Below are 103,676 nucleotides of genomic sequence, written 5' to 3'. Positions count from 1 at the left end.
CACAAGTATTCCCACTTTAAGGATTAAGTACATAAATGTCTTTTGGCTGAAGTGAGTTTTTGCTCACTGGCAGAATATTATCACATCTCCATTACACCCACGCAGCACATCAGCTGCGACTCCCCCGGCTTTTTTTTTTTTTTTTTTTTTTTTTTTTTCCGAGAAACAGAAAAACAGAGATGTCAAGTCCTCTAGAAATATGCAAGTGCGCCTGGGCTCAGACCCAGATCTGGTTAAATATAGACAACCCTGCCATGTGTCATCTGGCTCCTGATTGGCCGAACGTCCTGTGGGCGACGACTTTGAGCTCGTTTCTTGTGCCTCTTGTCCTGCTGGCCTGTTTCTCAGCCAGAACAAAAAAAAAGAAAAAAAAAACGAAGGACTAACCTCGTCTCCCATGGAAACACTTGTGACAACTTGACGCCTACACACTGTTGCATGAGTCACAGACAGCTGAGATACAGTTTGCACCTACCTCCACCTTTGCTTGTCCACTCATCGCCTTTGCTGTTTCATATCAGTACTGATGATTGAATGTGAACTGGAGCGGCAAATCACCCTGTGTTTCACCCCACCTCCCTCCATCTTTTCAGTATTTTATGCTTCTTGATGTGTACATAAAATCACAAATCCAGCAAGCATCTACCTGGTATTTCTATAGGTTCTGGCTCTCTGCATTCTGTCCACATTGTGGTTACATCTCATTTTTGGCAAAGCAGGTGAGTAGGTGGGGAGGAGGCAACAAAAACTAACATGGCAGCTGTTACTGTACACAGCCTGGACTTACTTCTCCGTTGAAGGGGCGTGTCCTCTCCACTCTCGCCACCTGCTTGGAGATATCTTCATACTGTATTGGTCTATTTCTATAGCAACTGACCATTTTCACCCAGACAGCGCTTTCACCCCACGTTGCTATCAAACATCGGGTTTCTTGTAGGCCCACAGGGATGAGAATCGTCCATTTTTGGGCTGGTAGAGAGCAGAGGCCACGGTGATGACGTTTCTACCCACAGCTATGACATTTCTACCTGTGACGATGATGTTTCCCCTCATGGTGATGACGTTTCTGCCCATGGTGAAGACGTTTTTACCTGTAGCAATGACATTTCTAGTCATGGTGATGGTGTTCCTAATCTTGGTGATGACTTTTCACAGCGATGATGTTTCTACTAGCTGTGATGACGTTTCTACTCGCTTTGATGACGTTTCTACTAGCTTTGATGACATTTCTACTCACTGTGATGACATTTCTACTAGCTTTGATGACATTTCTACTCGCTGTGATGGCGTTTCTACGCACTGATGACATTTCTACTAGCTTTGATGACATTTCTACTAGCTTTGATGACGTTTCTACTAGCTTTGATGACATTTCTACTCGCTGTGATGACGTTTCTACTAGCTTTGATGACATTTCTACTCACTGTGACGACGTTTCTACTCACTGATGACGTTTCTACTAGCTTTGATGACATTTCTACTAGCTTTGATGACATTTCTACTCACTGTGATGACATTTCTACTAGCTTTGATGACATTTTTACTAGCTTTGATGACATTTCTACTCACTGTGATGACATTTCTACTAGCTTTGATGACATTTCTACTAGCTTTGATGACATTTCTACTCGCTGTGATGGCGTTTCTACGCACCGATGACGTTTCTACTAGCTTTGATGACATTGCTACTAGCTGTGATGACGTTTCTACTCGCTTTGATGACATTTCTACTAGCTGTGATGACGTTTCTACTCGCTTTGATGACATTTCTACTAGCTTTGATGACGTTTCTACTCGCTTTGATGACGTTTCTACTCGCTTTGATGACATTTCTACTAGCTGTGATGACGTTTCTACTAGCTTTGATGACGTTTCTACTAGCTTTGATGACGTTTCTACTCGCTTTGATGACATTTCTACTAGCTTTGATGACATTTCTACTCGCTGTGATGGCGTTTCTACTAGCTGTGATGACATTTCTACTAGCTGTGATGGCGTTTCTACTAGCTGTGATGACATTTCTACTAGCTGTGATGGCGTTTCTACTAGCTGTGATGACATTTCTACTAGCTTTGATGACATTTCTACTCGCTGTGACGACGTTTCTACGCACTGATGACGTTTCTACTAGCTTTGATGACATTTCTACTCCCTGTGATGACATTTCTACTAGCTTTGATGACGTTTCTACTCGCTGTGATGACGTTTCTACTAGCTTTGATGTCATTTCTACTAGCTTTGATGACATTTCTACTAGCTTTGATGACATTTCTACTTGCTGTGACATTTCTACTAGCTGTGATGATGTTTCTACTCACTGTGACAACGTTTCTACTCACTGTGACAACGTTTCTACTCACTGATGACGTTTCTACTAGCTTTGATGACATTTCTACTCACTGTGATGATGTTTCTACTCACTGTGATGACGTTTCTACTCACTGTGATGACGTTTCTACTAGCTTTGATGACATTTCTACTCACTGTGATGATGTTTCTACTCACTGTGATGACGTTTCTACTCACTGTGATGACGTTTCTACTCACTGTGATGACGTTTCTACTAGCTTTGATGACATTTCTACTAGCTGTGATGACGTTTCTACTCGCTGTGACGGCGTCTCTACTCCCTGTGATGACCTTTCTACCCACAGTGATGATGTATTTACCTGCACTGGTGGCGTTTTTGCCCAGTGGGTGGATATTGTCTCACCAACGTGAACAAACTGCGTTGCATTGCTACCTGGCTGACTCTGGCAGATCCCATCACAATCCTATAGCATATACTGTATGTGCTGTGTGCATTTGGTATTTGGATAGATGACAAATTCACCTTCAAATTTCATATAGACAATCTTGTCAACAAATTACGACAGAAAATTATAACTAACTTTCCTATGTTTTGTAGGAAAAGGATTGTTGAAGCTGTTTTTCTCTCTGTCATGGATTATGGTGATGTAACTTATAGGCATGCCTCTGCCTCTACTCTTAAGCCCTTGGATGCTGTTTACCATTCTGCTCTTAGGTTTATTACTGGTGATGTTTATAGCAGTGATTCTCATCCTTTTTCATATCAAGGACCTCTAATCTAGTCCACATTAGGGCCACGGACCCCCATTTGATGAGATTTTGTCTCTCGGACCCAAATCTGATGATATCTTTTATTGCTAGATAAGATTTTGTCCAGAATTCCATGACTATCTGTATTGTAGGTAGAGAGATAACAGATAAACTATGATCAAAAGTCATTCTTCTACATTCTCTAATTGTGTTAACTTCTTGTAAATGAAATAATGGTGAAGTTTAACAATTCATCAGTTTGCTGGGGACCCCCTGGAACCCCCTCAAGGACCCCTGGTGGTCCCCGGACCCCTCATTGAGAACCACTGGTTTATAGCACTCATCATTGCATGCTGTATGAAAAAGTTGGGTGGTCTTCTCTGTCTGAGAGACATGATAAGCATGTAAGCATGTATTTATTTACCTACAAGGCCCTTATTGGGAAGCTGTCATCTTATATCACATCTATGCTAGACTGGTCCTTTGGACCACATCATACTCGGTCTAATGACTGGCTTTCACTGCAAGTCCCTAGAGTTTGTACTGAGCTTGGAAGATCTGCTTTTTGCTTTGCAGAGCACCCTAAAAATTGATACTTTAGTAACCCTTAGACAATTTAAATCTATGATCACTAACCACTTAACTTCTGTTTGCACCTGTTTTAATTGATTTGTTTTATATCTTGTATCCTGTATCTTTTATTATCTGTACACACATACTTGTTTTAATTGATTGTTTTCTTTTATTGTATTTTTTTTATTATTATTTTATATCTTTTATACTTGACATCATTGTAAATGAGGGCCAGCTCTCAATGATTTTCTTGAGTTTAAATAAAGGTAATAATAATAATAATAATAATAATAATAATAATAATAATTTACACCTTGCATTAACATGTGTTTTTTCCTTATCCAGATAAAATATCCACAGATCAGATCACATTTTAATACCAGGTTTAAATGGTGTCTCTGTGTGTTGATGTGTCTAAGAGACTGTAGTATTTTCACTAGGTCCTTGTTGAACTACCTTGTCTGAAATGCCTGTGTAGTAACCTTTATAGACCAGCTGATGGACCCGAAGTTACTGCTCTGATGCTGCTAGTTTCCACTGTAGTTGAATTGGAAGACATTTCTCTACAATTCAAATTGCTTGTGGAAGTGTTTGGCTAGCTAGCAGAAGATTCATTTCAAGTTCCCTGGTTTCCTAATAAGGTGAATCGTGTCATTTTAAAACATTAGATCGTTTGATTTAGGTTTTTCATGTTGTTGGACTCCTTTGTTGTCAGTGGGCTTAATCCTTTGTTGAGGATGTCAGGTTAGCATAGCAGGCCTTGCTAAGTACTGTATGGAAGCCCATTTCTGCCAGTGTGATGAAAAAAACGTTCCTGTAAGTCATTATAATGAGAAACTTTCTCAAAATAATGACTTAGTATCTCAAAATAATGAGAAACTTTATCAAAATAATGAGAAACATTACTTTGAGATACTAACTCATTATTTTGAGAAAGTTTCTCATTATTTTGAGATACTAAGTCATTATTTTGAGATTCTAAGTCATTATTTTGAGAAAGTTTCTCATTATTTTGAGATACTAAGTCATTATTTTGAGATTCTAAGTCATTATTTTGAGAAAGTTTCTCATTATTTTGAGATACTAAGTCATTATTTTGAGATACTAAGTCATTATTTTGAGATACTAAGTCATTATTTTGAGATACTAAGTCATTATTTTGAGAAAGTTTCTCATTATTTTGGATACTAACTCATTATTTTGAGATACTAACTCATTATTTTGAGAACGTTTCTCATTATTTTGAGAACGTTTCTCATTATTTTGAGAACGTTTCTCATTATTTTGAGATACTAACTCATTATTTTGAGATACTAACTCGTTATTTTAAGAAGGTTTCTCATTATAATGACTTGCAGGATCTTTTTTTTTCATCACACTGGCGGAAATGGGCTTCCATAGCTAGTAAGTGCATGTTAGCAGTAAGAGTTGTTAGGTTGTAGTAGTGAGCTGTTATTGGTGATTTGATTTGATTGCATTATTTGCCAAGACCCTTAGAGCTGGCAAGCACAACAGCTTCCTCCACCTTCTGACACGCCTAATGAGATTGAGGGCTCTGTATGCATGCTTCCCCTCATCTGTGACATTCTCCGCATTCCCTGCAGGCAATTAGGATGATGCAGATAGGACTCGCGCACAGCAAGAGGGTCAACTATAACAACAGCAGTGTGTGATTACATTTGAGGCTCCATGAGAGAGCTATAAGACCAATGCAATAACACGCTAGAGGATTTTGAGCACTGCAGACTGGAGGACTTATGTTGTATGGTGGGGAGCGTATCTATGTTCCCAGGGTCCTATGTTCCCAGGGTCCTAAGTTCCCAGGGTCCTATGTTCCCAGGGTCCTAAGTTCCCAGGGTCCTATGTTCCCAGGGTCCTAAGTTCCCAGGATCCTAAGTTCCCAAGGTCCTATGTTCCCAAGATCCTATGTTCCCCAGTTCAATATTCTGTTAACACACATTAACCCTCCTATTGTGTTCGGATCAAATTTGACCCGTTTCAAGTCAAAATATTTCATAAATATTATCCAGTTTTTTTCTATTGGAACAAGGCTTCTAAACAGCTATATAAACACAACAAACCCAATGGTTATCATTTTATTTGATTTTGAAGGTCTCTAACCCTAACCCTAACCCTAGAACTGGGGAAATGTATGATACTAATTACAAGAAATATGAGTTCTATTGATCATATGGAACAATTGCTGAGTGATTGGATCATTTGTTTAGCACAAGCGGGTGCAGTCAAATACGCCAGATGGCTTTTAAACAGATTACTCCAGATGACATCGGCCGGAAATTTGCCTGTTTTTAGCTCGCCGAAGATTAGGATGATACTTTCACTCCGGTACCTTTTTTTCCCTTAAAAAATAAAAAAAAAAGCCTGTTCCTGTTCGTAGGAGGATGGATCACTTTCCTCCTCACAAATGGTTACACAACAGCTGCCTCTGCCTCATGCTCTGCTCTATGTGGGCTGGCGTGCAATGACCTGCGCTGTTTGAGAGATAAGACTCCTGGAGGGAAAAAATAACCTCTTATCTTAACTGTTGCAATGGGGGAAAAAAATCAACAAATGTGCTCTTCTCAGAATATCATAAACTCTCTCTCTCTCTCTCCCCCATCTCTCTCAATCTGTTTCATGTTTGATTCCCAGTTGGTGTAACAGCTTGTGTGGGTGGGTTTCTACATGTGGGTTTACCAGGGTATCAACAGGTCCTTTAAAAGTCTGAAAAAGTCTTAAAATAAATGAGCTAAATTTAAAGCCTTAAAAGTATTAAAACGTCTTAAATCTAGTTATTAAAGGTCCTATTAAAGGTACAATCTGCATCCTTTCTGCTTTACTAAACACAGTCGTGCTTCAGGTCCCTTAACAATTCATTTCTTGTTGTCCCTTTTCCTATTCGGCCCATTTATTATTCGTTTTACCACCATGTTCACTTGGCTTGGTGAAACCTGCAGATGCCCTGTTCACACATAAACACACATCACTCGCTTTCAACAAGGAGTCACCCAGAAATAGAATCAGAGACACGAGGGGAAGAGAGGGAGCATGGAAGGTCGTACTCATTAGTAAGTATAAAACTCTGCCCGCCAGGCTTGTCAGGCAGACAGATGCGTTGCATGACCAGACAGTGGACTGCGCTGCTGTTCCTCTATCTGTCACTAATTGGCTTGAATACATATGAGTCCGTGCTCTAAGGGTGCGCTTGTTTATAGCTTGCAAGACAGACTTCAGCCAGTGGCATTAACACCAAAGGAGCTAAATGTACAAAAACAAGAGTCAAACACAAACTCTTCACATACCATGCTTCCAATTCTAGGTCTGTACCTTTAGACCCTAGAAACCTAGACATTTCTTCTCCATCATGATTGATAATTCCAGGGTGACTGAGGCATTTGTTATACCTATTGCTTTGGATGCCGTGGCTCTGACCCTCCACCTCATTATTAGTGGTTGCTTGTAAAGTTGGTGAGCCAGCAATATTGAATCGAGCTCTTCTCTTGCAACTGCTGCACTCATTAAGCTTAAAAGAAAATACCTTTAAAGATGAGCGTGACCTCAGTGTTACTGCAGCCTGTTATTGTTTTGCCAATATTGTCCTTTTATTCAAAATCATATCTTAAGTCAGTGTCGTTCCCTCTGATATGGTGGATATGATGCAGTGATTGATTACATATTTATTGTAGAGTTGCTCAGTGCTGCACTGGTTGTCTTTGGGAAGACCTTAACCTGAACAGATTCTAATGAGGCATTTTGATTGGATTCCACACAAGTGTGCATGTAATTATTATTATTATTTGTTTCAGTGGAGAGTTTTAGTGTCCCATGATGGTTTAAATCAGGGGTTCTCAACGTGGGGTCCGGGGACCACCAGGGGTCCTTGAAGGCATTCCAGGGGGTCCCCAGCAAATTGATGAATTGTTAAACTTCATTATTTTGTCATTTTAGAATGACTATTTTGATCATAGTTTCTCTGTTATCTCTCTACCTACAGTACAGATAGTCATGGAATTCTGGACAAAATCATATCTGACAATAAAAATATTCTCAGATTTGGGTCTGGGAGACAAAATCTCATCAAATGGGGGTCCATGGCTCTAATGTGGACTACATTAGGGGTCCTTGATATGAAAAAGGTTGAGAATCACGAGGCTTTTCCACCCTGACAAGACTCAAATTCTGGGGGAAAACTTATGGGGCTTAATACTTATACACTGAACACTGAATACTGAAGCCCACATCAGTCGAACCCTAATACATTTACTTGGCATATCATATGCTGTCAAATCCTTTTTAATAACAGTCTCAATCTGCACCCGTCCACACCGATCATACGCTCCGGCTCCACCGCTGTCCGTCTGAAGCGTATAAACACACATCGCTAATGACTGATTCCCATTTCCTGTGTGGTGACATGGTGCAGAGACCAGACACTCCGGGCTTAATGACCGCGGCACAGGAAGAAGCACGTCCCAATTACTCAGCTACACATTTATTTTGAAGTCTTTCCCAGCTGGTGTTTACATAAAATTAAAGGAGAAGTAAAGAAATAACAAGTTATTTTTTCAGACTCCTACAATTCTCTCTGAATAATCAAAATAAGTACTTCACTCAATATGGAATCACATAAACGGCTTAATAGGTCTATTGCCTTACTAGCAGTATTGGCAGTAGTCACATTGTTGTGTGCATGTAAATGTAGCCAGTGTAACTTGCCCATGATGTAATTGAATTGCATAATATCTAAGTTGTTTTTTGTCTGTGACCCTGTCATGTCATGACCACTTTTGAGTGCTAGTCCATTAGCTGCAAAACTAGAAATGGATGAAAAGCTGCAGAGTGCACCAACTATTATATATTACACTGTATTTTCACTATGCAAACGTCACTTATCTGTTATATAATACTCTGAACAGGTGCATAGCAGTTGTTGACCTCATGCAAAGTTCTGCTTATTCATTATTCAGAATTTGGGTAATTGCTCATATCAGCTTGTTCATTACAGATCTGACCCTATCAAAACTACACTGTTTCAAAAGTAAGTATATCATTTATAATGAAAAACAAAGCTGTATAATTTTAGTCATTTGTATCTTATTTAGTCGTTTTAACAAAGTATTCAACATTCAATTGATAAGATTAAACATTTACGCATTTATTAAAACTACTAAAAAAAATATTTAATAATGGGCTATTAATAATGCACATAAAAATTTACAAATTCTTTCAGAGGAACTTTTTAATCTGACATTTTATTTCACTTTTATGTAGAATTATGTGTTTATATTTTAAATTCTACTCAGTGAAGCAGCAATAGATCTTACAGCATGTATTCTTCCATGGCTTCGTTCTGATCATCTGGTGGAAATTTGCTTTAAGGTGCTACGTGTAGCATTTTCAACCATCAATATATCATTGTCAAATTAATTGTGATTCCTCGGTATAATTACTGTAAACAAATGAGACCGTGGTGGAGAGGATTGGTAGCTTCTATCTCACACCAGGGGTATTGTTAGTGCTAGTGCTTCTCAAAATTAAGACCACAATTCCCATAAATCCCATCACATCGCAATCATGTTGGAAGTAATTTTTCCATCTTCCTTTCACTCCTTCCACCATCTGCCATTGTGAGAAACTATGTTTGCTCTGGAAGAACAGAACCTCTTCCTGTTTCGTGCCGTAAAGCGATCCAGCAGATTTCCCTCCAAATCCGACCTGGTTGCACACAATGTAAAATGCAGAGTAGAGGCTGATAGAGGCTGACAGTCTTCTCGGCGATAGTCTTGTGTGTTTATGGTAATTATACAAATGTCTCAAAATGAATGTGGTAATGATTTATTGATGTTAAAATGCTACATGTCGCACCTTTAATGCACATTTAATGAAGTGTATCCAGACACCTCTGAGGCAGCTGGTGGATCCCCATTCTAAATGAAAGCACTAGCAAGATCGTATCGTTCCACTAAAACCACAAGCTGACATATAATCAATAGACTGAATAAATGGGGTTTCAAGTTGTCTTCAGTATGGCCAAGTTGCCAATCAAAAGCCATAAAGACAGTAGTTCCATCTGAAGTGTCTCTCCAGCTCAAATGACCTGAACTAAAGGAGGAAACTCTATACAAAGACCTATTTTAGAGGGTCAACCAGAAAAACAGAAGGAAAAAGAGAGGTTGTTAGTCTTTGATCAAAGCTGTCACTATAAACAGGCTCGTTCCTCCAAGGGGGCAAAGACACAATTTGACTGAAAGCTGTTTGCTTCCGACGTGTTTCTATTTTTCAGATTCAGGCCTAAATTGAATCAAAGGAGCCCAAACCAGGGCACTTGTTTGGCATAGTCTACCCACTGCAGCTTTGCCAGTGTGGCTATCAGGGCACCGTCTCCTGTCAGAAGGGATTAGAACGGGGCTGCTACTGTTTCAGTTAGTGAACTCATGTTTTTACATGTTGGATAAAGTGGATTTGTCACCAACCGTACACTCGTTTGTTAGTCACACACTCGTTTGTTAGTCAAGCCCACTTTGATAAAACTTGGGTGACTGATGCATGATTACTAAGCATATTGCCAGTGGTGGAAGAAGTATTCAGATCTTTGACTTAAGTAAAAGTAGAAATACCACAGTGTAAAAATACTTTGTTACAAGTAAAAGTCCTGCATTCAAAATGTTACTTAAGTCAAAGTACAAAAGTATTAGCATCACAATATACTTAAAGTAGCAAAAGTAAAAGTAGTCATTATGCAGAATGGCCCATTTCAGAATCATACATCATGTTATTGGACTATAATTATTGATGCATTAATGTGTTCATCACTTTAATGTTGCAGCTGGTAAAGGTGGAGCTAATTTTAATTACTTTATATACTGCTGGGTATCTTAACCTATAAAAATATATCATAATGTATTAGTTGATTTATAATTTGTATTAATAATCTAAATCTGCAAAGTAACTAGTAACTAAAGCTGTCAAATAAATGTAGTGGAGTAAAAAGTACAATATTTCCCTCTGAAATGTAGTGGAGTGGAAGTATAAAGTAGCATGAAATGGTAATACTCAAGTAAAGTACAAGTACCTCTAAATTGTACACAAGTACAGTACTTGAGAAAATGCACTTAGTTACTTTCCACCTCTGCATATTGCATTCATCTTGAAAAAACAATGCCAGTTTTTCTCCTAATAACAATATATTTTCTCATTATTATGACACACTGTCGCCAATATCTAACATACTGGACCACTATTTTGAGGTCACAATCCCTTTGGATACCAGGCTACAAACAGTTTGGTTTAGTTGTATCATGAATCATATACCAGCTTCAACCTTGTGATCCTTTCCTCATTACGATCTCATTAGAACAAGAAAGGATCTTGTTCTAATGAGAAAATATCTCCTCACTATGAGAAAAGATCTTAAATAACCTAGACTGGCTTTCGTAATTAACTCAATCGAGGTGTGAACTCGAGCCAACCTTTTATCACAATGTGCTGAATGGACACTTTTCAACACCAGGGCCACGTTCCAATTCTAATTAGTATTTTAATAATTCACATTCTTTGTAACATAGGGTCAGAGATACTATTTATACTTCCAATTCCCTATAGAATATGCTAATTTATAGGAGATGATCAACACACTGGGCATTCTGCAGAAATAATGATTTTGCGGTTGAAGCAGACTTGATACAAGAACATATAGAAAGCTTATTGCTGTAAGGAACTGGAAGCTTCACTCAGACTCATGACCAAAGACTTGAAACATGAACTGGACTCTCTTACAGCTCTAAGACCAGTACTTGACTTGACCATTACCTGATATCCGTCATCAGATGGGGTCTGTGGTCTCATGCATCTCTGTTTGGGGGTCCTGCACATTAAAAAGTTTGAGAACCCCTCATCTAGAATATATTGACACATACACTGCTTCACCTTCCAGCAGATCCACAATGGATGGAGGGGATGTAGTGTAGCATAAACCCACCTAAACTCAGTCTGCACACCTTTTAATTTGCAGAAATAGAGTTTACCCTTATTTTAGATTGACATGGGCTATGCTACATCTCTATGGGGTATGCATGGGACAGTAAGTGGTATGAAACTGGTGTAAGCAATAGGAAGATGGGGTCTTTTAATGGGGGAAAGCATAAAAGAATGATGAAAATATAACAGATTTTAGGTCATACTGGGCTTTTTCCTTCCTTGTTATTTGCCACCACATCCCTGCTGGTTACTAGTGTGTGTGTGTGTGTGTGTGTGTGTGTGTGTCTCACTGTGTATGTGTGTGCGTGCGGTGGGCGGGCACTGACTGGAGCAGCTCCATCCCACCTCGGAAATACCAACCAGGTGCTGCGGCTCCTTCCTTCCCCCTCGTTCCCTCCTCCACTCCTCTCCGCCGGGCTTTCCTGCAGCCTCGAGTCCGCCGCTGCCAGCTGCCTTGCTTTTGCTTCGCAGGGTCGAGTGTGGAGGTGGGGGGGGGGAGAAAGAAAGAAGAAAAACCCCGGGGGTGAAGGAAAAAAACGTTAACGATGCCCGGGCTGTGAAACCTAACATTTTAAGGCTTTTTTTTTTTCCCATCATCCGTCCTGTCTTCCACCTCCACCGCTAGTCCCTCTCTCTTTTTGCCCGGGCTTGCGTGGCTCCCGGTCGGCTGGCCGGACAATAGGCATCCCGCTGCAGCACAGGCAGCTTCGGGGAGGTTTTCTCTCTCTCTCTCTCTCTCTCTCTCTCTCTCTCTCTCTCTCTCTCTCTCTCTCTCTCTCTCTCTCTCTCTCTCGCTCTCTTCCGTGACCGAGGATCCCCCTGCAACTTTTCCCCCCGCGGGTCCAGATGGCTGGACACGAGTGGGAGGACTGGTTTGAACGGGAGGAATTCATCGGGCAGATCAGCGACATCCGAGTCCAGAACCTGCAAGGTAGGAGCATCCCGACGCGCGGATATATAAGTGATATTTACTGCTGTTTATTACAGTTGGGGTTAGAGCGGCGTGGCCTGGCCGTGTGTGTGTGTGTGTGTGTAGTGTGTGTGTGTGTAGTGTGTATAGAATGTCTTTAGTGACCCAAAAGTGGTTTTCGGTTGGCAAAGCAACTATAAACAATCCAACTTCGGGATTGTGGGCTCGTGCTTGGTCGTTTTCCCAGCATACAGCAAGCCAAGAGGTTCCCAAACTTTTCATATCAACGTCCTCAAACAGGTCCGCATTACATCATAGACCCCCCCCCCCCCACCTCCCCCCAAACTGATCACAGTCTGTCCTCAGAACCCATCTTTTCATTTTTGTACATTAGATACATATTTTTGTTAGACTTTGACTTTATATTGTGTTATCTGTCTTGTTGTGAGGTACACAAATCAATATCACCATAATCATAAGCATTTTTTTCCCGATATCAATCGATATATATCACGATATGTTAGATAATCAAATTGATGTTCATCCCATTGAACCCAGTGGTAATGATTGAGAGTGTCAAAGAAAACAGAACATTTTCAAATAATATTCTTGTTGTGAGGTACATAGTGCATCAGCTGAAATCAATATCACCATAATCATAAGCATTTTTTCCCCGATATCAATCGATATATATCACCATATGTTAGATAATCAAATGAATGTTCATCAATGGTAATGAGTGAGAGTGTCAAACAAAACAGAACATTTTCAACTAATATTCCGCCCTTATTTTGTCATTTTTTTTAAAATAAAATGTGCTTGTTATTCATTTTGACAGCAGAATTACAGTCACAATATCGCAAAATCACCATTTCATCACCCTTTGATTCCACTGAAAGACGATAAACGATAAAATTGAATTATTGGCCAGCATCATGTGCATGTATATAGTACTTCATGCCTTTGGTTTGGAAGCACAGTCCAACTTTAGTCTTGTGTAGAAGACATTTATTATCTATTCCACTGTTGCTTTCCTTCTTGGTTGTTTCCCAGTATATAAGCCTATAGTAACCCAGGCAGTTCCCAAACTTTCCCACATCAAAGACCCCAGCAGGTCATTCATTGCACCATAGCCCCAAATTTTGCTTGGACTCCCCTAAGGAACCCACTGTAGAAGGATGTTTGTTGTTAGATATGACCTCATGCAGAGTTATGTAACTGCCTGTTGCAGCAGAGGTAAACAGTGAAACCTAAAAAGAACAGTCATCCTTACTCATTCTCATTCTCACTTTCCTACATTTCCCAGAATGCCTTGCGACAACCCCCCCGCAAATGGGGCGTGAACTTGTTGCATTCAATCAAAGGTGGGCATTTGGGCATTGGGGGTGTGTCTTACTCCTAATACCTCCACTAACACCCCCACTTTGGGAAGCATTGTTTTAGCCTATACTTCTATACCTAAAGGTGAAAATATGACCTCAGAATGTACCAATAGTTACGCATTCCCAAGTCTTTGCTCTGCTTTTTGAACTGGACTGAACCCGTAAACCACGTGGGAACATCCAGACTCGGAGGTCACCTGTAGATAAGTGTCACCCCATTGGTCCAAACTGGGCTCCACAAGGCATGAAAGAGCAGACTCACAACAATTGGTCTGCAAACTGGAAGTAATTGATTTAATGAGTGCGGTAAGAATGCCAGCTTTGTTCGGGTCTAACCCAGTTCATATATAGACAGGCCTATAAACAAGTGGGCCTCTGCCTGCCTTGCTCTTTCACTCCATTCAAAGCGCTGTTTAATATTCGGATTTTGGCCCAGAATGCTGGAAGAATAGTTAGGCAGCGATGTAGTGTTAAATAAAAAAGGAGGGCAAAGTATAACCTCCAGTCAGTGATCATCGTAAGGCAAACGAGCACCAATAGAGACAAAAATCAGTTATTCAGGAAAACATTCATATTTATGCCTTATTTCCTTAACCTCTTGGAGTTGCGGTTATACGATAACAAACAACCTATCGTCATAATTTTAGGAATAATTTTTTTGCTTGTACAACGTAGACACAAACAGAAAAACGCCCTCGTTGTTGACAAGCACTTTGTTGACATTATTCTGGGTGTGTTCACAATATATTTCTGTGAATTTCTAATTCCGTTTTTTGTCTTTTGGCTTCTGAGCAGCTATATAGCCTTTTGCACTGACTTCATGATAAGACACTTTAAAAGTCCCTATCCTCACCTAACTGTCATCAGTTTGATGCTACTTACTACATTGTATACGATCTAATAAATAAAAGTTCCATTAGGGCTGGGCGATACGGACAAAATCAAATATCACAATATTTTTGACCAAATACCTCGATATCGATATTGCGACAATATTGTAGGGATGACTATTGGTGCTTTCACAAAATATTTACACAATGAGATTTTTGATAAATAATCATCAGTAATGTGGATATAATGACTAAGCGGGTAAAGGCAAATAATAGAACAGCTAGAACAGTCTGGTAAGTTCAGAAAATGACATCACTTTACTGTAATGCAGCCTTTAAAACCAGGAAAAGACACTTATGCCATATCACCATATTATATCCAAAATCTAAGACGATATGTAGTCTCATATCACGATATCGATATAATATCGATATATTGCCCAGCCCTAAGTTCAATGACAACAAAGTCTGACTGTGCAGAATTTTGTTTATTTCTGAGCCTCAAATCTTTCCAGCGATGCCATTGGCTCACTAGAATGTAAACAACAATTTAAAAATGTCATTACAAAGTGACAATAATATAATTTGGATGGAGAGCTTGTGAAACTGTGATGGTCAAGCCGTCTCATTTGTGATTACTACAGCAGAATAAAATAAAGTTAATATCACAATGAATTTTTCTGACCCACGATACGTATTGTCACACGTTTGTATCGCGATACATTGAAATTCAATATATATCGTCCCATCCCTAATTAGTGTTACATCAAATATTTAACCTCATGAACTGGGTGTAGAGCTTGAGTGTGCACTAATGAGTAGGCTGTGGATTCTCCTAAGCGCTCTGCATTCTTTCTTGGCACTAAACTGAGCTTTTCCCCCATGAAGCCGGTCTTCTTTCCGGCCTCTTGAAAAGACGCCAGAACTTCAGCTGCCCCCCCCCCCCCCCCCCCCCGGTCCTTATTCTCTGCGACACTCACGGATGAGCCTCGGCCGTCTGACGAGCGGCTGGAGAGGCCGTGATTCGCGGGAATGAAAGCAGGAAGAGCAGCTTTAAAACAATGGCCTGAAGGGTCTTACATAACACATGAGAGAGAGGGAGAGAGAGGGAGAGAGAGAGAGAGAGAGAGAGAGAGAGAGAGAGCAATGCATCCTCTGCATTACAGTGCTGCTGGAGTCCCGGAGTCTTACGTTCCCACATCACACATCCCACACATCTTTCTTGCTCTCTCTCTCTCTCTCTCTCTTTCTCTCTCTCTCTCACACACACACACACACACACACACAGAGCCCCCCCCCCCCCCCCCCCCTCACCTCATTGGGATGCAGGCTTCTCTTCTGAGAGTGCAGTTAACGGGCGCTGGTCTGAGAATCCAGCATCTCACCGGGACAATATTCAGCTGGCTTACATACAAATGAGTGTTTGCTTCGGAACCGATCGTAAACATACTGTAACATCCCCCCCCCACACACACACACACACACACACACACCCCTCTGAAGTGCCTTGTCATATTCCCAACCGCTGATAAAAACAGAGTCAGCATGTTACTTTATACCCCTATGTTACTTTATACCCAGAGGACAGAGTTGAACCAGGACTGCAGTCAAATCGATGCTGGGGGGGGGGGACACAGGCTCAGCTCGCATGAAGCACATGAAGCATCAGAGACTTGGTCAATATCAGACATATTAGCTGAGCTTCCATTAGGGCTGGGCGATACGGACAAAATCAAATATCATGATATTTTTGACCAAATACCTCGATATCGATATTGCGACAATATTGTAGGGATGACTATTGGTGCTTTCACAAAATATTTACACAATGAGATTTTTGATAAATAATCATCAGTAGTGTGGATATAATGACTAAGTGGGTAAAGGCAAATAATAAGAACAGCTAGAACAGTCTGGTAAGTTCAGAAAATGACATCACTTTACTGTAATGCAGCCTTTAAAACCAGGAAAAGACACTTATGCCATATCACGATATTACCATATCCAAAATCTAAGACGATCTCTAGTCTCATTGATATAATATCAGTATATTCCCCAGCCCTATCTTCCATCCAACCGAAGTATGAGGCGGCGAATTAGAAAAGCTGAATGAAAGTGGCGAAATTTGATTTGCATTTCCTCAATATCGTGTCAAATTTGCTTCATAGACAAAATTCCCTCCTTAGCCAAAGGTCACTGGCACAATTCAGTCCCATTTTTCCCTCGGTATGTGTGTGTGTGTGTGTGTGTGTGTGTGTGTGTGTCTGTCTGTCAGTGCGTACGTGTCCAGTCCTGCGCGGCAGAGAGAAGCAGCAGCATACTTCACGGATCTATTCTGAGAAAAAAAAAAACCTATCTGTGAGGTAATTCCCCATAAAAGCAAAGTGCGGCGTGTCAAGGAGAGCTGAAACAAGCCGAGGAAAAAGGGGTTCTACCACCGTGCTTCTGTCTGACAGCAGTGACAGCACACACACACACGGTGGAGAGAGAGAGAGAGAGAAACTGCCCCCCCCCCCCCCCCCCCCCCGTCGCTCACACACTTGTTTTTGAGTGTGCCGTTCTTGAACGTGCGCCCAGTGCCTCAGCCTCCTCACAAACTCTCTGGTATGAGTTTTCTGGAGGTTAGAGTATGTTCGAGGAGGGGGGGGGTGTCGGAAACAACAAAAGGTCCCTTCTCTTTACTCCGTCCCCTTCTTCTTTTTTTGAATTCCCCCCCCCCCCCCTTTCCATATTGTCAGTCACACCCGGGGGGCTAAGGCGTCTAAACTATTTCAGATGTGTGTGCTTGGTTTGCAGCAAATGCGCTTTCTCTTTTGGCACAGAAGCCCCGGGGCTGGTTTTTTGGTGAGGCATGCAAGACTAGTGATTTAGGCTAGTAACCGAGCAATACACACTCCAAGACTAGGGCTGAACAATTAATTGAAATTTTATCGAAATTGCAATATGGCCTACTGCAATTTTCAAATCGCAGGAGGCGTAGTATTTGTTAAAGGTGAAATGTGTCAAAATAGCATTTTAAAGTAAATATTGTGGTGCTGCAGAGATGTCCTGGCCTACACATCATCTTCTACAGACTTAAGAAAACATCTTTGTTTGGTACAGATCCCCGCAAAGATCACACCATAATCATTTTAATACGTTTTTCAATGAAAATGAGAATAATGATGTAAAAATGATCATTCCCTCTAATATCGCGAATCATATCGCAATTGCAATATCAGTCAAAATAATCGCAGTTAGATATTTTTTCCAAAATCGTTCAGCCCTATCCAAGACTGCTGCAGAGAAAGGCTATCACAGAGATTCTATAAAAAGCTTGTTGTAACTGATAATGTAATAACTGCTGGATATGTCAATAACTTGTCAATACATAAAAACTATCCTCTAAATTGGTTGAAAACATAATAAAACCTGGTAATTAGGGCTGGGCGATATGGTTGTAATCAATATCACAATAATCATAAGGATTTTTTTATATTGATATATATCATGATATGGCTCACATATGCAAAATCACATTAAATAATCAAATTAATGTTCATTAACAAAGCAAAATGTGCTTGTTATCAAATTAGACAGCACAATTGTGTCACAATATCCCCAAATCACCATATCATCACGATATGAATCCACTGAAAGACGATAAACGATTATATTGAAATAGCAACCAAAGCCCTATTGGTAATTCAATAAATTCCCAGATAATGAAATAACATCACATTATTACATTAACCAGAGATTATTACTTCATAAGGGGTGCCTATCTTTAACAGATGATGAAATAATAATACTGAAAAATGATGTAATAATGACAACTTGAGTTGAAGTTGAAATATATTTTGAAGTAATAATTGCCAATTCATGTAATAATGTGATATAATTCATTACATTAACAGATTTTATTACAATTTCAACCCATTTAAACGGGAAATTCTTATTACATTTTGACCTGTTATTACATTATCTAGCAGTTATTACAGTATCTGTTCTTACAAAGCTGTAAAGAAGTAATCTCTTCCAATAAAATCAGAGGATTTCATGCAACAGTAATCTGCCTGCACCGGGTTTTTACATCCCAACTTCAGACTTTATATGCAATATTAATTTGCTGAGACAAAGCAGCTGTGCCTCTCTCTCCCTCTCTTTCTCTCTCACCAGAAGCAGAATTAGAGTCACGTGAACTCGCCACTTACAGTACATTTCTTGCAGAGATATGACATGTGCAAGAGACTGAGGGCCTCTTCTTTCATCCTCTGCTCCACCTCCCTCATTAGCAGAGGATTGCCTTCCCACAGGTTCAGAGCATGGCCCTGTGGAGCTTTAGTATTGTTTAACATCTATTTCTGTCCATCGGCCCTGTTCTCTAAGGTGCATGCATGACTCCTCTCAGTCCATGTGGGTGGGCGGTTGTGTGGGAATTTGCCTCATTTATATGATGGCCTATTTGATTACCACCATTACGTACTCGGGATTAGCCCTGATACAGGACCCTTTGGTCATATTGGTTGTTGTCTCTCCCAAGGGTGCTGTGCTGCTCCATTAAGAGTTCTCCCAACAAAAGTCGGAGACGTCTATAATGAAAAAACTGTTGAAATTCACTTAATTTTATCGAAATCGCAATATGGCCTCCTGCAATTTTCAAATCGCAGGAGGCGCAATATTTGTTAAAGGTGAAATGTGTCAAAATAGCATTTTAAAGTAAATATTGTGGTGCTGCAGAGATGTCCTGGCCTACACATCATATTCTACAGACTTAAGAAAACATCTTTGTTTGGTACAGATCCCGGCAAAAATCACACCATAATCATTTTAATACGTCTTTCAATGAAAATGAGAATAATGATGTAAAAATTATCATTCACTCTAATATCGCAAATCATATCGCAATTGCAATATCAGTCAAAATAATCGCAATTAGATATATTTTCAAAATCGTTCAGCCCTACCAAACAGTATGTAATCCTTCACTTGTCTACTTTAACTGTGCTGGCACGTGCTACATTTTTATGCACAAATAATCTTTAAAATGTAGTTAAAGACAAGTATACCCAAAATCTCTATTGTAACGGAATCAAAGATGGCTGACAGACGCCCCGACATCTTTGCTGGTACTAGTTGTTTTAATTATGCTTCATATTCACTGGTGCTTCTTTTACAGTTAAATTGTTTATGCTAGCTGTGTTTGCTAGCTAATGTTAGTGTCAGGTGATTAGCTGGTTAACTGCTACTGTTAAAGCTAGTTGTTGGCTACGAGTTTTAGAACACAGTTAGACCTTGTTGGTGTCAAGATAAATGAAGTAGACCGCTAACTTTAGCTAACGTTACGGATTCCCTTCAGTCCAGTTGCTCTATAGTCTTTGATTTGGACCTTCTCCAGCTCTGCCTATCTTGACAATATCAAAGGATAATTTTGGTGTATGTTCTGATATAGTTGCTTTACTGTCTTCTAGGGCTGGGCGATATGGTTGAAATCAATATCATGATAATCATAAGGATTTTTCTCGATATCAATATATATCACGGTATGGTTCATGTATGCAAAATCACGTTAAATAATCAAATGAATGTTCATCTCATTGAACCGAACCTGGTGATGTGTGGAGGTGTGGTGTCAAACAAAACTGAAATTTTCAAATAATATTCCTACCATACCTCATTTTATCAGAGTTTTTAAGTAAAATTTGCTTGTCATCATCAATTTAGACAGTAGAAATGTGTGTCACGATATTAAAATATCTTCATATCATCACGATATGATTCCACTGAAAGACGATAAATGTTAATATTGAATTATCGCCCAGCCATACTGTCTTCTGCATGCTGTTTCCCACCCAGAGTATGACGTAAATTAAATAAGGCGAAGGCTGGTAAGAGCTAGCAGTTGTTTGGCATAGCTGTTACGTAAACTAAATGTAATCTAACGTTGTTGCCAGATCTGCACCTTATCTTGGCTGCTTTCAGTGGCCGCCTACCTGCAGAATACATAATTGTAATACATAACTGTTGTACATACTGTATATCATGATATATATATAAAAGAATGCTCTCTTATAGATTCCTAGAATTGCAATGTTTGAGTTGAAGTTGAAAAAACACTGTAACTGATCTGCCAGTTTAAGATGTGGGCAGTGACAGTGTAGTGTTCAAGAATATATCATGTTTCAGACTACCTTGGAACTGCTGAAATGACTTCATAGAGTAAGAATAACTGCAGCAGAATCTGTGTAGCATAATTCCTTAAAAGGGTTCATCTGCGAATGCCTGGCTGTGGAGTGACACCATTCAACTCACATCACCTCCTCCACAGGAACCAGGTGCTTGCAAGGACGTTCCTCTTTCATCATCTGGAACTGTTCCGGATCCAATTCAGCCCACACTGAAGCACACTTAACACTCGGTACTCTTCATCTAACTGTGCTTACAAGTACAATGTCAAGAGTTCTGCATCTTTGTCTCCACTTTGAAGATGAAGTGTATCCACTCCGTCAAAGCTGCACTTGGCAATTTTGCGCATTGACGGCTCCAAATGGCTGCAAGAGGTAACCGTTTGAGAAGTGTTTGAACTTCAACGTGATATCAGTAAACTGCACACAACAAAGGTGATGCCTTATACCGAAGGATGCCAAAGATGTAAGGTTGGTGAGTCCGGCTTTCTCTGGATGGAGCGCTCACTCACTACTATTTAGGAGACAGTTTGTGCTTCACTCTTAAGTTTCAATTCGTCACTACCTGTGGATGGAGAAGTGTACATACTCGATCAGATTTTTATGCAGGCAAATATGGCAAATCTACAGTGTCTCAATTAGTAGGGTTGGGACAGTCTTCTCTCTTGCAGCCCCACTTTGTGATTTAGGCTGGTGCATTTTTACATAACTACTGTATCTCTTGCCTGTAGTGCAGCTTTAACCCACTCCCACTGGCTTTAGTGTTCCAAGTAATTGCTTGGTAAGTGCCCAGAAAGAGCTAAAACACGTCTTGAAAAGTTCTCCTCTCGTGAAGCCATGCCCATTTCCCTCCCTCTAAAAATACCACAGCTCTTTTTTAAAAGGTCAGTGGTTATATTGTCAGATAAACTCTCTACTGAGAGGTGATGTAAGCCTGGGTGAGCTCACTCTTTGTCTTGAGGTCTATAACCGGTCTGAAAGGCCTGCTTTTTATTAGATGCAGGTGCTTCTACTGCTTGGCCAGAGAAATGGCGCGGCACAAACGGCCCGCTGAAGGGGGGAGTCGCCTTCTTAAGGGATAGCGGCAGTGACAACACAGAGCCTGTGCCTCGCCGCAGGCTGTTATTAAAAGCAATGTTGTCTCCAAGAGGTGATACTTTCACTTTGACCCGCAACCCCCAGGGCATTCGCCGAGCAGATATGACCGCTCCAAGAAAAACCACCCACCCACGAGGGATTGCTTTCGGTTTCCGGACGCTTCGGCCTGATGTGTTATTGCTTTCTCTCCTGCTTTGACCCCTTTTCTCCCTGTAGTCATATATTTCAATCTGTGATGGAAGTTCAAGGGAAGAGCAGCAGTTTAAAAGGAGCGAAGAAAATGCTTAACATTACCATAGCACTTAATGAATGATAAATGCAGTCTCATTCCTTGGAAGTAAGTAAGTAAGCAAGATTTATTGCTTTGGTCTTAGTCACAGGAGCTGCGATTGCTTTTTATCCTCTGGCATTGTGGAAGCTTATCAGTTTAATCATACCAGTGAGCTTCCTTCGAGAAGCTGCTTGTTTCTCTGATCTGTTGGGATCCGGGAGATGTTTGATGCGGGCCGACATCAGCCAACGCGCCTCGTGTTGGGCTCTTTCAAACGATTCAAACGGGAGCGTCCTCAAAGACGCTCTCTCCGATTTGATTTGAGGGATCAATCAGCCATTGTCCCCCCCTTGTGTTTTGTTCTCCCGTTTTTTTCAGTGTGCTGTCTCTCCAGTCAGGGAGAAGGAGCTCAATGATCAGAGTCAAAAGATCTTTAAACATTTTCTTTACCCTCACACAAACACAGACATGGTTGAATTCCCCTAGGTTTTGTCACGCTTGTGAGTGTGTGATGACTCCTACAGTTTATTTTCTTTGCTCTGAACACAGTGGAAAGGTTTACTTTGTTGCATTTGTTTTGTTAGGGTTCACACTGCCTAATTACAAGGGAACCAGGGCTTGTAAACAAAAGTCACATGACTCACAAGTAGCTTGTTTATTGGACAGAAATTTTGGCAGTGGGGAGAGTCAAAACAAATCCAATCCCAGTTCCTGTAACTTCAGCTAGGCATGATGGACTTGTCTGTGCTCTTTGCTGTAATTCCCCTTCTCCTCTTCTCAGTTAAGCACATATGAAGGAATAGCTGAATATGAGCATCAGTCCAGACTGCGGTTTGCCCTCGCTTCATTTTGTTCATCCTAGGCTTTCCAAGCATGAAACTGCTGACCATCAGATGTCAACATCTGTCTCCTTATACCCATAAACCCTTGTGTTTTGGGGTCGTTTCCTGTAGTTGGTTCAGATTACGTTCTCACTTCTAACGAACCGCACCACAGTTCTCTTGGAAGATGACAGAGACTCGCATTTTCCCCATTTTTCCATGTTTGAAGAAGCTAAAGCATTATATGTTTTAACTAAAGCCTTTTATGTTTTGATGGAGCTACACCCGCCCACGCTAATGGAATGCAATAAAGCATTCAATTATTTCCTCATCGAAAAATCATTCTGAGAGATTCCTCTGCTGTAGCAGAAGCTTTCATTTTGCAGTGGTAGCTTCAGCTGGTTGGTGCAAAATATTATTCAACTGTCATTTTGAAAAGGTCATCCATCTGCTGACCTTTAAATCCTTTTCAAAGTATGTAATCATGATGTTCTTATGTTAATACAAAGAACCAAGTTGTTAGCAGATCTTAGGAATTCAGCGTCTTGCTCAAGGACACTTGTGTAAGGTGTAACATTTGCTGTGGCTGTTAATAGATTTGTTGGCTTTTAGTGAATTTAGCTAAACTTGCTCCTAAATTGACAACCCAGCGCTTCAACACTTGAAATGCATGTGTAACAACGCATTATGTAATAACACCGCATTATGTAATAACTTGACAAAATGTAATAAATTTTCACTTCATTACGTAATAACACCCGCATTTTGTAATAATCTGCCGCATTTTGTAATAATCTGCCGCATTTTGTAATACACAGCCTGAACGCAATATGTAATAAATTTGATGGTCTTTTTGGGGAACTCTGTCAAAAGACCATTGCAGTAGTCTGCTAGAAATAAAAGCGTGAATGAGTTTTTCCCAGGTCGGCTTTTGACATGAAGTCCCTGAGTTTACCTGTATTTGTAAGATGATAAAAAGCTGATCTTGTTACTGCTTTTATGTGGCTATTTAGACTAAGATCAGAGTCAACTATAACGCCGGTCTAATTTAATATTTGGGAAGTTTAATTTAGCTTAATTGTTAAAAATATAACGTGTACAGATGAAGACATCCATTTTGGTTGGTTATTACATAATGCACTGTATTATTACATTTTCATCATAAAAAAGTGCAACTCCCGCATTTTGTAATAACCACCGCAATATGTAATAATTTATTACAAAATTCAGGGAAATTTATTACATATTGCGTTCAGGCTGTGTATTACTAAATGCTGCAGATTATTACAAAATGCGGGTGTTATTACATAATGAAGTGAAAATCTATTACATTTTGTTGAGTTATTACATAATGCGGTGTTATTACATAATGCGTTGTTACATGCATCTTTTTCAAATTGGATACCAAGTGGATTGTAGATTGAGAGTTTGTGGTTCAAGCTAGGCCAAGGGCAAGTGCTGAACACAAAGCACTTACCATTGGCCACTGACCACTGAATACACACACATGCTGACTACTTTGTATGGATAAGAACTTTTTTCCCTTGTGCAACCATAAAAGGACGATACAAGGAAAAGAGGCCCTTTGAAAGAATTTGGCCCTGGTTCAGTCCATGCCAGATGACCCACTTAGTCTGTAGTGGTTTCTACCATGCCCTCGGAGAAATCTTTCCCTGAGATAGGCCAGCAGTCCTGATGGATGTGGTCAGCAGTGATGTCCCAAGGGGATGCTGCTGCTTACTCCACAGGAGGATATCTATTGGTCCAGCTCTATCCCCTTCCAGAGGTCTTGCCTCCCATAGGACCCTCTTGACCCATTTGATTGAGCCTAGATTACCGGTCATATCTGGGTCTAGATTCCAGCTTGTCACTATGTCTAGCCAGCCTTACCAGATCTGTATGTAGGAGAGTAAATGTCAGTGTAGGATCCTGTCTGCCTACTAAAGCAAAAACAATCAGTGGCATACTCTCTGCCAATTGTGTTAGTATCTGCTGCTTATCTACATTTGAGGTTTGAGTGAGAAACTAAAGCAGGCTGTCTGGATTCCAAAAGCGTTACTTGAAGTTTCGAAGACGTCCCCAGTCTGTTTTGAAACTCAAATAACTCTTTATCTCTCTCCTCGTGTTCCATTACTTATTAACATTTCCTACAGATAAGTTGGAGGAGCAACCTCAGCTGCAGAGATTGCGATTGGTCCACATCTTATCTATCAGTTTACTTTCCATCCAATCAGGGACGTGCCACACACAGTTAAGCTTGACATTAGCCACTAAAATCCTTTCTTTATAGCTGTATTATAAGTGTTTAGAACCAGGTTTAACAGCTCAGCATGAAGTTAGTCATGGGCCAACATCAATCATTGTCCACTAAGAAATTACTAGACTTGAGAACAACTGTTTCCCAAACCGTTGCACAAACCATTACATTTAGAAGTATAAGTTATTTGAAAAAGTAGGTTCAGAGTGAGCTAATTTTATTTATCTGTACGTAATGAAAATAGTGTACAACTAATTGATATGCAGGTACTTATGCTAGTTAGGGTGGCATTCCTGTGTATGTATATGTGTACTGGTGAGTGAGAAAGAGAAGCAACAGTTTTCAGATGGAAGGATGAGGAAACTGATTTCACGCCTCCCCTGTAAATTATTGATTAGCTGTCCAGTGCCTGCAGATGAAATCAACAATCATTCGCCTTTGTTGTTAGCCAGTCGCGTTCCCCCGCGGAGCCCTGCCATGCTAGAAACTACACTTCCTTCGGTGTCTGGTTATATAAGCGTACTTTGTCAGACGTTGCACCCCTCTAACCATATTTCAAAGGTGCGAGACGTTTTTTATTGACAAAAGGGATTGTTTCTATGGCAACCTGGCTGCTGCGAACGCACATTTGCATTCCGTAATACCCCTACAGGGACCTGAAATATACACCTCCTTAAAGTGATCCCAAACAGGTAGGAGGCGTTGGTTGCAGTTGTGCAAAAGCCAAGAGGAAAAAGAGCCTTCCCCTGAACTCTTTGGAATTATGTAATACCTCTGGATGATGCATCACAGGAGTCTTAAGGGATGCCCCTATCATGTCTGCTGTATGAATATTTCAATGAAAAGCTCTCCTTTATTATTCATATTTTAACAGTTTCCTTATGCTGCGAGCAGACGCAAACTTCCTTTCGCACTCCCAGGCTGAATATTGTGTACAACGGGACCGAGGAGCTTCAAAACGCAAAACAACCAAAAAATCATTAAAAGCATTTCTCAGGGAACATCCATCACGGAGCGCGTTTCATCTCCTGAGCCTACGTTCAAAGACTTTCCGCTCAGACTTTGGGATCTGCGTAGGTGGTTCCAGGACATCTGCAGGCGGTCCTGCTTTAGTCTTTCACCAGAGAAGAAGAAGAACCCTGTCTGCTCTTCTTCATGGTTGTAATTGGCATCCAGTAAGACAGAAGTTAGCGCCGGGTCACCCTCAGCTAAACGTTGGGGTACACAGCAGGGTGCCCGCTACTTCCCCTATCATTTTATTCCGACAGTGGAATGCTTGTTAATGTTACTCTTCTAGCTTTGAATTCAGTCTGACACACAGTGGCAATATTATGGGAGGATGCTGCCTGAAACTGACTGTTCATCAAAAGTATGAAATCAGAGGAGTTCATTTCTCAAATTAGATTACACTGAAGTATATCATACAAAAAGAATTGAGCTTTGAGACACATTTGTACACACGGTAAGTCTGTATCTTTGATTTTATTTGATATTAAAGGAATAGTTCACCCAAAAATGAAAATTCTGTCATCATCTCCTCCCCCTCATGCCAGTTGAAACACAGGTGAAGTTTGTCCATATAACACACAGGGAGGCTGCAGCACAACGCCATAGCAGCCTTCTCCAAAACAACTGAAGTCAGTGGGGACCAGTTCTTCAGAGTTCCAAAAAGACCTACAGTATATTTACACCATCATTTAGTGCAAATCTTAACTACAGCTGATTGATTTGCAACAAATAATGGTGTATAGGTCTTTCTATTCACAGTGTGATTGTTTGGCTGTTTTTGTTTTGGAGCTCTAAAGAACAGGTCCCCATTGACTTCAGTTGTTTTGGAGAAGGCTGCTACCAAGTTGTGCTGGCAACCTCCCTGTGTGTTATATGGACTAACAAATTTCACCTGTGTTTCATTTGGCATGAGGGTGAGTAGATGATGACAGAATTTTCATTTTTGGGTGAACTATTCTTTTAAGAAGGTGGGCACACCCCAAAAACAGCCGTATTGGATAGACACACTGCATTTGCATCTTCTAATTCTGTTATCAGGGCAGATGCATAGTTTGCTGTTGCCTCTGATATCCATTAATCCTCCCTCTGAAAGAAAGCAACACAATTATCTTGTATACGCTGGGTGGGTCTCACAAAGCAAAGAGACACTGACGCCAAAAGCCCCACAAAAAGATCAGTCATTATGTCTACAGCCCCCAGTTAATTGCCACTTAATTATGTTTGCTCACTCCCTCTGTGCCCTGCCCTCCCCCTGTTTGACGCCCGGAAAGTGTAATAAAAGAGTTGTCATGTTAAACAGATCGTTCATGTACCCGTCGAAAAAGCTTTCGCAGCCATATGGATTTGTCATACTGAACTGAGCCTCCTCTGTTTGCATGGCAAGCAAATGAGACGAGCCAGAGGAGTCTAAGTCAGAGAGTTCTTACATCAGACAATCTGAGACAGTGGTTCTCAACGTGGGGTCCGGGGACCACCAGGGGTCCTTGAGGGGGTTCCAGGGAGTCCCCAGCAAATTGATGAATTGTTAAATTTCAGCATTATTTCAACACAGTTAGAGAATGTAGAAGAATGACTGTTTTGATCATAGTTTCACTGTTATATCTCTACCTACAATACAGACAGTCATGGAATTCTGGACAAAATCATATCTAGCAATAAAAATATGCTCAGATTTGGGACAAAATCTCATCAAATGGGGGTCCGTGGCTCTAATGTGGACAAAATTAGGGGTCCTTGATTATGAAAAAGGTTGAGAATCACTGGTCTATAAGAAAAAAGGAAAAAAAAGGGGGTAAAGAATACTATCATGCGATTGGCTTATATGACTGTAATCAGGTGATTCCCTATCTCATTTTTCATTTTTTTCATCAGCCTCTGATGAAGTAGGGTATTCTGATCTTGTTTCATGTTCTACTTAAACCCATTCAAGAGATGGGACAAATCCACTCTCTGGTCTAGGTTCTTGCAGCCTGTTATTAGCCTGTCATGCCATTCATGTCAATACATCCACACTTGTCTTTGAACAACAGGGGGTTTGTGTTGAACATGTCGCAGGGTTAGCAGCCACCTCAGCACACTGACCTCATCTGCAGCAGCAGAAATAATGTTGCCAGTCTGGATGCACCCGAAACTCAGGAAGTGACATTTGAGAAGGTTAGAGCAAATATGGATTATGAGAGGGGAAAAAAAACAATAATGAACATTGTATGCTCATATGCTGCTATCTGTCATTCCTTTGCAAGTAAAGGGAGAAGTCCTGCCTTCATGTTAAAGCAGAGTGGTATAAAAACCATTGGTCCAAAAAAATTGAACTGACAGATAAAGAGAGTTGACTGTTCAGTTTGGACTTCCAGAGTCATTCACCTGTATTAGAAGTAATTCTAATACAGAATTAATTGCTCAGTCAAAGAGGGAAGGGGAATATTCTGTTAACTGGTTTATTCATGGCAACAGGGAGGCTTAATCACAGGGTATCAAAGGTTCATATAAACAGCTTAACCTGAATAAGACCTAATAATATGGACAATCATGTTCATGTAAACACATCTAGACACAGAGAGAGAGAGACTCAGCCTACGTAACCTTCAGACAAAAGCAAGTTAATTTTCATAAACAAAACTGGAGGTTGCATGTTCTGCGGTCAGTGCAGCTTTGGCATTTGTTTTCTATTAGTAAGCTGTCAGAGGTGCGTGACAGGACACACTTCTACTCAAATGTCCTTCTTTACTTCCTTAAACCTGGGGGATTAGCAGGAATATTTTTAGTCTACACCCAAGGCCTAAGCCATACCATATCCATTGTACATACTCAAGTAAATGCAACAGTACTACCACTTCTAATACTCTTATTTGCCCTCAGCCACACATGTTTATAATGTAACACATAATTTACATCTGGAATAGCACCATAAACCCCGCTGGGTAAAGGAATGAAGTGCTAACCCAAGGTAGGTAGGGTTTAAATCTTTGCTATCTTAGCAAAGATTTCCCTGGGGGACAGTTTGTTTGGGACGGCTGCTTCTTTGGTTCCATCCTGACACAGTGAAGCTTGACCAGGGCCAGAAGGGCCAGCATCTCCATGTTCTGATGCGTTTAAGAGACTGTAGTATTTTCATTAGGTCCTCCATGAAATGTGGGAGTAACCTTTACATTGCAGCTGCGTTGTAAGATAGATTTTTCGGTAACGCTTTACAATAAGGGTACATAAATTAAGGGTTACTAACCCTTAATTAACAGTTAACTAATGTGTCTGGTAAACATTTACTAATGGTGTTCATGTTAACTAAGGTATTAATTTATACATTATGTTATAGTCATCTTTATAAACTATTAAATAATGTATAAATTAATACCTTAATTAACATGAACACCATTAGTAAATTACACATTAGTTAACTGTTAATTAAGGGTTAGTTAATGCTTGTTAAGCATTAACTAACTCTTATTAAGCATTAACTAACCCTTAACTTAGTGTACCCTTATAGTAAAGTGTTACTGATTTTTCTATTTCACATTTCTTTGCATATTGTTGTGTTGACTTCATTGTAAATGGGCTTAATCCCCTGTTGAGGAATGAGGATGTAACGTTAGCATAGCAGGCCTTGCTAAGTGAATGTTAGTACCGTATTTCCTCTAATAGTGGCCGGTAGTCAATTAAAAGCCGGGTCTCCGATAATGGCCGGGGCTGTGGTCGACACGAACAAATAAAGGCCGGCCCCAAATACAGGCCGGGGAAAAAAACAAAGGAAAAAACAACGGTGGATACCGGTAAACTCCTGGTGCCTGTTATATAATGTAACTGTAGTTTGTAGTAACGTACAAGTGCCACAAGATGGCAGTATGCCACAAGATGGCTCGGCCTTGGCCTCAGTCTCTGGAGCGTGCCGTCGTCGATTACCGTAATTATCGGTAATGCATTGCAACAAAAAAACGGCTACCTAACGAACACCAACAGAAGCAGATCAGAAAACAAGCAGGGTTCGTACTAAAATATGAGCAAATATACTTATCATACAGAGGGAATTAGAAATAAAGGCCTGTCTCTAATATAAGCCTGCTTCCAATAAAGGCCTGGTACCCTCTGCAGGTGAGGTAAATAAAGGCCCGGACCAATATTAGAGGAAATACGGTAGTAATGTTAGTTGCTAACTTGTAGTAGTGAGCTGTTATTGCTGATTTTATTTTATTTTTCATAGTTATATTTTCAGGTCACTTTTTAAAACTTGACGGCTTGTTAGCCAAGACTCTCACAGCTAGCAAGCATGGAACTAGTGCTAAGATAGCGTTCACGTGTTTTCGCTCTCTCACCCCTTTTCTACATTTCCTACACCAGATCTCTCTCCGCGTCTCTCAGTCTTCCTCCCTTTTCTTTCACAACTGAGTGGTCAAAGCAATCGCCTGACTGGCCCCCAGGCTATGACCAGATCCAGCTTTACAGCCCAGACTCTCAGGGATTTCATGGGCCACTGACCCACCCCCCCCCTTTCAAAAAACACATGAGTCCATGGTCGAACAGATGTACACACACACAAAAAAAATACAGTTGCTTTTTAAAAGGTTTGTATTGCTTGTAAATGCTGGAGTAAAATACAAAAAAAAAGTGGCCCGAGCATTGAACCCTGAGGGCCTCCATGCTTCTGTCGGGGCGTCCTGGTGGCTCAGTGGTCTGAGGTGCATACCATGTAACCACAACGTCCTGGGTTTGAATCTGACCCGCGGCCTTTGTCACATGTCATTCCCTCTCTCTTCCAGTCTTTCCTGTCTTTTCACTGTCTAATAAAGGTATTATTAAAGAGAATGTCCTGAGTAATCATCATTTAGCTGGACAGACTGAAACATGCTAGATGTAAACTAACCAGGAAAGAACCAGGCGAGACTGGTGGTAAGTTGAATTTGAATATAGCATGCATATATGCACATACACACACACACACACACTAGGCATGGGACGATATGAAAATTTCATGTCACGATTATCCTGGCCAAAATAATTGCGATTCACGATAGTATCCCGATAATCATCAAAATATGCTTAAAACTCTTAAAATGGCACTAAAACATACTGGAATCACTTTACCTTACATATTTGAAATAAATATTTTTATTGCATCATAGGACACATATCTTTTTTTGTGAACATCCTTTTTAGTGAAAAACAAACAAGGACCGATTCAGACTCTCGCCAACACCCAGCAGGTAATCACAATAAGAGAAGAAAAATCCATTAATAAAAAGAATCTACCTATCAACCTGATATCCAATCATTCACATGGTTCAATTAGTTATGTGTTGTAAATGCACAGTAAATGAATAACTTGTTTTGAGGGTATTCACGCTCATGTGAGGATATTCACGATTATCCCGATAATGGAAATTCACCAAGATAAAATTATCTTGAGTGTTTTATCGCGATAAAAGATAAAATCTTATATCCTCCCATCCCTAACACACACACACACACACACACACACACACACACACACAAACACGAACCAATTATGCAGGGCAGCAAACTTCCAAAGCAGCAGACGTGAGGAGATTAAACACAGAGAAGTATAATTAGGAGTCTTCCCTTCATGTTCTGCCTGAGAATAAATGCTAACATTGCCTCTTACAGGCCTTCTTTTGTAGGTCTAGCTCAAGAAATGATGATCACAGATCCACTACAATACAGTCTTAAGTGTTAGCCTCATTTCTGTGTTTTTGCAAAGCTGTCACTTTCCACATTAGGTGAACAACGCCCAGATTGTGAGTAATTAGTTCATTACTCATCGTGAGAAAACACACCCAGTCAGCCTTGTAAAATAAAACTCGCCATAACTTTAAAAGAAGCCTATTATGCTCATTAAAAGTAATTCCGTCAATTGGCGGCTGCTGATGTCATTTTTCCAGGTACATTATCCAAAGCGGGGCTCTGGTTTCTGTTACGGGATCGCCTCGGCCAGATCGGGACGTCCGGCGTCGGGGGTTATGTGGCGTCTGAAGCGAGCGAGTGTTTGACGCTTTTATGAAAGATTAGGTCACGGCATCCGGACTCCCTCGGATACCTCGGTGCGTGTCCTTATGAATGTGCCACATTGTGAGCCCTGGTGGTGATTTACTGTTTGCGAGTGTTCCAAGAGCCTAGTCCTTTTCCTTCTCTCACTGCCGGTCGCCTGTTCCGCTCTCACAGAGACTAACGCTGTTCCAGCCAGTGATACCTCACTTTTTGGCATATGAAGATGGCTGAGGGGAAAAAGTGCGACTATCACGTATTGTGTGTTTGCTTTTTAAAGGAAGAGTCTTAAAGGAAAAAAATCCCCACCCTCTTGCACTGGTAGATATCATCAATCTGTGATGTTCCAGTTCAGTTGCTTTGTGATGAAGTGTTGTAATTTACTGGGTGAACCCACTTTCCCTCCAACCTGATTTGTCTACTTCTATTTCAGTTAGCGATCTGCTGCGTTTCCCAGAATGCCTTTTGAGAACCCCCAGAGAGGGGCCTGACCTTGTTGCTTTTAATCAAAGGTGGGCATATGGGCATATAGATAGCTTGAAAGAGTGATCACTCTGTGGGTTATATCCCTTACTCAAACTGCAACACGTCTTGTAGCTGCATTGCATTCTGGTCTGTAGCACCCAATAATGTAATAATTTCCTGAAAATGTAATAATGCCAGAAAATGTAATAAAATTTCCACTTAACTTTATCAAAAATGTAATAAAACCGAATAATGTAATAACTTGACCAATAATGTAATAAAATGTCCTGACTGATATTGTAATAACATTTTTACCAATAATGTAATACCTTTCAGGTGGGTCATTTATTTTTCAAAACTGAAACACTGAAAATGTTTGTTCCACCTGGTCATAAAGGGTTATTATCGGTACATTTTCGGACATTTTGTTACATTATTGGTCAAGTTATTACATTATTGGGTTTTATTATATTGAAAGGTATTACATTATCGGTAAAATGTTATTACAATATCAGGACATTTTATTACATTATTGGTCAAGTTATTACATTATTGGGTTTTATTATATTGAAAGCTATTACATTATCGGTACAAATTTTATTACAATATCAGTCAGAATATTTTATTACATATTGAAAGCTATTACATTATTGGTAAAATGTTATTACAATATCAGTCAGGACATTTTATTACATTATTGGTCAAGTTATTACATTATTGAGTTTTATTATATTGAAAGGTATTACATTATCGGTAAATGTTATTACAATATCGGTCAGGACATTTTATTACATTATTGGTCAAGTTATTACATTATTGGGTTTTATTATATTGAAAGGTATTACATTATCGGTAAATGTTATTACAATATCGGTCAGGACATTTTATTACATTATTGGTCAAGTTATTACATTATTGGGTTTTATTATATTGAAAGGTATTACATTATCGGTAAAATGTTATTACAATATCAGTCAGGACATTTTATTACATTATTGGTCAAGTTATTACATTATTGGGTTTTATTATATTGAAAGGTATTACATTATCGGTAAAATGTTAATACAATATCAGTCAGGACATTTTATTACATTATTGGTCAAGTTATTACATTATTGGGTTTTATTACATTTTCGATCAAGTTAAGTGCAAATTTTATTACATTTTCAGGAAATTATTACATTATTGGGTGCTACATGGTCTATTGAGGCTACTGCCAGTAGAGAAATTGGTCTCTCTCCTCTTCTACGATGGATTTCTCCCTGTAGGATTGTTGAACGTCTCTCGGTGCAAAATGGCGGCTCTAGAAAGAAGCCCTCGCTCTTTGATTCTGAGGGACTGACACCAAAACCTGACCATTACCATGATGATGTTTTTGATAGCTGAAAAGTTCTCTGCTATCAAACTCCATTGTAGCTGTGGCGGAAACATCTCAACGTGACGTCCATTTTTCCATGGGAAAATAAAATATACACCACCAAACAACAAAATGGACCCAGAAATGCACGATGCATCACTCATAGCTGTTTTTAACAGTATTAAAATGTTTTAGGTTATGTGTTTCCTCTCATTTGCAGCGATGGTTGCTTCATAAAAGTTCTCGACTCTGCTATTCATTTTCAATCTCATCATTTCCATCCCCCCTCAGGCTCCGTCTCTCACTCCTTCCCCCGTCATCTCCTCTTCTTGTCATCTCCCTTTCTCTCTTTTCTCGCCTCTCTCGCTCTCTCTCTCGTCGGCACTCCCTCTGTCCTCTGCCGCCTCCCTTGTCGGCGGTCTGACAAAGATTCATGCATTAAAGCCTCAGCGACACCTCTTGAATACCAACCCCCGACTCCAGCATTGGCTTGAGAACAGTCGGGGGGGGTAGATTCTCTCCGTCGAGGCGTTTCCCTCGACCGGACAGACTGCCGTTCGATTAAGACGCCGCATACTAGGGCTGAACAATTAATCGTAATTTTATCGAAATCGCAATATGGCCTACTGCAATTTTCAAACCGCAGGAGGCGCAATATTTGTTAAAGGTGAAATGTGTCAAAATAGCATTTTAAAGTAAATATTGTGGTGCTGCAGAGATGTCCTGGCCTACACATCATATTCTACAGACTTAAGAAAACATCTTTGTTTGGTGCAGATCCCCGCAAAAATCACACCATAATCATTTTAATACGTTTTTCAATGAAAATGAGAATAACGATGTAAAAATGATCATTCCCTCTAATATCGCAAATCATATCGCAATTGCAATATCACGTGACCTTGGTATTATAAGGTTCTATCTGACCTTTTTGTCAAAACTGAGTTAGTCGCATGATCCTATTCTACGAGTGCCTGTCGACACGTGCGGTGTTATTTTTTGAAAATAATGTTTTTTGAGTCTGTCATTTCGAAAACAAAAGGACCCATCTCCATTTAACTCAATGGATGCTGAAAGCTCAATATCTCAGAAATATCCTGAAGGCAGATAGAACCTTACAATTCTAAGCTCACGAAATCTCAGGCAAAATAATCGCAATTCGATATTTTTTCAAAATCGTTCAGCCCTAGCGCATACGCAAGGGAACGGCTCGGCCCCGCAACATGTGTCAGGTCCAGATGCCGCCAGATCTAGACCGGGTCTCCTCCAGCCTTGACCCCTGCATGAGAAAGTGGGAGGCTTTTCTGCCATCACCTAGACCACCACCTCCTATGCGGTTTCTATGGTTTTCACTGGAACGGAGAGCCGTCGTGTCCCCCCAGTAGAGACAAGGCTTTTCTCATATCAATGCCGCAGTTTAGCAAGTCGTGATTCCATAAGAGCAAACGATGAATATTATTATGGTTTTTACCAGACGCCAGAGCTCACAGTTCCCATGCCGTCTACAAAGCGGCGTTAAACCCCCCGTGCCTCTGGTGAGAGCCACGCCGGACATAAAGATGAATAGCAGCTGACGTTGCTGCCATGGTTACCTCTCCAGAGCCCCCCCCCACCCCCCCCCCCCCCCCCCCCCCCCCCACCCCCCACCCCCCCACTCTTCCTAGTTGCCATCCTCCCCATGTCTTTAGTCTGCCGCAGCCGAGCCGATCTGGACCGGGGAGGCTGAGGCTCCTCCAGGGCCGTAAATAAAGGATCGAATATTTGAACAGAAGCCAACGGCAAACATGTCGACCCCCCCCCCTCCAATGACGCAGTGCCCCTCCCAGTCAATACAAAAACATGTCACCTTGTTTTGACCTGCAGTCCCCCCCCCCCCCCCCCCGCGCACACACACACACACACTACAAAATCAATGTCAATGTGAGATGCATCATTAACCCCAAGTTTTGTCCGAATTCAATCAGTTGCTGTTGCTTCTAAGATATTGTGCATGACGCGTGGCTTAATGAACGAATGACGGAGCTCTTTGCTGCATAAATTTGCATATTAATGAAGAAAAACAGATTTTCTTGAAACTACTAGAACTCCTTAACACTTTAAGATACAGAGTCCATATTGATACCGCCCCCGTGTTATGTGAAGACAAGTATGTTGACAGAAATATTTGCTAATTAACTGCATCAATTAGCTTAATAAATGAACTCGTTAGCATAACTGGTTTAATATATCGAGTGCGTCTTGTTAAAGGAATAGTTCACCCAAAAATGAAAAATGATGGCGTAAATATACTGTAGGTCTTTTTGGAACTCTGAAGAACTGGTCCCCACTGACTTCAGTTGTTTTGGAGAAGGCTGCTATGGAGTTGTGCTGCAGCCTCCCTGTGTGTTATATGGACAAACTTCACCTGTGTTTCAACTGGCATGAGGGGGAGGAGATGATGACAGAATTTTCATGTTTGGGTGAACTATTCCTTTAAAAATGCAAAAAAAACGCAGTCGGTGAGATGCATCATTTCCTTAAGTGTCGAAATCAATCAGTGGTGGCTGAGATATTGACATGACGGATGTGATGGAGGGATGAATAAATGGACAGAGTCTGATCCATAGCAACCCCCCCCCTTCCCGCATGGAACAATCAATACATGGTTACGTCACCTTCATATGGAGGATCTAGATTACAAGTACCACTGTGTTTTCTTCATGGGGGACAGAAAGTTGGTTCCTACTGTGAAGATGTGAACTCATTTAATGTGGGTTTATGTGAAATGGATAGACAACAGAGAGAGAGAGAGAGTGTAGGTGTGTATGTGTGTGTGTGTGTGTGAGTGTGTGTGTGTGAGTGCCCACTGTATCCCATGCCGTTGCTATACAGCCTTTGGCGGGAGGTGATTCACGCTCCGCTCCTGCTTCAGTCTCTCCTGATGACTCACATGTTGTGTCTCCTGTGCCTCTGCGTTCCCCATCAGGGCTTCAGAGCTCCTGATAACCGACTTCTCTCTCTCTCTCTCTCTCTCTCTCTCTCTCTGTCTCTCCCTCTTGCAGTTGAACGGGAGCTCGTTCAGAAGAGGACCTTCACCCGATGGATGAATCTGCATTTAGAAAAGGTTTGTCCGAGAAACACACGCGATTTCTGAGTTGAATTTATACCACCTGGGTGGAACGAGACAATTTATTTTATTCCCACCACTAACTGTGTGTTTTTTACAGTTCTTCCAGCAGTCCAATGCCCTGTACTGTACAGTTGCAGTCTCTCCATCCCGGTCTCTGAATTATAGATGCGGTTGTGTGGAATTGCCTGTGTGCGGCATTAAAGTTTGATTAGGCCGTAAAAACGCTAATCTGAGAGAACAGTGGAGGCGCTATCTGTCTAGCTCGGCCCGGGGTGGTGGTGGGGGGGGGTCACTTTCCCTCTCAGTACAGCCCAGCTAGCACGATGGCTGGGAGGATAAGTCGCCTCCCTCTCTTCTCTCCTCTTTCACTTTCTCTCCAAGTGCAAGAGAAGCCTGTCAACAACGGGGACTAGGGATGCACCGATCAATCGGGTGACTGATCATAGTCTGCTGATCACATTATGGGCCGACATTTGTTAAAGGGATGTTGAACCCCGAAATCTGAGATTCTCTGTTATCTGTTTGCTCCGCTAGAGGAGATTCAGCATCACTTTAATTATGCTTATGTGCCATTTAGCAATAATTGAATATATGCTTTTTTTTTTAAATTGTTGAATAGAGAACAGGCCTATCTGTTCTTCAAGTCAGTGGTTTTCAACGTGGGGTCCGGGGACCACCAGGGGTCCTTGAGGGGGTTCCAGGGGGTCCCCCAGCAAATTGATGCATTGTTAAACTTCAGCATTATTTAATTCACAAGAAGTTAAAACAATTAGAGAATGTAGAAGAATGACTGTTTTGATCATAGTTTCTCTGTTATCTCTCTACCTGCAACACAGATAGTCATGGAATTCTGGACAAAATCATATCTGACAATTAAAATATTCTCAGGTTTGGGTCCGAGAGACAAAATCTCATCAAATGGGGGTCTGTGGCTCTAATGTGGACTACATTAGGGGTCCTTGATATGAAAAAAGTTGAGAACCTCTGCTTTAAGTGGCCTTGATGTTTTTAATTTCAGGGAAAGACTTTAGCTTAATTTCGTTTTTTATCATATTCATTCACTATTTTCAACTGTTAATAAATATGGACAGCTCATGTGTTCGTTTCTGACATGTTATGAATTTCATAGGCTATATGATGAAGAAGTGTTATCTTTTCTTTCCTTCCCTTCCCTCACCTCTGCTTGTTCCACTTGTTTCAAAACACACACACACACACACACTTGTGTCAGTCCGACGCGTGCCCTGCCTTAGTTTCACCTTCACACACACACACACACACACACACACACACACATGCAAATCCACAGACAGCAGGCTTGTTCCTCCACCACCAGCCTTACATCATCAGTGTTTGCATTTGGCAGTGCTGCGTGTGTTGTCTCTCTTCGGTTTCACACACACACCCCCCCCCCCCCCCCCCCCCCCCCCCCCCCCCCGCGCCTCCTTTATCTTTCTGGGAGTGTGTGATGATGAAACCTTTTTGTTTTGTCTCGCACAATGAGCCTCTCTTCTCTTACTCACTGTCTGGCGCACCGTCAAATCCCTGACCCACTAATCGACAATCACACGTTTGTCTTCTGTTATATCGGAAAGTTCCAGTCACTTTAGCCCCCCCCCCCACCCCCCTCCTGCCACCGCTCGCCGTGTACAGACAAGTTCATGAATGCTTGAGTTAGTAATGGCTTCTCATGATATCACTGGTAAATGCTTGATCAGTCAGTGCATGCTTTTAGGCGATTGAGTTTATTCCTCTATTTCTATTTTAAAAGGCATAACCTGTATAGTATATTTCTTATTGCTTTGTATATTTCTTTCCACTCAAATTACACAGAAAGCCGATGGTCACAACTTCTTTGAAGGTTCTGTCAGACAAAAAAAAAAAATAGAAGTCAACTTCTCAGGAATGAGATCAGGAATGAGAGTGGTGGTGCCCTATTTTTCTGCAGTTCCGCCACGTTCACAATTTTGAAAAGAAAATAGTGAGAGAGGTATGAGGAGATGAAGTGGGATGGGAGGTAGAATCCAACCTCAGCCCTGTTTTATAATACGCAGCACACAGCAATGACAAAAAAAAAAAAAAAAAACCCACAAGATATGGCTGTAATTCTTCTCTCTGTCATGGAATCCATGAAATCAACCGCAGTGCCGTGAAACATGTGATTCTCCTAAGTGACCTGGGTAATCTCCCTCCTCTCCTCCTCTCTCTCTCCCATCATCCCTCTGTTCTCAGTGCGACCCGCCCATGGAGGTCCAAGACCTTTTCCGGGACATCCAGGATGGACGGATCCTCATGGCCCTGCTGGAGGAGCTCTCTGGCTGCAAGCTGGTCAGACTCCCTTCTCACAAATGTTACACATACCAAAGGCTTTTAGTGGCAGATATTTTCATTGACAGAATAGATGTAACTTTACAGTGTCATTGTGTATCATGGTAGTAGCGGTAGCACTTGCAGTAGTGCTAGTAGTAGCAATAGCATTAGTAATAGTATTAGTAGAAGCGGTACTAGTAACAGTAATAGTAGCAAGAGTAGTAGTAGCTGTAGTAGTAGTAGTAGTAGCATAGAGGCAGTAGTAGTAGCAGCAGTAGTAGAAGCAGTAGTAATAGTAATAGTAGTAGTAGTAGTAATAGTAGTAGCAATAGTAATAGTAGTAGTAGCAGTAGTAGCAGTAGTAGTAGCAGTAGTAGTAGTAGTAGTAATGGTAGTAGTAGTAATCTACTACTACCATTATCTAGTGCAATAATTACATTTATTCTAGTGCAACAAGTACACTTATTCTAGGGCAAAATTGCATTGTATTTATTTATTTATTTTACTTATTATTTTAGAACCTGTGTTGTTGGCTGTGGATGTTTGTTTGCTGAGGTTGTTTTGTTTGTTTCTGTTTTGTTTCCCTGTGTCTTTTAATTGCACTGATCAGGACTAGCGCTCCTAATTTCGTTGTATTCTGTACAATGATAATAAAGGCTTTCTATTCTATTCTAATAGTAGTAGTAGCAGTAATAGTAGGAGTAGTGGTAGGGGCAGCAGTAGTAGAACCAGCATTGATAACGTTTAATAATGTTTTTTTCTCATTCTGAATGGTCTTCTAGCTTCATGGGTTCAAGAAGTCCTCCCATCGAATCTTCAGACTCAACAACATTGCCAAGGTCCTGACTTTCCTGGAGGAGAGAAATGTGAGTATCACGGCCGGTTAGCGTGAAGAAACGTCTTCCTGCCACTTGTTGATTGGCTGAATTGTTGTACACTTGTATGTTTATTACTCAGGTAAAGCTGGTCAGTATCGATGCTTCCGACGTTGCCGATGGAAACTCCTCCATCATCCTGGGACTCATCTGGAACATCATCCTCTTCTTCCAGGTAATATCTCCCTCTCTGTTTTCATGCTCTCTGTCACTCTCTCTTTATCTATCTTCTTATTTCATTCCTCCTCTTTCTCTTTCATTTCTTTTCATTACCCCCTAACTTTCGGTTTCCAACTGACTCTGCCTCTCTTCTTCATCCCAACATGAGATCAGGCATAAGAATGAAGTGCCTAATTTACGGCCTATGCACTTTCCATTCACAAAGACCCTGTGAAAGTGCAGCTTCCCGGCTATTCCAGTAGAGCAGATCTGCTTATGTAATCCACACTCCAGCTGAATGCCTTGGACAGCCACCGTGAGGAAACAATTACCTCCACAGTCACACAGACTGTCCCCTCATTCCGGAGGTGTTCCACTGTATTATACTCTGCTATATTCGTCTGGGCCAATTCCAGAGATACAGTAGGAAGCTATACATAGCACTGGATGTGGAGAAGATGAAACTACTTCACCAAGCAGTTTTTTGGCTTGCAGATGACTTTACTTTTTAAGATTATATCTGTAGACAATCGGTATCGGCTTATTTGGGCTATGTGGGGAAGTTCTGCTTGTTTTGCTGAGCCAGTTAGTTCCAACAAGGAGCCGTGTAGAAACTGTCAGAGAAAAACAACAAAACTAATTAATTACTCCTTTAATTTACTTGGTTGAATCATTTTTGTTATCCCGAACTCTCGTGATAATATTTGATTAGTTAGTTAGTCAGTTAGTTAGTTAATTAGAATATAAACACAGAGGTTTTGGGAGATTTGCATGTTGGTCAACTTTGCTTAAGTGTTAGCATGGAGCCTACCATCACTCAACATAGTGTATCCTAAAGTGTTAGCATGGAGCCTACTATCACTCAACATGTTAGCATGGAGCCTACCATCACTCAACATAGTGTATCCTAAAATTTTAGCATGAAGCCTACCATCACTCAACATAGTGTATCCTAAAGTTTTAGCATGAAGCCTACCATCACTCAACATAGTGTATCCTAATGTTTTAGCATGAAGGCTACCATCACTCAACATAGTGTATCCTAAAGTTTTAGCATGGAGCCTACTCTCAACATAGTGTATCCTAAAGTGTTAGCATGGAGCCTACTCTCAACATAGTGTAAAGTGTTAGCATGGAGCCTACTCTCAACATAGTGTATGCTAAAGTGTTATGAGCCTCCTATCACTCAACATAGTGTATGCTGAAAAGTGTTGTCATGGAGCCTAATATCACTTAACATAGTGTGCTAAAGTGAAGTCATGGAGCCAACTGTCACTCAATATAGTGTATGCGTTAATGTTAGCATGGAGCTTACTGTCACTAAATATAGTGTATGCTAAAGTGTTAGCATGAAAACTGTCACTCAACATAGTGTACGCTAAAGTGTTATCATGGAACCTACTGTCACTCAACATAGTGTATGCTGAAAAGTGTAATCATGGAGCCTACTATCACTTAACATAGTGTGCTAAAGTGCTAAAGTCATGGAGCCAACTGTCACTCAATATAGTGTATACGTAAGTGTTAGCATGGAGCTTACTGTCACTAAATATACATAGTGTATGCTAAAGTGTTAGCATGAAAACTACTGTCACTCATAGTGTATGCTAAAGTGTTATCATGGAACCTATGTCACTCAACATAGTGTATGCTAAAGTGTTAGCATGATGTCACTCAACATAGTGTATGCTAAAGTGTTAGCATGGAACCTACTGTCACTCAACATAGTGTATGCTAAAGTGTTAGCGTCAAGCACCAGAGCCAACAATCTACTGGGGACACATGGATGGATTTTGGCATTGATGTTCTCATCACTTAACGTCTAAGTTGACCAATGGGACAATCTACTAAAAACTCAACTGTATTCCTCTCTCTCTCTCTCTCTCTCTCTCTCCCTCTCTCCTCCCAGATTAAGGAGCTGACTGGAAACATCAGGAGCCAGTTCCCATCCTCCTCCAGCCTGTCGTCCATCCTCACCAGCTCGGACTCTGACACCTCCTACTCCAGCACGCCCTCGGAGGAGAGGCGGCCGTCCACGGTGGCCATGCGCGACCACGGCAAGGCCATCAAGAAGCTGCTGCAGTGGGTGCAGAAGCGAACGCGCAAGTGAGTGTGGTTGATTGAGGATTACCAATTTCAAGATTACATTTTATGTCTGAAATTCACTCTTAGAGGGTCTTAAAAATATTGCCGTTGATTCGGTGTGCTGTGTTTCTGGCGACAAATCACCCCACACATGCAGATCTGTATTCTGATAGGACAACAGTTGTTTTCAATGTGATGTTCATTGGTTGTATATTTATTGTAACTAACACTAAAAATGTCTAATAAAGTATTAAAATTATATTGATGAAACTTGCAGACACCCTATTCAGTTGGCTGTAGCACAGTATATGTCTATCTTTCCATTGTAAAAAAAACAAAACATTTAGACTGTGTGCTTTGTGTTCAAACTCTGTTCTGTCAAGCATGGATCAATTTAAATCAATTTATTGTTTCTTTTTTGAAATTCCAAAATTAGAAATTGCTACTATGCCAAGATATGATATAGAATCACTTCCTGGTATCTAGGTAGCTGAATGTCACTATTCTCAATTAACAATGGATCTACCGCAACATTTGCCGTCTTCACAAAGCTTCCCAGTTTTAGACAGGAAGAATAGCAGAGGGGGAAAAGAGTAGGGCTGTTGATTATTGTTTCAACAGTTGTGTTGTTCCTGCATAGATGTGCTCAGGTCACTCACTAATCAGAACATGAATGGAATTTGAATTGAATATCTGATAGAATCTGCGTTAGATTTGGATTGCAAATTAGTGACTGTATCCAAAGTCTATCTCAGAACAGCAGTAATGATCCAGGATAAGTAGTCAGGGCACACCATATGAATGTCCCTATTACTTAAAAGGCAAACATCTCAGATCAAGAATCCCTTTCTAATGTAATTTATGAATACAGGCTAAGGCACACTGAGAGAGTAGGAAGGGAGATGTACTAATTTACTGGTGCTATCATCAAAAGTGCCCAGTGGGGCTACAGGTATTAAATGTGGTGACAGTGGAAGATAGCAAATAAAACAGCAATTATGGTCAGTTATATGAATTGAGGCATAAAAGCGACTCCATAATCTGCAATACAATAGTGTATGTGACAGGACCCAACTTAGATTGCAGGTTCCCAATTCCCATGTGATATTAGCAATAGTATATTTTCAATGGGATGGTTTCAGAATTTTCCTACTTTTTAGAGCCACTGCTGGGGTATGTTTGGTTCTGTTTCTGGATCTGTCCTGACTCTGAGTGTGCGTCATGTCAAAGGTACGGTGTGGCGGTGCAGGACTTTGGGAAGAGCTGGACCAGCGGTCTGGCCTTCCTGGCCGTCATAAAGTCCATTGACCCCACCCTGGTAGACATGAGGAGGGCCTTGCTGAGGACTGCCAGAGAGAACCTGGAGGACGCCTTCAGGACAGCACACTACAGCCTGGGCATTCCACGCCTACTGGAGCCAGAGGGTAAGATGAAAGGATAACCCCCCTCCCCCCCAGGATGCCCCTCCCTCCCTCCACCCCAGGATGCCCCTCCCTCCCTCTTTGATTAAGCAATAGTATCTTACTTCTAATACAAGGGAAATCAATTATAATCCCAGTAGTAATAGTAATAGTAAGAACTCGCTGCTATGTTTTTGTTGACATCAAAATGTACCAATCCTGTGCAAGTCTGATAGTGAAAACCAAAAGTGAAAGCAGTAAGATGTTTCCATGCCACAGCAACCTGTTTAATATAGGAGTATGAGCTTAGCTAGGTTACACTAGCCCAGTTATGACATTTACATAAATCAACCCAAAACCAGGTTACTGAGTAGGTTACGAGGAGCAGTCTCCAGTGTGCATGGAAACATAGTCACTGTCACAATATCACCAGGTGTAAGTAGCAATAATAGACAAGATTGACAATGATAGAACTTGAATTACATTTAACTACCCTATAATGTAGTCAGTCAAACTACAACTAAAAGTAGTTCAGTTACATCCAAACTATGTTGTGAACAACCAGTGTTTTTCTACTATCAAAAGTCAAGTGAAAACTAGTTTAGTGTTTTGGCAAATAATGTAACAAAATCAAATCACCAATGACAGCTCACTGCTACAACTTAAATAACATCACTGCTAAAATACACTTGATTTGATTTGAATTTTATTTGATAGGGACGATGCTATTTAACAGTTCCAATACAGAGCATGAAACCGATGTGCTGCACAGACAGTTTATAGTAACTTTCAACTCTTGTCCCTAGTTGGGCTTTTACATGTACAGTGTAATTAAAATATACCGCTTTCAGTATCATAAAACCACAATACACTACAGATATGGAAATACAATAAAATACACATACCACAATACACCAATACACATACACCATACACCAATAGTAATTTAGAGTACATTTAGCTAAAAATGCGTACAGCTCTGGTTTGCTTTTAGCCAGCACTTCACCTTTGCTGTAAAAGATTTTATATCTGGAATTAATTTGATTTCAGTTGGTAATGTGTTCCAGAGTTGACAGCCCTTTATGGAGAAAGCTGACTGTCCAAATTTAGATCTACGATGTGGTATTTTACAGTTGCCATTCACCATGCTCCTAGTTACTCTGTTACTGTCTTGTCTTTGGATATATCTGGAAAGAGGCTCTGGGGCTCGACTGTTGATACATTTGAAAACTAATTTGAGAAAACAAAAATGAGTAAAGCTCTCAAGGCTAAGTAGATTGTATCTTTTTAGTATGTGACCGTGGCAACTAGGGTTACATCCTCAGCAAAGGATTAAGCACGCTCACAATGACTTAGTCCAACAAACAATATGCAAAACCTAACTCAAACAATCTAATGTTGTAAAATGAAACAAGTTCCCTCATCAGGAAACCAAGGAACTCGAAATGAATCTTCCACTAGCCAAACACTTTCCCAAGCGGTCTGAATTGTAGAGAAATGGGAAATGGGAGAAGCAATCTTCCAGCACAACTGCAGTGAAACCTAGCGTCAGCAGGAGCAGTAACTTACGGTCCATCAGCTGGCCTATAAAGGTTATTACCACAGGCATTTCAGACATGGCAGTTCAATAAGATCCTAATGAAAATACTACAGTCTCTTAGATACATCAGTGTCTAAGAGACCCTTCAGGCAAGCATAAAAAATACAAGTCTGGAATGTAATATAGGCACAATGAGGAAGGCTAACAAGGCTAAGAAGCTGTTTTTAAGTAATCTGAGTTGGTGGTGAAGAAAAAGAAAAGGATGAAAATACAAAAGAACACAAACGCAATAATAGATGTAATAACAATTCCAGTTATGCCACACCTCCACATTGTACTCAAGATATATGACTGTAAGGAGGAAGACGAATATTTGACCTGGAACCCTTTATATCAAATCCCACTGTAAGGGTGTTGTTGAAATTGTTCTTCTTCTTCTCCCCAGATGTGAGTATCAATTCACCAGATGACCAGTCCATCATGACCTACGTATCACAGTTTCTGGAGCACTTCCCTGGCATAGAGGAGGTGAGAATGCCTGCACAATACATTCACTGCATGCACGATATCTCAGATGTCAGATTTTGACAGATTTGCCCAAGGGTGATTGGATTTTGATTAAACTTGGGGAACGACATGTTTGCTGTTGCCTTATTTTTTTTCTTTTTCTTTTCTTTCTTTGTTTCTGTCCGTTTTGCCAACTCCTCTGTCTCTCTCTCAGCCGGAGGAGCCCTCCCAGGTGATTGAGCGGAGCGTCTCTATGGGCCGGCTCAGCTCCCGCAACAGTGACTCCGACCTGTTGAGGAATGGTGTCCACCGCAGCCGCCTAAAAGAGAGACCGTACACAGTTCGCAAGGACTGGGTCCAGCCCCCACCCAAAATCTTTATCTCCTCTGTGTCGGAGGACAGGGGGTTAATGTCACCCACTTCCCCGCCGGCCGGGTCTCGCTCCTGGGCAAGTGAAGACTCTTTGGCAGGGCCCACCCCTGTGGAAGACAGATCCACCAGTGTGGCAGGAGATCCTAAGGACCCTGGGAAGGAGGGCTTTACCATCTCAAACTCTAACTCCCCACAGCTGTCTTACGCTGACTCGCCCATTGGCTCTTCAGTGATTGAGTCAGTGAACACCGAGTCAGTGATCAGTGATTCGGCAATCGGCTCACCAGACTCCTGGGTGGAGAGCGAGGTGGAGGTGATGCCAGAGAGGCTTGGTGAGAGCCAAAGTGACAGTTCGCTGTGTGACAGCGGGACAGCCTGGGACGTCAATGTGCCCCCCGCCACCCCCGAGGAGGTCACCACCCTCGATGAAGGATTAATGCCCTCCATAGTGGATAGACCCCCTGATGAGCAGTCGGGTTCTGAGTTGTTTATCGATGAAGGGATTTACTCGTTGAGTTCATTGGAGAGCACCCAGGAGAGAATCCAAGCACAGTCTGAGAAAGAGGAGGACAAGAAGAAGCAAGAAGTGGAGAAGGAGGCCAGTCTCCTGGACCTCAACCAGGATTGGGCATCCAAACATGTGCCTAGTCAGAGCGAAACTGAGAACAAAGCAGAAGGAGACTATAAACAGATGGATAAAAGTCTACTTCAAAAGGACCAAATATCCAGTGAGCAGCAACCTTCTTTGACACTCTCTGATGCAACAGAACAGACCAACTCTGGGGTTGTACACTCGCTGGAACCTAATGAAACTAACCAATCACAACTCATGGAACAGGACAGTGTGGAGGCGAACACTCACAGGGAATCAGAATGTGCAAAAGAAGCTGTGGACTTCCGTGGAGATTTGCAGGACCATGAAGGACAGTTGAATGTTGACACAAAACGTGCGAGTGGGAGAAATAGTTCTGAGGAGATTGAAGGGGAAACTGTATGTCAGAGAAAAGATACTTCTTCAGAAGAGGGAAGAGAGGAGACTGGGATTCTAAAGAAAAGGGGTGAAGAGGCCATAGAAAATTCAAAAACACAAGATAAGGCAAGTCAAGGAGTCCTCAACGGCCACTCAGATCCTCAAGAAAACACTAGCACACAAATCCATGATGCTATAGCAAACACACATCCAACCAACCAGGGCATAACAACAAAACCAAGTCTGGACCTAAGCATGGACCTAAATATTCCTCAGATTTCCATTTCCAGTGACTCAACAGAGAAGGACAAAGAGAGGACATGTGGCCCAGAAAGAGAAGGTCAGGCTGGGGATGAAGATCTAGGCCTGACAGGGTCCTCTGGAAGTCAGGGGTTTGACAGTCCTGAAAACTTGGGAGATCTATTATCTGAAAAGGTTCAGCCTGTACCTTCAGAACAAACGAGAGACAGAGAAAACGGGCATTTGGATGATATGAACCAACATGATATCATGAAATCGTCAAATGCAATTTCATCTGAGTCTGAGGAAATAAGCAAAACCGGAGCTACAACGGATAAAACTGAGATGGACTCAGTTGCTCAGCCTCCTTCCACTGACGCTGAAACTCACCCTGTTCATTCTGACCAGGACATAGAGAGGAATTCAACTGATCAGCTCAATGGACACCAAGACAAACAGGGCACCTCCTCTCCTGTCGATGAGACGGCCATCGCACAGGAAAACAGATCGGATCTGATCAACTCATGGTCAAACGGCGAAAGAGGACCTATTTGTTATAGACCAGGTAGTGAAGCCAGAGACGTGGACTTGTTTTATAGAGACATTGACAGAAGTTCTCCCTTAGAGGACCTAGTTGGTGACCGGATCGACCCCATGGATCTGTTCTACCCAGACAAAGAGGAACCCATGTTTACAGAGCCACCTGATAGGGAAATAGAGAGTCAGTCATCTGTTCTGAGTGTATCTGCTCTCCAGCCAGCACCGGCTTCAGAGACACTGCCAGAAACACCACCACCCAGCCAGCTAGGCGAAGACTTCATGGATGGAATGGATTTTGCAGTACAAGAGCAGGACAAGGTAATCTTGTGTTTGAAAGATTTATTTAGAGTAGGGCTTTCTGGCACAACTTCACTTACTTCCAAGGTGCATGGAGAAGAGAAAAAGGTCTAAAAAGGTCAAAACTCCAGCAACACTTGTAGTATATAGAACAACTTTATTGTTAGACCAACGCGTTTCGGCTTGTGGCCTTCATCAGGGTCATCAAGGATTTATTTACCCAGTGAGGAGTGACTAAGCATCATGCTCCTTTTCAGCAACGTCCTACTTCACAGTTACTCATGCATATAGTGTTTCCACACCTGGGATATGCCCAGTATACCCAGTGAGAAATGAGGGCACCTTGATGTTAGTTATTTAGGAAGGGAAAAGAATTACTTTCCCTGCCCAGATTTTCTCAGCCTATCTGGGAATTTCAGTTATCAACCATTTGGTCACATGCCCATTCTAACTTTCCAGCAGCGTTGGTTAGTAGTTTCCCTGCATGTAATTAAACTATATTTCTCTAGAGGGTAGCTTTGCTGTAGTTCAACTTTTTCCAATTTGAAGTAACTAGTAGCTTGTAAAACTAGACTTCCAAATAACTTACCCAACATTACATTCAGGCTGCCTGTGCGTGTGTGTCAATGGTCAAATTGCCCAAACGACAAGGAACATGTGACATTTCACACTTCCACAACGTCACACCCGTTTACAGCAGCCTCCACCAGATGACCTGTTAGCATTCATCATCCATAATCACAACATTTTGTTCCACCAATGCTTTCTGAAGGCTCTGAGCCGGCCAGTGTGATGTTCTCATGCTAATGCTCTCTATTATAATGAATTATTTATCACCAAGAAGATATATTTAGAGAGAAAGCAGCAGTGAAGCGCTGCATAACCACATCATGCGCGGTGAATATAAAACTGCCATTAATAAGGCCTGGCGAGGTATCATAAAGACAGTTTCACAGTTGAAAGAAGCAGGGATATATATTTCATTTAAAAAGAAATTTAGATGTGATTGTGATGTTTCGGCTTCAGAGGAGTTGAAGTAAATCTAAGTAGTTCATAGTGGCTCATACACAAACCTTGTGTAGCTATCAATACTTAAGTGTATTCTATTTATTTTTACCCACAAAAAAACATTAAAATCTTCACTCATATGCCCAACCGCTACCTTTCCCTCATTTCATCCCCTAATTAATTTTTCTCTCTGTATTTTTCTGTATTCTCTCTCTCTCTCTCTCTCTCTCTCTCTCTCTCTCCCCCCCCTCTCTCTCTCTCTCATTAGGAGATCACAGAGACCCACCAGGGAATCGACACACCATCTGAACCCCAAGAACAGCACTTGTTGCCTGGGGAGAAGCTGGTAGGAGGCAGGGGCACTGATGGGCCGGCAGAAGGCAGTGATCTCAGTGAGACTCAGGACCAGAGCCCAGGCTCTGCCAGGGAAAACATGGAGCCTATGAGGTAGGCTTTCTATTCTTAGTCAGCTCCCTGGTACACTGAGAAACACACATTACCCAGGGGGAAAGCGATGTTATGGCAATGGATGGGACTGCTCTGACCTGGCCTCCAAGTTTGCTGGGATATTGCCTTAAATGTAGCAAGCAAAGCAATCTACAAAATCAGGCTGCTGGTGGAAATTATCCCCTATTAGAGCTAAGAGGCTATGACATGAGACATTTTTTTTCCTATCCATGTTCAACAGTGGAATTAAATTGTTTTTATGTTGACTGTAAGGGGAAAAACAACAGCTGTTGAAAACTGAAGTGAAGTATTAAAGAAAGTGGTGAAAGTGGGACAGGGATCAAAGGAGACTTTTGCAGACTTGAGTAATTGGACGGTAATTGTTTTGTTCTGGCTGCATACTCTTATTATTTTGAATGTGAAATGATAAAAGAAGTCCCTATCTACAAGTATTCAGAATGCATTTGACTACTATGTTGTCCTGGATCCGGTCTCTCGTTGAGACCTAAGCTAACAGACTTTGTGTTTTTTTTCAGGAGTGAAGCTAAAAGTTCCAGAAGACAGGACGAAATCCTGATCCCTACAGCTCTCCGCCACAGAAAGATGGCTAGCTCCACTGAGTCCATGGTCGGTTTCACATTGCATTTCAGTCTCTATGGAGATATCACTGACCCAGTATACATATTGTCCCAGATATACTGAGATGGGGGGTAAAGTTAGCGTGGTGTATTAACTGTGCCTGCTATTTTTTCCCGTTCACAGGACAATCAGACGACAGTGTCCACCAGCAAAGCTCCCGGTGACGATTCCGATCTCGGGTAAGAATCGTTCACCGTCTGTCTCAGAGTCAGTAAGCTTTTCACATTTAAAGCTAGGTCACACTAGACGATTTTTATGCTGGTCGTATTTTTACGAGATTTGTGAATTTTTAACACACTGAGAGACTTGGGTTGTGTTAATGTGTGTGACGCCCCATCTTTCCTTAGTCAACAAGTGAACATCCTTCCAATGGCAAGGCAATGATTTACTCAAGACCGGTCATTTAGTCTGAACTGCCCTCGATTTAAACAGTCTTGCAGGAGTGCCTGTAATTAAGCCTCTTTCCTCTGTTTGTGTATGCATGTTAAGGCGAGGCTTCCCTAGACTTGTGTGTGTGTGTGTGTGTGTCTGTGGGCATACTTGGGCTAGTCTAGTAATCCAATGTAATGGTTACATCATTGATCTGCCCTGGGGAAGGGCACAGCAGACAAAAGATGAAAGAGGTGCCTGGATATCAGCAATTGAAGACAGTTGTTGAGCTTATTGAATCATAACAAGCACAGATCCAGTACAGGCCCATGGCGCGTGTGTTCAATTCAATTTTATTGTCATTGTACAATGCACAGCAGGTATGAAATGTGGACTTGCAAGCTCCCAAGAGTACAGTGCAATCAGGTATAAAAAACAATTGGCATTTAGAATACCTGAAAATAAAACAAAACCGACCGTAACTACAATTTAACAGATAATTATCAGTGCTATGCAGTATATAGGTAATCACATCAGTAGTTAGCTAGCTAGCTAACAGTTAAGGTTAGCTAATGATACGCTAGCATTAGCTAACCTTACCAAAATACCAATCGTATCGTAAGGTTATCGGTCATTCCACTAACGTTACTTAAATACCACAAGGTAAATGACGTTATCTACCGGTAAAGTTCATAGGGCAGCAGAAGAAGTGGGGTGTTCGTAAATTAACGGCAGAGAGTGGGACTCTGTGTGGGGAGTCACTGTGGAATTTAGTTCATGGGCGAGCAGCCAAAGACGCCCTCTAGAGGCCATCTCACGAAGCGTTGCTGACTGACTGACTGACTGCCTCCCTGCCTGATCTGAATATGCCTCTTGATGCCCCCGGCTGCACCATGGGAAAAAATGCATAGTGTTACACCTCCTTTAAACCTAGTATAATGGTAATAATAAAGAACAATATGATCAGGCTGTTTAATTTATATGTGTTGCCGTTGTCTACATTTGGTCCACATCTCTATTTTGATCTTGGCTGGCCGGTCAGAGCGGAGGCTGTGGAGATGGCGTTTATACCCGTGGTGTGATGATGTTTCTACCCACAGCGATAACGTCTCTACCCGCTGCAGTGACAGTTCTATTTTATTTCATCACGCCCGGATTACTGTAACTCCCTCTACTCCTGTCTAAGTAAGAGCTCCCTCAGCCATCTGCAACTGGTGCAAAATGCTGCAGCCAGACTTTAACCCAGGACCAGGAGACGCAACCATATTACCCCCATTCTAGCTTCCCTGCACTGGCTTCCTGTCAGTTTTAGAAATGACATTTAAAATCTTACTGTTTTTGAGGCTCAACGAAGTCTAGCCCCAAGTTACATCTCAGACCTTCTGTTCCTTTATACAAGGACATACTTAGGCAGTGCCCTTCTAGCTGTCCCTAGATCCAGGCTTAAAGGTGACTGGGCAGTCAGAGCACCTTGCTGAAGAACTCAGGCTAGCAGAGTCTGTCCTCTTTGAAATCCCTGCTTAAAAGCTTCTTTTATAGAAAAACCTTTTCATAATTATTTTATTTTACTCAGTCACTTCAGTTAGTTTTACTTTTTTTTTTATTGCTCTCATTTATTGTCTATTGTATTGTCTGCTTTATTCTGTTCTATTTGTCTTATTTTTGAGTTTCTGCCATTGTTTCTGTAAAGCACTTCGTAATTTTGTTTTGAAAAGTGCAATATAAATAAAGTTATTATTCTACCCTGTGGGCGGATGCTTTCTCACTAATGCGAACACACTGTGCAAACTGCATTTCCACCTGGCTGACTCGTTCACACCTGGCATTAACGTGCATCTTTCCCTTACCCAGACAAGATATCCAGCGACCAGATGTCAACGGGGTCGTGAAGATTATAACTTTTCAGACGAGACTAATCAAAACATCTCTTTCTTTCAGTTTAGTGTGACTGCGTTCGGCAAATTGTCCCCGCTAAGCTCTTTATTTTTTTTGTTCTGTGTCTCCGCTGACCTCATTAGGACCTCCTCTTCTCTTTTTCTGTGTAGGCGGAGGGAGGGCTCAGAGCTGTATCTGCTGCTGCTGCTGTGGCTGCTGCTCTACTGTCTGTGGCTGCTGCCCCAGATGGATGTTACGGCACTGCCCAGCCTGCTACTCAACCTGGACCACTGAACACACACACACACACATGCACACACACACACACACACACACACACACACACAGTAAAGGAGGGAGAAATGAGTCAGTTATAGTTTAGTTATCACTACAAAATGTACACAAGCAAACACACATACAGCTTTACTGCCACACCTCTTTCCATTTACCACACTTTATATCAAGAGCAAGTGAAGGCATTTATAAGATGTATATTTCAAAATAAGAGTTTTTTGTTTTTTTTAGGTTTTTGCTTTTTGCTTTTGTTGTGGCTTGAAGTGATCTGCTCCTGTTGTAAAGATACTATAGAAGTTTGTTTGTTGCTGTGCAAAGCAGACAGAGGCAGCCTGAATAGACTTGGATTGTACAGCACACATTGGTATGTAGATAGAGATATATGGATGCACATGTTTCCTATTTGAATTGCCATTTAGCCGGTTGAAGATTAAGGCCTTTTGTGTCGATGAAAATCAGTGGAGCTGATTCAGGAATATGAAAACAAGAATTATGTGATTATGCCACTTCCTTTGAACTATGAACTTGTGCTATTTTGAAGAAAGCGGCCTGAATGAAGGGTGATTTTAGAGTCCGTTGCACTTTTGAGACAAAGTATGCAAACTGCCAAAGATACAGCGTTAGAAGTGTTAATACAGAAAGTACACAACTCACCACAAGCCCAGTGATCATGGAATATAGAATTTTTAACATATAGCAAGTCTCGTAACTGTTCTACTAATACATCACCCGAGCTCTATATTGTATAATAGTTGAGGCAAAAATAAATATTTGTAATATTTTATGGGTCGTAAGATATATGAATGGATTTTTAAAATGTTTTATGATGAATTCAAACAGATGTTTGTATGTGATTCAGCTATGCTTGAGCTTGTCCGAGCCTGTCGATGAAAAGAGAATGCTTTACGGTGAAATATCTTACTATGTTATTTTTTGAACAATGTCTGTTATGAAGCACTATGAAACAGTGATTTTGAACACTCTGCATTTATTTAAACATGATCCCTGTTTTTAGTCAGTCGTAGGTGTATCCACCCATCCAACAAGCACAAACTTTGTTCCACACTGGCCGACCAGTGGGTGATTTCACTGTTTACTATGAATATAAACTATAGCTCCTCTAGGGGGGGCAGACAAAAGCCATGCATACCAATTCAGTACAAAATAGGCCGCCCCTATGGCACAGCACATCCTAATGAGATCTCAAGTGTGCATGGGAGAGAGAGAGAGAGAGAGAGAGAGAGAGAGAGAGAGAGAGTGTGTGTACTTCTATCCTTGTGAGAACCAGTTTTAGTTTTAGACTTTCAGAGTGAGTGATCGTTTGGCCGTTCCTCACTTCTTCAAGGGGCTAAATTAGGATTAGGATTTGGGTTTAAATTTGAGATTAGAATTAGGATTAGGTTAGAGCAGTGGTTCTCAACCTGGGGTCCGGGGGACCACCAGGGGTCCTTGATGGGGGTTCCAGGGTGTCCCCAGCAAATTAATGAATTATTAAACTTCACCGTTATTTCATTTACAAGAAGTTAATACAATTAGAGAATGTAGAAGAATGACTATTTTGATCATAGTTTCACTGTTATCTCTCTACGTACAATACAGATAGTTATGGGATTCTGGACAAAATCATATGTAACAATAAAAATATTCACAGATTTGGGTCCGAGAGACAAAATCTCATCAAATGGGGGTCCGTGGCTCTAATTTGGAGTAGATTAGAGGTCCTAAATATGAAAAAGGTTGAGAATCACTGGGTTAGAGTAAGGGTAAAAATTAATTTAGGATTAGGATTTGGGTGTAGGGTTAGAATTAGGTTAACTTTATTTTAAGGCTTGGCTTTACAGTTAAAATTCAAATTAGGATTAGGTTTAGGTTTGAGTAAGGATTAATGGGCTGCTCTAACTTTTTGGGAGTTTGGGAGGAAATAGAGAAAACAAAAAAAGGGGAAAAAAAAGAAGAAAAAAAAACAAAGAACAATGTATACATTCCAGGGGTTAAATTACTTTATACTGCGCAAATACAAAGTGTAATTTTTGGGCATTCGTGCTTTTCATACATTTTAGAGATTTGGAAAATGTTTCTAATTCGTATTTAAAGGCTGTTAAACGATAACATACTGCATGCTAAAGTGTTAACATGTGCACCAGACAGAGCTATCTACCAGACACAGAGATGCTTTTGGTGCCAAATGTCTCATCACATTTTGGGTAAGGAGACCAATGGGCCAAACTCCCGAAAAAGTCGGTGTAGTCCTTTAAAGTTAGGCTTAGGGGTTAGGGAATAAATGTAGTCAATGGAAAGTCCTTGCAAGGATAGTAGTAAGACAGACGCGACTGTGTGTGTGTGTGTGTCCAGTGGATATGCCCACAGGACATAACCCAACCCCCCCCTTCCCCCCCAATCTGACATTGAAAGGACTGACCTAGTAAAGCCTCCTTGCTTTTTGTATTGGAACTTTCAGTCTGTTCTAATTGTTTCAACAGCACCAGTCAAGTGCAATAAATGACATGTTTTAACCCTTTGTCCCTCGTTGTGGTTCATTCCTCAGGCAAGCGAGATGAATTCACCCATGATGCATTGTTGATAAGCCCACTGCTCTGATATGTTCACCGCCGGATCCATCCGTGGATCCTTAACATGTGTGGAAAAGTCTTAAATTATCTAAATGTACGGCCGCAGTAAACCATGAAATGCAGGTTTATTTTTTAATTACATTCAATTCAACTATAAAATTAGTTGTATTGACAGATTCTATACATTCAGTTATATTTAAACATGTAAATTAAGGCAGTAGTGTTGGTTTGATTTTCTTGTCTTGTATTAGACTACTTGCACTGCCACTCGATCACATTTTGCATGTCCATTCTTACATTAATACAGAACAGGGTCAGTACAGTATGCTAAACAGGCCTATGTTGTCATTGCTTCTGTTCTGTTCATGACCCTAAACAATTAATTCCATGGTGTGCTTGTTCTTAGAAAGCACCTTTATTAGCTATATTCAATCAGAAATATTCTGCTTTTGCCAGCTTTGTTCTATATTTTTGGCTTGTAAGTTGTGTTAAATTCAATTGCAGGTAGCATGGAAAAGGTCTTCAGAAGTCTGCAGATACCCTGCCATTACACTACTTTGTCTTTTCTATATTTAGAGAATAAAATATGGAATGTTTACTTGAGCAAATTCAATATAAAAGTTGTTACAAGTATATAGATTTCACACAGGATCTCAGGTTTTGACTTTGGTGCTGACATCTCTGACTCTCGCCACTTCATGCATTGGTAGTGTGGTAATACTGCCATCTAGGGGACAACACATTACACAGTCACCAGCTTCCATAGCCATTTTTTACTGCACCCAAAGGCAGTGAAAAGTGCTACTGCTGCTGCTCTACACCCTGAGAGGCATTGGTTGGAAAATGGAAAAAGGGACTACTGCATCATACACAGAGAATGGATATTATATCTCACACTTCAATATATAGAATAATCAGATCTGATGGGGGGATAGCATGGCAGGTTTGGGTTGTAACTTTGCTGCTCTGCTAAGAGCCCTGCAGCAACTGATGATGTAATAACTGTTGGATAATGTAGGCTAATAACTTGTCAAAATGTAAATTGTCCCTCTAAATGAGCAAAGAAAAATAAAACCAGTTCAGTTGATGTAATACATTTTCAGACTGTGGTGATTTAAAAGGTTATGACCCCTTATAATGCAATAATTACTGGTTGTGTAATGATGTATTACATTGTCAGGAAAAAATATATCCGTTTTTATCCTTGACTGTTTTATTATATTTTACTACAAGAATTTCAGGGAAACCAGCTGAGCTTCAGTGGGAGATATGATGAAACAAATACAAAACTACACTGTATGCTACAGCAGTGGTTCTCAACCTGGTGGTTGAGACCCCTCCAGGGGGTCGCAAGATCATTTTTGGGGGTCGCAAAATGATTTATGTCAAAATGAAACATATTTCTACTGTACAAATTTATTATCTATTTCATATATAATATTATATTATTATATATTATATTTAATTATATCTATTTTTCAGATTTTCCCTCCTCTGATAATTGAATGAAACAACCTGAAAAGGGAAAATCATTCTTTGGTTGAACTGTTCACCACTCTGCATGTGCAGCCTGAGATGGGGGGCCTGTGATTTTACGGGGTCACGAGCCAAAAAGGTTGAGAACCACTGCGCTACAGCAATTGAAGTGCCCTAAAACTCTTTCAAAATGTATCTTATCATTACCCACAACCTACCCGTTTCTCTGGGCGGAGGTGTGTTTGCTCTTTGAATCTCCAGGATTGTGCTGCTTGGTCAAACAAGCGCATGTTTGCCTTCCATTCACCTGGCAGTAGTCCACCAGGTCATACAAGGACCTCAATGATTCCTATTTCAGCCAAGCAAACGGCTTAAAGAGCTACTACATCACAGCCAGTGTTGTTTTTTGACTCGTTTTAGTATAAAAAAAAAAAAGCAAAAACTAGCTTGGTGCTAGGGAACCGCTCCTGAATCGATTCACTGCTGTCGGACAGCCCGAAAGAATCGAGTTAGTTAAAGTCTTCCCTGCACTATTTGGTATCCTTTGATATAAAGCAGCACAGACTGGTTTACTGTCATTACCTTACAGTACTTCTGGGTATTAGTTCAGATTTAACTCTAACCCTAACCAAACAGTTACCTCTCCTAGTGCAGCTTTAAACCTTGTCTTTTGTGGTGTGTATAGAGAAAAAACTGTGAAATCAGCCTTTACTCTGTTGTTACAAATAGATAAAAAGATTCACAAATCTGGAAAGGCGTTTAAAACAATCTTTAGGCTCTCACTGACAATTTGGCCCAGGTTGGACCAGTTTAAGTAAAGTATTTTATGATCTAAACCTTGTCTTTTGTAGTATGTGTATAGAGAAAAAAACAGTGAAATCAGCCTTTACTCTGTTTTCACAAATAGATAAAAAGTTTCACAAATCTGAAAAAGGGTCCTAAACAATCTTTAGGCTCTCACTGACAATTTAGCCCAGGTTGGACCAGTCTAAATACAGTAGTTTTTGATCTAAACCATATCTTTTATTGTGTGTATAGAGGAAAAAACAGTGAAATCAGCCTTTACTCTGTTTTCACAAATAGATAAAAAGTTTCACAAATCTGAAAAAGGGTCTTAAACAATCTTTAGACTCTCACTGACAATTTAGCCCAGGTTGGACCAGTCTAAATACAGTATTTTTTTTTTTTTATCTAGACATAGTGTTGTTAAATCCTCTGTTTGAATTTGAATGTCAAACGAATATCAAATATCATGCTATCTTTACCGCGGTCAGCTTTAACGGTTACAAACATGATAACATGCTAGCACTTCTCACGGCCTACCATGCTAACATTACATCCTCAACGACAGGTTAAGCCCATTTAAAATGAATTAGTCCAACAAATAATACTTCCTTTACCTGTTTACTCCTTTTCAAATGCAACTGCAGTGAAAATTAGCATCTACTGATAATAATAATACGAGTTAATAATAATAAGAGTTACTACCACAGGTATTCCAGACATGGCAGTTCAACAAGGACCTAATGAAAATACAGGCTCTCAGACACATCAACATATGGAGTTGCTTCTTGGAAGAAGGCCAGCCAAATGTATGGTAATAACAGAATATGAAAAATTTAGTAGGGTTTGACTAGAATCATATCCAATCATATTTATCTAAAGTGCATTTTACACAGAGGTATCACATCTCTCCTTTCTGGCAAGCAGCTGTCTGATTAGATAAAACTTTAATGCTCCCAGTGAGGGAAACTTGGTTGTTACAGCAGCAAAGTAATAAGATACAGCAAAGAAGAACAGGATATGTATAAGAATAGAGCAAATGGAGGTTATATAAACAACAAACAAACAATTCCAACACTCAGACATACTTAGTAGAAATGTATGAATGAAATGTGTGAAAAACGTGTTGATTCAAGCATAACACGATGTGTAAAATTGCAGCTGTAGTGAGACAGAAAGGCAATATGAGATGTGTGGGTTATGAAAAGATGAATTATGAAAAAAAAAATCAGTCTGATGTATAACAATGAAAGCTATATGAGAATATGACAAAAGACAATGTGCGAACGATTAGTATAAAAGATGTGCAACGACGCTGAACAGCTAGTGAGTTTTGAAAGTAGAGACTGTTTCCACTTCCCTAATCTTGGCAGTCAGATGATTCCAGAACAGTGTGAGAGAAAGCTCTAGAACCATGTTTTTCTTAACCTTGGATAATAGACTTATAGATTTATAGGCTTTATAGGCAACTCCGTTCAAACCTGCTTGATTACGGTCACTCTATAAATGGCTTTGTTTACTTACTGGTGCAATGTGCATTGTCTTTAATATATGTTTTTCCATTCTGAAATGTATTGTCTGGCATATGAATATTTAGAAGACATAGACCATGTTTTTGCTTCTGACTAGCGCACGTCTAGTTGTAAAGGCTAAGCAAGTCTCAAAATCCATAAAGAAACAGGCCTTCTCTGTACGTCTCAGTATTTATCCAGGCCGGTGACAGTCCCTAACTGTGTGCTAGACCTCCAGCAGACTCAGAATGGTGAAACCACGTTACGGGGGACTGGGATTCTCCATCGCCATAGTAAACGTACCGGCTAGACTGTGAGCTGCAGTTACGCAGATTACGCAAGTGTTTTAGCGTAGCAGAGGCCCAGGTGAAAGGAAGTGGTCCCACGGTGGACGACTAGACAGCTAATCGGGACAGCAAGAGTGAATGGGAGAGAGGATATCAAACGAATGGTTACAACTCTTTTTACTCAAGACGGCCAATTAAATAACATACACCAGGTGAGATGAGTTATCGGATTGTGTGTTTATTCATTCTGGGATACTCATTTGGAGGTGTCGGCCTTCCACACATAGCCTAACGTTAGCTAGCTAGCTAGCTGGCTGACATGGGGTGATGGTGCATGATGGCTCCAGCGACTGTCCTAACATTGTTATGTTCTATTACACGCTGTAACTTCTGGCTAAAGACTAGTCCTGGTTCAGTTAAGATACACAACGCATGAGGTCTGTGTCAGACAAGCACACTAACAGCTATGTGCTGTTGGTCAGTGACGCGGTCGAAGCCATTACTGGCTCCAGACAGGCGCGACCCGTTTGATCTAGGTAGCCATGCTAACTAGCCTGTTTAACGCTGCATGAGGGTCTCCATTTCTGTTGTGACTCTTTGCTCAGTAGACAACGTTGTGTTGCAGGCTAATAAGCTATCCGATAAGCTATCCGGTTTTTGTTTACTCCATTTATACCCCTATCCATTTTCATGGCGCAACAACATAGTAGCTAGCTAAGTTAGATAAGCTAACTTGACATATGGCAGCCCCAGTTTTTAGTTAGCCAGCTGAGTAACGGTTCTCCCTTCTCCGTCAACAAAAGGCCAAGAACACTGAAAAGCTGTGCTGTTTGAGTTTTTGATTATGTGTTACAGATTTATGAGAGATTTTAAATGAAAGGGTGTTTCATATATATTGATGAACACCGCTAAATATGCTAGACAGGAATATATTTGGTTGCTAGCTAGCTAGCTAACGTTACTCAGCATGGTCCCTGCTGGTAACATTACAGTCAGGCTTCCAGCTTGCGAGACAACAGCTTTATACTGCCATACGGTAATTAATATTTAATGCTTGCACAAGAAAAGGAAGCTGTTTATCTAGTATAGAAATGAGAGAAGAACGTGTGTTGATATACAGGTTAGATTTTAGATTTACCACATTGGCTGCATTCATGATTGCAGAAGAATCATGAAAATTAATAGGTCAGACTAGTTTATCACAACTGCGCGATATGAGCAATGTAGAGGCAATGGGAATTCATTGTCAGTGTCATTCTAAAGTTTGCTGTATGTGAGTGTTGTGTATGTGTTGCTTGACACAGTCGCAGTGTACACTTTGCTGTCTGGCAGCTTGCAAAAGTTTCCTTGTCCAAAACTGCGGGACAGTAGCAGATGTGTGAGTATGGATTTACTGCTCTGAATAGCGACTCAGTTGGGGATGCGTAAGTGCAGGGTCTGGGTAACTAGTAATGTAATGTAGTAGTTCTTGGTCACTGTCAGTGGAGAAATGGCTGATTTCAAGTTTCATCACTGCCTGTTGCTGTGGAGCCTGTGTACTAAGGAATAATGTCTATTGTTTGTAGCAGTGATTAAGTGAATTACTGTAACAGAGCATAGCCATGGCATGTCCAGAACTGGTGTTGAACTAGACTGTATTACAGCTGGTCTTCTCTCTGATTAGACTGTGATTATGACCTCTTTATTTTTGTTAAAGCATTTGTATCACAGACTTACCTCTTCAGTCAAGGGCCACAACAATTCACTCACCATAACCGACTAAATCAAAAATGCAAACGTATTGCTGTCTTTTTCTGTGTTCAACATGTCGAATTATTCCTACATTTTCAGTCTGTATGCGTGAAAAATAGGGCTGCATCTTATCAACGGTCAACAATGCAGTGTGCCAAGGAAATGCTGGCTGGCAGCTTTGTTTGACATGTCGGGCTCGCCGACATACAGCAGGAGGCAAGGACGTTTCTTACATTGACATTGAACCAAACTCATGAGACATTCAAAACAGTTGGAAATATTTATATGTAATGTAAACCCAGGAACACAGTAGAGTGTAACCTGGCCTGCCGCAGCAGCGCTACGGCAACATTTAAAACAAAAGTCTGCTACAGCCACGTCTGAACCAGATAGGAATTGGTGTTTATGGTACCTGGACTAGCTTAACTACAGACCTGAATATGAATATACTTAGTTAACTGCATATATATTTAGTTAATATACTTAGTAAACTTCCAAGATTAGAGCACAACAATAATTGAGAGCTCCTCCACCACACAAACCTTTTCCATAAAACCATCTGTGCTTTTCTTTGCCATAAAATGGATAATTATGTGAATTGTATTTTGTAAATTTGAAAATGAAAATTTGAAAATCTCTAAAATGCACAATGTCAAAGTAGAAGGCACCTTTACACACAGAGAATCCATGGCATTTACAGGCATGAAATTATTGAATATAAAATCAAAGTTTAGATTTAGTGTCGAGAGATTTTTACCCTTGTGTTTTTGAGAGAACATTTGTTTGTAAAGCTGCAATATGCAACTTTTTTGACGTTAAAATAACAATAAATAAATAGAGTACACTAACAGTGTGTGTCTGTTATGGTGCTCTCCATGGTACTTTTTGTTGAAATGGAGCACAGTGGCTCTTTTGTGTCAATGCTTGATGATTTCTTGTGATAGGCTACTATATTTTTCTTCCTAGTTATGAACAAAGGCGTATGAATAACTTCTGCTTCTGTACCTGCTCCTCAAAGACATGAGAAGCTTTAAATCTTAATCTGCTTCCTTCATTTTTCTTAGTGTTATGGTTAATCGAACTGAGAAAATAAGAGTTGATCGATACGTTGAAGAAATGCCCTCAACAAAATAATCATAAGGTGCAAAAAATTCATGTGGGTAAAAGTGTGCCGCTGGGAGTTGGATTGCAGACTCTTAATCTGGAGACCAGCAACGCTTCCACAAAATTCAACATCACGGGGCTGTTAGACTCTTAGTCTTGTTTAACGGAATGTACAAATTCTATTGATAATACTGGAGCTAGGGCTGGACGATATGGTTGAAATCAATATCACGATAATCATAAGGATTTTCTTCGATATCGGTAGATATGACGATATGGCTCACATAAGCGAAATCACGTTAAATAATCAAATTCATGTTCATCATATTGAACCGAATGGTCATGTTTGGTGTGATGTCAAACTAAACTGAAATTTTCACATAATATTCCTACCGTACTTCATTTTGTCTGAGTTTCTAAATAAAATTAGCTTGTTCTCATCAGTTCAGACAGCAGAATTGTGTGTCTCGATATCCCAAAATCACCATATCATCACAATATAATCCCACTGAAAAATTATAATATTGAATTATCGTCCAGCCCTAACTGGAGCAGACCTTTACATCTTTAGCCGACTTTAGCTGACAATAATGTGGTGGAAAATCCTACGATAAAATGAGGAAAACTCGAGTTCGATTCCCTCGCCAGTATCTGTTGGTATGGCAACCTTGGCATTAAAGAGAAAAATGCCCTTGCTAAGATTGTGAAAGTGGCCAGTAAGATCGTAGCAGTACAGTTCAGTAACCCAAATGACTTATTCAACAAGCAGGTCCTTAAAGGAATAATTCACCCAAAAATGAAAATTCTGTCATCATCTCCTCCCCCTCATGCCAGTTGAAACACAGGTGAAGTTTGTCCATATAACACACAGGGAGGCTGCAGCACAACTCCATAGCAGCCTTCTCCAAAACAACTGAAGTCAGTGGGGACCAGTTCTTCACAGTTCCAAAAAGACCTACAGTATATTTACACCATCATTTAGTGCAAATCTTAACTACAGCTGATTGATTTGCAGCAAATAATGGTGTATAGGTCTTTCTATTCAGTGTGATTGTTTGGCTGTTTTTGTTTTGGAACTCTAAAGAACTGGTCCCCATTGACTTCAGCTGTTTTGGAGAAGGCTGCTACCAAGTTGTGCTGGCAACCTGGACTAACAAACTTCACCTGTGTTTCATTTGGGCATGAGGGAGAATAGATGATGACTGAATTTTCATTTTTGGGTGAACTATTCCTTTAAGAAAGCTGAGGCTATTATTTCAGATAGTGCTCATCCCTTGTTACCATCTGGCCTACAGTTTAGGTCCCCTGCTGCCACGAAAAATAGGTATAAGAACTCCTTTGTCCCTGTTGCCATTCAAGCCTTAAATACTGTTGGCAGGAGGAGGCAACTGCTAATTGTATTATTATCATTACTGTTATTACTTTTTATTGCTGTATGGTATGTTACGTTGCTAGTAGCGATGTCGCTTGGTTAGGATGACATTGCTCTGGTGTTGAAGTTGTTGATGATAATGCACCATAACCATTCTTTCGTACGGTTATGTTGATAAGCTGTATATTATATAGGCAAGGTATTGTTGTTTGATGATGTCACTACTCCTATGATGATGCTGTGGACGATGACATGGTTCAGTCTTGTAAGGACTGTTGTTGATGGAATGAACTGTGGTGCAGTGGTGTGAGTCACCTTTGTCCCTCTATCTTAATGTTTCTATGTGACACTATATGTTTTATGTTGTGATATGTGTTTTATACTTGCTGCAGCACAGATCACCCATCTGGGACAATAAAACGGACTTGACTTGACTTAAATCAGCCTCTGAATTCCCCTAGTGAAGCTCACTTTTGTCCATCTGAAATGTCGAGCTTAGTGCGGTTCCGTCCGCGGCGCGAAACGGGTCCCTCGGCCTTGAATATTCAAAAAGAGGAGTCACTTCCACTTCCAGAGCCGTTCCGCTCCGTTCTCGGCACAGGCCCCGGTGAATAATCAGGGTCGGAATCGATTCAACGCTCTGGATGCAGCGAACGCGGGCTTGAACCGATCCGACTGGCGGGATCGGTCGCAGCTGTGCGGCTCGGCGGGGGTGGTCGCGGCGGAGGTTCGTGTGGTCTCGATTTCCTGGGGGGCCCCAGCGTAAAAAAAAAAACAGCGTGTTGAAAAGCCCGTCGCTGTCTGGCTGTTTGAGCCGCCCCCCCCCCCCCCCCCCCACAGCGAAATGTTAGCGTTCTCATTTCCCTCTCTCTGCTTTTTTTTTTTCGTTTTTGCAGAGCTGGAGTGCCCAGTCACAGTCCCTGCCACTTCCCATTTGTGTAAAGGTGAGATCTGTTTCACTGTTTACTATTACTGTGCTATTGTGTTATGGTACTCAATATTTGGGGAAGCAGGAGAACGGCTATATAGTCCCTCGGGCTGCCAGGCTGTGGTGTTGTTTTTATTACTGTTAAGCACACTGGAAAATCTTGGCATGTTGGCAAACTCGATGCACATGCTGAATAAAGTGATTCCGATGTAGATTCTGATTTATTGGTAATTTGAGCACAGGCACAAAGCATATTTATCGCAGCCGCAGTTATTGCTGCTGATTTGCTATGATTTTTACACGGTTGGAAGCCCTCTTCTATGCTATTGTAACAATGCAATGTTTTTTTTTTTTTTTGTTTCTCAGGTCAGTCCCCGCTCAGAGATGTGGGGGAGCATCAGGAGTTGATTGAGAGATACCTATCATGAAGCCCAGATTAAGTACTATCTGCTTACCCAGAAAGTCTCTGACATTACCTGTAAGTAGACGTTACATTCCTTAAGAAACTTCAATTCCGTCCGGCATTATTCCAGCCCCATCCTCTTCTCTTCTTCTGTCACACCCTAAAGTCTACCACTTATATTATATTCCATTTACTCCCTGATCAATTCTGTAAATGTCGATATACGTTTTGGAATGTCCGGTTGAAGTGGCAGACTCCCAGTTGTGCATGGAAACATTACAGGGTTCCTACGCAGGTCTGGAAAGTCTGGAAAAGTATTAAAAATGAATTTGATCATTTCCAGGTCTTGAATAGTTTGGGAATTTGAAAAAAAAAAGTCTGGAAAAGTATGGAAAATGTCGCGGTTCAGGTCCGATACACACATAATTCTAGCTTTTATGTTGTTGCAGAGACACTTTGAGTCCACAGTTTTTGTTGATGTGAAGAATAATGTTCAGATAGAGGGACGCTCTTATTACCCAGCCACTGTCAGCATGCATTATATCAAATACCCACCAAAATCAAATCCAGTCAAGAACATAGGTTTTCAGCTTAACTGTAGTGAAAATCAAACCGTAGACCCCATTAGAAAAACAAGATTGAAAACAGAATAACAAAGAATAACAGTGCTTCTTTGGAAGTTATGGGAAAGTTGTGGAATATAACATTAGGGCCATGATGGGAACCCTGTTCTAAATGTCCTTAGTTGTCAAAGATTTGTTAATGTGTAAATTCTGTTAAAACATCTTAGTCAGTTCTAGACTTATGGAGTTTCCCAACTATCGCCAAGTCCCTTCTTTATTTCAGTAATATCTGCATGGGAGGTAGGAGTGGTCACATGAGAATTATGGGAGGATGAAGATCAGGTGGGCTCAAGCACTCTGGATGAGTTGCAGGGCTGAAGGCAATAATGAGCAAGCCAGGGGGTAGTTAGATGAATCCAGATGGGAGAAGACTAGATCTTGTTCCTGCTGAGGAAGGATCTGGTTTGGTGGATGTTATACAGCACAAAGGATCGGTTTGTGGGCAAACATCCTGTCTGCTGAAACTGAAACGTCTTTTCCCTTGCAACTATTCCCAAAGACTGCTGCAACAGCTTGCATTTTATTTAAATCAGTCTGTTTTTTTTCGAAGAAATGTAAAACCGGGTCTCTGTTCCCGACCCTGGGCACGGTGATGCGCTTTCCCACCTTGCTGAACACACAGTGTGGCAAAGTGCGAACCACTTTAACTGACTAATGTGAGTCGCAGTACGAAGCACGGTAACACAGCATCCTCGTCTCCCCCCCCCGCCAGTGAACTTTAAAAAGAGGAGGAGGAGGATGAAATGAGATAAAGCGGACGACTGGAGGAGCCCAGCCCCCCCCCACCTCCGCCCCCTTTTTGAAGCATGGCAGGCCTACAGCTTGTCACCCCCGCCTCTTCACCCATGGGGCCTTTCTTCGGTCTGCCATGGCAGCAGGAGGCCATCCACGATAACATCTACACACCTAGGAAATATCAGGCAAGGACGAGGGCATGCATTTGTTTCAGGCATCTACTATGTATGTATACAGTGTGTATATGGTATGTGTATCAGTGCGTTGTCAGTAACACTGAATCTGCCTTTTACAGGTAGAACTTCTTGAAGCAGCTCTTGAACACAATACTATTGTCTGCTTGAATACTGGCTCAGGGAAGACCTTTATTGCAGTACTCCTAACAAAAGAGCTCTCCCACCAAATCCGTGGAGACTTCCAAGAAAATGCGAAGAGGACTGTTTTTCTGGTCAATACAGGTATCTGCACTAGGTTTATGAATAAGTCTGTTAATACTTGGGAAGTGTCTAGGGGCCGTATCCACAAACATTCTGAGAATCCTCTCAGAGAGCTCTTATCTCAGGCTAAAATTCCATAGCAAGTTCCCAGCTTAGGAGTGAGTTCTCAGAGCAACTCTGAGCAAGGAATGGACAAGAACTTTTATCTTAGTGAGGAGGTGTGGTTGACCCCGTTGCAAGGTGTGATGCTCTCTTTTGGACGCTGTCATTGGTTGATCAAGAAAAATCAACACACTAGAGCTGCAAAGATTAATCGATTAGTTGTCAACTATTAAATTAATCGCCAACTATTTTGATAATCGATTAATCGGTTTGAGTAATTTTTTAAGAAAAAGAAGTCAAAATTCTCTGATTCCAGCTTCTTAAATGTGAATATTGTCTGGTTTCTTTACTCCTCTATGACAGTAAACTGAATATCTTTGGGTTGTGGACAAAACAAGACATTTGAGGACGTCATCTTGGGCTTTGGGAAACACTGATCCACATTTTTCACCATTTTTTGACATTTTATAGACCAAACAACTAATCGATTAATCGAGAAAATAATCGACAGATTAATCGACAATGAAAATAATCGTTAGTTGCAGCCCTAATGATTGTTCTACTATGTGGTTGCATAAACCTAAATTATCACTGCCGCACTGTTTGCCTGTTGCTAAATATCTTAACATTGTGATGACTTTATAATAGCATTAATGCATCTTTTCTGCGTCTTTCAGCCATTTCCTCCTCTCCTTAAGAAACTCCTCAGCTCCTAAAAGTCCTCCTCTCTACTCTGAACAGTTTTCCACCTTAGGAGCTCTCTTAAGGGCTAAGATGCTTTGTGAATAGCTTTTATCTTTACTAGGATTTAGTCTTACTTTTAAGGGGAAATTCTTAGAAAACATCGAGTTTTCTTAGAATTTCACCACTAGGACCAACTCTTAGTACTAGGAAGCTTTGTGGATACGGCCCCAGATCTGCCTCCTTCTGTAAGAGTAATATTCAAAATGACAATGTTCATTCTCACTTTCCACCCCACATTGGTAGTTGGCATGTAATGACATCCTTGAGTTTTTGTTTATTCAAACTTCAAATGCGTCTTCGGATCTTGCGAGCGATTGCGCGTTTGAGCAGATACCGATGTCTGCCTCGGACTAAGGTTTGCCGTGTCTCTGTCCAGCTTCGTCTGTGGTTCAGCAAGCAGCTGCAGTCAGGACTCACTCTGACCTCCAGGTGGGAGAGTACACCAGCTTGGAGGAGACCTCAGCATGGACGGACCAACAGTGGAGTCGAGAGATGATCGAGAATCAGGTGTGCCGATCGTTCTCGTTGACATCTAAAATATTGGCTCTGTTTTGATAAGTGAAAACTAGCCCAGCGCTAGTTCCATGCTTGCCTCTCAGCACATGGAGATACTTTCCCTTAGCATAAAAACCTGATATAAAATGAAATAGCCCCATGTGTTATTTGCACCTTCATCACGGGTCCCATTCCTCGGTTGGATTGAATCAAACTGTAATCTTTGTCGACAATAATATTCCTACTTTCCCCTCCTTCCTCATTCTGTTTTCCATCTTACAGGTGCTGGTCATGACTTGCCACATATTCCTGCATGTTCTGAGGAATGGAGTCTTGCCGTTGTCTAAAATCAACCTGGTGGTGTTTGATGAGTGTCATCTGGCCATCACAGACCACCCCTATCGGGAGATAATGAAGGTGAGATTACAGTCCTTAATGCCCCTGTCACCTGCCTGCTGAAAGGCCGCATACCCCTCTGCTGCATGAAAGATGAGTACTGATGGATAAGTAGCCATTATATCCATTATCTTGAAAATTAGAATTGCCCCTTCACATGAAATGCCTTTGATTGAACGTAACCGGGGCAGCTTCTTTGTGGTTTTTCTCCATGAAGTCAGGACTGCAGCATATCGACGTGAATGGGCTTTAAACCTAGATGTGTTTTTGAGTCACCATGGGTTTTACCGTGCATTCACACTGCGAGCGGCACAATCAACGATCAACCAGAAGTCCATTAATTTCCTTATAGAGCTGAGCGACCAGGGAAATTTTCCATGAATAATAGTTCTACCTGTCAAGTGCAAAATGGAGGAGAAGTTGATTATAGCCATTAAAAGTTTCCCAGTTCTCTACAGCTGTTATTTGTAATAATCAGTAATAAACATTGCAAAAATGATACTTGGAGAACTGTTGCATCCATCATTGTGGTTGATGGTAAGCTCTGAATTAAATGTTCTGTTTATTATTTGATTAATGCTACCTTATTGGTAAAGCTGGGTAAAAAAAACTGGTTCTCTGATGCATGACAATTTTATTTTGCCCAATTCAGAATCAATTCTTTAAAGCCTAGCGATACTAGCAATGTTAACTCATAAAAACTATGCAATGTTATGAGAGGCAATACCAAAGCAGCAAAAAATACATTATTTGCCAGTTCAAAACTTTGTAGCTGGAGATGATTACATAGATAAAATGAGAGCCTGTCACACCACCCAATCGGTCAGAATAGAGAGACTCATTAACCAAGTTGCTCACAGTGTGAATGCACAGTTAATCGACTTAGTTGCAATTAAATGAGGGAAATGAGGGAATCACTGCCAACTTCCCATTAGCCAAGCTTAATTCCATATGGTCAGTCCAAAGCCAAAAACACTGGACAGACTGCTTAAGGGGGGAAATTAGTCACTTGGTTTCAGTTTGCTGGGGTCTAATGGGGAAACTCTCTCGTACAAGACTAAGCCTAAGCGATGCATTTTCTGTCTGTTCAGCTGTTTGAAGGCTGTCCGTGCGGTCCTCGGATTCTGGGTCTCACTGCCTCCATTCTAAATGGAAAGTGCGACCCGTCAGAACTGGAGCAGAAGATCCAGAACCTGGAGCAAATCCTGAGGAGCAACGCCGAGACTGCCACTGACCTTGTGGTCCTGGACAGGTAGTGCAAGCCACTATACTACTGTATATCACCTATACCAGGGATGGGCAACCATGTGCCGTGGAGGGCCAAGAGTATGCATGATTGAAGGTTCAAGGTTTTGAATGGATCGTGTTTTCACTTAAGATGCAAATAAATCCAAACAGCAATATGTTGAGGTCAGTAAGGCTAGTTTGAACGGTGACTTGGCCGTATGCTGAAGTGTAACCTGTGTATGTCCACCCGTTGCAGATATGCCTCTCAGCCCAGAGAAGTGGTGCTAGACTGTGGCCCCTACCTGGACAAGAGTGGCCTCTCCTCCCGTCTGCAGGCCGAGCTGGACGAAGCTCTCCACTTCTTGAACGACTGCAACATATCTGTGGCCAGAGAAGACCGCGATCCCACCTTCATATCCAAACAGGTCAGAGGATTGGCTGGAAAGCATAGTTCTAGTTTATGGACTAAGTACCGGCTTAAATTAAGTAAGGGATAATGTACAGTGAGCGGGTCATTATTGTGAAATAAACCGCAGGACCCCGACGCGAAGCGCTCGCTGTACATTATCCGCTTATTACACGGCTACTTCCTAAAGAAATCAATAATTTGACACAAAATATTGATATAAAAAATGATTTAAAAATGATTTTATTGCTTCCGCTACAAAAAATAGTCTGTTAGATTCTACAGTTGGAACTGTGTCCATAGCACCGTAAACTCTGTAGCCTTCTTACCCTTCTTTACTGGGGACAGTTCAGCCATTAACCATGAATCGAAAGTTTCGTGCTCGTTGTTAAATTTAAATTAACCGTTAAATTTACCGGACTTCTTTCTGTGGATTGATATGATTGGACGTGGTCCTCCAGAGTCTATGATCAGAACTGCGTCCATAGCAACGGTCTGTTATTCATAGCAGCGGTCTGGTATTCAGAAATAACAGACCGTAGAATGCCGTAATTGACCAATCAGAATCGAGTATTCAACAAAGCCGTGTAATAAATACATTTATAAATGGATCGGAAGTTGATCGAACAACCTGTAGCCGATGCCAATACCTCAAAATACACCCGGATCAGCTCCGATTCTAGTACTGGATATCGGATCTGCATCCCTACTAGTAAGCGTTTGACAAGTACTGTGTCCTGTGGCAGCTGGTGATTATGGAAACAAAGTGCGTATCGCAGCACGTTTTCTACAAAATATTGTGGAAAAGTGTGAGCACACCCTTAGAGCAACTTGTAGTTCAAACTAGCCCTCTCTGTCCTGTGTAGGTCCTGAGCGACTGCCGGGCGGTGCTGCTGGTGCTCGGGCCCTGGTGCGCCGACAAGGTGGCGGGCATCATGGTGCGCGAGCTCCAGAAGTACATCAAGCACGAGCAGGAGGAGCTCAACCGCAAGTTCCTGCTCTTCACCGACACCATCCTGCGCAAGGTGCACGCGCTCTGCGAGGAGCACTTCTCGCCCGCCTCGCTGGACCTCAAGTTCGTCACGCCCAAGGTCCTCCGGCTGCTGGAGATCCTGCACGAGTACAAGCCCTTCGAGCGGCAGCAGTTCGAGAGCGTGGAGTGGTACAACAACCGCAACCAGGACAACTACGTGTCGTGGAGCGACTCCGAGGACGAGGACGAGGACGAGGAGGTGGAGGCCAAAGAGAAGCCGGAAGCCAACTTTCCCTCGCCGTTCACCAACATCCTCTGCGGGATCATCTTCGTGGAGAGGCGTTACACGGCTGTCGTGCTCAATCGGTAGGGCTAGGTCTTCTTCGTGGCTGATTCTCCTTTGGGGTGTGAGGTATACACTACTATGTATACTAGATGTGGCACAAAACGCCCATACTCTGTATTTATGGTACTTCATTACATGGCTCTTGCTGCTTAAATGTGTCCCTGTGAGCAGTTTTTTCTCATATATAGTAAATTATAAATGCCCCTAGGCAGATTTTAAGTACAACTTTGAGATCCTTTTGAACATCCAATATTTAGATATACACATGATTCATGTGTTATTTAAGCTTAGTTTCATCTCATCTAGGTTCTTGGGGGAGGGAGGTCTTGACCAACACCATGCTCTGTCATAGGTGCAATGAATTATGGTTAATTATTACAGTTACAAAAAAAGATTTACTGCTATCAAGCAATGAAAGCATGTTAGTGAACTACAACTACATTACATAGTTTATTACTAGTTTATTACAGGCTTATTACACTATATGAATGGACTTTATATGTGTTTCAGAGTAGTATGCACTCATACAATCACACCTTTCAGCCTTTTTGGCAATCAGCACCATCAGTTTTTCCCATACCCGCTATATACTAGCTTATAATCAAATATAATCCTAACTTGTCTTTCACCTAGTCTTGGAATGACGAATGAAGGATGACTTCAGGGAAGACAAAGTATCACCCTGAAATGTCTCTGCATTTGGGTCACTAGTTGTCTCATTAGATTAGCTTGATGGTGAAATTTTCCCAGCATGTTATCCACGACTCTCTGTGTCTCTCGGGTTCCTTCCTCAGTCTAATCAAAGAGGCAGGGAAGCAGGACCAAGAGCTAGCCTACATCAGCAGCAACTTCATCACAGGCCACAGCATTGGCAAGAACCAGCCGCGAAACAAGCAGATGGAGGTGGAGTTCAGGAAACAAGAAGAGGTACAGACACGGGCCTCTTTATTTTTACCAAACGTTTGCTTCAATGGTCATGTATCACTAACACTCAGTATCCAGCCATCTCACATATACTTATTGGTTGCTGTAAAGAATAATCTTAATTTATAGTGTAAGGCCTGGGAAAATATGGATTTGATGAAATGATGTAGAAGCTCTGTGAATATCATACTAGACACCCAGGTATTTCTTTATTAGATGTTTTGTTATCATCACTCCATAAGAGTCATCTGTCTACATTAAACAACCCCCCCCCCCCTTCCTCTCACAGGTTCTCCGCAAATTCCGGGCTCACGAAACCAACCTGCTCATCGCCACCAGCATCGTGGAGGAAGGCGTGGATATTCCAAAGTGTAACCTCGTGGTGCGCTTCGACCTGCCCACAGAGTACAGGTCCTATGTCCAGTCCAAAGGCAGAGCCCGGGCACCTGTCTCCAACTACATCATGTTGGCCGACAGCGAGAGGACCAAAGCCTTCGAGGAGGATCTCACGACTTACAAGGCCATAGAGAAGGTAATGTTTTCTCTTTGTCCCGTTTGATTCGGCTGAACTGATTAACTGATCTCATGAAATTAATCAAACGGTTAAAGATTAGAGATTGTCTGGATACTGGAAAGTGGGGAAGATTATCTTACATTTTTATTTTGACCAGATCCTAAGGAATAAGTGCTCCAAGTCGGCAGAGGTGAGCGAGTTTGAGGTGGAGCAGGTGCTGGACGACGACAACATCCTCCCGCCCTATGTGCTTAGGTCTGAGGACGGAGGACCCCGGGTCACCATCAACACAGCCATTGGACACATTAACAGGTATCCTGCCTGGTTCCAATCTGTACAGTTAGATTTCTCCAATGAATCTCTTACAATTGAGATTTGACTAAGTCTTGGATCTTGAATTCATAAAGTAAAAAAACACCCTAAAACACTTAAAAAAAAAAACACTGTTTCATGGTGTATTTTTTCGTATTCAAATTCACTAACTCTGTAACAGTGTAATATCTCTAATATCATTGAAAATCAGAAGCCATTGTTCAAGAAGTTGCCAAGAGATTTTTTATGTGTATAAATGACTAAGTCTTAAGAAAAGCTTACCAGTTATTCAGCCCCTAGGAGAAATGAATACCAGTGTTTTATCCTACCTTTGCAAAATGATTCCTCTTTATCAAGAAACTCCTAGTAGACTTATAGTAGATTATACTGATAACCAGCGGTTTTGCTTAATGTCTTTTTTTTTTTTTTACTCTGGTTCCAGGTACTGTGCTCGGCTGCCCAGCGACCCATTCACCCACTTGGCACCCAAGTGTAAGACTGCGGAGACACAAGACGGACGCTACCAGTCCACCCTCTACCTGCCTATCAACTCCCCACTTCGAGTTCCTGTTAAGGTGAGGATGACAGCCAAAAAAGTGTATGTCAGTGTATGTAAGTGTTTAGGTAATGCCACTAAAAAGAGGTATTTAAAAGATATTAAAAGCCATTCAATTCAGACTTAAAAATTGTAATACAGGTAGTTCAAAGTTAGATCTTTTTCATGTGGTGTTTGGTTTATTTTGTCCTCCCTTTTAATTCCAGCCTCACTGTTGTTTATTATAATCCATCAGATTGCAACTAATTCAGGTCCTTGTATTGTGTTTCTGTCTTTACAGGGTCCTATAATGAGTTGTGCCAGGCTGGCAGAGAAAGCAGTTGCACTAGTATGTTGTGAGAAACTTCACAAAATAGGTAAAAACCTGAATTGAGAATATAACAAGATGTGCCTTTTAAAATAGGAACATTCATTTTCGACCTCTATGTAACTTTTCCCTGGCATCACTCTTGTGTATCTTTCTTTCTTTCTTTCTTTCTTTCTTTCTTTCTTTCTTTCTTTCTTAGGTGAGCTGGATGACCACCTGATGCCGGTGGGGAAGGAGACGGTGAAGTATGAGGAGGAGCTGGACCTTCACGATGAGGAGGAGACCAGCGTCCCCGGTCGGCCCGGCTCCACCAAGAGGAGGCAGTGCTATCCTAAAGCCGTAAGGGAGCCGTTCTGCCAAAACGTCTCTTTTCTCCTCCAGTATAGCCAGAGTTCAGTGGAGGGGCAACTCAAAAATGAAACCAAATTCACATTTTATTCCTATGGTCTTTGACAGCTTGGTCAGGAACTGTGAACACAAACAATTCTCGCCCAAAGTTAGAAAGATTAGAAAGAAGTGATGTATACCGTAGCTGTCATATGACTGAGACAAATACTGAAGGATCTCCAATGAGTGTGTCAGACTGACTTTTTGGACACTGACTCTGTGGAAACCATGAATCCACAATCCATCAATCCACTTCTGAGTGTTTATACATTGCTTTTTGAGGTGTTCAAAAGTCTTGTCTCTTTTTCTTTCTTTTTTTTTTGTCATGTCCAGATACCAGAGTGTCTACGGGACAGTTACGCTGTACCGGAGCAGTCCTACTACCTATACGTGATTGGGATGGTCCTCACCACCCCTCTCCCCGATGAACTCAACTTCCGCAGGAGGAAGCTCTACCCGCCAGAGGACACCACCAGGTGCTTCGGCATCCTGACTGCCAAACCGATACCTCGAGTATGTCAGCCGGTTCTAAGTGTTCTCTGTTCCAACAAACTTACGGTTTAATAATTAGAGATTTAATGAAATCTCCCATTTCCTTGGACTAAAAACCGCAAGTCTTTGCCTTTTCTCCTCTCCAGATCCCCCACTTCCCGGTGTACACTCGCTCGGGTGAGGTGACCATCTCCATTGAGCTGCAGAAGTCGGGCTTCGTGCTCACCGCCGCCCAGCTAGACCTCATCACGCGCCTGCACCAGTACATCTTCTCCCACATCCTCCGCCTGGAGAAACCTGCACTGGAGTTCAAGCCCACGCTGGCCGACTCAGCTTACTGCGTTCTACCTCTGAATGTTGGTGAGGAGAATCACGCCACCACATTTTCCATGCTCATTTTGTTGATCTATTGCAGGAAAGAAAATGTTATGGTCATTTTCCCACACTTTTATTAAGTATCTTGAAATACAAAAAAACAGAGTTGTTTCCTATAGGTACATGAACATGACTTTCAACCATCTCAGGCAATGAAATGTACTGATGTCCTAGGACTGAATTTTAGTAGTCTTTTCCCGAAGCCATATGTCATGAAAGAACTTTTAAAAATGTGTAGATTTTAGGACGAAGGTTTTTGTGAAATTTTCCATTTCATGTTGATTAATTGCCTCTTTCAGTTGGGGATTCCAACACACTAGATTTGGACTTTAAGTTCATGGAGGACATTGAGAAGTCTGAGGCCCGCACTGGCATTCCTACCACTCAGTACACCAAGCAGAACCCCTTCACCTTCAAGCTGGAGGACTACCAGGACGCTGTCATCATTCCAAGGTAGTATTCCACAATAGGCCATTAATGGAGTTAACTTGGTATTGAGAAATGGGTCTCTACAAGATGTTTTAAGCACTGTTTCTGTTGTATATAAATTGTATAAAGTATTGCAGTCACGTGTATATTATAAATGTAATTATATTAAAACAAGTGAAAACTAGCCAGACCTAGATAATGAATATCTAGGCTAACAAGCCAGAATCACAGACAGCCACACTAGCAACTGATGGTAACCAAGCTCAACACTTACAAACAAAAGTGCACAAAATAATAGTTACCACATTTTCAAGTTGGGAAAAGTAACCTGAAAATATAATGGTGAAAAATAAAATCAAGTCACCAATAGTAATTCACTATAACAACAACTAATGTTGCAGCTAACATACACTTATGCTAACATTACGTCCTCAACAAAGGATTAGGCCCACTGAAAAACATTTGTAATAAATTATTTGCAAAACCTAAATCAAACAATCTAATGTTGTAAAATGAAACAACTGACCTTATCAGGAAACCAGGGAATTTGAAATGAATCTTAGCTAGTAGCGTTTGACTAGCTAGCCAACTGCCGTCCTGACTTCCACTGGGTATGTTTTTTTTTTTCCAGGTATCGTAACTTCGACCAGCCTCATCGATTCTACGTGGCCGACGTCTACACAGACCTCACGCCGCTCAGCAAGTTCCCCTCGCCAGAATACGAGACGTTTGCTGAATACTACAAAACCAAGTACAACCTGGACTTGTCCAACCTGAACCAGCCGCTCCTGGACGTAGACCACACCTCCTCTAGGTCAGGACAATGGAGATCATGACAATTTTATGTAGCTTATAGTTTATTAAGTCGCTGGTAATGTACTAAATGGATTTAGTAGTGCGGTCAACTCGTGTTAGTCAATTCAGAAGTGGATTTTAGGGTTCAACTAATGTGGGTTTTTGAAGGCTGATAACACTATTTTTGCCTTAAAACTAGCGTGTGAGCAAAGCTAGCTAGCTTATATTTTGTGCCGATATTCAATATCATTTAAGTTGACTTTTTTAATTTAACTCCCAAAAATGACAAGTATTCAGTGTTTCCCCCAGAATTTTATGCTTGTCAGGGTGGAATTTTTTTTTAAACAGCATTTACACATTGGAGCACTAAAACTCCATTGAAACCCAAACTAATGAAACTTTTAGGCGAGTTAGCAGCTCTTTAAGACAGGGTGACCCCATTCCTACCTATTCAATGGTAGTGGAACCTCTGGGATGCATTAGCCCTTTAAATGAAAAATGATTGAACAATTAAATGGAAAAATTACATTATGAAAAGGAAATAAAATGTCAATGCAGGTTTTATAGACTTTATGTAGCTGTGGTCAGGGAGGAACTTGCATCACATCAGAGGTGGACAATATGACTGGCCAATATTCAATATTTAATAAAAGTCCAACATCGGCAAAGAAATATATAAGTTTAACCTTAGTGGATTTTGAGTGAGGTTTTTTCCCTCCTAAATTTGAAAATTGAAAATCTTCTCATACCTGTTTTTCAAAGAAGTTTGAATCAACCACAAACTTGGTATCTTATAATATGAACGCTATATTGCTTTTTGGACAGGGGTTAAGTTGGGGCTGTTTTTTTCTTGTACGTGCAGACTGAACCTGTTAACGCCTCGGCACCTGAACCAGAAGGGCAAAGCCCTGCCGCTCAGCAGTGCAGAGAAGAGGAAGGCCAAGTGGGAGAGTCTGCAGAACAAACAGGTAACAGCTGCTTCCATTAGACATGCAGGTCAAGTATCTGATTAACTGTCAACAACTCCTGGGATTACCTCATACTAAACACGATGCTGGTACAAAGCTGATCTCGGTGTATCAGTGGAAAAGGTGTGAATTCCACCTCAGAAAATACAATTTTAGCTACATCACCTTTTGTCAAACAAAGTGACATATTTCTTACCAAGTGTCTCAGTGGTTAGCACTGTTACCTCACAGCAAGAAGGTCACAGGTTTGATTCCTTGTCCTTTCTGTGTGGAGTTTGCATGTTCTCCCCTGTTTTCTCCTGGGTGTCCTCTTGCAAGTCAGGTGGATTGGAAACTGCCTTCCACCCAGTGCATGCTGGGATAGGCTCCAGCCCCCTGTTACCCCGAAGCCCTTTCGGGGTAACAGGGGGTATCTAAGCTGGTAGGCAGGGTTCCTACGCAGGTGTGGAAGTCTGGAAAAGTATTAAAAATGAATTTGATCATTTCCAGCTGAATAGTTTGGGAATTTGAAAAAATGTCTGGAAAAGTATGGAAAATGTTGCGGTTCAGGTCCGATACACACATAATTCTAGCTTTTATGTTGTTGTAGAGCCACTTTGAGTCCACAGTTTTTGTTGATGTGAAGAATAATGTTCAGATAGAGGGACGCTCTTATTACCCAGCCGCTGTCAGCATGCATTATATCAAATACCCACCAAAATCAAATCCAGTCAAGAACATAGGGTCTGGGAAAAATATGGAATTTTAAAATAGAAACCGTGTAGGAACCCTGCCAATCATCAAACATATTCTGATATTTGTCGCTGTGAAGAACAGTCTTCATCTATACAGTGATATGACCTAGTTAGCAGGGGCAAGATGTCTATCTGCGGAAATCATATTGAACACCAGACAAAATTTCAAAACAAATCAAGGTATGGAATTTTTTAATTGAAAATGTGTAGGAACCCTGGGTAGAGAAGCTGGTAGAGAAATGAATGAATGAAATTAATACTTATTACCGATTGGCCATGAGGAGGACTGCATCATTCACTTGGACGGTTTACTGTTGCCTTTTTGATCCTTTAGATGAATCTGTTCATCTCCTGTTGAGACCAAATAACATGTTTTCAGCTTTGATTCAACCATCCTGCTATTATTACCCTGTGGTGTTCTTCAGATCCTGGTTCCAGAGCTGTGTGCCATCCACCCCATCCCTGCCTCCCTGTGGAGGAAAGCTGTGTGTCTACCCAGCATCCTCTACCGCCTCCACTGCCTCCTGACCGCTGAGGAGCTGAGAGCCCAGACGGCCGGCGACGCCGGAGTGGGAGCCCAGACCCTCCCCCCCGACTTCAGGTCTCTAGAAAATACACAGCACAAGCCACAGCACCTCGAGTTCATCTAGTGCGGTGGTTTATTTTCATCATAAATTAATTCATTAGAGATTATCGCATTTAGCGAATATGTAAGAATGATTATTCTAATCCTAGGTTTCACTAAACCACTGTTATCTAATCCTAGGTTTCTAGGTTAGGTTTTCTAGGTTTCTAATCCTAGGTTTTACTAAACCAGTATTATTAGTAAACAGTTACAGTTTACAATTCACTACTAAATAATAAACCATGACTGTTCTGAGTTTGGCTCTTGAAGACCATGTGAATAAGCCATGGTAAAAAGGTGGAAAAGTGTGAACTCTCCTCAAGAGGCATTTCTACACTACTTGTTTTTGGATGTTTGCCATGGTTCTCTTTGTGTCTCACAGGTATCCGAACCTGGACTTTGGGTGGAAGAGGTCCATTGACAGCAAAACTTTCATCTCCTGTCCCGAGTCGTGCGCCGAGGACGGCGAGGGCCACTGTAAACACCAAGCGACTGTATCCCCCGAACCCGACGCCCTCACGCCGCCCCGCAGCCACCACTCCTCCCCGTCTGAACAGGGGCCCCGCGCGGCCCTGCGGCCCGGAGACGCCGCCCGCACCAGGAACCTAACTAACGGCACTGCCCTAGTCGCCGACTGCGACGACGACGGCCACCAAGAAGAGCACCTTCACCAACGCGACAATTGCCAACGCTCCCGGCCCGGCTCGCCTCGGCCGGAGAGCCCCGAATCAATACAAACCACTACCTCAGTTCCTGTGCAGCCCTCTCCCAGCTTCAAGAAGCCCAGCTCAAGCCCTCCCCAGCCTAGTCATGAATGTACACCAGGGAGGACCTCAGACCACGTGAATAAAGCTACCTCAGTCTGCAGCCTGGCAGCCATGGGTCCCGACGCTCCCACAGCACCTTCCCCCGACCCGGCGGGCGCTCGGCAGCCCGGCGCCGAGGCGGGGGACTCCCCCAAGAGCCTGGGGCCCAACCCGGGCCTCATTCTGCAGGCCTTGACCCTATCCAATGCCAGCGACGGCTTCAACCTGGAGCGGCTGGAGATGCTGGGCGACTCCTTCCTTAAGCATGCCATCACCACATACCTGTTCTGCACCTACCCCGACGCCCATGAGGGCCGGCTCTCCTACATGCGCAGCAAGAAGGTGAGACAGCTGTTAGACTTACTTGTGTTAAGGCAAGGCTTCTATAACTACTGTAGTTTCATAAAATACACAAAACACTAATCAAAAACAACTTCACATAGTTAATTTATGGTTTTTATACCCACTGTGTCAAGTACACCAAAAAACATCACTGGACTGACAGTTTGAGTTTCTTTAGGTGGCACTCTTTTTTTCTTTGTCTGTTCAGCCAGGTTGCTATCACTGCTCATGCTAACTACTAGGGCTTAACGATTTTGAAAAAATATCTAATTGCGTTTATTTTTACTGATATTGCAATTGCGATATCATTTGCAATATTAGAGGGAATGATCATTTTTACATCATTATTCTCATTTTCATTGAAAAACGTATTAAAATGATTATGGTGTGATTTTTGCGGGGATCTGTACCAAACAAAGATGTTTTCTTAAGTCTGTAGAATATGATGTGTAGGCCAGGACATGTACAGTTCTGTACCATGGACAAATGTGGAGGTTTTCATTCCAACCAAACGCTACAGCAGCTGATTTCACTGATTAACCCACCTCCAACCAGAGAGGAGGAATTCATCAGTGAAATGAGCTGCTGTAGTGTTTGGTTGGAATAACAACCTGCAGACTCTCTAATGGTACAGGACTGGACACCACTGGCTTATAGGGAACATTGCTGCAAACCTAGTGTAAGTTCAAATAAATGTAAGTTTCAGTGGAAATTTGTATCAGTGCACAATGCCAAAGGTAGCGCTGCCTCTGAGCTCGCTTCTTAAGGCTCAGTCTTGTTTCACCCAGAGTCAAAATGATGCAATTATGACCAAAACAACTAGCCGTGTTAGGAGTCGGGAGTTGCGTGCGTTTGTCGCTCACCGCGTGAAATTTGAAACGCCGCGGAAGAGCCGAGTTTTTCCCTGCCTCACGCACATCTGACCACACAGAAAGCAAGGACCAGGGTATTTAGGAGAACAGGCGGCTCATTTTGCCCCGGTGATCACGCGCGCCGGGGGCCTCGACTCAATCCTCTCTTGTCCAGGTGAGCAACTGTAACCTGTACCGCCTGGGGAAGAAGAAGGGGCTCCCCAGCAGGATGGTGGTGTCCATCTTCGACCCGCCGGTCAACTGGCTGCCCCCCGGCTACGTGGTCAACCAGGACAAGAGCAGCACAGACAAATGGGATTCAGATGAGGTCAGCGGGCTCTCCTTTTGCCTCCTCAATTCATCCTGTCCAACTCTCTTTCTCTCCCGTGTGTGTGTGTGTGTGTGCATGCCCAGATCTTGTTACGTGTGTGTCATGATGTTGTCAAGCCACTAGAGGGCGGGGTTCCACCTTGCTGTCCTGCCTTTACTCTTGCCATTCACAGGAGGACTATAACAGACTCTTATCAGCATGGCAGACACTCACCCCACACATCACAACCTTAATTACCTGAAGTATTTTGATTAAAATATTTGCTTTTGGGCCCATAACGCTTTCTTGTGAGAAGAAAAGTGTTTTTTTGTTAGTGTTACAATTTAGAACTATCATGCGGTACACTTGCTTCGGATGAGTTCTCTTCTATCGGTCTCGTTCCAAGTTATATATGTAGTGTCTATTGAAGACATCTTGAAAGAGTCAGCAGGAGGCTATAAACGACTGTGTAATTATTGTTTTACTGTCATTCATGGCAAAGGCATTGGCAACTGCAGTATTTCTACAAACGAGCAAGTAATGGATTCACAATCTCTGTATTTTTACGAGAGCTATAACACGATTGAACTCTCCTCACCACAATAAAAGAATAACACGTCTGTGAGTCATGGAGTTGGCGAGGCAACATCTCCTTACACATCCCAAAGGCCTGTTTAGCAGACCTAGTACTGCGATTCAATCTGAAACCCTGTAATCTCCTCAAATCCTGCTCAGCCTCTTGACCACATCTGACTCGACTTGTCTCGGAGGCCCTTCAACAGGAAGGCTTATTTTGATCAACACACATTAATACATTTCAGGTTGTGTACAGTGTTTCCCACAGGCTGGAGGGCTGTGTGCGAAATATTTCTTTATTTCTCTATTCAAATAAGATGTTTTAATATGCATGTTAATAATATTAGGAGAAACCTTCCATCACATACATTAAACCCAAACTTACTCCAGCTACCTCTCGTTCCTTTGATTGCTCATCTCTCCCACCATTCCCGTCCCCTCCTTCCTCTTCACTCAGGCCAAAGAGGAGCTCTTAGCCAATGGGCGATCGGGAGAGGACTATGAGGAGGACGAGGAGGAGGAAGGCGAGGACGGGGACGAGGACGGGGAGCTGATGCTGAAGGACGAGCCGAAAGACGAGGTCAACATGGAGGACGACCTGGAGTACTACCAGGAGCACATCAAGTTCATCGACAACATGCTGATGGGCTCCGGCGCCTTCTGCAAGAAGATCTCCCTCGGCACCTTCCCCCCCTCCCCGACCCCGGCTCCCGGCTCCTCCCCCGCCCCGGAGTCGCCCTACGAATGGAAGGCCCCCAAGAAGCCCGCGCACCACCCGGCGGCCCACTACGCCCCGGAGGCGCCGCCCGGCGCGCCCTCGGCCGAGGAGTTCGACTACAGCTCGTGGGACGCCATGTGCTACCTGGACCCCAGCAAGGCGGGCGAGGAGGACGACTTCGTGGTGGGCTTCTGGAACCCGTCGGAGGAGAACTGCGGCGCCGAGCTCGGCAAGCAGTCCATCTCCTACGACCTGCACACCGAGCAGTGCATCGCCGACAAGAGCATCGCCGACTGCGTGGAGGCCCTGCTGGGCTGCTACCTGACCAGCTGTGGAGAGAGAGCCGCCCAGATGTTCCTCTGCTCTCTGGGCCTCAAGGTTAGCGGTTCCTGCACCGCTCACTCCTCATACAAGTATCAGTACTATGGGTCACCATGCCATACGCTCATACGAGACTATGGGTCACCATGCCATACACTCATACCAATACTATAGGTCACCATAGCATACGCTCGTACAAGACTATGGGTCACAATACCATACACTCATACCAATACTATAGGTCACCATAGCATACACTCATACAAGACTATGGGTCACCATGCCATACACTCATACCAATACTATAGGTCACCATAGCATACGCTCGTACAAGACTATGGGTCACAATACCATACGCTCATACAAGACTATGGGTCACCATACCATACACTCATACCAATACTATGGGTCACCATAGCATATGATTCAATATTGATACGATGCGATTCAGTATCGCTAATATGAGTCACGATACGATTCAATATGAATACTATAAGTCACCATAGAATACAATTTAATTTCAATAGTATAAGCACCTTCCGACCTATTCATGCTAACAGAAAGGCCACAAATGCTCCAATAACAGCTCTTTACAGTAACTTAACAGTGGTGTGCAATACTATGGGTCAAGATCTGACTTGATTAACAGTTGGCAGTTAGTTTTTAGATATGTGATTATGTCCATTATTGATATGGATTAAGTGACAAAATGAGACAAAGCTGATTTTAATTTCTGTATTCCTCTTTATTAGGCAAATTAAATGTGAACAATGCAGCGTTGAAATAACTTGCACTAACATGTTAACAGACACACTGAAAATCCACTACTGGGTGTGAGTTGAACTTAAATCCAGACTAGTAAACACAGTCAGTCCTGTCAGATTTAGCATCCAAAGTCTCTCAGCTACTTTTTGCACACAACGGCTTTTTAAGAGGTTATTCAATTGATTTACTTATGCCAGTTCCTTATACTTTGGATATGGTCATTGAAACAGGTGTTACCGGTGGAGAGACGGACCCTGACGGAACTGACGGCGGCGAGTCCACCGGCCACGACCCTCGACCTCCGCTACGGCTGGCTGAAGATCCCGCCCCGCTGCATGCTGGACCATCCGGACGCGGCGCGAACTCTCAACCACCTCATCTCCGGCTTCGAGAACTTTGAGAGGAAGATCAACTACACTTTCCAGAACAAGGCTTACCTCCTGCAGGCCTTCACTCACGCTTCCTACCATTACAATACCATTACAGGTGAGACCCCCCCCCCCCCCCAACCCCCCCTCTTTAATGTGACTTAACTGCCTAAACTGACTGGTGTGTCAGTTTCTTTTCCCGTTTTATTATGTTTTAAATTGTCACCGCCACATCAAATAATTTGATTAGATCAGGTGGAGCTGTCCTGAATTTGACTGTTGCAGCAGGAAATAGTAGAAAGAAGAATAATATGATATAGAAGAATGATATGATATAACTAAGAATAGAGCAAAGGGGGTTATCTAAACATACACAACCAACAGTTCTAACACTCGAACACACGAATGAAAATGTGAAAAAAAGTCAGCATTAACAGGATGTGTAAAATAGCAGCAGTAGTATCAGTAGCAGTAGAATATAGAAGAATCTGTCTAAAACAGGACCACACATACATGTGTACAGAAGTGTTGTTTGGGCCAACTGCAGTATGATCACAAATGCGACCAAAATTGTAATTGTGCCACTTGGTGATTAAATGTGGGGGCACTGGTTATGTATTAATTATTGTTTGACATGCTATGAAAATAATTAGCAGTGATGTGTGGTTCTGTTCTCAATCTCTTCCGATATCCAGTATATCCATAATATAAAACTGTAATGATTTTACAGCGTTGCTAATTTTTCAATAAGAAACTGCTAGAATGTAAACAACAATTTAAAAATGTCATTACAAAGTGCAAATAATATAATTTGGGTGGAGAGCTTGTGAAATTGTGACGGGCAAGCTGTCTCATTGGTAACACTTTACAGTAAGGGTCTCTAAGTTAAGGGTTAGTTAATGCTTAATAAGCATTAACTAACCAGTTAACCCAGTTAACTAATGTGTCTGGTAATCATTTACTAATGGTGTTCATGTTAACTAAGGTATTAATTTATACATTATTTAATAGTCATCTTTATAAACTATAAATAATGTATAAATTAATACCTTAGTTAACATGAACACCATTAGTAAATTACACATTAGTTAACTGTTAATTAAGGGTTAGTTAACCCTTATTAAGCATTAACTAACCTTTAACTTAGTGACCCTTATAAAGTGTTACGGTCTCATTTGTGATACTACAGCAGAATAAAACGGAGCTAATATCACCATTCATTTTTCTGACCCACGATACGTATTGTCACATTTTTGTATCGCGTTATATTGAATTTCGGTACATCATCTCATCCCTACTGCCGATCTACTTTTAGCTCCCGACTGTCAACCCTTCCCTCTGGCGTTATTCCTCTCTCCAGATTGTTACCAGCGGCTGGAGTTCCTCGGCGATGCAATCCTAGACTACCTCATAACGAAGCACCTTTACGAAGACCCGCGGCAGCACTCCCCCGGCGTGCTGACCGACCTGCGCTCGGCCCTCGTCAACAACACCATCTTCGCCTCGCTGGCCGTCAAGTACGACTACCACAAGTACTTCAAGGCCATCTCGCCCGAGCTGTTCCACGTCATCGACGACTTCGTGCAGTTCCAGCTGGAGAAGAACGAGATGCAGGGCATGGACTCCGAGGTGGGTCCCCGCTCTCCATCGGCATCGGCCGACAAAGCCTCGCAGGAAGAAACCTAATCTTTACTATTTTAGCCTTTTTTTTTCTTTCTTAAATAATAGTTAACATTCAAAAAACGTCCTGTCTGAAAAGCACGGGCTGTCAGTTTCTATGAATCTGTTTCATATTCCAATGATTTGAGTATTGAAGGGAAAATGCAGTTGGATTTAATTTGCCTGGAAATGGCTATCTTGGCACCAAATCTCTTCTGCTGGAGAGGTACTTTTATGCCTTAGGGACAACATGGGATACACAAAGAGGAAAAACATATCCCCCCCCCCCCCAAAAAAAAAAAATCAGCTGAAAGAAATGGCTCCGGTAATGTGGTACCACTCAACTACTCAGCATTGATTTAATATGAGTAATGATAACATTATAAAGCCGGTAAACGTAGCATGTTTTGAACGGTTATGTGTACATTTCTAGTTAGGTGCTGTGTCAGTGGATGAGCAATTGAAAACGTCTCACATTTGACGCTTTACAAGCCAAGTATGCATATTCAATACTCTTGAGATGGAGTGTGTTATCGTGGCATAACATCCCAGCTTTGCGTGGTCTTCCTCTCAGCTGCGGCGCTCCGAAGAAGACGAGGAGAAGGAGGAGGACATCGAGGTCCCCAAGGCCATGGGGGACATCTTCGAGTCGCTCGCCGGAGCAATTTACATGGACAGCAGGATGTCATTGGAGACGGTGTGGCAAGTGTATTATCCAATGATGAGGCCACTTATAGGTGAGGAGGAGCGAACGGAAACTGATTTGTTTTTCACGCTCGCGTCCTGATTGTGTAGCGGTTCACGCAGGGAACTTAAGTGATTGCAAACATTCTTTATATTTGCCAGTCGTGATGACATGTGATGGGAGAGTTTGAGAGTTGAGGAGGTATATTATGCCTGTTTTTTTTTTTGCTTGTTTTCTTTTTTTATTTCATTACTCCCTCTCGCTATGCCCATACAGAGAAATTCTCTGCGAATGTGCCCCGCTCTCCTGTGAGGGAGCTGCTAGAGATGGAACCAGAAACTGCCAAGTTCAGGTATGGGATCAAATTTTTATTATTTATTGTTACATTTAACATTTGTAATAGTCAGATTTTGATATTCTGTTTTTCTCAATTGGCCAATGTGTTGATTTAAACTAGTTTAATCTAGCGATGCACCGATCAACAGGCCACTGACTATAATCAGCTGATAGACACAGATTGAATGCAGGGTTTTTATTTCTTACTAGAGAAGCCGTTCTTTCAGTGGCCTTGCTGTTTTTAATCACAGAGAGAAACCATACCTGTTTGATTATGGTATTCATGTACTATTAGGGCTGGCCAATATGGTTGAAATCCTCATGATAATCATAAGGATTTTTCTCGATATCAATATATATCACGATATGGCTCACATATGCAAAATCACGTTAAATAATCAAATTAATGTTCATCTCTTTGAACCGAATGGTGATGTTAGGTGTGATGTCAAACAAAACAGAAATATTCAAATAATATTCCTACCTTACCTCATTTTATGAGTTTGTAAGTAAAATTTGCTTGTCATCAATTTAGACAGCAGAAATGTGTGTCACGATATCAAAATATCTTCATATCATCACGATATGATTCCACTGAAAGATTCTAAACGATAATATTGAATTATCGCCCAGCCCTATGTACTATTTTCATCAAATTGACGGCTCGCATATTAATTTCTGACGTGGCGTCATGAATTTCATAGCCTATATGATTAGAAACACAGAATGAAAACACACATTAACTCACACGGCCATAAGAACAATCTGTTAAAGTGCACTTTTGCATGACATGCCATTGTTGATAAAAAAAAAAGTCCAGCAAAAACGTACCATTTCAGTGGTGCAAAATTAGCAATCAAACCCCCTAAAACTCCTGATCGGTGCATCCCTAATTGAACGGCCTATCAGAGACTGTGTACTGTAACCCGTGCCCCCCCCCCCCCCCCCCCCCTCCCCCTCCCACAGCCCCGCAGAGAGAACGTACGACGGCAAGGTCCGGGTGACGGTGGAGGTCGTCGGCAAGGGCAAGTTCAAAGGAGTCGGCCGCAGCTACCGGATCGCCAAGTCGGCGGCGGCCCGGCGGGCTCTGCGCAGCCTCAAAGCCAATCAACCTCAGGTCCAAAACAACTGAGCTTCTCCCGCTTCCCCCCCCCAACGTTAGCACCTAAGCTATTGACGCTAACGGGAAAAAAACAAAACAACAACAACAACAAAAAAACCAGGCGACGCTCACTTCCCAACGCAGCGCGATGCTAGCCCTGTATCTTCAGCCGTCGATGGCACAACCAAGGCAGCCAGGGAACACTGTGTGGAGACGAGACACAAGAAGCAGACTGATCTCAGAACAGATTTCACATTGGATGTTTAATTTTTTTTATTTTTTTTTTATTTTATTTCTTTTTTTTTTTTTTTTTGCGCAAACACAATCTTTACTTTCCCTCTCTGCTTTGTGTAATCACACGAGTGCTTTATTAACGTTTAGCAAAGTGTTAAAAGAAAAAAAAAAAAAGGTCAGGTCGTATTCCTCACTGTTTTCTTTTTTTATGTTTTTTTTTTTTGTTTTTGTTTTTTTTAACCTCTGTGTCAGTGAGATGAGGCTTATGCTTATTGTGTAGTATTAGATTGTACATAGTTCAATCAAAGGTGTAAATCAAAGTATGTAGGAAGGAAAAAAAAAAAAAAAACGCTAAACTCCTCAGCCTGTGCACTAGTGCCAGTTTTAAAGCGGTTTTTAAAACGCTAATGGCGGACATGGCTAACAGAGACCGCTGACGCAAAAACCCAGTGGTGTTTCTGTCTGAAATCTGTCTTGAAATGGTATTCTTAATCATTATTGCACTTATTCCATTAGGGTCTGTTATTTTGAGAATTGTGTGGTCAGATTGACACCAAAATCATATACGTAGCAAAGTATATATATATAAAAAAATATAAAATACATTTATGATATTCTTTGCCTTAGATGCTAAGGCCCAACCCTCATATCCTGCAAAATGGATAGGAATTTCAACATTCCCAGTTACTGTAATTTAAAATAGTTTTTAACCGCACTTGAGGTTGCATGTTCGTGTAGCTTATGTATTAACCATGACAACTGGATGGCTTATATAAATGTTATAAATCTATCAATATATCTAGAGTGTGAGAGAGAGCGATTAGATGTTTATGGCATTAGTGAACATCTTGGTTTCGGTTTCACGTGTTTTTGATACCAAGAACGAATGAATTTGACAAGTCATTCTTGAGCACTAAAATGTCTTTCCATCGGGTGAATTGTCGAGTTTTGATATAACAGCAGATCTACGAGAAAGACATATCACACGTACAATATGCTGCAGACTTTTCTACGAATTGGATACTCGTGCAAGACACACACACACAGAATCTTTTAAAGTACAGTCTTTAGGAAAAGAAAAAGTTCAATTTATTTCAACACACTAGTGGTCCTCACATCCCTTACTTACCAAAGCTATAGCAGATGTGACACTATGAGGTTGAAGTCAGTTCCTAGGGATAAAGGATACCAGCCTTTTGTTTTTGTCATCTTTTCAGTTCCGACAAATTTTGCTTCTTGCCTAAATGTCATTTTTGTTTTTTTGTTTTTTTTCTTATCAATAAGCCCTTTTCACTTGAATACCTCAGTTAATTGCATGCATTTTCTTTTTTTCTTTTTTTTTTTTTTTGGTGCTATGTTTTTTTGTATTAAGCTTGAATTTCTCATCTTTTTGCACTGTAACTATAATACCTCTTTATTTGACCTTTTATTTTGAAATCTGTTTGGTTTGGTTGTCCTATTCTATCAGCCATCAAGCTGTAGAGAGCTGCATTGTTGTCGTTTTTTTTCCCCCCTCCCCTACTTGAGGTTGACGCTTGATGATTTTGGGGGGGACCGGAAGTGTATTCTCTGCACATAAGCCGAACTAATTTTTCCTCATTGATTAGCTCTCAGTTTCATTACTTTTGATCAATGGAGAAGCTATTTATGAATGCTGGGAAAAGCAAACATAAAGGATCGATCAGATGGGTATAAATGCTTGTAGAGGTAATCAGATTGCACTCTAAAACATAAGCTTTTCTGGATTTCTCTTTAATAAGTTCCACTCCTTGCACTCATTTACGCTAAATGGTTACAGTTGTATCCCTAAAGACGGGCAGAGGGAAAGATACTTGACTCATTTCTTCAAAACTATCTTCACGAATAAGTGTCGGAAGAGACATTTGCCCGCGTGTTTCCTAAGCTGTGTTAGTGTGGCTAGCTGAAATCTAATGTAAAGTCAAATAATCCCACCCATAGGTGCTACTACCTCAAAAGACACTGCACTCTGCTCTCTGCCAGGCACTTGTCTTTATATATGTACATCAAAAAAAATAAAAAATCAGCAATGTTTATTCCTGGACAAGACTGCAATTTAACAACTATCTATGGCAGTGACACATACTGTAGTATTTTTACTGTGATATCTGTACCTTGAAAAATGAGGTCTTGTCTAAGTCACTTATACACACACACACACACAGATAATGCTTTGCACCGAGTCTACATTCCCTCAGAGTAATTTGTATCTGTCATATGTCTTGAACAACACCACAAAAATTAATCCCAGTGCCTTCTATGGAAAGAGATTGGTGCCAGTAGAGACTTTATTTGAATTAAATAAATTGAATTCTGCCATGCTCATATTGAACACTTGAATTCAAAAAATGTATTTGTTGAATAAATGAGTTCAAAAATTTAATTTGTAAGCTAAAATTTGAAGTTGCGTGCAATGGCTTGAAATTCAACGTTATTATTATTGAATTTAACTCAAAACTATAATTTCACATCCAGTTTTCGCAACTCAGATTGAGCTCTCTGAGACGCACATCCAGGGGATTTAGGAAATGCAAATGAGCAAAGATTCAATCCAACAACATCAGACTGCCTACTGCTACTAGTAGTAGTTTTCACTAGCTAGTAGAAGTTTTGTCCTAGTCTCGTGTCTGCTTTTTCACTAGCTACCTTTCCACCAGGAAAGAAAAAATTGCGCCAAAAGACCGGAAACCACTGAGAGTGCATGTTCAGAATTGTGAAAAATAATTTCATTGTATCAATACGCTCTCCAATGTTGCTGGATTGAATCTTTGCTTGTTTGCGTATCTTAATTCCACCCAAATGTGTTCTGTGAATCTGACTTGAGAATACTGAATTTGAAATTAGTTCGTTTTTAGTTAAATTCAATAATGATCACATTCAAAATGTACCTTACAAATTCAACGTTTGAATTCATTAATTCAACACATTTATTTTTTTGAAATGTAATCGTTCAATTCAAATTTATGCAATTCAAATACAATCTCTGCTGGCACTAATCACCTTCCATACCTTTCGACTTCAACAATCCTAGACAAGTATCTAATGCCGCAGCTTTGTGAGCCGACAGCTTGATTTCTAGCGGATCCGTGTGAACGCAGTACCGACGTTGGGTGCCATACATTTCATTTGGCTTTTTGTTTGGGTTCCACAAACAGCCATATAAAGAGTGAAGTGTGAATTCATTGTGAAATCCTTCAGTTATTATGTGAAAAAAGGAATGTGAACTATAGTAGTGGGAATTCAGTTGCATCATCTAACTTTTTGGGGGTTAAAGTACCTTTAATCTCGCTATCAGACGGAGTGCAATCTGTAATTATTTCTCAAGCGAGTGTCTGACCCTGTACTTGCGTAAAAAACCTTAAATCTGGCTTTTGATTTCCCCTTTAGAAAGAGAAATGGATCAGTGTCAGACTTGAGGCTTTGGAGTGTAACTGGACTTCCAGCCCCTGCCAGTCGCACCATCTCCAACACTTCAGTCTGCAGTGTACCTACAGCCATTTTTACATTCACGTAAAAAAAACAAAAATTTTTGGTTTTATTTTTGGGCCGTTGAATTCGTACAGCCAGACACTAATTTTCCGCGTGAGTCGAAATCTGGGAGGGAGGAGGGACGGATTACTAAAAAAAAAAAAGAATGTGAAATCACTCATACGGTGCCACGCCCATTCTTTATTTTTGTCTGTGACTGATGAAAAATAAGGACATTCTCACAAATAATCATTTAAGCCAGACGTGGCATCCAATTCCTACAACCTCGTATGTAATTTTTTTTTTTTTTTCTCAGAGGGAGGTCTATTTTTGCGACTGTTGAAGTTAAGGTGGTCCTGCGTTATTCGCGGCGGACTGTGTTCTCTTACTGGCATCTTTTGTTGTTTTTTATTTTTTTTTGGTTGTTTTTTTTCTTTTTCCTTTTGTACATGTAGCACAATTGAGCATTGCACTTGGGCGCCATACTTTACCTCATGTCAGAGTGTGAAAGGGAGTGAAAGACGGGAGAGAAAAAAAAAAAAAAAAGTGTATATATGATGCCGTTATGTTAAAAGAGGACTAACTTGTGGTTCGGGCTTTTGCTGCTGTTTCAATTGCTGGTATTATACAATTCTATTTAAAGAAAAAAAAATAAGGGGCTACGGGAGGGGAGACAAATGTGCCTGCAGGTTATCATCTGATGAATACACTGTAGTAAAGAGATCTCCGCAATTTGAAAAATGTATGGACGTCGTGTACATAGATGTCCTGCCTTAAACGACTTTTTGAAATACATTGAATTGTAACCCTCAAACTACCATGTCCAAGCATGACTTGAATCACGCGAAATGAACTGTCCCTCTTGGTTCAATTCTGTTTTGACTACTTTCATACGGAAATATTGCATGTCCTCTAAACGATGCACCCGGTCTATTTTGTATTTCTCCTGTGGTGTGTTAGTTTGGTCTAGTGAGGCGAACCTCCCCCAGCCCTTTATTGGCAACTTAAAGGAAAAATCCACCCTCAGATACTCGTACACTGCCATCATCAATCTGCGATGTCCAACGCATTCCCGGAGTTGTTTTGTGGTGAAGTGGTTTTTTTTTGGGTGTACCCACTTTCTATCAACCTGCCTCTACTTCTACTTAAGTCGGTGATTTCCTAAATTTTCCAGAATGCCTTTTCGACAAGCCCCAGAGACGAGGTGTGAACTTTCGATCAAAAGCGGGGCATATGGGGGCATAAATGGCTTGAAAGTGTGATCATTCAACAGTGGGTGATACATGTCTATGATCGCGGCCACGCCCCTTACTCAAAGACACATTGATTGCATTGCATTCTGGTCTATTGAGGCTACCGTAGGTGGAGAAATTGGTCTCTCTCCTCTTCTACGATGGATTTCTCCCTGTATGATTGTTGAACGTCTCTCGGTGCAAAACGGCGGCTCTAGAAAGAAGCCCTCGCTCTTTGATTCCGAGACTGACGCCAAAAAACCCGACGTCTACGTACGTTATCCGTAAGAAAAAGAAAAATACCCCGCCAAACGACAAAAACGGGCCCAGAAATGCAAAATACATCGTACAATAGCTGTTTTTTTTTTTTTTAAACGGTGCTTAAGTGTTTTAGGCTGGATTTTTCCTTTTAAGTTCCACTGGGAAAGTGTTAGAAGTTAAAAAAAGCGAAATGCCTTCACGCAGCAAGACATCGGGCGCACCGAGCCAGCAGGGAGCGAACAGCAGAACACCAGCAGAGCGGGAAACGAGAAAACGGAACGACGGACGAACTCTTTTATCAGTATGGGGAATTATGGGCCATCAACAACCTGCAGCGGAAATTTTAAGGGACATCGGAATAAAAAAAACAAAAAAAAAACAAAAAAAAAATCGAACTCCTCACTCATACTGTAATACCGTGCTGCAGTGGTTTGCGGTCTGCACCTTATGGATCACAAATACCTTTAATTTTTTTTTTTTTTTTTTTTTTTTTCTTTTGTAATAATTGTAGCCGAGTATATCTACAATAAAAAGTAATGGTATGGTCGTTCACTTTTGGTCTTGTGGGGTTTTTTTTTTTTTTGTTTGTGGTGCGGATAGTGACCTCAGTGCCGGTCTGGACTGTGGAAAAGCAGCTTTGCCCGCTTTATGAGCCGTCTGAGGGTTCAGCCTGTCACTGTTCTGCAGCCACGGCTCTTTGTCATTTTTATTACAACACACTAGGAGCGGATGAGGTATGTATAAAGAATTATTTTACTCTCTAGGGACTTTTTAAAGGGACTACCTGTAGAATCAGAGAGAACTGAGAACTGGTTTGGCTGGGTTTTTGTATGTGACATGAGGAATTCCCTCCTGATCTCAGCTGAACAAACATCTCAGCAGCTACTTGATAGCGTCACTCTATAGAGAGCCTAAGTCCCGCCCCCTTCCGGTGGACCACCATGGGACCTTATTTCGGAAAAAATACGTACGGTAGTCAACGGCGAGAGACAAGTAATCGTTTGATCCCGTTTGAATTGTGCCATGAATTACACATATGGTGTTTTGTCAATTTAAAAGATAATTTTGCAAGTCAAGAAAGTGGCAGTTGTCAGCAACTGTCAACATGGCGGCACTCGTAAACCCTAATTTTTTGGCTTCAAAATGGCCCTTAAGAAATCTTTTTTTTACACACTATGGTTTTGACCAAGAAATCTTCAACTTTTAATCGTCAACCACCATACGTTTTACAACATTTCACTTTTTTTCTCAGGTTTTTTTTTTTGCCCATAGAAACAAATGAGTGGGCAAATCGTAAACACTTTTAAAAGATGAACTCTTTCCATTGAGTTCAGCTGAATCAAGCAGACTCAACAGTTGCTTTCAATTCACTCACACATATTTTCTACAGAAGATGTACATGTTTAGGTTTTTTTAGGCATTTAGTTGATCCAAAGAGATTTACAATGAGTTTTAGTTCATGTTTTCAATGCAGGGGTTGGATGCTCTTTAGAAAAAAAGTGAAAGGAAAAAATGAAATGGGGGGAAAAAAAAAAAAAAAAAAAAAAAAGAATCAAATGAAATGGAAAAAATCCAAGTGTCCAAATCACTTTGAAAAGGCTTTATGCTATTGGCTGATCCTATTAAAATGGTGAAAACTGCCTGGATCACTTTGAACGGCTTCCACCAGGATATGGCAGCTGCTAAATGTAATATGGACAAATTATGTTGGACACCGTTTTAAACTCATATGTGCTGAGCAATTTTCTTTCAATGGTTTCATACATACATCATGTTAAGTGTCCCATACACACAGGTTCTCCATTTATTTTCTGCAGGTTTTTATCTCTTTACTAGAAATCCTTCCTTTTTATTCAAATTGTAACAGGACAAAAATGATGTCATTCATCATGAACTACTTTCAATAACTTTTTATTCAGAAACTAGTTTGTGTAAAACAAAAAAAGCACAAGGACATTCACTGACACCAAAAGATGCCTCTGCCTTATTCTCACTATAAAACCTCTTTAAAAATGGCTAATGAAATATAAAAAAAAATACATCATGGTTATATGAAAATCACCTTTTATGATGAGGATTTGGCTTTGCCATGCTTTCAAGAAGCTGACAGTGTCCAGAAAGAGGTAGAACTTTCATTTCTTTTATTGAAATCATTTATTTGGTGGTTTCTTGCATTTGATTAACATTTAATTCCCATCCAAAACAATATAAAGAGAAGGAAAAACCATAGTTGCCAATGGGATTAAATAGGCCACCTTTAATGAAGTTAAGGATTTGAACTTAAATTCCCCTTTTTTTTATGACAGACCTTATTCAAGCCTATCCCCCATTGACATGCCATTCATTCAGCGCTCCCCATAGAAAGAGCTGTGTTTTCACTCCCTCAGTCCTGTTCTTCCACAGATCGTCTACTGATCTCCCTTCGGTGTCTCCGGGTCTGAGGCTCGTCAGCAAGCACCCACTATATTGGCTCGGCCCGAGAGGTGCCTGCTGACAATACACCATACTACCGCACTGCAGGGAAGCCGGGAACAAGCGGGACAGCTGCTGTACCAGGACCAGGCCCCTCGGGACCAAAGCAGACGGATCAGTCAAAGTCCGGTTTCCTATAGGATCAGTCTTCATCCTGGTTTGGGTAATACTTCCAGGACCGAATAGGTTTACAGTCGATCAATTCAAAACATAAACTACAGTTCATGATGAAAATTGGTATTTCTCAATCCAAGAAGGTTTCGATATTTCAAATTCTAAAGAGCGTCTACTTTCTGAATTCATTGACTCAGTTTATCAGCCTTTTTATTTGCAGAACAGTTTATCCAGCTTTTTAGGCTGACATAAATCTTTATGACGTAAATATATAGTCGGCTACATTACACTTAAGTAGTATCAAACTCATGTAGGTCATATGAGAATAGGGTCTTTTAGGGGGGAAAAATGTAAATGAAATCTTTTCTGATTGAAAGTGAATTGAACCGCAGCCTGACTGGGAGGCCACCAGGTATTTTGCTAATCCCCTCATACTGTAGTGAAGCCTGTGTGGCTGAGCTGACCTGGGTAGAAAGAATGTACTGTACGCCTTGTTTGATGAGGTGAACAAGGACGGGCTTCAGGGCAACAGGATCTCACACAAATACGTGAAATGAACACGAACTCTAAAAACGTCGATTTACGTGCTGTGGACATGTCTTATGGGAAAATTAAACTAACTTGTCTTTAATTGTTAACTCAATGGATGTCAAAGTTTGTCAGTTTCAACGTACAATTGCTAGTTGTCCACCTCAGAACTTCCTGAATTCAGAATCACGTGTTCGTGACTTGTGGCTTACAATGATGGCAGAACATCTTACCCAGCGTTCACTAAACTAATCATATCATCGTCAAATAAATATTGAAATATGGTTAGCTTACTTGCAGACTTCCCAGCATGCATTGCATTGGCATTAACTCTCCAGAAAAACTTCCTTCTAGTTATTACTGTTATTTTTAAAATAATAACCGTGAAACCACAAAATTAACTAATTGATACTCCTCCTCACGAATTAACTAAGTAAAATTGGAATGTGGTTCATCCATTCGTGGACTGAACAAGACCAGGCACTTCCTTCCTTCCATTGAACTTATCTTTAGTTTTACTTAGGGCTGAACAATTAATTGAAATTTTATCGAAATCGCAGGTGAAATGTGTGTCAAAATAGCATTTTAAATGAAATATTGTGGTGCTGCAGAGATGTCCTGGCCTACACATCATATTCTACAGACTTAAGAAAACATCTTTGTTTGGTACAGATCCCTGCAAAAATCACACCATTATCATTTTAATACGTTTTTCAATGAAAATGAGAATAATGATGTACAAATGATCATTCCCTCTAATATCGCAAGTCATATCGCAATTGCAATATCAGTCAACATAATCGCAATTAGATATTTTTTCAAAATCGTTCAGCCCTAGTTTTACTACAGTAGAACAAGCAATAAACGGACATAACTTTTAAAGGCAGCAAAGAAACTTGTTTTTAAGTTGAGGCGGCTTATTATTTAATGGTTTTTACAGTGTGCGGATTAAATATCTCGCCTGCCCCGTTTATACTGTAAGTTCAATGCAAATAAGGTCAAGCGCTGCGGCGGAGGGATTTGCCAAAGGGCCACAGTGTGGGAATGAGCGGGGCTTAATGGTGACTTATTGCCTGTGTTGACGATGTGCAGGCCCTCGCCGCGTCATCCGAGCCATTTATTCTGCGCGCTGTAAAAACAAAAGGAGACCACGGATAAATATGGGGGTGGTGGGTGGGGTGGGGGGGGTCGCTTGTATTGTTTCCCACTCGGCCCTTTGCCAAAAAAAAAAAAAAAAAAAAAAAAAAGCTGAACTCCCCGGCTAGCGCTAAAACCGTCCGTCACTCAGCGCGCACGACTCGCCCTCTCGACCTCGCTGCATCTTGTTATTCTCCACCTTTTTTTTTTTTTTTTAAAGCCCCTTGGCATTGCGGGACGATTGAAATTGAGCGGAGCACACACACACACACACACACATAGACGCAAATGTAAAAGCAGACCTAAGAATTCTCTGTCATGCGTCATTTACTCGCGGATATACGCGAGTCGGCTCGGCTCACGTTGATTATTCCGTCTTCGTCTTTTTGTCGTTTTCGGAGGACGACACTAAATTACAGTCTGACAATTACAATGCACAGCGGTGGCTTGTTAATACTGAGGCTTACTGATGGGCCTGGTCTTCCTCAGGCCTAACCACATCCAGGTGTGTGTGTGTGTGTGTATGTGTGTGTTCCCTACTTTGGGCTTAGACATGGGGTGAAGAGTTATTTCTATGATTCTTAATGCTTTTTTTTAAGGGAAATACCACCCATCAAATACAATAGGTATGAAAACAGGGGTAGGATTTTCAAATGTAAATAAAAGCAATAAGCTAATGCTAAACTTTTTTTTTTTTTAATTTCCAGTCTGTTGTAGGCACGATTTTTATGGCAGGATTTCTGGGTAACGGAAGTCCTCAAAAGTCAGACGGTTACCTCTATATCATGTGGGACCACCGATGTGTGAAGTTGCCTAATGCAGCTTGGAACACATTCTAACGGGAATACCACCCATCATGCCCGTCAAAAAATTTTCTTAATTTTGTACTATTTTCCACAGTAAAGACACCAAAACTATGAAGTAACACACATCGAATTACGCAGTGACCAAAAATCATCTTATATTTTCGATTCTTTAAGGTAGCCGCCCCTTTGCCTTGATGGAAAGGCTTTGGAAAGAAATTCATACACAGGCGTCAACGTCACTATTTATATTTGTGGAAGAAACACATTTCACGCATTTAAGCATAAGCCTTTAGATCAAAATGGCTTTAAGAGAATGAAAAAGATAGTATAACCAAGCAGGTGTCCCCAAACCTTTCGATCCCTTTTCTATCCAAAGACATTGTATTTTTCATTCTTCGCTTAATTGGCCCTTAGCAGCCCCCTGATATACAACTGCATTTTTCGCCTATGTAATGAAAACCAGCACGAACCAGAAGTAAATATCGCGACCCTAATGAGAATCAAGCTGTTGATTGAAGCCTTAGAGAGAGTTTAGTGAATAGGAAGGACGAGTCGATGGCGCCTGTTTAGGGAGATAATCAACGTAATGTCAACTTTCCGTGATGTTGCGGCCGCCGCGGCTGATTTGCTCCGCGAGGCCGGTCGGGTTCGTAGGTTCCCCCCCCCCCCCCCCCCTTATTTTATTTTATTTTTTTTTCTGATGAGACGCAAATGCAATCTGTGAAATATTGAAATGAGGTTCCGAGGGGCATCGGAGGCCCCGGGAACAGCATGGGAACTTATTGGGAGAGATGCGGCGTAATTAAAAAAAAAAAAAAGAAAATCATTTCGGCTCCTGCGCGGCCTATTTCCATCCGGCCGCCGCCGCCACCGCCGCCGCCACGGGTAAATTGCTCCCTCTGCTCCCGCGATGATGGTAATGAGCGGTGTTTAGGCCCGACACCACGTCTCTTTGATTTAACCTAAATGAGAAATATGCCATCAACAGGGGGGGACTCAATCATAGGGACTTTAAATATGATATGAGCCCAGCTGAACTGGAGGGGGGTGAATCGCAGTGTAAAAGTATGATATTAGGTCGGCTGATGGAGAGGGATATTCAGACATCAGAGGCGTGTGTGTGTGTGTGTGAGAGCCTTGAGTCATGTCAACCCATCTAGAAAAACCTTATTATACAGATAATACATATGTATATCAGTTTCAGCGTTCTCGTTATCACCGACCGCAGGTTTTCACTTCATTTCACTTCACAGTGCGTCGCAAACTCTAATTGTCTACTTCACTCTGACACGAGAGACACCGAGATCTGATCCCCTCCCACACTAAGTATTCATTTGAGAGGGCCAAAAACACATTTTATGGACTGAGACTAGACTTTCTGATGTCTAACTTCCATTAACCAGCAATCCGCCATGGTGAATAAAACGTTGTACTTGTTAGCAGGGCCGGCTCTAAACCGCTGGAGGCCCCGGGCGAAATTTTTGCGGAGGCCCCCCCCCCTTTTAAGACAAATCCTGCTCACCATCATGCAATAAAGACTGAGTAAAAATGTAGCGTTTAATGCTTTTTGTTTGTTACCAGTTATAAGATGCAGCACATGAATATCAAAATAAAAATGTATTCAAGGGGGGCCTCAGCCAATGAGAGCCATCTTTTGCTGGGGGTGGGGCTTCCCTGAATCGCTGACCAGAAATTCATTGAATTCACCTGTACAAGATCTGTACTTGTTATTACTCTGGTTGTGCTGTAGTGGAGAGATGATTTTGGAATAATCCATTGAAGCTATGTTGGGAACACGATCAAACATTTTATTTTATTGTTTATTTTTACAGGGACAATGTACAATTTAAAAGAAATTGCAGCTTCCAGCTAATTTGCATCTGCTGTCCCTGGGCAGGAATGCAAACAACACACACAATCACAGGTCATGCTGTACAAAACAGTAAAAAAAAACTGTATACCCAGCATTTTTCTGAAAAGTTGAACATTTCTCAATTTTGGGGAATTTCTCAATTTTGGCAGTGGGGGAAAAAACAGTGTGTGTGAACCCAGCCTAGGTTAGCTATTTCTTTTGAGAAAAAGAATGAAAGTGAAGAAAAGTATTTTCGCTGTGTTATTCCATCAAATACATAATAGGAAAATACTTTTCTTGTCATTTGGCATTAAAATTATGAGTATGAGATGGAGTAATCTTAAATGCAACCAAGAGATGCAGGTTCAACTGAGTGGTACAATTGTGCATTTTGTAGATGCTATTCTGGTTTCTTAAACTACCAAAACGTGTCCTCAAAATAGTGATATGGTGCTCTGGATATATAATCCATGCGCTCTTCACAAGCTTATAAAGAGTCAGTCACATATTGGTGATCATGTTTAAATGTGGCCTGTCCTGGGTGTGTTGCAGCACCTGATTGTGTTTACATGGCCTGAAGGTTAAGTGGCTAAATATGTTGCAATATTTGGGGGATTTGCCTATTCAGTGTAAACAGACAATGGATATTAACATACCAAATCCTTACTAGGCCTATCTGCAATACCTAAAAGGTTCCGTTTAAGTTGCATTTTTTCCTAAAATACACAGTTTAACGAGATCGAGGGAACGAATTGTATCTCGTGCGCATGTTACAGTAAATCGTGGACTCGTTACAACTTTTTTTTCTCTCCCAATGGCCTCTCCCGGGTTCCGTACCTATAAGAAGAGGGACGAGGACGTCATGCGTGGGCAAAAGACAACTCTCGAGGAGCAAGATCGACCCGTGGAGGAGCTCCGAGCTGACAAGGCAAGGAAATAGCGGGAAAGCAAAAGGTGATCATTGAGGAGCAGGACGGAACCATGGATGTGCTCAGCAGTGTGAACAACATGCTATAAACATGGTTCCAACAAGTCTCTCTCAACAACAGACCCCACGAGGCCACGAGGGAACTGAGGCTGGAGGTAGGTGGTTGTTGTTTTGTTTTCAGTAACGTTCAAAAAATTCCACACCTACAAGCTTAGTAGTACGGGGCCCCCCCTGGGGTCACCTGAAAAAAATTGATCTTCTTTTAGGCCTGCCTCTTCCCCTACTAGGTGCTGAAGATGAAGATGTAGATACAAGGTAGTACAAGGGAGAGCTGCTACTTGTGAAGTGCTTGGTTGTGCCTCTTCCTCCTGATGTTCAGCACTGTATATAGACATATGAATTTAAGAGGAGAGGAAGAGGGAGAAGAGAGAAAGACATGAGAGAGAAAACAAGGAGAGAAAGAGGGAGGAGAGAAAGAGGAGAGAGGAGAACAAAAGAGAAAGAAGAGGGAGAAGAATGAAAGAAGAGAGGAAGAGGGTGAAGAGACAGAGAGACAATAGACATGAGAAAATAAGGACAGGAAGAGGGAGGAGAGAGAAAGAGGAAAGAGGGAGAGGGAGGAGAACGAAAAAGAAAGGGAGGAGAAAGGAAGAGAGGAAGAGGGTGAAGAGAGAAAGGAGAGAGAAAACGAGGAGAGGAAGAGGGAGGAGAGAGAAAGGAGACGGAGGAGAACAAAATAGAGGAGAGGAAGAGGGGGGAGAAAGGAAGAGGGAGGAATGGGAAAGAGAGGAGAGGGAACGGGAGAGGAGGAAGGAGGAAAGAGAAAGTGAGGCAAGGGAGGAGAGAACAGAAGGAGAGGGAGGAGGAGCAGAGAGGAGAGAAGCAACAGAGGACGAATAGAAAGCTGCGAGAGAGAGAGAGAGAGGAGGAAGAGGAGGAGGAGGAGGAGGAGGAGGAGGAGAAGATCAGCAGCCATCAGAAGGCCAGTCAACAGCAGAAGACTGAGGAAGAGGAGAAGGCCCTGAACCCCGAGCCAGAGAGGAAGATGGTGATGCTGCATGGGGAAAAAAAGAATTACAGGGAAGCTGGAGAAGCAGAGGAAGATGGGGCTGGAGCCTCCTCCTCACATTCAGAAGGCGCTGGAGGAGAGGAGGAAGAAGAGGAAGAGGAGAAGCTGAAACTGAAGGAAGAGGAGATGCAAAGAGAGCTGGAGGAGAGGAGGAGGGCAAAGGAGCAGAGAGACAGAAAGTTCGCTGAAGAGGAAAGAAGAGCGAGAAAGGCCTTGCCGGTGGTGAGGAGGATGGAAAAAGAGAAGAGGGAGGAGATAGAAAGACAGGAGAGAGAAGAGGAGAGGGAGAAGCAGGAGAGAGAGGGGGAGGAGGAAAGACCAGAGAAAGACAGGGGAAAGAGAGGGAAGCGAAGGAGGACCTTCAGTTTACTTTTATAATATATTTCATAGAAGTACACTATGTCAGCGCTGTCTGCTGTAGATACATGGTTTCTTTTTTTTTTTTACTTGTATTTAAAGCCTCATAGGTATGTTTATTAGTTACAAAAAGGGTAGTGGTGTGCACATCCAACCTACATTAAGGCCAGATACTGGATAAAATAGCCATGAAACGTGGTTCAACAAAGGATTATCCACACACTGGATTAGAGCTCCATTCATAATGCTGTATTTAATGCAGCAAAGCAACGTTTCTAGGCTAACATCTTCCCAAGATCCAAATGAAGCCTTAAAGGATAAGGCTGGTGTTTTTTAATGCATTGCTTACCGTCAACAAATCCTATGAAAATAACAAAATCAACAATGTGTTTGCTCTACTCCCGTTACTTTCTGACTTCCCATGTACCATTTTTAGCCGCCAACCCCGAAGTCATTGGCTCCAATTGTAAGCTAAAAACCTTGAAACACAGCTCACAAAGACATAGTTTCCATTTTAAAAATCACTAACTGTTCCCATGAAAAGTCAGGCTGTTGTAGTTATTACCAAATCAAATTCAAATGGGAACAAATTCTTCATTACGCGAATGCAAACGTGTTTACAGCCGGCTTAAGTTGTTTGAGGAAAAAAGTCGGCCGGCCCGGTGCATCGTGATGATGAAATATGCTGCAGAGCAGCAGCATGGCTCTGTGACGTGTTTTTAATCGTTTTTTTTAATACAATGGAGTTCTATGGCTGCTGGGACATGGCTTCATTGGGCACCGGCTACATGGACAAGACTTGTTGGCAAAACAAAATCATTGCTGATTTTGTTATTTTCATAGGATTTGTTGACAGTAAGCAATGCATTAAAAAACACAGGCCTTATCCTTTAAAGAACAGAGCTGAATGTGCAGCTGAAACACATAGAAAACATGTATTCTATAACTAGCCTACAACATACATAACTTTCACTAAGATGTGACTTAACCTCTTGTACTGTTTCTTTTTTTTTTTTTTTAGATTTACTTGCGAACATCAAGCAGAGGTAGTCCTGGCGGGGCTGGAAAAGTGGAAGGAACTGGTGGAAAAA

General features: G+C 41.5%; 2 protein-coding genes across 3 annotated transcripts; both read left to right on the top strand.

Annotated features, from left to right (window-relative positions):
- The first annotated feature begins 12,401 nt into the window (after positions 1-12,401).
- clmna (calmin a) lies at positions 12,402-55,704 on the top strand. Its single transcript, XM_071520595.1, has 13 exons — positions 12,402-12,541; positions 37,209-37,270; positions 39,509-39,604; positions 40,369-40,452; positions 40,544-40,636; positions 42,530-42,726; positions 43,936-44,129; positions 46,091-46,173; positions 46,367-48,592; positions 49,848-50,026; positions 50,563-50,653; positions 50,789-50,844; positions 53,080-55,704. The coding sequence occupies exons 1-13, from the start codon at positions 12,457-12,459 to the stop codon at positions 53,201-53,203; spliced, it is 3,570 nt and encodes a 1,189-aa protein (XP_071376696.1). The 5' UTR covers positions 12,402-12,456; the 3' UTR covers positions 53,204-55,704.
- Positions 55,705-57,395: 1,691 nt separating this feature from the next.
- dicer1 (dicer 1, ribonuclease type III) lies at positions 57,396-88,149 on the top strand. 2 transcript variants are annotated; one of them, XM_071520594.1, is made up of 28 exons: positions 57,396-57,418; positions 66,797-66,911; positions 67,022-67,184; positions 68,386-68,516; positions 68,787-68,921; positions 69,992-70,152; positions 70,384-70,552; positions 71,400-71,872; positions 72,647-72,779; positions 73,066-73,308; positions 73,448-73,602; positions 74,045-74,177; positions 74,439-74,514; positions 74,665-74,804; positions 75,186-75,365; positions 75,491-75,704; positions 76,019-76,172; positions 76,780-76,962; positions 77,806-77,911; positions 79,071-79,246; positions 79,653-80,418; positions 81,445-81,597; positions 82,613-83,251; positions 84,190-84,445; positions 85,688-85,956; positions 86,561-86,723; positions 86,948-87,023; positions 87,974-88,149. In XM_071520594.1, exons 2-28 carry the CDS (start codon positions 66,798-66,800, stop codon positions 88,137-88,139), a joined length of 5,727 nt encoding a protein of 1,908 aa, XP_071376695.1. In that variant the 5' UTR covers positions 57,396-57,418; position 66,797; the 3' UTR covers positions 88,140-88,149. The 2 variants fall into 2 exon arrangements, with proteins under 2 accessions (XP_071376695.1, XP_071376694.1); XM_071520593.1 differs by lacking the exon at positions 57,396-57,418 and having other exon boundaries at positions 66,798-66,911; positions 79,653-79,834; positions 79,898-80,418.
- The last annotated feature ends 15,527 nt before the right edge of the window (positions 88,150-103,676 follow it).

The sequence above is a fragment of the Centroberyx affinis genome, unplaced genomic scaffold, assembly GCF_046629955.1.
Source record: "Centroberyx affinis isolate AG114_WGS23_722 - 3 ecotype Tasmania unplaced genomic scaffold, CSIRO-AGI_Caff_v1 ptg000812l_1, whole genome shotgun sequence".
Lineage (NCBI taxonomy): Eukaryota > Metazoa > Chordata > Actinopteri > Beryciformes > Berycidae > Centroberyx > Centroberyx affinis.
The sequence above is the reverse complement of the archived record's forward strand: the minus strand, read 5'-3'. Positions and strand labels throughout refer to the sequence as shown.

Excerpts from the sequence above, each read along its gene's own strand:
- dicer1 (XM_071520594.1), top strand. The coding sequence starts at position 66,798 with ATGGCAGGCCTACAGCTTGTCACCCCCGCCTCTTCACCCATGGGGCCT. Across the intron at positions 70,153-70,383 it reads GACCTTGTGGTCCTGGACAG|ATATGCCTCTCAGCCCAGAG; the intron begins GTAGTGCAAGCC and ends CACCCGTTGCAG. Across the intron at positions 74,515-74,664 it reads TGAGAAACTTCACAAAATAG|GTGAGCTGGATGACCACCTG; the intron begins GTAAAAACCTGA and ends TTTCTTTCTTAG.
- clmna (XM_071520595.1), top strand. The coding sequence starts at position 12,457 with ATGGCTGGACACGAGTGGGAGGACTGGTTTGAACGGGAGGAATTCATC. Across the intron at positions 12,542-37,208 it reads CCGAGTCCAGAACCTGCAAG|TTGAACGGGAGCTCGTTCAG; the intron begins GTAGGAGCATCC and ends TCCCTCTTGCAG. Across the intron at positions 46,174-46,366 it reads ACTTCCCTGGCATAGAGGAG|CCGGAGGAGCCCTCCCAGGT; the intron begins GTGAGAATGCCT and ends TCTCTCTCTCAG.